General features: G+C 42.3%; 1 long non-coding RNA gene across 1 annotated transcript; it reads left to right on the forward strand.

The window, feature by feature from the left end:
- Positions 1-59379: 59379 nt before the first annotated feature.
- Positions 59380-116805, forward strand: LOC144327952 (uncharacterized). The gene is made up of 4 exons (XR_013393130.1): positions 59380-59659; positions 75616-75658; positions 103459-103530; positions 115429-116805. It is a non-coding gene; the product is annotated as an uncharacterized LOC144327952 (long non-coding RNA).
- The last annotated feature ends 27176 nt before the right edge of the window (positions 116806-143981 follow it).

Consider the following 143981-nt stretch of genomic DNA (forward strand, 5'->3'; position numbering starts at 1 on the left):
GTGGGGAAGGCAGCTCCCCTTAGAGCAGGGCTGGGGAACTTCAGGCCCATGGGCCGAAATGTGACCCTCTGTTCCTCTTTGCCTGGCCCTCAGGATCTTTCACAAACCACACCTTCTCCCTCCCAGCTCCTTGCCCCTCACAGGAGTTTATTGGCTGAAATGTCCTCAGAATGTAACAATTCCTCTTGCTTGGGTGGAGGGTGCAGAGATGTGAGCATGTGTAAAAACCTGACTTTTCTGTGGGTGTAATGAAGCATGCCTGTTGTTTTTGTGCATGGTGTTTTCTTGGTAGGGATACTGGAGTGGCTTGCCGGTTCCTGCTCCAGGTGGATCACGTTTAGTCAAAACTCTGCACTATGACATGGTTGGACAGTGTTCTCAAAGCTACTAACGTGAGTTTGACCAAACTGCGGGAGGCAGTGGAAGACAGGAGTGCCTGGTGTGCTCTGGTCCAAGGGGTCACGAAGAGTCGGACACGACTAAACAACTAAACAACAACAACAAATGGAGCATACACTACAATACTAAAAGTCAAATCCATTGTTCTATCAACTTTGCCTCTGGTCTCATCCACCACTACCAAATGTCTCCAGAATCAATGTGGCCCTGGGTCTCGACTTGGTGTCATTCTGGGGAGATAAGGACCGGGTGAAAAGGTGAAACCATGGAAGATGTATGAAAGGATCTGGGACCTTCCCACAAAAGCAAGCACACCATCGCACAACATGCTTGTGGAATCCATTGTCCCAACATGTGAATGCAGCTGCTGACTTATATGTCTTTAAAAAGAGATTACGGTTGACCACCATATTAGGCTGCAAACCTTAGCAGAGCAGCTGGATCTAGGTAGGGTTCCTACCACATCTGCATCCCAAGTTTGTAGAAACACCTTTTGGGCAGCTCAGAGCCCCACATGTACCTGAAGGCTGGGAAGACCATATGAGACTGCCTGAAAGGAAGGCCAGTTCTGGGGTGCTTCATGAAGCAGGTAAGTCTTCTCCTCTGGTCTTCTTGTGTGAGAGTTGCTTCTCCCAGGAAAGATGCCTTTGCTGGCATAGGGACTAGTAAATTCCAAGACTGCTCCACAGATGTACATAGGGGGGCAAATGAGTCTTTGTGTAAGTGAGGTGGAGGCAAGCAAGAGGTAATCTTTTACAGCAAATGTATTGCAGAAGGTGACAGCAGCTGTCTCCTGTGTACCTTTTTATTCACCAGAATGAGTTCCATGCTACACTTCTTATCAGTATTCAGATGAATGCTGTTAGGTGGACAGGAAAGTTTCTTGCTGTCTTTTCATAGCCAGTGCTTACAAACAGGTGACAACCCTCGATATTAACAGGCTGGGGTTTTCTTAGTGGAGCAAGAGATAAGGATGCAAGCACCATATGTTTCCAGTGCACTTAAACTATTATTAATTTGAGTCATTCCTCCAGTTGTTGAATTAAGCAACAAATACTTGGTGGGGTTTTTGTTTTTGTTTTGTTTTGTAAACCCTGATGTCATTTCAGTAGGGGGGGAGAGTGGTTTGTGTAGGCAAGATTTAAAGCTCTCTTCTTGGACATATCCAATATACTTTTTTTAAACAAAAAAACCTATCTATTTTTATTAGAATTTATTATGGTTACTATATGCCTTATGTTCATATTCATCACACCATGCTAGGGATGGATGAGAAATTCAGTTCAGTTTGTATTTGAAGGCTCACTTGCCTAAATCGCATTTTCTGAAACAATATACGAACCAAAGCACAGCCATCCTTTGAAATTCCTCCTGCTCCAAATTTTACAACTGACCAATCAATGTGTGGGAAATTGCAAATATGATTGGACAGTGAGCATAAAAATGCCTACATTAGCGAAAATAGCAGACAAAATGCATTACATTGGGGGCAATTGCCTTGCAAAAATGTGCATACACAATCGTTTGTATTAGGATAACTTTGCATGAAAATGCTGCTGCAGTTTCTGAAGGACTTTTTATATTTTTATATATACATATTTTAAAAAATCACAAACTTAGGTGTAAATGTCGAGAACTGAAGTTAAGAATGGAAAAATGAGAATCTGAAAATGATAGATTTGCCCATCCCAGCACAGTGCATTGTTAAACCATTGTGAACCATTCTTAGCTACCTCAAGACATGGTGATGCTGACCAACACAGATGCTGTAAAAGAGTTTATACAAATTCATGTACGATGAGGCTCTCAGTGACAACAACTAGTAGTCAAGATGGTGGTTATATGCTCCCTCCAGGGTGAGGGGCAACATGCTTCTGAATACCACTTGCCAGGAGCAACAGCAGAATAAGGCTATTGCCCTCATGTTCTGCTCTACACAAGATCCCCCAAGCACAATGTTTTGTTTTGAAGTGTCTTTCCAGCTCAGTCTCGGTTATATGTTGTCTTGTGATGCCATCTGTAGAAAAGAGGCAAAATGATTAGCTCTCTGTGTGTCTGCTGCTTTACTAGCTAATGTGCCTGCATTTCTAAAAAAAGGCTTATCAGCCGAATCACTCTCCCCCAAAACAAAAATCCTGTGGACTGTTAACATGCAACGTACTGTGTCTGCCTGCCTGCCTTCCAGCCTTGTCCTGCAGACCTTCACAGCTTTTGCAATTCAGTCGATCAGGCGCCCTAATGAACTGCTGCTCTCACAGAACTGAATCCACTGCAGCCAATGCAGCCGCTGCCATTAATCTTAATGGATCTGGATTGCACCCATGGAGAAGGCAAGACAACGTTATATGAATCTGCTGTCCTGTAAAGCTTAGCGACTTCTATTTTATTATCATCATTATTATTTCGTACTTCAGTGGCAACTATATGTAGTCCAGCGATATATTGCAGAGCCGTAATGACTAAAATAGTGACGGATAATATCAATTTCAGAGCAGCATTGCTACTGCTGTCTCCCAGAGCTGCACTAGGCGTTCTCAAAAAGGATTTCCCACTTGTGCGGTGATTATACTAATAATGATGAAATTGTTTTGAAAGTATTTCTAAAAGAAGACTGCTCTCCCAGCTGAAACTAGCTGCTGGAGCCAATACACTTCATTATCAAGTCCCGAGCCAGCATTGGGCTCTAAGAAACCATGCCTATGATTTTGCGGGAAATTCCACAAAAGCAGATATAATTTTCACAATGGAAAATTATATGTGTTGTCAACTTAGCATAAGCTACTCTTGCATTCAGAGTGTTGGCTTATGCTGTTAATCATTATGTTTGAGGTGTTTGATCATTGCTCATTTGACAAATTCATGGAGGATAAGACGATCAATGGCTACTAGCCGTGTAAAGCCATGGAGAGGATGCATGTGGCGCTGTGATCTAAACCACCGAGCCTCTTGGGCTTCCCAATTGGAAGGTTAGTGGTTTGAATCCCCGCAACAGGGTCAGCTCTTGTTGCTCTGCTCCAGCGCCTGCCTACCTAGCAGTTCGAAAGCACACTGGTGCAAGTAGATAATTAGGTAACGCTGTGGCGGGAAGCTAAACGGCATTTCTGTGCACTCTGGTTTCCGTCATGGTGTTCCGTTGCACAAGAAGCGGTTTAGTCCTGCTGGCTGCATGACCCAGAAAGCTGACTGTGGACAAACACTGGCTCCCTCTGCCTGAAAAGCAAGATGAGCGCCGCAACCCCACAGTCACCTTTGACTGGACTTAACCGTCCAGGAGTCCTTTACCTTTACTAGCCATGATGGCTATGTTCTACCCTCCACAGATGGCTGCTGCACTCAGGTGCTGCTTGCAGGTTTCCCACAGACTTGGCCACTGTTGGAACACGATGCTGGACTAGATGGGCCTTTGGCTAGCAAGACTTTGGTTGTGTTCTTATGCTCCCTTTTAAGAGCTGCCCACTAAGCTACTTCCCACAGTGTTGGGCTGCTACTTATCATTCTATCCCATTATATGTTCCTTGAGAAACTACTGTATTGTCACCTATCCTTGTTTCCCAAGCATTAGTAACCTCAGGGTTGGATTACTGCACTGCACTCAGTGTCACTCTTCCCTTGAGGGTGGTCTGGAGGCTGCAGATGGTACAGAACACAGAAACTAGGCTGCTTTGGGGGTGAAGCAAACTACTGGGTTTGCATTGACTGCCAATCTGCTACCAAAGGCTTCAGTGCTATCGTGTAGGGTCCTATTCAGCTCAGGACCATGTTGCTTAAGAGCCTACTGTATCATTGATGCTTTCTGTAGAAGGGTTTCTCCTTAATGTCCTAAAAAATACCAGAAGCCCACCTCCACAGGCCCTCTGAGCAGGGTTTTCAGTGTGGTTGCCTCTGCTCTAGGGATCAGCTTCCCTGTTGAGATATAACAGGTGCCCACTAATCTATACTTTGGCCCATAGCCCTGAACTGCTTCTTACACTTGTTCTCCATTCTTTGCTGCTCAGCATACTATGTGCCATATTACTGTCAGTTTGCATTTCTTAGTACAGAAAGTATTTCAAGAGGGTTCCAGAAGCTTCTCCGTGTGAAAGAAGCAAGCAGAAGGTTCATGATGTTTGGGTTATTCCTTCAGAGAAGCTGAGTACAGTTGGCTTAAACTGGTTCTGTTATTTCTTCAGTCAAAGTCATGCTGACTGTAAAAGTAAGGCCAGAAAGGTTTCACTTTCTCTTTCTATCTCTTTTCCTTCTGGTGTGCTGTTCTGTATATAGTGTTAAAGTTTAGACTTATAAGTTATTGTAAGTTTAAGTTAAGTCTACTGCAACTGGATTTCTCATGGACGGTGCCAATCCTGAATGTATTGGATTTGTAACCATTATGCTCATTTCCCTTCAATAGCAGTAAAGCTCTGCTGGGTGAAATATTAATTGCCTCTGGTCTATTTTGGGGGAATCCTGCAATGTGTTTAAGTTTTTACTCTGCTAAAATGACTAAACAACAACAACTATACATTGGAGTTCTGCTCTGGATCAATATTGAGTAGAATTCCATGACAGTTACTTGGTTGCCTCAAAAGCTGATCCCATGTGTCAAAAGTATTCCGTGGACATAGATCGCAAAGCCCTTGCTGTTTCTTTTTTCTTTTTTTAAGAGACTCAAAACTGGGGAATATATTGCAAATTGTAGGCAAGGTGAAGTGTTTGTGAGGTGTGTGTGTGTCATTTTGCTCCTTTCCTTCGGTCAGCTTTAAACTACAACATTTTGCAATGGGAAATAGAGAGGGATTCGCAGAATTAAAAAAAAAGGAAGCGCACTAGTAATAAACCTGCAGTTCTCTGTGGAACTCTGACCCTCAACAGCAAATAAGATCAATATGTTATTACTCTTGCCAGGTCAGCGTACCTGGCCCTTTGGAAAGAGGATACAGCTCTTTGAATTGTTTTGTCCTCCCATATTGAATTGTTCTGTCTTCCCATATATGTCAAAATAGATCAGGGACATCCTTTGGGATAAAGGCCACAGATATTTATTTCCGAGGCACTTTCTGGATGTGTGAGACACAATGTCTTTGTGTAGGTTCAAAGATTTTTATTTGTGGCGTTTTCCTTCTCCTCTTTTTTGGTTTGTTTTGTTACCTCTTTTTGGTTTCCTGGTTTGTCTCCTTTACTTTCATTTCTCATTTTACTGTTAATGTGCTTGAGCAACCGGGGACCATGAAACAAATGCTGCTGGAGCCTGTATTTTCTCTCCATCTTGTTTCTTAAATCACCAGCAGAGTAAAAATAAAATAAAATAAAATAAGGATCCCATGAGCAATTATTTCTCAAACATTCAATCTGATTGGAGCATAAGGGTGCAGTCTGGACATATCTATTACTTGAGAGGCTATAACTGGTTGGATATTCTAAGTGTGCCCAGCTGAACACATGTATAATTTTCCCTGTGATGGAGAAACTTGCACTCTTTGCGTGTTCAGACCCAGAAACCTCCCCCCTAAATAAATCCACACAAGACTCGAATTTTTGGTTTTGGTTTTTGGCAGAATTTAGGCCACAACTTTATTGATTACAGAAAGTGACTGGTTGCATAGGCTCTGGTTCGACTAGCTCCCTGCCATGCAGGTAGCGCTGACCCAGGGTTCCAGCATAGGTCAGCCGAGGGTGAACACCGGGATAAGCGGGAATGGGCTAACTCCGCCACCAAATGTCCCCCTGGACTCAGGCATGGGCACAACCCCTTCTCAGGGCTTGACCAAACCATCAAGTCCCTGGATTCCTTTAATGGAATACCCTTCACATAGGGATGGCGAGAGTGTTCTCCCATCCCTATCACCTGAACCAGAGCCTATCCTCAACCTTACAAGTTGTGACAATTTGCTAAGCAGCAGGCGAAACCCAAATGGCAACAGCCAATCAGCCAAGTGGGGAAAATTCCTGCTGTGCCCCTGTCCCAACAACAGACGACACACGACAGCATAGCAAGGTCAAGCGCAAAGCCCTAAAAGTAGGGAGAGGTGGGTGGGTGTTCCAAATGCATGCGCCGAAAGAGGAAGCTCTGGGTTACATGCATGGGCATAAACAGGTCCCTCAAACTGTTTAGACTGCGTCCCATTGGCCAGATTGCACCCAGCTTTGAGGGACCTACCAATCGGGTGTTGTGGCTGTCCAAACATACCCACCCACAGCACAGGGTGTTGGTTGTCCAGGTCTCACCGCAACACGTGCCCTCTTTAAGGGAGGACCCAATCTCTCCCTCCTCTCTTTAAACCCATGCAAGTTTCTCCCAAATGCTGGAAGAGGACTTAAGGAAAATGTAAGAAGTCTGTGGTGTATTGCGGAAGTGGATGAAGCTGCCATCCCTGGATGAGGCCTACAGATGAACCAGACTGTGAACTGCTGACAGGAAATGTGAAGGTAAGAAAGTATTGGAGGTTTTCAGATTGCTAGCCGTGGAGCTAAGGGAGAAATATAGCCTGATACATGATAGGCGTGGGATGGGAGATAAATTTCAGTTCATTCCCTATTTAAAGGTAAAAATACCTAATTCATACTTCTTTCTATGCAAACTGAAACACAGCCATTCTTCAAAATATGCACTTCTTCTTCACTGTGGCTGGCAGTGGTTCTCTTACAATAGTTTTTCCCGTGGTTACTTCCCAACTTAAAACAAACAAACCTGGAGATGATTGGGATTTAACTTGTAATCTTCTGTATGCAACTCATGTGTACTGCTTCTGAACTGTGGCTATTGCTGCAATAAGAACCAAAGAAGAACTGCTGAATCAAGGCAATGGCCCTTCTGGTAAAAAGGTAAAGGTAAAGGACCCCTGGATGGTTACGTCCAGTCAAAGGCGACTATGGGGTTGTGGCGCTCATCTTGCTTTCAGGGTGATGGAGCCGGCGTTTGTCCACAGGCAGCTTTCTGGGTCATGTGGCCAGCATGACTAAACCGCTTCTGGCACAACGGGACACCGTGACAGAAACCAGAGCACATGGAAACACTGTTTATCTTCCTGCTGCAGTGGTACCTATTGATCTACTTGCACTGGCGTGCTTCTGAGCTTCTAGGTTGGCAGCAGCTGGGACAGAGCAACGAGAGCTCACTCTGTCACGGGGATTTGAACCTCTGACCTTCCAATCGGCAAGCCCGAGAGGCTCAGTGGTTTAGACCATCTGGTACAGCATTGTGTTCTCATGGTGGCCAACCAGATGCCTGTGGGAATCCAGCAAACAGGACCCAAAAACTGGAGCACTCTCCAAACATATGGTTTCTAACAACAGGTATTCAGAAACATTAATGCCTCTGACTGTGGCAGCACAGCGTAAGAGCCACTGATAGCCTTATTTGTCTAGTTTTCTCTTAAAGCCATCTAAGTGAATGGCCATGCCTGTCTCTTGTGGGAGAGAGTTCCAAAGTTTAACTAGGCATTGCATGAAGAAGTCTTTTATCTGCCAGTTAACTTAAACACTGGGGTTTGGTAAGAGGCCCTTACACATCCAAGCAATCCTTTGGGCATTTGGTTTTGAAGAAGAAGAAGAAGAGTTTGGATTTGATAACCCGCTTTATCACTACCCGAAGGAGTCTCAAAGTGGCTAACATTCTCCATTCCCTTCCTCCACCACAACAAACACTCTGTGAGGTGAGTGGGGCTGAGAGACTTCAAAGAAGTGTGATTAGCTCAAGGTCACCCGGCAGCTGCATGTGGAGGAGCGGAGACGCGAACCCGGTTCCCCAGATTACGAGTCTATCGCTCTTAACCACTACACCACACTGGCTCTCTTTGAGGGATGAGCTTGACTACATGATTTGACCAGACAGATTTTGTGTGATTTCTTAACCATACATTTAATGGTTGATGTCTGAAGCTTCCCTCTTCTGATATAAAAGACAACCACTCCACCCGCTAGCATTGGCTAGTTGAGCCTAACTGATTCAGCTAATGTCCCCAAAAGGTCCAGGGGACATTTATTCTAATTTTTAGTACTTCATGAGCAATATTTAAATTTGGTTGAACATATGCTTAAACTTCTTGCATAAGAATTAATGGAACTTCAATGTACTTAACTGGGTCTGCTGTTGTTAACAATTCTCATGCAAGCAAGCAGCAGTAGCAGCAGTTGTAATGCTTTGCCATTGACGTCAATATGGTCAAAATCACCCTTCAGCGCCAGATTCTTATATTCTATAGCAAATTCTGATTTCTGCATCTGTTATGGTGATGGAGAAAATGATTTAATGCCACTGTTCTTGTTTGATGCTGAGAAAGCATTGATCCCTCTCCAGTACTCAGAATTTACTTCTGGACAATACCCCACTTGTAGTGATATATCATTTACGAAAGCTGCTCTAATAATGTATTACTGCAAAAGAATGAGCTGTCTGAAAGTAATGGGTCCAGACTATATTAAAGCAGCACCAGCATTCACAGCTCCATACCTATGGGACTGTCAGAATTTTCTATTATAAATCCCTATTTTCCACAGTTTATAACTTAGCTTATGGGGGAAGGGGGGAAAAAATCTTCACTGAAATTGGACTTTTGCAATCTCAGCAGAACAAATTGCTCTGCATTTAGGGTAAAAAAAAATAATCAGAAGAACAACCACCAACAATTGATTTGGCTTAAGCTAAGGAGACTGCCTGGAAAGTAAAAACATTCTGGGATGATGTTCTTTCTATCTTTTCCATAACTAGTGAGAAACTAAGAATGATGTTTTGGCATTGTGTCGATTTCCATTGAGAACTGGCTAAAGCGTGTAATGGGAGTCACAAAATCCCAGAGGACAATGTCGATTTCAATTTTAATTCCTCAGGGAATTATATTTTGAAATGAAGTTTAAAACACAGGAATTATGAGAGGAGAACATACATAACCATACGGCAAGATCACTAAACCCACTAGGGATGGAACTACACACAGGAGGGAAAGCACTATAAATAAGTCAGAAATTAAATCATTATACCAAAGGGGGGGGGGAAACGCTATGGAAAATCGTAAAGAAATAGTTTTTGCTCTCTAGTGCCATCTAGTGTTGCATGTTTATAACGTATTCAAAACGCTGTTGTTGTTTATACTAATGTAGCTGAGTCCTAGTAAAACAAAGAAAGCTGGGTAGGAAACCAGGAGCAGTTTTGTATGCCTATGCTGGTGTTGCACAAAGGAGAATGCAGGATTCCTTTTAAAAAGGTACTCTTTGTCTATGAATACTTTGTTTTTTAAAAAAGCACATTTACCCAAACATCTGGATGCCATTACAGCCAGCAAACCATATTTCCTGAAAGTCATAGAATTGTAGAGTTGGAAGAAACCCCAAGAGTCACCTAGTCAATGCCCTACAATGTAGGAATCTCACGCCTCCAACTTCACTTACTGTGCTCATGACAAGAAACACATCCCTGGTGCTGCCATCACAGAAGGTGTAAAGCCCAATTGTTCCCTTTGCTACCGCCAGCCAGCACACCATCTTTCCCCCTTAATTAAGTTCTTAGTTTAAGTCTGATTTTGCATTAGCATAGTGGTGTTTGCAAACAGCAGCAAATGGATCTGCTGGCATCCAACGTTATAATGTAGTGTAGGCTCAGCTCCAGGTTGGCAGTATTCCCATGGAATCCCAAATCCTTTGTTTTCTCTCTTTAGATACCTAAGTGCTGATTGCAACAAAGAGAGGAGGAGAGAAAATGAAAGGTACTAAACGTTTCGGTTCCCAAAAGTCTTATGCAGCAGGCTCCTGGAGGGTTGGTTAAAGTTAGCGGTGGCAAGGCAGTGCTTACCAAATATACATTTTGAGCCTGGGATCTGCCACTTCCAAACAACATGAGCTTGGGAATAAATTTGTATAGACTTTGCTTTCCCTCTGTTGCTATTCTTCCTGGAATGCATTTTCAAGCCATGGAATTTTTGCATAACTAGTCTTTCCTATTTTGCAGCCTTGCAGAACCTCTGGCCACCTATGTGAGGATGAAGGGTTCTCAGAGTAACTTCCTGGGCTTCAGAATAACTGGCAATTCAGCCCTGTATCCTTGAAGGAGTGACACCACCCTGCTTCGTTCAGCCCAGGCACTGAGATCCAGCTCTGAAGACCTTCTAGTGGTTCCCTCACTGCGAGAAGTGAGGTTACAGGGAACCAGCCAGAGGACCTTCTCAGTAGTCGCACCCACCCTGTGGAACGCCCTCTCATCAAATGTCAAGGAAATAAACAACTATCTGACTTTTAGAAGACATCTGAAGGCAGCCCCGTATAGGAAAGTTTTGAATATTTGATGTTTTACTGTGGTTTTATGAATTGTTGGAAGCCACCCAGAGTGGCTGGGGCAACCCAGGTGGCATATAATTTTGTTGTTGTTATAGCTCTGTTTTGAATAACGTATGTCAGTGAACAATTATGCTATGGGGTTCCACACTAAAAAGATGAATAGTATAGCAGACAAGGTTCTCTGAAGGACAGTCTGCCCTTCACTGTCTTCTCCTGTAATGTAATATAGCACAGGGAAGAGTCAAATGGAAACAATGATGATATTACAAGAGGCCTGGGCAGTTCATTGCTTGAAATGGGTTATGTGGCCTAGAACACACTCGGAAGCCTTTGCATTGCACTGGAGTTCTGCAGCTGACTTTCTTGGCAAACAAATCAACTATCTGTTCCCTGAGAGCAGAAAGTTTTAAAGACTTTATATGATGGGAATAAAGTGTTCCTCAGCCTCAGAACAGCAAGTTTGCTGAATGTACGTATACAATGTCAGGAAGCTCAGGACATTATAATAAGTTCTACTCATTTGTGTGCAATAGCATTTCTGTCGACAAATGACAGACACCCACTAGCTGTGCTTCCTGGAAACAACTGAATGTATTTTGTTGTTGTTGTTGTCCTGATTGGCTTTGCCACTGGGACAAATGGGCCTTTTATTTATTTATTTTATATATTTAAATCGTTGGTATGCTTCATTTTAAATTGTTTTCATATTTATTCATTTATTATAATCTTGTAAACCTCTTCAGGGACGCGGGTGGCGCTGTGGGTAAAACCTCAGCGTCTAGGACTTGCCGATCGCATGGTTGGCGGTTCGAATCCCCGCGGCGGGGTGCGCTCCCATTGCTTGGTCCCAGCGCCTGCCAACCTAGCAGTTCGAAAGCACCCCCAGGTGCAAGTAGATAAATAGGGACCGCTTACCAGCGGGAAGGTAAACGGCGTTTCCGTGTGCTGCGCTGGCTCGCCAGATGCATCTTGTCACGCTGGCCACGTGACCCGGAAGTGTCTGCGGACAGTGCTGGCTCCCGGCCTATAGAGTGAGATGGGCGCACAACCCTAGAGTCTGGCAAGACTGACCCGTACGGGCAGGGGTACCTTTCCCTTTCCCTTAAACCTCTTCAAGACTCTACGTACTAAGAAAGGTGGTCCGAAAAGAAAAATAATAATAATTGAATGGGGAAAAAATGGATAAATAAAAGAAATCCATAATTCATGCATAATTGAACTTCATGACTTCAGGTTTCCCAACTAGTTTGGCACATCAGATCGTCTTGTTCTTTCACAGTTGCCAAGAGGAAGCACGAAGAGTATGACTCATCACGTCACAGCCCATCTCTGAAGACTTTCCCTCATCAGCTTTGCCTCATCAACATTGCTGTAGCAATGTTGTGCCACACGATGGCAGTGTTTCAGAAGGTTGCTTGCCTATACAGAACTGCATGGTAACAAAATGCCAGAGGGCAAAGGTCAGTGGACTCCACGGGAATGGACACTCAAGCAAGTGAACTATGAAATAGTGTTGGAAGCGTTCTGCAGTAATGTTATGTAAGGCTAATTTGCTTGGAGAATAATTTGCTGCGTTTGGCCTGTGCGGTTCGCATCTTGGAAAGAAAGATGGAGAGCATTCTGGCGATCTTGCTTGTGCACTTGGGCCGATTTTTTCCCTTCTGTTTTAAAACCGAGCAAAGCAAATCTGGAAACGCAAGCAAATTCTACAGTTTGATTCATAGCACTCTCCAGTGTCTCATTATGGAATCTGTATTAGAGGCAGGAGCAGAGGCACAACTCCCCTGGCCTCTCGTATCTGCTTCCCTGCCATCTTATCCCACATATGTGGCATGTGAGGAGGGTGCCAAATACACTTCTGCTGGCATTGCCAAGTGCATCTGGGAGAAGGGACCTGCCACTGCAGGCAGAACTGGGAAGCCTATTGCTCTCTAGTTGTTGGACTCTTTGTTGTTGCTGCTGTTTAGTCATGTCCGACTCTTCATGACCCCATGGACCAGAGCACGCCAGGCACTTCTGTCTTCCACTGCCTCCCGCAGTTTGGTCAAACTCATGTTGGTAGCTTCGAGGACACTGTCCAACCATCTCGTCCTCTGTCGTCCCCTTCTCCTTGTACCCTCAATATTTCCCAACATCAGGGTCTTTTCCAGGGAGTCTTCTCTTCTCATGAGGTGGCCAAAGTATTGGAGCCTCAGCTTCAGGATCTGTCCTTCCAGTGAGCACTCAGGGCTGATTTTCTTAAGAATGGATAGGTCTGATCTTCTTGCAGTCCATGGGACTTTCAAGAGTCTCCTCCAGCACCATAATTCAAAAGCGTCAATTCTTCAGCGATCAGACTTCTTTATGGTCCAGCTCCATACATCAACCCTAGCCAACCTGGCCATGAAGTCCAGCAATGTCTGGAGAGCTGCAGGTTCTCCAACCCTGCATTAAGACATTGCTTGGCAATGGAGGTAAGGGTCCAGGGCAGGCCAGAGATGCTGAGTGCAAACCTGGGAGTGGCTAAAACACCGGTAACATAAAATAATAATAATAATAATAATAATAATAATAATAATAATAATAATAATAATAATTTATTCTTTATACCCCGCCCATCTTACTGGGTTCCCCCAGCCACTCTGGGCAGCTTCCAACAAAACACTAAAATACAATAACCTATTAAACATTAAAAGCTTCCCTAAACAGGGCTGCCTTCGGATGTCTTCTAAATGTTTGGTAGTTATTTTTCTCTCTGACATCTGGTGGGAGGGCATTCCACAGGGCGAGTGCCACTACCGAGAAAGTTCTCTGCCTGGTTCCGTGTAACTTGGCTTCTCGCAGTGAGGGAACCGCCAGAAGGCCCTCAGCGGTGGACCTCAGTGTCCAAGCAGAAAGATGGAGGTGGAGACACTCCTTCAGGTATACTGGACCGAGGCTGTTTAGGGCTTTAAAGGTCAGCACCAACACTTTGAATTGTGCTTGGAAACGTACTGGGAGCCAGTGTAGGTCTTTCAAGACCAGTGTTATATGGTCTCGACGGCCGCTCCCAGTCACCAGTCTAGCTGCCACATTCTGGATTAGTTGTAGTTTCTGGGTCACCTTCAAAGGTAGCCCCACACAGAGCGCATTGCAGTAGTCCAAGCGAGAGATAACTAGAGCATGCACCACTCTGGCGAGACAGTCCACAGGCAGGTAGGGTCTCAGCCTGTGTACCAGATGGAGCTGATAAACAGCTGCCCTGGACACAGAATTGACCTGTGCCTCCATGGACAGCTGTGAGTCCAGAATGACTCCTAGGCTGTGCACCTGGTCCTTCAGGGGCACAGAGTCCTCCACACCTGCCCACCTCCTGTCCCCCAAAAACAGTACTTCTGTCTTGTCAGGATTCATCCTCAATCTGTTAGCCACCATCCATTCTCCAACCGCCTCCAGACACTCACACAGGACCTTCACCGCCTTCACTGGTTCTGATTTGAAAGAGAGGTAGGCCATCATTTGGTTTCTGCCATGCAGAGCAGTGCTAGCCACTCTCCAGGGGCAGAGCTTGCCCCATGAAGCCCCATCCTGCTCCCCACCTCTGCTGCCAAACAACACATCCTGGTGATAACAAGGCTGTCTTTAGTCACCACTCGGCATCTGCACTGGGCAGTGAATGCAGACAGGATTAACTCACCCTCAGCCAAATAACAATAGGTTGCTCTTATTCTCCTGCAGTTCCTATGTTCTCTGAAGCCATTGTAAATGGTATCTACAATTAAACAGTCCATAAATTAAACACGTCCTTTGGCTGTAGCTCTCCCACAATTGGGTTCAAGCACATCCGTACGTTTTCCAGACCAGCCAATACAATCAAAAACTACAACTTTGCTGGACTACAGCTCCCATCACAACCCCAGCCAGCATGCATAGTGGTCAGGAATGATGGGTTTTTTTTTGGTGTTCCAGCAATATCTGGAGAGTCACAGCAATATCTGGAGAGGTTGACTGCAAAGTATTTTGGTTTCCTCTGCCTACTTATGCTGGAGCATCTTGGTATGATAAGAATGCAAAAAATTGCATCCAGAATTACATTATTATAATTCCCACTCTTTAAATTATTTATGCATAAACAAATTTATCTGTCTATTTACCTGTATTTAACCTCAGCTGATCATGCCGCCTTGATCCTTCAGAAGGGCAGTGAAGCATTTCTTCAGAGAGGCTCATTACCATTCTCCACCTGTCTTACAGTAAACAGGTCTCTCTAATCAGCATTCGCTCAATATATCGTCAGGACGCAATCTGCTGTGGAAGATGTGATGGAACCAGTAGAGATCAATAGCAAAAAAGTTTTTACAAACTCAGTCTGGCAAGGTTACCATGAATAATATTAAGGCGTGATAAGATCAAACTAGATAAAGCATGACAAGTGAAAGAGGAAGGCGTTTAATGGGAGGAAAAATACTTGTGCCCCAATCCGCCTCTAAAAAGGTAAAGGGACCCCTGACCATTAGGTCCAGTCGTGACCGACTCTGGGGTTGCGACGCTCATCTCGCTTTATTGGCCAAGGGAGCCGGTGTTTGTCCGCAGACAGCTTCCGGGTCATGTGGCGAGCATGACTAAGCCACTTCTGGCGAACCAGAGCAGCGCATGGAAACGCCGTTTACCTTCCCGCCGGAGCGGTACTTATTTATCTACTTGCACTTTGATGTGCTTTTGAACTGCTAGGTTGGCAGGAGCAGGGACCGAGCAACGGGAGCTCACCCCGTTGCGGGGATTCGAACCGCAACCTTCTGATCAGCAAGTCCTAGGCTCTGTGGTTTAACCCACAGCGCCACTAGCCATGTGCAATTTATGTGGAAATAATTTTGCCCATCTGTGGATGGCAACGGGCAATGGAATGCGTATTGGTATGTGCATCTCATTCTGCAGTGTAGAAAGTTGACATTATTGCAGATATTAATATTGTACAGTTTGAAGTGACTCGGGACTCAGCTATACAGCTGCAAATAAAATGTTTTAAGTGTGTTTTATGTGCAATATACAATGTGACACTAGATGGCAATGGTGAGCTTTATGGAAAATTCAATGTATTTCTTAAAATGCTTTAAACAAAAGCATTTTCAGAACGGTTTTTTTATGTGTCTAGATTCCACCTTGATGCGTGAAAACTGACTACTTTTGGAATGGAAGCATTGTCAAGGACCTTAAATTTAATTCTTTTTTTTTCCTTGCAGAACTTTATTTTAAAACATAGCAAAAAACAGTAAATGATACATCCAACATAAGCTCAGCATCTTAGAAAATATGAAATAATCCAAACATACTGAGAAGCAGAGCTCTGTCCCTCCCCACAGCCTGCATTCTGCCTTAGGCTGTTTTCCTGGAGAACTTCATTTACATCTTTACTCCACTATAGCCTGGGAACAAAGAGCCGAAGGCATCTCCCTTCAAAATCGCAATTTGTAATTCAATACCTTAATCACCTGATCTAAGTTTACTCACTCATGTGTTAGCTGCTAGAGAAAACAACAGTTAGCTAATTATCAACCCATTAAGGAGCTCAGAAAACTACCATGGAAAAACCCAATGTTAGCAATACACATTTGGCCATTTTACACTTTAAACCTTCATTAATATACAGGCATTTTCCATATCTGTGTGAATTAAACCAATTACCATTAAAAGACACACAGATTCAAATACAGTTCTGATTAATGCCGGCACTGCTCTCTGTAATGTCGACACTACTCTCCCTGATTGCACGAGGGGTTGTGGGTGTTTGCACATTTACATGCAGTAGGTGTATAACAACAACAACAACAACAACAACAACAACAACAACAACAACAACAATTTATTAGTTATACCCTGCCCATCTGGCTGAGTTTCCCCAGCCACTCTGGGCGGCTTCCAATCGAGTGTTAAAAACAATACAGCATTAAATATTAAAAACTTCCCTAAACAGGGCTGCCTTCAGATGTCTTTTAAAGATACAATAGCTGCTTATTTCCTTCACATCTGAAGGGAGGGTGTTCCACAGGGCGGGCGCCACTACCAAGAAGGCCTTCTGTCTGGTTCCCTGTAACCTCACTTCTCGCAATGAGGGAATCACCAGAATGCCCTCGGTGCTGGATCTCAGTATCCAGGCTGAATGATGGGGGTGGAGAAACTCCTTCAGGTATACAGGCATCCAATAAAGCTGAACATTGGAAGACTCAGGACAGATGAAAGAAAGTACTTCTTGGACTTCCGGGTTAGCGCCACCGGCAATGGCGGATTTCCTCTGATCAGGAGGAATCCGCTCCGTGAAAATCAGGGTCTGACCGCCACGGCGAGGCGGAGACCCACTAAAAACCACAGGTGGGAGAAGCCTGTGGACCTGGGATTCGGCTGGCACCTTTCGCGCCTCCCCTACTCGTGGGGAAACCCAGTTTTGGGGATCCGGAGCGACGTGGGGTGAGCGGCGGGGTGCTTCGAATCGACTGCTCTTTTTACGGAGTGAAGCCACATTGCTGTTGCCAGAGAGCGCTGACTTTTTCCTGTGGACAATTGGACTCTAAACAAGTACCCATGAGTAGAACGGAAAATTGGATTATAAAACTTCGTAATTTGGCACCGGAGCGGGAAGGTCTAAACAGGAAGTCCGCCTTCCACTTTTGTAAATAGTTTGAAGCAAAGACATCGCAAGCTAAAGTCTGGAAAGTTATTTGTAAAGGACTAAATTTCCATCGGTCAAAACTACTAAACCCCCCTTGGAAGCAGGAGAAGAGGGGGGAAATTTTAAACTGTATAAGCCTGCAGGAGAGAGAGTAAAGAAAGATAAATTTCTACTGTCTTGAACCTGGGAACGGGCTTTCAAAAGACAGACGTATTGGGAAGGTTCATTGACCGTGAACAAAATGTGTGCTGACAGATAGTTAAGTAAGAGAAACATATTGACTCCAATGTTTCCCTTTGCACTTAAAAGGAACTAAATAGCTGAAAAAGGAAGGTAATTTTGTTGCTGGATCTGCTTCTAAAAGGACGGATACAATTAGAAATTGAATCCCCTAGAGGGAGCTTTTGAAATTGCTGTTGGAGTGGACCTGGGAAACTCGCCAGCTCTAGAGATTAAGGACCGTGAGAAATAGACTTTGACCTTGGACAAGAATGTTGACACAGGAAGCCTTAGTGTCTGCTTTGTGCAGGACAAGTGCTTTGTTGGAGCAGCTTCATGCAAAGATGGATTTGATGACTATTGCAACTGACAACTTTGGACAAACAGTGAATACTTATATGGAAACCCTTCAGGAATTGACCCAGGAATTTGCATTGACAGGGCAAATTGTGGAGAAGATAAAGAAGGAGGTTGTCGTTGAACCTCAAGTAATATATGTTGAGAGAGCTGTGGCCTTGCAGGATTATAAGCTGTTGTCTCTGATGCCCGAGCCTGGAGTGAGTAATATCTGGAGAGATGGAGTCCCAGCTGGATTGGAGATGGGAAGTGGGCTCAATCCCCCTATGCAGGGATGTCCAGACTTATGGGATTTGGTCCTGGGCCAGGGAGAGACTGGAGCTGTGGGGACCTTTAACTTTGGAGGGACATTGAAGCATGCTGTGAAACTTCCTTTGGATTTTAATGCTGACCATGAAGAATGGGCCGATCTGCCGAGAAGGGCTAAAGACATTGTTAAGTTGGAGCTTCCCAGAGATCTACTCCTCAGTGCCAAAGGAAAGAGAGTGGGAATAAGATCAACAGATGACAAAGTAAAGGGCAGGTACAAATTTGAAGAAGATCTGCAGAAGGGACATGGAAAAGAGTTAAGAGCCTCGGATAGAAGATTACCAGGTTGATGAACTAGAGGGAATTGACAGAAAGGACTGACAGAACCCGAGACCAGGAAGAAGAGACGGTGGATGAAGAATGGAAGAAAGTTTAAAAAAATCATTTAAAGAAACATTGTAAAGTTAATGAGTCTTAGGAAAATGTTGGAATGAAACTATTTGGCTTTAGTAGAAATGCTATAAGGAGATAAGTTTAAATAAGTTTTAAGTTTTTAGGGTCTTTTAAGTGTAAAATTTAAGGGTAAACTGTCTTAAGATAAATTATAGAACAAAATTTGAGAAAGAGGGAAAGGATTTGCTGAAACAGCTAATTGAATTAGAATACAAAAAAGGGAGGTGTGAGGAAGTCAAGGAAATAAGTAAATGAAAGATAAAGATATGCAAATATCGGATCTGTTCTTTTTTCTTTTTAAAATGTTTTTGTTTTAAAATGTTTTTGTTTTTTCTCTTTTTACTGATCTGCTGTATTGTTCTTTTATTGTATTTTTTTCTTTTTCTTTTTGAAGTGTTGTAATTTCTTTATTGTTTGCTTTTTCTTTTCTTTTCTCTAATTGTTAAACTTTAATAAATATCATTTTTTTAAAAAGTACTTCTTTATACCGTGCAGTATACCGTATTGGCCTGAATACAAGCTTCACTTTTTTTCCAAATTCTGACTGTGAAAAGTTAAAGTGTGGCTTAGATTCACGACCTTACAAGAATTGGCTTCTACAATATTGCTGCTGAAACAGACATACAGTAAAACGGAATGGGTGTGAGTGCCTGCGGAATTTTAAGTGAGCGGCTTATATTCGGGTATTGTCTTCCCCTCCCCTCCCAAATTTTGAAGGTGTGGCTTATATTCAGGTGTGGCTTATATTTGGGCCAATATGGTAATTTGTTCCAGAGCTATTAAGGAATGAAGTTCAAGTCATTCACAGTAAAGAGATGACATTATTTTGGAAAACTCTGGTGGACAACAGGTGGTTACTGATTTGACCACATGGTGGGCACTGTGGTCTTAACCACTGAGCCTCTCAGGCTTGCTGATCAGAAGGTTGTGGTTTGAATCCCTGTGAAAGAGTGAGCTCCCGTTGCTCTGTCCCAGCTCCTGCCAACCTAGCAGTTAGAAAGCATGCCAGTGCAAGTAGATAAATAGGTACCACTGTGGCGGGAAGGTCACCGTCCAGGGGTCCTTTATCATACCTTTTTACCTATCTTTTGAAGCAGCTAATTTTTCTAGTGTTTCCTCCTTCCTCCTAGCCCAGATGATATAAAAACCACAACATGCTCCTGTATTGACAATGTCAGTTTTTGGGAATCGCAGGTGGGCAGAGTCCTGTTGTCTTCATGCCCAGCTTGCAGGCTTCCCACAAGCAACTGGTTGGCCATTGTGAGAACAAGATGCTGGACTAAATGGACCATTGGCTTGCAAGATCCAGAAGGCTCTTCTGATGATGATTATTTATGTCAAGACAGGGCAGGTGTTGGGAAGAACTGGGCAGACACTACTTCACTGAACCTGACATTTCCCTTAGATTGTCTTTCTCTATCTGTCTCAGGGATGGGGAAACTTTTTCAGCTCAAGGGCCACACTTCCTTCCAGGGGTCACATTCCAGTGTCGGGCATTTCCAGAGACCAAAGTGGGCAGAGCAAGAAATGTTTGTGCACTACTTTCTATATACATGCTCTTCTCTTTCGAAGCAATTCTAGGCTTCAAGGACACAGTCCAGCTAGCAAAAAAATCACACAAGGAGACTGCAAAGCAGTACAGGTGTGCCTCAGGTTGTTAAGTATAGCAATTTAATTCACTGAAATTGTAAATGCTTGTGTGCATTACTATGTGCTTAAATCTGATTGGTTGGTAACTAAATTCTAGAAAGTTCTCTAGTAGTTCTCATATGATTTGGCTAATGTTGGTCACATGGGAGGTATCTGGTGAGGAAGAGTCTCCATTTTATGTAAAGCAAGATGACTGTGTTTTGGAATCCACTGTGAACACTGCTAATTTGAATCGAGTGTTGGAATGTTTCTTCTGTGCTTTGAAAGAAAGTGAGCCAAGCTGCAGGAGAAGGTGAGAGTGGGGCTCTCTCATAGGAGCTGCAAGGCATGGCCTAATTGAGATACAGAAGGCTGAAAGTGCTGAGCTCTGGAAAGAAAGGAAAATACAGTAGTTTGGAAGTTAGAAGAAGATACTGTAAGCCCATGCTTGGATGATAATAATAATAATAATAATAATAATAATAATAATAATAATAATAATAATAATAAAAAAAAATAACTATCAAACTTTTAGAAGACATCTAAAGGCAGCCCTGTTTAGGGAAGCTTTTAATGTTTAATAGGTTATTGTATTTTAGTGTTTTGTTGGAAGCCACCCAGAGTGGCTGGGGGGACCCAGCCAGATGGGGGGTATAAATAAATTATTATTATTATTGTTGTTGTTGTTGTTGTTGTTAAATTTTATTTACCGTATATCCTGCCCTCCCCAGCCGAAACCAGACTCAGCGGCTAACAACAGTAAAATAATACAACATTCTAAAATCATTTCATTATAAATCAGAATAAGCATGTGAATTTTATGTTCTAATTCATCTATAAGTTTCTGCAAGTAAAGTTTTTAGACACTGGACATTGGCTTAATTTCCAAAGAAGGGTGTCAGTCATATATATGATTTGAACTTCTTAGCTGCAATTTTGCTACTCTTACTTCGACATGTGTGTGACTAGGGAAGTGTTCCAAGGACCAGGTAGGGAGGCCTGAAGGGATCTATCAATATAGATTTATCAATCAATCTAAATATACACAGGCACATATCGTCGTGCAAATTGACAGTTACATGTCGTTAGCATTCGTGATGTGCCTCCTCAGTCAGCTGATCTAACCCCCCCAAAATGTTTGCATGCCATTAAGTTTATTTCTCCGTCTGCTACATAAACAGTGCTGCAGTCATATGAAATCAGGTTTGCATTAGGGTTGTTTAGTTATTTAGCGCATGGAGGAGATATCAGTCTGTCTCATTACTAGGGATGCACGGCCAGTGCATTCAGCCGAAGAGCTGTCAGTATTTTCTTTATGGGGCTGATTTATACTGTCAGAATCTCAAGTGTTTAAAAATGTGTGTTTCTCTGCTGCTTCCCAAGGCAGGTGATAGCATCCAGGCTTATTGCAGATTTGTCATCCTGGAGGTTTATGGAGTGAAAACGTATCTCTTTATTGGCGAGCAGCATTTGCTAAATATCTTTTTTTTTAAAAAAAGTGCATCAAGTAAAATTGCAGCTGTAAAACATCCCTGGCGAAAAGGGGGGCTCAAATGAAATGGTCACTGTCAGATGCTTTTCAAAGTGGTAAATCTGCATTCTTTCTTCTTCACATTGTAATGTACTCCACCAAGATTTAAGGTATTATTTTTTCATAACAGCTTGTTCATTTCTGATTTGTCAGCTGCAAAAGTGTGCAGCGGTAGCTCATAAAACCTTCCTGACTAACCAGGACATTGGTAGAATTACACCTTGCTCCGCAAGAGCTAAGCTCAAGTGGGGACAGCGGACATGGGGTATACGACTGAAATCTGCTTACAATACATGCAGGGAAGTCTATTTCCAATTAGGGCTGATTCTAGATGATGATTTTTAGTACAGAAATGGTGTAGGTGAAATGGCAGGGAGAAATTTGGTTCTGTTTGCATTTTTCAAAAGGATACATGAACTGAAACTCAGCGATTCTTTGGAATGCACACTTTTCTAAATTTTGCAGTGCAGTTCTCCAGATACGTAATGTATACAAAAATGCATATACCGGGATAAAGTGTGCATAATAAATGCACCCATTAGTGAAGATAAGATACGCAGGGGAAATTTGGTTTGCAAAAAAAATGTGTATGTCAGGCAAAACTGCAAAAGAAAAGTGGGTATTGTTGTTCTTGTTTAGTCGTTTAGTCGTGTCCAACTCTTCGTGACCCCATGGACCAGAGCACGCCAGGCACTCCTGTTTTCCACTGCCTCCCGCAGTTTGGTCAAACTCATGTTGGTAGCTTCAAGAACACTGTCCAACCATCTTGTCCTCTATCGTCCCCTTCTCCTTGTGCCCTCCATCTTTCCCAACATCAGGGTCTTTTCCAGGGAGTCTTCTCTTCTCATGAGGTGGCCAAAGTATTGGAGCCTCAGCTTCACAATCTGTCCTTCCAGTGAGTACTCAGAGCTGATTTCTTTAAGAATGGATAGGTTTGATCTTCTTGCAGTCCATGGGACTCTCAAGAGTCTCCTCCAGCACCATAATCCAAAAGCATCAATTCTTCGGCGATCAGGAAAGCATTGTTTAATGTTTGGATAAGATATAAGGACTTATTGGAAAATAAAACCCCAAGGTGGCTGTCACCGATGGAAGCGAAAGCTCAGAAAAAGCTCAATATGGAGGTTAAATGGCCGAAATATTGGGAAATTTTGGAAAAGGAGATAGACTGAAATTGCATAGTTTTGAGATACTAAAGAACAAAGTGTGAGACTGGCTTCATTATTATCAGATAATGGAGGCATATAATTTGGACAAGAAAATTGGCTTCCAGGTGGAAAAATCAAAATTAGAAACAGAACTGTTAGAACCCAAAACTAAGATTTTGTCAAGGATGTATAACTTGCTGTTGAAATGGAATACTCAGGATGAAACGGTGAAATCTGTTATGATTAAATGGGCACAAGATGTTGGACACAATATTATGTTTGCTGACTGGGAACAGTTATGGACCACAGGTATGAAGTTTACGGCATGTAATGCCCTAAGAGAGAATATTATGAAAATGATATACAGGTGGTACATGACCCCAGTCAAGCTTGCAAAAATCTATCATTTGCCCGATAATAAATGTTGGAAATGTAAAAAAACTGAAGGTACATTCTTTCACCTTTGGTGGACGTGCCCAAGGATTAAGGCTTTCTGGGAGACGATATATAATGAATTGAAAAAGGTATTTAAATATACCTTCTTGAAGAAACCAGAGGCCTTTCTCCTGGGTATAGTCGGCCAATCGGTGTTAAAGAAGGATAGAACTTTCTTTATGTACGTTACAACAGCAGCAAGAATACTTATTGCAAAGTATTGGAAGACACAGGACATACCCACTCTGGAAGAATGGTAGATGAAGGTGATGGACTACATGGAATTGGCGGAAATGACTGGCAGAATCCGAGACCAGGGAGAAGAGTCGGTGGAAGAAGACTGGAAGAAGTTTAAAGACTATCTACAGAAATATTGCAAAATTAATGAATGTTAGAATGATGTTGGATTGAAATTAAGTGGTTTCTAGCTGTAATGGTATAAAATGAATATGAAAAAATGTTTTTTTATAAGTAAAAATTTAATGTCATAATAATTTAAGATTAAAGATCAGGGTAAAATAAAGAGGGAAAGAAACTGCTGAACTAATAAATTGAATTGGAAATACAAAAAAAGGAGGTATGAGGAGGTCTGGGAAACAAGTAAATGAAAGATAAGCGATGAAAAGATTGATTGTTTTTAACTATTTTTATTTTGTATTTTTTCTTTTTTCTTTTTCATTTTGTAATATTGTAAAAACCCTAATAAAAATGTATTTAAAAAAATTAATTCTTCGGCGATCAGCCTTCTTTATGGTCCAGCTCTCACTTCCATACATCACTACTGGGAAAACCATAGCTTTAACTATACAGACCTTTCTTGCCCCTTCATGGATCACTGCCTCCCCTTCATGGATCACTGCCTTGTTGTGACAAAGGGGCTTGAATAACTCAGAGAAGCTATGAGCTATGCCTTGCAGGGCCACGCAAGATGGACAGGTCATAGTGGAGAGTTTTGACCAAATGTGATCCACCTGGAGCAGGAACTGGCAAGCCACTCCAGTATCCCTGCCAAGAAAACTCCATGAACAAAGTGGGTATACTAGGATAAATTCACATTAAAATGCTGCTGAGTTTTTATTCTCAGTGGTTACTAGCCATGCTGGCTAAGTTCTGCCTACACTGTCAGAGCCATTATGCCTCAGAATTCCAGTTGTAGGGAACTGCAGGAGGGGAGGGAGACTGCTGTTGCCCTCAGGTCTTGTTTGTGAGCTTCCCATAGGCATCTGGTTTGCTGCTGTGAGAACAAGATGCTGTTCTCTGATTGGACGGGCCTTTGCTCAGATCCAGCAGAACTCTTCTAATGTTCTTACGTTTCTTGAATTAAATATATACAGATCCCGCACTTGTGGAAGCTCACTAGTTACTGAAACATTGCGGTTTTCCCTAGAGTCCTAAGGTGCTTTGCCTGACTAGGAACTTCCAAATTCACTGCAAAAGTTCACTCCAGCCCAGTTTGCTGGTGACACAATGGATCATGCAACAACTGTAACTGAATAGTAGCAGCATATTCTTGCCCAGTAGCAGTTTTTCCTCCTATAATGTTTCCCCAGTTGACATGGGGAAATAGAAAGATGCACATCCGTTGACAAAGAGATCTCAGGTGCTCTGACATCTGGATTCTTTAGTCCTTTAAAAGAAAATGGCTTCCGATCAAGTATATATTATACTTCATTTGTTCGGTACTAAATAGCCATTCATTTCCCTTGGCCAACAGCCTGTCTCTCATCTCCTGTCACTTAGCATATTACTTCACAAGCCCCTTTGACCCTAGACAGTTGTAAAGCAATGATACATAACCTTTTGGCACGTGGTTTAGCACAACTAAATCTATTTGCATGTGAATTTTCCTGTCTCAAACGGTAGGATAGGTTAAAATTAAACTCAATAGTTTCTAGTCATTTTGTCCAAGAAGAGCAATGATTTTTGTTACACAGAGAAGTCTTAATCCCCTTTGACCTTCATGTCAGTTCTCACAGTCATGTGGTGATCTGTTGGGCGACTCCATGTCTTCCCATGTGGTTTTCATGTCATCGGGGAAGATCTCTTTGGCCCATCCTTCCAACACATGCTTTATTTATATACTTGACTCATTTTAACATAAAACTCTGCCCAGAGTACCATGCCATTAAATGAAAATCAAACATGGAGACTAAAACACAATGAAATAAATTTATGCAGTTGAGCAGAGCTGTTATCAGCTGCAGAACATGCGGATGAAAATTCAGGGCACAGCCCAAAGTCTAACTCATGGATTCAAGGGAGTTTCAATCTGGAAAAAGTTTGGGATCTCTTTTGATGTCAGCTCTGAACTTGCTGAAAAGAAAAGTAGGAGGGGAAAGATGAGTTGACTTAAAAAATATATTCTGAATATAGTTTGTCAGTGTGTGTAAACAGTTTCATAAAATATTAACATCCTGATGTCAAAAATATCCTTCCCGCCCCCAGCTGAGGAAAATAATGACACTGACACCAGATACAGTGAGAAGGCAGTGGTGGGGAGGGGTGTTAAATGAACTGGGATGAGCCCAGTTGAACCAGAAATCATAGTTGGAGATAAGTTGCATCCTAAGCTCCTCCTCCCAAGGGACCCTTGCCACAGGATTGTCCCCTGGGTGGATCTAATGATTTATTATATGTTTCGTACTGATTTATAAATGACATTTTATGTTGCTCATTCATAATTTCTTAATGTTGGTGATACAGATTTTTTTAAAAAAACCAGATAAATAAAATAGCAAGTTGTCCCTGACGTATTTGTTTGACAATCTTGCTGGATCATTGACTGGATTGCCATCAAGATTCTTAAGTAAAGAAATATATCCCTTAAGCAGCCTGTCCTCAAGGGCTCAGGAATGAAAGCTTCAAATCTGTTCTCCTCACCCCCATCTTTTATATTTCCTCTGCCTTGCCAGTGTATTAAGTCCACTGGACTGTTTCAGCTCATCGCAATGTGTGCAGAAGTTTCCACTTTCGCTCTTTCATTATAGGCTTTGACAGTTGCTTTATACCCTCTTTTGAGTGTTCCTGCTTTACTTCCCTTTACAGCTTGGTTCGAAGCGAGTGTAAATATACCGTCTGATCAGACAGAGAGAGCTTCACTGACATCCTACAGCTTCAAGGTTATAAAATAAAGTAGTAGCACAGATTTGAAGCCTGCGACATGTTTTTTTCAAGCGGGGGAAGGAGAGCAGGGGGAAAGAATTGTCCCCTACAACGAAGAGTTATTTGAATGTGCAATAACTGTTCCCCAGAACATTTGTTCTAAATACTTTTACAATGGTGTGCTTACTGAAGCTTCCAGCTCAATACTTCAATTACAGAAACAATATAAGAGAACGACGCCTTGAGTATATTCTGATCTATGCTATTATGCTCCAAAGGGTGCTATTATTGTTAGCTTGCTTGGAGAGATCAGCAATCATGGAAACAGATGAATATCCTTAGCCACTCTTTCCTCATTACAGCAAAGCAATTGTTGACTGAGCCTGGTAAGGAGGATAGATTTGTTCAGGAACCTTTGGACTCTTGCTGACCCAGGTTCAGATGGGAAAGGAAAAACAATACCAGTGATAGAAGTGGCTCTTGTTTATTGTAAATAGGTGCTGCCGCACTGCAATCTGAAGAAGAGAAATCGAAATAATGGGATGCTGCTGTTCCCCCTTTGGAAATACGATGGAAGGGGTGCAGACATCTCTTTTATTGCTACCAAGAAATGAAAAATGAAATTGTATTTAGCTCTGGAGTGAAATGATGAGACACTCCTTATAGTCATATGTGGGTGTCCTGCTGGTGCTTATAACCTAAATGTGAGTAGGGGGAGAAGGGATGAGTGTATTATTATTATTATTATTATTATTATTATTATTATTATTTCACTTAATGCCAAAATAGGGTTATAAACAGTTTGCAAAATATAAAAACCACTTACACAAATATTAAAATGAACGCCATCTTTAAAAATACAATAAGATGATCTCATTAAAATGTCATTGACGTTTGAAGTTAAATTGCTTTACAGAAGCTGAACTTAACACAGTATCCTTCTTAGAGGAGCTCACTTTACATAGGGTAAAATCATACTGAATTTAGGAAAACAAGAAAGCTATGTTTATTACAGGAAATATATTCTCGATGACAAAGATCCTAGATCTACCTAAGTAAGGTGGCGATGCCTTCAGCCATGCTTGCTCTTGCATCTGGGGAAGAGAGGTACAAAAGGCAAGGATGAAGGTCAACTCAGGTTAGTTCAGAAAAAGAGACTTTGAGAAACTTGGAGGCTCCTCTCTCCATCTACACTTTCTCATGCAGACATATCAGTGTCTACTGCAAGCTGACTACACACCAATACTTCCCCAAAATGTAAACATCCATAATAAAGCATGCAATAAAAGAAATCTCATTAAAACAACACAGTATTAAAACAGGTTGAGAGAACAGTGAAATGTCAGAACTAATGCAGCTGTGACGTTAACATATGAGAGTGCTGGAGGTGAAATAGTTAAACAGGTTACCCTATCAGAACCCAGGGGGGTGGAGTCAGAGGGACTATAAAACCAGCTCTGGGAGGGGTGAAGGGAGGAGTTCATTGGGAGTTGGGTGGTTAGTTGGAGTGGAAGTGAATTGGGATAGAGTTTGTGGGTAGGTTGAGTTAGTGTAGTGAAATAAGCTGAGTCAGGAATAGTTAAGGGCTAGGAAGACAAGGAAATATCTGAGAGGTGGTTTAGTGAGAGCAGGTAGCGGAAGTTATAGGTCTGGATAGACACCCCATGATTGTAATTGACCGATACTGTTTATTTATTGCAGTTTAACAAACATGTGGTTTCATAAACAAAATTTTATGTTCCAATTTAACCCTGACTGGACTCAGTATTGTACCAGGTAGGGCCTGGGTGGTGGCACAGAGATCAATAGACGGTGAAACGTCCGGGGACCCTGTGTGATCGCCACAGCGGCTTCTCATATTTTGGCCAAATTCTGCACCCTATGTCCAATCAGCCTCCAAATCAGGGCGGGTGAAGTCTTGATAACCAGAGGATGCTCGTCACTTAAGACCTATTGATGAGGAGGGGAGGGATGATGATAAGAGGAGCTCAGTGCTCTTGTTCCCCCTGCTTGCATGTTTACACATGAGTAGAACGCCTCTGCCCTCCTCTTTGTCATATTGCCTCTCTCAAACCCTGCACCCCCCCCCCCAAAAAAAAAGTTCCCCTGACCCTGTGGAATGGTGTGGGGTTGCACTGTGGAGGAATAGCAGCTTTGTGAAAGCATATAAAAGGAAGTGGCTTTTGCACTCATGCAAGACACCATCATATCTGAGATGATAATGATAATACAAAACAGTGTATTACACTAACTAAATATGGATAGGATGAGGCAGAGGAGGGAAGTCTAATCCCCAGTTCCACATTTTAGCTGGGAGCAAGCCACAATTCTGCGCTGCTTTTTTTCTTTCTTTTTTTTTCAAGAAACAATTTTCTTTTGGGAACAATATTCAAATGTTCACTGACACATGAACAGCAACCGATAGACAGCAAAGGCTATCAGTTTGCCTCCATCCATCAAATTGATCTGGAAAGCATGAAGAATTTTCACTCTGGAGTGGTGTACATTTCTCAGCATATAACAACATTGGTCAGGGTCTAGTCAAACAGCTGAACGAGACTGTCACCCTCACACTTGTCTGAAAGGCAGGAGGGAGGAAAACAACATTTGCTCCGGCGAGGAGAATACTTCACCGTGGTGCCGTTATTGCGGTGCCAGTCATTTCCACTGCATCCCCCCCTTTTTTTTTCAAAAGTGCAATGCAATCACCATTTAACTCATCTCAAAGGACCGTTTTAGGCTGACAGTCCTGCGCTTCCATACTGAAAGCGTGAGAGTAAAAAAAATAACATTCCTTTCCGTGTAATGGCGTGAGCAGAGCATTCCAGGGACATGCCAGATGGACAGCACAAGAGACAGAGGGCCAGAACAGGTCACTGAATGGGCAAAAGGTCCAATGGAAGAATGTATGGAGCAGAGGCACACAGGGACACTCAACTCATCAACTCCAGCCAGCATGAACATTGGTCAGGTATTTAGAATAATAATAATAATAATAATAATAATAATAATAATAATAATAATAAAATTTATTTATACCCCGCCCTTCCCAGTTCAGAAAACAGGGCTCAGGGTGGCTAACGACAAATTTAAAACACTTAATCGATGCAACAAAAAACAGCATAAAATACAGAATAAAACGTGAATAACAATAAATTCAGAATTCAAAAATCAGTTTAAGGGGGGAAATCTATCCAATAAACATTAGATGATCACGAGGGCTAGCTGGCTAAATTAGTCCTATTTGGGCCAGCAAGGAGACCAGGGGAGAATTAGCTGTGGGATCCCAGAGCGGGTAATCTTCATAAAAAGGGGAGGGGAATAAAGATCAGGCTAAGTTCAAATTGAAGGCCAGGCAGAATAGCTCTGTCTTACAGGCCCTGCAGAAGGAAGTTAAATCCTGCAGGGTCCTGGTCTCATGGGACAGCGCATTCCACCAGGTCTGAGCCATCACTAAGAAGGCCCTGGCCCTGGTGGAGGATAATCTGACTTCCTTAGGGCCTGGGACCTCTAAACTATGATTATTCATGGACCTTAGGGTCCTCTGCGGGGCATACCAGGAGAGGCAGTCCTGTAAATACGAGGACCCTAAGCCACAAAGGGACTAGGTTGGTGCCCATTACTGAGGGAGCAAATTCCAAAGTTTAACTATGTGCTGCATAAACCAACAAGTCCCAAACACTCCAACCTTTCTTCATAGGGGAGTTGGTATGAAGATTTGGTTCTGGGTGTATATGCCTCACTAAATTGCAATGCTTATTCAAGCCTTTTCGAACTAGCTAGATGCAGCTTTCTATGCAACTAAGAGTCACCAGTTGTTTCCTGACTACAGCTAAATCTGGACCATTAGACTGAACTGATTAGCAGGATAGACAGGCTTTTCATTTGATGTGTTAATAATAACCATATCCCTGCAGTCTCTGTGTGATGTCAGGCTTACGAACGTTGTGCTAATGCAACATTGGGTGCACCCCATTCCCAAACTAAACTCCTATTTGCCAGCACAGCAACTGTTTGAAACAGGCCACTAATGTCACAGAGGCCTGAGGTTAGCCCAGAGATGCTTATCCTCTATAGATATTATGGCATACATTTGATGGTTTCTGCACTGAAGCTCTTAAATGACTTATATGTTAGGCACGGCACATAAGGGTACTATTAAAACCCAGAAGATTTTTGAATAATAAATGTAAAAGAATTGTAGCTTTATTAATTATGTGGTTTTAAAAAATTAATCCCATACTGAGCAAAATCAAAAGGTTGATGACCCGCCTACACAGCTCCCACCTTCCCAAGCCAATTATTTGCGCTATATTCGCTGCAAGTCCTCATTTTTGCTGTTTTAAAAACTCCACCTCTGTAAATATTTAACACGGTTTTATGTCAATGCAATACTAGCAATGAGTACTGCTCTTTGATAGCTGATCACCATGATAGAAACCCCAAACAAACCATAAACTGGATAACGTAATTTTTATTGATATTATTGAAACTTGTAACTACGCATTCAGCAGTTTTAAATTTTAATTTCCACATTAAAACCAAAGCGCTGATTCTCTCTCTCTCTTTATAAGTGAAATATATATATATAAACCACTCTTTTATACCATGAACGCCACCCAGCTTAAACATTGCTACTAAATATTTGTTTGTTCCTTATTAAATTGACACCTCACCCTAAAGGATCCCAGTATATTGGGAAGTAATTGCCATGTTGGACTAGCAATTAGTCATCTTTGCTAATCATAATAAACTGCTTTAGACCATGTAATTCAGTACTATTTACACTGACTGGTAGCATTCTCTCCCAAACCTGGGCATTCATAGAATGACTAGGGCATTCTCTCCCAAACCTGGGTCTTCAGCTGTTTTTGAATTGCAACTCCCATCAGCCCTAGCTAGCAAGACCAATGTTCAGGGATGATGGGAGTCCAGAAACAACTGGAGACCCAGGTTAGGGAAACAACGCTCTAGGGTTTCAAGCAGGTATACATTCCCAGACCTACCTGGCGATGGTGGGGATCAAACCTGAGACCTTCTGCATGCAAGACGGATGCTCTCCCACTGAGCCACAGTCCTTTACAAACAGGACCACAGCAAAATTGGATCATAGGAAAGAAGGAATATTGAAGGTGACTTTGACACGGTTATTTCTGCTTAATCAGGAAAGAAATTCTGTCGCATCAGTTGCCACAGCATATTATTGACATTTTGATTTTAAACATGTCACCTGTGAAAAGTATATATAAAGCTTTGTTGTTGCTTTGTTGCTTGTTTTCCATCAGCCTTAAGATAGAACGGTGTCCTTTTATGAACACCTTGAAAGGTGTGAAAATATGAAAACATAATTATGTCAGAACACTTTGCTTCAGTCTCCTGCGTTAATTTGTTCCTGCCATTCAATAATAATGACAGTCTGGCTTACCACACAAAAGAAGAGGAGAAAAGCAGAATTCAAAATATGTTCATATTGCTGCTTACTCCACATCCCATGTGTTCCTACTAATATTCACACAACGTTAGCCACAATCCGTGTTGATCCTATAGTGTCTTAACAAATACTGCTTCTTCTTTTTTCTTTTGCATTTTCAAATTTATTATGAAGAAAACAGAAAACACATCAAAGATAACGTCCAAAGAAACAGAGACCAGAAAAACTTCTCGCATTTAATTGCAAAGCATTAATTATATCGAGTTTTTCAAGGCAACCATTGTTTGCAACATGAGGGAGACAAAGTGTTTAGTAGATCTGAATCAGTAGTATATGAAATGAAGCCCCATCAGGTGGCATAGAAATACCGACAAATACCACTATTTGATGCATTCCCACCAGCTTCAGTCCATCTTGGAAAGTGGATACACATTAAGCAGTAATGTAAAGGTAAAGGTAAAGGTACCCCTGCCCGTACGGGCCAGTCTTGCCAGACTCTAGGGTTGTGCGCTCATCTCACTCTATAGGCCAGGAGCCAGCGCTGTCCGCAGACACTTCCGGGTCACGTGGCCAGCTTGACAAGCTGCATCTGACGAGCCAGCGCAGCACACGGAACGCCGTTTACCTTCCCGCTGGTAAGTGGTACCTATTTATCTACTTGCACTCGGGGGTGCTTTCGAACTGCTAGGTTGGCAGGCGCTGGGACCGAACGACGGGAGCGCACCCCGCCGCGGGGATTCGAACCGCCGACCTTTTGATCGGCAAGTCCTAGACGCTGAGGCTTTAACCCACAGCGCCACCCGCGTCCACGCACAATCAATGTAAACATATACCTTAACAGCCATCATGCATGTGCAGAGCGCAGCTCCATGAGTAGGAATTCCAGGGAAAGCAGAGGTCCCAAATTGAATAAAACATGGGGGGCAGGGAAGTCCCACCCTGCATAGTCAATTACAAGATGTGGTGCACACACACCATTTGAATTGCAATGTTCCTCAACTTGTGGGAGGGGCAGCCCCCTCAACTATTTTATGGGGGGGGGACAAAGGGACCTTGGCTCCTGGGAGTTGGCTCCTATGCCGGGGAGCTTGCAGAGGTGGGGAAACAAACAGGGTCGTGTGTGTTGGGTGAAGGCATCCTCACCTCTTTTCTGATGGGAACAAGCCCACACAAATGCAGTAAAAATGCTGCTCCATTTTGGGTGGGTGCGTAGGGTTAACCCTTGCAAACTGAAATGTGGGCAACTGAGCTTAAGACTGGAACCACCTGAAAGTGTGAGAAACTAAAACTGATGGATTCATCCATTGCTTTCCTTAAAGCACTATACTATAAATAGAATATTCCCCAGGCCATTAACGCCTGGATCTAACCCTAGGACTGTAGTAAAACACCATCCGCATTTATGAATTATTCTGCTTTGCTCACTTCGTCTGATACTGCCACCTGTCAATTCACAGACGAGACTGGCTAATAAGCAAGGAGGACATGGTGATGTCAAGGCTGTTATCTTACTCTGGTTACAGTCCTATACATGCTTTCCTAGGAAGTTTCAGTAAACTCAGTTGGCTTTATTTGTAAGGAGACGTGCCAATGATTGAACTGTGTGTGGCACTGCATAGTCTCACATTCAGACCGACTGAGAAAAACTCAGCACGCTGCAAGCCTATTTTTGTGTCTCAATCAATCAATCAATCAATCAATAAAATGCTGACCATATTTGGAAATTGCTCAGTGGTGATAGTCTTTTCCCTGAGCCATTCTTAGAAGAGGCCATCTGTACTTCCATATGTCCAAACTTGCTTTGTGATCTAGATATCTTGTTGGGGATGCAGTATCAATGGGATGGGATGAGATACCTCATGTAACTGACATTCTCTTGGATTTCTGATACACTTGAGATCACTGGTTGTTGATGGGGGTATTCACTAAGACAAGCAACATGCACTTTGTCAATTGAATTTACATATAGGATGAATTTCTAGCTTGCCATTGAAGTGTGTTTGTCCCCTACACAAACACAAGTGAAAGGAGGTCACACTGGACTTAAGCCTTGCTTAAGAGGTGTTGGAATCGGGGGTTGAAAAGCCAGCTGGCTCGGCCCCAGCTGGAGCATCTCCCCGCCTCACCTTTGCCACTGCGGAGATCCATCGACCTCTGCTCCTCTGACGTTTATCAGCGACTCAAGCTTGCAGGCTTGAGCACGCACTACTCAGCAGTGTAAACTGTGCAACAGAAGAGGCTTGAGGCTGTAGATACAATACTAAAGCTATACATTTATTATACATAAATCAGGACAAAGAAAACATGGCATCTCTCCTTGCCGTCTTCTTGGAGATTAAAAACAAAAGCAATACAGAATGAAAGTTCCGTTCACGCCAGCAATCTGTGCTGGAATGTAAACAGACATGTGACATGCAACAATCCCATGTCCGCAGCAAAGGGTGGAATGGAATTCCCAACAAGAGGTCGGTGTTGCCAGCGACACAGGTGAGCATTTCTTAAAGGGTGACTCTCCTCCCTTGATTTTTCATTCTCATGGATGATCAGGTATGACTGAGGTTGATGGAAGTTGGAGCCAAACCATATCTGGAGGGCCGCAGCTTCCTCATTCATGTTACAGGCCAACCCAGCAACTGAGCGGAGCGGAGCATAGTATGCCATATTTATGTACAGTAAACCTCAGAGTACTGGAAATCCTCAGATATAAGTCTGAAAGGTCTTTCAAATCTCCATTCATGAACATCTTCACAGTCCCCTGCCCCCAAAGGTATCTCCACTGATTAAGGGGTCAAAGAGGCCTTTTCCAGTTTCTATTATTTTGCTAATTAGTGAACCAAAGGTCCCCAAGGCTTGGAAGAAGATTCTGCTGTATTGTATGCACACGTTAATTGAACACCAGTAATTAGCCAGGGAATCAGAGACACCTTGGCATTCAACCTCCTGATTTAAATAGGTGCCCTATCCTGCCTCCAGACCAAAGTAGAAATTAGTGTTCCTTGTTACTTAAACCTAAAACTTAGCAACAACTGAATGGAAACTTAGTCTGGATAGCAATTAAAAATGAATGGAAATTACTGCTTTCTTTTTTAAAAGATAGAGTCAATTAGTATTATAATCCTGTGAGGTTCATAAGGAGCCAAGATTCCAGTTCGTTGGCGGTGAGCCATAATGAATGGCTTTTATTCCATTTTTATTTATTTTTTGGCTTGTGGACTTAAGACTTTGCTGATTCAGCAAAGGGTCTTATGCCGTAAGTTTAGAATTATGCATGTTAAAAAATTGGGGATTTTTTGATATGCAGTTCTAGAAATTATGGGTTGGATCCAATGGTGGTTTTGCATTCATGGAAATTATTCCACTGGCGTAAGGAGAAGCACCCCCATTTTCACCAATCTCCCCTCTATGCTCTATTCCAGAGTATTCCAGAGACTCTTCCAACTTCAAGAGAAGTGGGTGGCATGGGCCTATATTGCAGAGGAGAGATCAACATAAATCAGGTGCCTTCTTTTGAGGAAATATGTCTGTTAGCTCAAGTCAGCACTGAATATAATCAGGAGTAGCTGATGTGGTGCCCTTCAGACTTGGACTCCAATTTGCATCAATTCTTACCACTGACCATGCTGACTGTTGTAATCCTGTCCCAAGTCCCATTGCCGAGCAACAGAATGCAGAGCTGGGTGGAATGTGAGGCCAAACAGACAAGGGTCTCTGAGAAATGCTTGCCACAAAGCTGAATCCACATGCAAGGTCCAGTCCATTCTGAGCAAACAGCAATCCACATAGTCAGACAATCCAGGACTCACAAAATCTAAGTGGTTACAAAACCAAGGGTCCAGATGTAGATCAGGAAGCAGCAAGGGAGAATCGGGAACCACAGGATTGTTTCCAGCATCTGACTGCTGCCAAAAGCCCAATTTAAGATGGCTGAACCCAGCTGGTTCTCATTGGTGCTGTCTTGAAGTCTGACCAGCTGCAGATGGAGTCACTTTGCCTTCTCTCCCTTCAGGTTGCTGTTCAGCAGGGGAAGCTAGCTCCTGGCCCAGGACACTGGCTGGTGCTGATGGTAGTAGTAGTCTAACAACATTTGGAGTGTGTGTTATATGATTTAGAAATCACTGGCCGTCTGTGGTAGATCACTGATAGATCACTGGCTCCCCCCAAAGAAGCTCAACAACTTTGGTCCCTAAAAAAGCTCGACATCTTTGCCCTGCACCCCCCAAAAGGGGGTAGATCACTGCCAGCTTTTAACTCTGTGAGTAGATCGCAGGCTCTTGGGAGTTGGCCACCCCTGATCTAAACCACTGTCTCAAAGCAATTTGCACATAAGATAATGTAAGCAATGTTGTTGTTGTTGTTATCCTGACCACAAATACAACAAATACATTTAGAATGAGACTAGGCTTCCTAGGAAAAAAAGTGTCTTCAATCATTTCTGGAAAGTGCAGGTACGGGGCACCTGTTGTATCTCAATAGGAAAGCTGTTCCACAGAAAAAGGGCAGCCACACTGAAAGATCTGCTCTGAGTTACAGTGGTGCCTCGCAAGATGAAATTAATTCGTTCTGCGAGTTTTGTCGTCTTGCGATTTTTTTCGTCTTGCGAAGCACGGTGTCGGGAAAGTTTTGGAAAAGCTTCAAAAATCACCAAAGTCTTTAAAAACCTCAAAAAAGGCTACCACACCGCATTCTATGAGTTGCTCCTCGAAGTCAAGTCACAACTGTATTAATGGTGTTAAGAAAAAGGAAACAAACTTGCAAGATGTTTCCGTCTTGCGAAGCAAGCCCATAGGGAAAATCGTCTTGCGAAGCAGCTCAAAAAACCAAAAACCCTTTCGTCTTGCGAGTTTTTTGTCTTGCGAGGCATTCGTCTTGCGAGGTACCACTGTACTACAGCTTCTTATAACTTGGAACTTGCAGGAGAAACTCTGTAGACTGCAGTGATCTACTAGGTGTATAAGGTATAAGTAACCTAGTTCCAAGATGTATATGGACTTATATCTTTGTACCAAGCCCTTGATCTTGGCCTGGTAGTAAATTAGCAGCCAGTAAAAATCCTGCAAGTAGGGTGTTATATGCTGGCAGTAGTTTGCCCCTACATGCAACCTAGCCATCGTATCTAGATCTATCTAAACACACACACACACACACACACACACACACACACAGACTGTAATATGTTTACAGTATAAAGCTTCAAAATAGAGTTTGGCTTACACCACCCTTTTTGCCAGTGTAAAATGTAGGTGTCTCCTCCATTCAGACTACTGAATTATTCAAAATAGTCTGGCAGACTTACCCCACTTTAGAAAGGATTATGTTCCTGTAAATTTCATTCACTTTGGCCTCAAAGGGAAATCATAGCAATTTTTAGGTTCTCCATTATAGTGAATGGGAACTGACTGAAGCAGAATGTGCAAAGAACAGTTTACCAGCAGTTGTGTTTTGCTGTTTTGTTTTAATACACAAGGTGAGCCTTGGGGTCCATGCACTCTTGTAATAAATGGTCCATGTTCAGCCTGAAGGCATATACATTGATGAGCTCTTAGGTGACTTGCAACGCCTGGAAGGTAATGGGGTTTTCAAGCATGGCAAAGCAAAAATTCATCAGAATATACATAAATAGTAAGTTGAATGCCTTGAGTTCCTTTGTACTATTGGCAATCATAAGCCTGATGGTTACTTTATAATGTCTGCTTTCTTACAAAACCAGTAAATGTAGGTGAAATATCGAAGCGTCTTAATCAAAATCTAATAGGAAAAAAGAAAGAAAAGACCTGATCCTTATGCATTACTTGGCTTGGTACAATATCAATATTGATACAAATCGATCAGAGTTATTCTAAGCTTACATACTAATTTTGTAAAATGAATCTGCAGCAATTATTTATTCATTATAATGGAATGCCCCAGTATTGGGGGGGGGGGATCTGTAGACGCTTCCTATAGAAGAGTAAATTACTTTCTTGGAACCACTACAAAGATCTGAATTAATTGCCACTGAGATGCACATTAGTGGATTAACATGAACTTTTCATTCCACCTTCTGAGTTAATTGACTTTCAAACTCAAGCAATGACCTTATTTTAATGAGCATGTTAGAAGCCTGTAAACTGTTAAAATGCAAGACATACTTACATAACTTTCAATTTTAGGATAGTGCTTAGATCAGTAGTGTTCAACAAGAAATCACTTGTAAGCGTTGCCTTTCCTTGGGAATTCATGCTTTATCTGAAAATGGGAAGGGTTACATTAAAAAGAGACATTCATCCCAATACAACTGATATGAGGGAACAGGCCAAGAAGGCAATGGCCTGATTCTAGCATTCTAAAATAGGTGGAGGGGCCTGAGAGGTGTTTTTTTTTTTTTTTTTTTTTTTTTTACATAGAGCCCATACCCCCATTATGGCCTTCTTTCAAAATCAGAAGGGAGGCAAGCGTGTTCAGCTGAACATTGTTGCAGTCCTTTGTGTGACTGGAAATCTTGTGTGATTAGGGTTCAATTTGATTGACTTAATCAAGTCTCTAGGGGATCCTTTGCCTGAAAATTTCATCTGCTTCTGCCAACCCTACAGTTATTTTTAGATTCCCTTTAAGAAAGTGTGCAGACTTTCCTGTTATACAGTGTCTCAGATACCCAAATCACAGAAGCAGAGAGAGGATTGAGTGACTCAAAAACAGGTTGTTGTTTTGTGTGTGTATGTGTTTGTGTTTGTGTTTGTGTTTGTGTGTGGGATGGGGTTTTGGGGGGAGACCGCAGATACAAGGCAAATAGTGACATTCTGCAGGCATACTTCAATGATGGTCTTCCTTTTGGACCTGCAACTTAATCCCCTTGGTGGGGGCAACATATTCTTTTTTTAAAACCCGAGTGTGAATCTAAATTTGTAAAATTCTTATACTCTTCAGTGTTTCATAATCCTTCTAGAGCACCCAAACCAAGTGGTGGTTTTCTTTATTTCTTCCTTTTAAAAAAGAATTCTTTGGTAAGCTTCAATTGCAATAAATATATTATTCATTAGCCTCTTGTTTGGACATTTGGCAGCAGTATTTGCACTAATTAGATCATCTACCCAGCCAGTGGTCAAAAATATCATAATGTTCCTAAAGCAGAGAACAATAAGGAGACAATGTGCTATGTTTTCCATAGCATAATATAACCTAAGCTAGGACTGGGTTTTTGATGTTTCCTAATCAAACTTAATTCAGAAAAGAAACTTGGGGAAATTGTGGACTACAGCTGAGACAGACTACAAAGATGATTCAGTCACTATATAGCTAACTGAAGCACAGATCAAATTTTAATGCATCTTTCACCCCTAAATGTCATTCCCTAATTGACGCTATTGGAAAGGTGCTGTTTTCCTTATCAGGTTCTTTCTCAAATGCTTTCAAATGCTAACCACTTGGTGCTTGATAAGCTATCAAACAAGTCTACTTCCCAGAAAGATTAAAAGGCAAGACAAGAGCAGCGGGCAGATCAATTTTGTTACAGCACTGTGCAGAGACGCTTGTGACAGTTCAACACTTTTCTTTTTTGGTCTTAGTTTCAAGATCATGATAATATCCATTTGGCATTGGTATGAATATTATCGGGAAGGTGACAATACTCAGTCTCCAGGAATATTTTCAGCAGTGTAAAAGCAACTCCTCCTCCTCCTCCTCCTCCTCCTCCTCCTTCTTCTGCTTCTTCATCTTTTTCTTCTTCTTCTTCTTCTTCATTTGCAAGTTCTTTAAAAGTGTTCGCTTATTCATTTGCATTGCTTTCTTTGGCTTTCTTCCTGAAATTTGTCCTTCAGTGAATCTGATTAGCTGAACATTACTATGGTGCTAGTATCTGTGTGACCTCCCTGAGAAGTTTTGCTCTCAGTCTGTATTGACTTGATTTTGCTCTGGCAGAGAGATGGGAGTACAAAGAGAGCTGCTGTGCAGCCATGGAATAAACCACTATAAACCCTGTGTGCCATTGTAATGGATTGCTTTGGTCATTTCTATACCAGGTAAAGAAATTTTTAGCCACCTATTTCTCCCCATCTGTTCCATTTTTTCCCCGACCAAAGGTGGCAACCCTACTATAGACCCAACAACCACAAAAAATGGACAGCAACACTATTTTACAGAACTGTTCTACACACAGCAACAGGGGACAATTAAGCTGGCAGGGAAACAACTGGAATTGTTTCTGAAATTTCAGAAAATTCTCAGGAAAAACCCAGCTTCTCCTATGAAGTCTCTAAAAAGACTCAGAAAGAAGAGCTTGTTTGCAATCAACTTGTGAATAGTTAGCCCAGTTCTTCTAATCGTTTGTCTTATACTGGTTACAGAACATGTATATCATGTGCTAATTCAATAACAACTAAGGAGGCATTGCAATAAAATCCAATTTAGTCCTGCCCATTGTTGTCAGCCAATTCAGAATGTGTAAAACTCTAAATCTGCATGGACTAATGATGCTCATTAAACTGCTTGTAACTGGAACCACAATTTAACAAAATGAGAAGCAGTCATAATGGTAGACCCTCCAAGCGTCCCTATTTTCCCGGGACCTCCCTGATTTAGAGAAGCTGTCTCGGTTTCTGATTTGATCCCGGAATGTCCCACTTTTCCTTAGGATGTCCCTATTTTCACTGGATAAATGTTGGACAGTATGGTGTTATCTGACCCCTGAGCTGTCTGAAGACAATCCTGTATAGGGAAGTGTGTTTTTTTAATGTTTTATTATGTTTTAATATACAGTGGTGCCTTGCAAGACGAAATTAATTCGTTCCGCAAGTTTTTTTTCTTCTTGCGAGTTTTTCATCTTGCGAAGCACGGTTTCCCATAGGAATGCATTGAAAATCAATCAATGCGTTCCTATGGAGACCGTCCGGGGACAGAGGGGAAGCGCCGTGCGCCTTCCCCTCTGTCCCCGGACCTATTTAAAGCAAGGGGCGGCGGGGAGAAGATTGCTTCTCCCCGTTGCCTGCCCCGCAATCTCCGGGGACAGAGGGGAAGGTCCCCGGACCTGTTTTAAAGCAAGGGAAGGGGCAGCGGGGAGAATCGCTTCTCCCCATTGCCGCCCCTTGGTTCAAAAGGGGTCCGGGGAGAGAGGGGAAGGCCCCGGAGATTGCGGGGCTGGCAACGGGGAGAAGCGATCTTCTCCCCGCCGCCCCTTGCTTCAAAAGAGGTCCGGGGACAGCGGGGAAGACGTGCTGCGCTTCCCCGCTATCCCCGGAGCTTGCGGGGCAAGCTTCATTTTGCGAAGCAAGCCCATAGGGAAATGCGTCTTGCGAAGCGGCTAAGAAAACAAAAAACTCCTTCGTCTAGCAAGTTATTCGTCTTCCGAGGCGTTCGTCTTGCAGGGTACCACTGTATGTTGGTAGCTGCACAGAGTGACTGGCTGGGGCAACCCAGTAAGATGTGTGGGGTATAAATAGTAAAATTATCATTATGGAATGGGAGGTCCATATGTTCATTGGAAACATGTTGGAGGGTATGTAATAGAGTGTCATTTTGAGAACTTTTCTGGCAGAAAAAGAGCAGTGAAATGACCAAGTTAATACAATAGTTTTCAAAGAGATGTGGCAACCAGCAGGCAGAATAATACGTCCTTAAGCAAGCGCTCAGAGTAGTAAGGAGAACTGCAGTAGCTCTGGATGTTTCATGAGGGTCTATTTAGAAGGAAATGACAAAGGCTCCATCAGTACCTGGTGAGACAGGCCCTTTAAATGGGGGAAATGGGGGAAGCACACACTTAACCAATCAAAAATAAAGAAAGTGTGCAGTTAGCCCATAATCTTTTATTGTGATGCTGGAGGATAATTTTCACATTTGGTACGCCCTCTCAGATTGCCCAGCATGTTATCCAGGATCTTTTGGGTAGCATGTTCCTGACTACTTTCAGTACTATTATTATATGCTGATTTGCCACAATGAGCAAAGCAGCTTAAAACAAACATATACTTACTATTAAATAAAAAGTAAAAAATTCAAAACAAATAGGACAAAGGCAACAATGAATAAATTCAGTATTGCAAAGAAACAATCTAAAACATAATACATAAGTACGGAGCACAATGGAAGTTAACATACAATGAATAAATACAGTTCAAAGGGGTGGAGTCTTCTCATCAGGCGAGATTGTTCATGGCAGGCTATGGATGGGCAATTCTGTCATATTTTCCCATTTTAACTTTAGTTCTCTACAGTTCCACAGCATTTTGCATTTTTTTGAAAATCCTTATGAAAATTCACCAACATTTTAGGGCTAATTTCTCCTAAATATACATGTTAGCATTCATTTTTGCCCAATATACACAATGCATTTCTATATAATCTTTTCACTAGCATGCATTTTATACACAATTTGCCCTAGCTGAAGCATTTGTTGTACACATTTCTTGGTTGGAGAGCCAAATTACAGAATTCAGAAATGTGGGCTTCATAGGGTGCAAATTTCAGCCAAATTTTCACCCTCGTCCCCTCTGCTTGGAAAGTCCCCTTACCAAAGTTCTGCGCACATAAATTCTGGATGCCACCCAATCTGTGGATTTTGTTAATTCCATTCAACTGTAATATGCAGATAGGTTGTAACTCCTGAATGAAGGGCAAGTATTGTGAACTAGCAACTCAGTTTATTTTGCCACTTGTAATATGGCGTACTGCTTTTCACTGTAAGTTATCTGGTTCTACTTTTATTTCATTTTCCTCCCTGTTGATCAGTTAATTTTCCATCCAGCCTCAGAAGATGGAAATAGAACTTCTAATATCTTTCTTTATTTCCATGTATTGAACAGTGAGGCAGAATTGTGCTGGAGTATTCAGTTTTAAGCACATGGCACTTCCTTTTTCTTGTTTAAAAGGAAATCAATACAGCGCAGCTTTGTGCTAAGAGCTTCCCCTTTAGCAGAGGTATGTGTGCATATATATATATAAATAAAATATTTGACTGATTATACTTTACATTTTTAGGCTGTTGCTGGGGGAGGGGAGAAATTCCTTTAATGGTTTTAATTATCATTTCTTGTGTGGAAAAAATAATAACCTTGGGAATTTCCTTCATAGATTATATAACTTTTGGCTAACTTAGTTATACTGTTGTATGATAATTGAATGATCTAGCTAAATCAAGGCAATTGATTTATCTCCACCATATTCTCCCATCCCTACACCAAGTAAAAAACAGCAGCACCTCATATTTCACAGAAATCAATAGCCTGGGGTTTTGTTTTGTTTTTTAAATACAATTGCCATGTAATTTATTGTGAAGTAGGATGATGTTCCTCACCAGCACACATACACTCCAAACTTTTCCATACACGTATCATAGAATCATAGACTCATGGAAGGGACCCTGATGATAATCAAGTCCAAACCCCTGCAATGCAAGAATCTCAATTGAAGCATCAATGGTAGATGACCATCCAATCTCTGCTTAAAAACCTCCAGTGAAGGAAGCAGCTAGGTTGCCTGCAGCTTGTAAAGCAATGTGAAGGGCAATACAGTGGTACCTTGGGTTACAGATGCTTCAGGTTGCAGACGCTTCAGGTTACAGACTCCGCTAACCCAGAAATACTACCTCGGGTTAAGAACTTTGCTTCAGGATGAGAACAGAAATTGCACGGTGGCGGTGGGACAGCAGTGGGAGGCCCCATTAGCTAAAGTGGTACCTCAGGTTAAGAACAGTTTCAGTTTAGGAATGGACCTCCAGAATGAATGAAGTTCTTAACCCGAGGTCGAGGTACCACTGTAAAGCAAAGCACAATAAAACAAGTTATGCCTGTATATTTCAAAATGAATTTGTGGGTGGCTACTTTGTGCTCACAGCTGCATTTGAAATAATCACAGGACCCTCTTTGTATTACTCTCCAATGACATTGCTTTCTTCTATTAATTTGTGGTTTGGAGTGGGGATAAAGTTCCCCCTCTTCTGGCCACAGGAGTGGAGCTGGTTGGTCTGGAGCTGGAGCTGGAGCTGGAGCTGGAGCTGGAGCTGGAGCTGGAGCTGGAGCTGAGTTTCCCCTCTCCTGCCCTTTAAATCAGGTGGGGAGTGGGGCTGGCTTAACAGACTATAGTAAAAAACAACAACAACAAACTTTAGAGTTGTGGGTTTTTTAAGGCATGCTTTATTGTGATATTAGCTTTCTTGTGGTGGTCTGGAACTGAACCCACAATATCTCCGAGGTATGCCTGTAGTGGTTAGAGCGTCCCAGGTTGAAATCTCCACTGCCATGAAGCTGACTAGGCCGTGGGCCAATCATTACCTCTCAGCCTTGCCAACTTACAGGGTTCTTATGAAATAACACTGGAGAAAAGAGGGCAAAATCATAAATACTTAATCCTTAATAATCCTTAAATTGTTTCTTGAACCGTATTGGCAGTCTTCTTACGACACTGTAGTTTGGGAATTACTAGCATAAACAATAGCAGATCTGTTGTGCTGAATGTTTGGAGGTTCCAGACCCATAATGTCTAGGGTGGAATGCCCTTCAGGTTCATTCTTCTTGTTGAAACCAGTGCTTTCAGTAGGAATTGACCTGATAAATATTTCCAAACAAAACTCTAGAGCATGGGTAGGCAAACTAAGGGCTGCGGGCCAGATCAGGCCCAATTGCCTTCTGGATCTGGCCCATGGACGGTCTGGCAACCACCAAGTGGATCGCTGGTGCACTTGTTATTTCCCTCTCCCTCCCTCTCCCTCAGACAGCACCGCCACCGCCGCCTCCTCCGCCCCTCCTCCTGGCTTCTCCCTGCCCTGCCTAGAGGAGGAAGGGGGCTGGGCTTTGTTAATGCCAGCAGCAGCACTCAAGTGGCTGCCATTTAAAGCAGCCCCTCTCTGGAGCCCTTTTGCGCACCGCCCACCGTCCCACCGCCGCTAGCCCCTGAGCAGCCACCAGTGCTCTTGCATCATTCCCCCCCCCCTTCAAAATATAGTCCGGCCCCCCACAAGGTCTGAGGGACAGTGGACCAGCCCCCTGCTGAAAAGGTTTGCTGACTCCTGCTCTACAGTGAGCGTGCTTCCAAACTGCTGCTATTTCCAGGTGCAGTTAAATCACACACCAGCAAATTCAGATTGTACAACTAAAATTGATAGAGCACTCTTGGACAACAAACTTGCTTTCCCCCAAACAACATGCTTTCTGTAATCTAGAAAGTGTTGGGAAAACGCACTGGAAAATGCATTTTCAAGTGTGAAATAACAATTGTTTGCTGTAACATTCTATAATCTCCCCACAAACAATTCAAAATGAATGTTCAATAAATAACCAAAGTGGTTTCTGCAAAGGAATCAGGCTGAATGCTGAATAAGCAAGTTTTTCTGTAAGCAACTTGCGTAAGTGTTCACATTTGTAGCTTCTGATCACTACCATTGTATCCTTTACCAGTTGCTGTTGCTGTTCTTCAAGCCAATGCTTTCTTCTTCTTTTTTAAGTATTATCAAATGATCTTATTGCTGGAATAACCCCATGAACAATCTCAACCAATCAGATATCTTGAAGTGAACAGGATAATGTCATTTTGCTACACTGCCAATCAAATTTGGTGATATGTCAATGGAACTGAGAGCCAATGAATCCAATTCATAGTGAGGACAATGTGTCCTGAATATGCATCCCCCCCCCCCCAATTCCTTTTTGGCAATGCCAAAGTTTTGGACTTTTGGCCCATTTCTAACAAAGTTCTCAGATAGTCAGTAGCTGTGTGGCTGAAATACAAAGGATTTCTCAATTTGTGTGAACACATAGTATTATCTCTCTATAACCACAGCAAGTACTGCAACTCTCCAACAGTTTGGCATCACCCCTGAAGGCGCACTCTTCCACAGATGAATGCCAACAACAAAATCTCAGGATAACTTCTACGAGGCAATAACCCCAGCAGATTGAATGTATGACAGACTACTCAGATTTGTCCTTCAGTGAAACATGTCCCCCTGAGTTCAATCAGAATTTATCCCAAACAGACACAATTACTAGAGAATGAGTCCCACTGAACTCAGAGTTACTTTTGCATAAATGTGCTAAAAAAATACAACGCCACTCTCACAAAGCCGTATTTTCTTGAAGATTGCTGGAAGCCATCTTTGGAAAGACTTGTGCCTATGCGTTCATTCATAAATCCTAAAGTTTGTTTAGCAAAAGTTAGCTTTGGCCATTTCTCTTATTTGAAACCCTACAATAATAACATCACCCACTAGATTCCCTTGACTTCTGTGGTTTCTCACACATTCAAAAATAGCACAAGAACTCCATTTTATTTTCTAATAGAATTGAAGTCCTTGCAGTTTCTAGAATTGGTTCTTGCAGATAGCTATGCATCATTTCAGCAATTAATTGCTTATTAAATTCTTGCTTGGGAGTGGGATGCGAGGATAGTATGTGGCAGACCCAAGAAGTCTGACATTTGTGTTATTAATGGACTGCATATTGCTCAAGAGTGGAGAGCAGTGATTTTGAACTGGAATCACATTTGCTAATTCAGGCATGTCCTGAAATGAGGTAAGAGACCAATCTTAAAGCACAGCTTTCAGACAGATTTTTTTGCAATTAGGACAGGACACAGATATCTTTTAGGAAGCTGCCATCATCTAAAATAGTTGCAGTTCACCTTCACACAAACTATCTGGGGGAATTTCAATGGAATCAATAAATTCCTTTATTTGTCCCACAGCCAAAGTGAAGACTCAACAAGAGTTGGGTGGAGGTTATATGAAGGCAGCCCTGTTTAGGGAAGCTTTTAATGTTTAATAGATTATTGTATTTTAATATTCTGTTGGAAGCCACCCAGAGTGGCTGGGGAAACCCAGCCAGTTGGGTGGGGTATAAATAATAAATTATTATTTTTTTATTATAAAACATAACAAAAATGACCTTATGCCAATTAGACAAAACAAGTATGGGCAGGTGTAACCCGCACAGGAAATGAGGAATTATCTCCTGACGGCAGAAAAAGGCAAAACCAGATCAGCTTCTATCACCCAAGCTGCCATGATGGGAGGCAAAATTTTGATCTCCCTTAAATGGAAATAATAATAATAATAATAATAATAATAATAATAATAATAATAATAATTTATTTATACCCCTCCCTCCCCAGCCAAGACTGGGCTCAGGGCAGCTAACAACCAATAATAAAAACAAGTTGATTAAAATACAATTTAAAAAACAAGATTAAAATACAACATTAAAACATTAAGCTGCAGCCTCTTCACAGGAAGAGAAAGGAAAAAGAAAGAGGGGGAGGGAATAAAAACTGATTCTAAGCCAACACTGGCTTAGAACAACTCTGTCTTACAGGCCCTGCAGAAAGAAATCAGATCCCGCAGGGCCCTGGTCTCATGAGGCAGAGCGTTCCACCAGGCTGGAGCCAGTGTTGAAAAGGCCCTGGCTCTGGTTGAGGCTAATCTAACTTCCTTAGGGCCCGGGACCTCTAGGGTGTTGCTATTTATGAACCTTAAGGTCCTCCATGGGGCATACCAGGAGAGGCAGTCCCTTAGGTATGAGGGTCCTAGGCCGTGAAGGGCTTTAAAGGTCAAAACCAGCACCTTAAATCTGACCCTGTACTCCACCGGGAGCCAGTGCAGCTGGGTGAATATGGCCCCATGGCAGAGACCCTGTGAGGAGCCTCGCTGCAGCATTCTGCACCCGCTGGAGTTTCTGGGACAGCTTCAAGGGCAGCCCCGCGTAGAGCGAATTACAGTAGTCAAGCCTGGAGGTGACCGTCGCATGGATCACTGTGGCCAGGTCAGGGTGGGAAAGGTTGTGCTTGACATGACCAGTGCCAGCCACCCCCATGTTTCACCATTCAGCAGGTGACACCAGTTAGGCTATAAGACCACCACAGCAAGTAGCTCCCGAAGGCAGATGACGCTAGGAAGTGGCTCCCCACCCAAACACGCCTTCGTGTGCCTACCAATACTCTATTCAGCTTTCTTGCCTACCCTGAATACCAATAAAATTAAATAGCCAAATCAAAACCCTCTATATGGCAAGCGGGGGGGGGGGGGGAATCCTTGCCGGATCTCCCAGCCAACCCACCCTCTTTTTATGCATTGTTATGACAGAGACCTTGGTATGGACATATGTCGGCCGCAATATTGATGGGGCTGGCTAACAATGTAATTGATGTAACATCTATGGCAGCGTTTGAATGACCCTTGTGTAGAGTAAATATTAAAGTAAATAAGGGAAAATGGTACGACATGTTGTAAGAAAGTATTAGAAAATATATTAAGAGGAAGGTAATAATTATAAGTACATTCAACATTACAAACATTAATTACCTTGGGAAATGATGGGAAGTCATAGCTTGGGTGTGGGCTATGGCCATGCCATAACCCCATAGGGGACCCCAGGGTGTCCCGATTTTATGTGTGTCTTAGGGTTCCCCCTACTGCTGGTTTACTCTTAGTGAGACTCCTAGCATATGGGCAGGAGTTGGGATATAGTCTGGTTTCACCCAATGCCTAAGCCAGTGGTGTCCAAACTTGTTTCAAAGGGGGGCCAGATTTGATGAAGTGAAGGGCCCTTTTAGGGTTGAAGTTGTTGGGGTTGGTTTTTTTTTTTTTTTTTAGGATTTTACCCTAGGAAATAAACTGCCACAGGGGTTGGATTAAACCGACCGGCAGGCTGGATTAGGCTCCCAAAATGGACTTTGGACATGCCTGGCCTAAGCCAAACCGCTCACATCTCTACTCAATAAAGCTGTGGCCTATTTTATCCCATTTGCCTAATTTTTTTTGTATCTGTGTGTTTATTATATAAGGGAACTGCGGGGCCTGGGGCCTTGTCATGCAATCAAATTAAGACTAGTGTAAAGTAGGGAGAAAGGTGCACTAAAGATCTATTGAGGTGCATCCAAAATTCAAGTGCCAAGCATACTGCTATAAGAGTTCGAGAAGGGATGTTGCAAAAAACCCAAGAAGGGTAGAAGCTTGGGTGGGGACACCTTATATGGCTGTCCAGCACCAACAAGCTATTGTATCTAGTCACTAGACTATCACAAAACAATAGAATGAAAGTAACACCAAGTAACATCAGTAGAAGACAATTTTGACCCAAATAAATTGTAACATAAGCAAACATAAAATGCTATATTTCCATGACAGATCACAGCCTGCCACTTTAAAAAGGAAATATTCTTCCTCTTTCAACACATGTTAAAACAAAATTTCCTAATAAAATGAAGTAGGATGAACTAAGATTAATTTATGCAGAATGGAATAAAATAATGTAAAAACAAAATGAATAAAAGCATAAAACAAATGCAAATATTTTTGACATACATCACAAGATCTAAAATAAAGATACAAAAAACAACAACACCCAGCATATAAATTGCAAGCTCATTTTCAGTCCTGTCCCTAAAATCCACCCCAGATATTGCTCTCTTGATGCATTTATAAAGGACAATATATACTATTGTGTGTACAAGATCTTCATCCTGGTTTGAAGCACAAGGACAGGCACATTCAGAGTCTGGCATATTTCTGAACCTTCCTTCTAAAATAGCTGAAGGAATCAGATTCAACCAGGCTTCGTTAAAGGCCATCCTATCTCTCAGCTCCCACAAATCCTTAAAATAACAAAGTAGTATAAAATGAATGCGAGAGAAAGTCTTATATAATGGTGCTATTTTGGAAACTGATACAGCTGCTCTGTCCATGTAAAAAAGGTGAGAGTTCCATCACCCCCAACTAGTATGGCTAGAATGGCAAAGGATGATGGTAGTTGTAGTCTGACAATATCCAAAGGGCTGCAAGTTCACCATCCTTTTTGCTTGGCTTTGTTACAGGGCTTCAGACAAAGCTAGTGATATCAGTCAGATGTTAGGGTACGGTATGCTGATCCCTGTGCCAACAAAATTATAGTGTAACGTGGCTTCTGTGCCGCATGCTTGGAACATAAATATGCAATCATTTGTAAATCCCTGCACATAGGAACAAAGGTGAATCAGACAGTTGGCCAATCTACCTCAGGTTGTCCAGGGTTCCATGGTCTTCCAACCCTACCTGTAGATAACGGGGATTAATCTGGGACCTTCTGCATGCACAACATGTGCTCTTCCACTGAGATATGACCCTTTCCCCCATGCCTTTCCCCTTGCAAATTATTTCTACATGAATTCTCAAAGTGCATGCAACGGTGCAAGTGGAACAGTTTCCCTCGGGAGGTTGTGGATTCTCCTTCCTTGGAGGGTTTTTAAAGTGGAGGTTGGTTGGCCATCTGTCATGGATGCGTTAGCTGAGATCTCTGCATTGCAGGGGGTTGGACTCTATGAAAGTTCTAGTCTGTACAGTATATGCACAACCAGAATACTTTGGCCATATTCAACTAAATCGTTGCAGTAGTGGAAGCCAACCCAATGATTCCTGCTAGTGCAACAGGATTCACCCCCTCTTTTCCCATTGTGTGCTTCCTGCACCATCCCCAGATGTGCTCTGGGAGGTCATGAGACCTGCCAGTTGTGGGAAAAGAAAAGGGAATCTTTCCTTCGATCAAGCAGAAATGCTTTCACCAATGAAACAATCTCCAAAGAACGACATTGGATACAACCTAGTAATATTTCCTGCTCTCCCCCCCCCTTCAATAATATTTATTAGTTTTCCATTTCAATACAAATAACATCAACATTTCTTATCCTCACATATATTCTGACTCTCTCGAGTCCACTCCTTCCTCCCTTCCACCTAGATAGCTTTCTAATTACATTTCCTATCTTCTTCGCATTTCTATTTTCTCTTATTTACTTTATCTTACTTAAATCCACATTCTATGCAATTGTAAATAAGTTACAAATTCTATTTGCAAAAACTTTTAAATCAACCCTGTTAGCATTGCCAGATTTTTACAATGATCTTTTAAATATATTATAAATTTACTCCAGTCTCTTTCGAACAGTTGGTCTAGCTGGTCTCAGATCTTCCTGGACGATCTTGCCAGTTCTGCGTATTCCATCATCTTACTCTGCCATTCACTTAAGGTTGGTGTTTCTTGTTGCTTCCATTTCTGGGCTAAGAGTATTCTTGCTGCTGTTGTGACGTAAAGGAATAAATTCCATCCCCAATAATACCTAATAAGAAGGCCTCTGATTTTTTCAGAAATGTATTTTTAAGCATTTTTTTTAGTTCATTGTATATCATGTCCCAATAAGCTTTAACTTTGGTGCAGGTCCACCACATATGGTAGAAAAACTCCTCATGTTCCTTACATTTCCAACATAGTTTGTCACTTGTCCTGTACATTTTGGCCAGTTTAGATGGTGTCAAATACCATCTATACATCATTTTCATTATATTTGTAATATTTCCTGCTCATTTTACAAAGCTTCTGTTGAAAAGTGTACATTTAACTCGGGCTATATTTTCGTCCAAAAAGTTTCACTTTACAGAATTTATTTCATTTATTGATACCATGACAATCGTCTACCAGATGTCGGAAAGGCTCAAAGATCTTCAGCTGACGAGATAAATCAGTAACTAGGCTATACATCAGCAATACAGCTTTTCATTAATGTGTCTCGAACCTTCATTAATCTGTTTCGAGTCTATTTTTCTTTGGAATAGATCACTACTATCACATAGCACTCTGAATTAGGATGGAGTGAAAAAAGTTAGGGATGGAGGACAACCAATTATATCATCTAATCTCTTTCCTACAGTTCAATTTTTTCTTATTTGTTGCCCAATCTTTGTTCAAAGTAAATATACACTATTGGCTGCCCCTCTGTCTGTGATGATACAACATTACATGACTCAGTTCTGCATCTCTTAACTATAGGTTAATATAACAGTAAATTTATTTTTAAAAAGAATTGGCAGGGTTTTCATTTGCCTGGCTAGAAAGAAGTTGTTGAAGACTCTTTCTAGATCTGCCATACCTCTGTTATTTATTTTTTTAAGGGGGATGCAGGTGGCACTGTGGTCTAAACCACTGAGCTACTTGGGCTTTGCTGATCAGAAGGTCTGCTGTTTGAATCCCCATGACGGAATGAGCTCCTGTTGCTCTGTCCCAGCTCCTGCCAACCTAGCAGTTCGAAAGCATGCCAGTGCAAGTAGATAAATACTGTAGGTACCACTGCGGCGGGAAGATAAACCGCATTTATGTGCGCTCTGGCTTCTGTCATGGTGTTCCATTGCACCGGAAGCGGTTTTGTCCTGCTGGTCACATGGCCCGGAAAGCTGTCCGTGGACAAATGCCGGCTCCCTTGGCATGAAAAGCGAGATGAGCGCCGCAACCCCATGGTCACCTGTGACTGGACTTCACTGTCCGGGGGCCCTTTAACTTTTCTACCTTACCTAATGTTTTTAGATGTTTTATTTTATTGTTGTGATCTCAATTATTAAGCCACCTTGAGAAATATATGTACAGTGGTACCCCGCAAGACGAACGCCTCGCAAGACGGAAAACCCGCTAGACGAAAGGGTTTTCCGTTTTGGAGGCGCTTCGCAAAACGAATTTCCCTATGGGCTTGCTTCGCAAGACGAAAGCCCATAGGGAAATCTCCGGGACAGCGGGGAAGCGCAGCGCGTCTTGCCCACTGTCCTCGGACCTCCTCCCGCCGCCAGGCTTCGGAAGGCTGCTCCGAAGCCTGGCGGGGGGCGGAGAGGTTTTTTAAAAACCCCGGGACAGCGGAGGACTTCTCCGTTGTCCGGGGCGATTTTAAAATGCTGGCGGGCGGCAGCGCTGCTGCCCAGCAGCATTTAAAAAAACCCGGGACAGCGGGGGACTTCTCCTTTGTCCCGAGGTTTTTTAAAATGCTGGCGGGCGGCAGCGAAGACTTCGCTGCCGCCCGCCAGCATTTTAAAATCGCCCCGGACAGCGGAGAAGTCCCCCGCTGTCCCAAGGTTTTTTAAAATGCTGGCGTCTTCCCCTTTCTCCCCGGACCTCTTTTGAAGCAAGGGGCGGCAACGGGGAGAAGCGATCTTCTCCCCGTTGCCGCCCCTTGCTTCAAAAGAGGGGACAGAGGGGAAGGCGCGCCTTCCCCTCTGTCCCCGGAGATTGTGGGGCAGGCAACGGGGAGAAGCAATCTTCTCCCCGCTGCCCCTTGCTTCAAAAGAGGGGACAGAGGGGAAGGCGCGGAGAAGTCCCCCGCTGTCCCGAGGTTTTTTAAAATGCTGGCGTCTTCCCCTTTCTCCCCGGACCTCTTTTGAAGCAAGGGGCGGCAACGGGGAGAAGCGATCTTCTCCCCGTTGCCGCCCCTTGCTTCAAAAGAGGGGACAGAGGGGAAGGCGCGCGCCTTCCCCTCTCTCCCCGGACCCCTTTTGAAGCAAGGGGTGGCAACGGGGAGAAGCGATCTTCTCCCCGTTGCCGCCCCTTGCTTCAAAAGAGGGGACAGAGGGGAAGGCGCGCGCCTTCCCCTCTCTCCCCGGACCCCTTTTGAACCAAGGGGTGGCAACGGGGAGAAGCGATCTTCTCCCCGTTGCTGCCCCTTGCTTCAAAAGAGGGGACAGAGGGGAAGGCGCGCGCCTTCCCCTCTCTCCCCGGACCCCTTTTGAACCAAGGGGTGGCAACGGGGAGAAGCGATCTTCTCCCATCCGCCCCTTGCTTCAAAAGAGGGGACAGAGGGGAAGGCGTGCCTTCCCCTCTGTCCCCGGAGATTGTGGGGCAGGCAACGGGGAGAAGCAATCTTCTCCCCGCTGCCCCTTGCTTCAAAAGAGGGGACAGAGGGGAAGGCGCGTGCCTTCCCCTCTCTCCCCGGACCCCTTTTGAAGCAAGGGGTGGCAACGGGGAGAAGCGATCTTCTCCCCGTTGCCGCCCCTTGCTTCAAAAGAGGGGACAGAGGGGAAGGCGCGCGCCTTCCCCTCTCCCCGGACCCCTTTTGAACCAAGGGGTGGCAACGGGGAGAAGCGATCTTCTCCCCGTTGCCGCCCCTTGCTTCAAAAGAGGGGTCAGAGGGGAAGGTGCGCGCCTTCCCCTCTCTCCCCGGACCCCTTTTGAAGCAAGGGGCGGCAACGGGGAGAAGCGATCTTCTCCCATCCGCCCCTTGCTTCAAAAGATGGGACAGAGGGGAAGGTGCACCTTCCCCTCTGTCCCCGGAGATTGTGGGGCAGGCAACGGGGAGAAGCAATCTTCTCCCCGCTGCCCCTTGCTTTAAAACAGGTCCGGGGACAGAGGGGAAGGCGCGTGGCGCTTCCCCACTGTCCCCGACGGTCTCCTTTGGAACGCATTGATTGATTTTCAATGCATTCCTATGGGAAACCGTGCTTCGCAAGACGAAAAACTCGCAAGAAGAAAAAACTTGCGGAACGAATTAATTTCGTCTTGCGAGGCACCACTGTGCATAGAAAGTTGGGGTGATGTATGTGTGTGCAACATACATATATGGCTCACCCTATGCCATAGCTGTCAACGTTTTCCCTTTTTTAAGGGAAATTCCCTTATTCCAAATAGGATTCCTTGCAAGAAAAGGGAAAAGTTGACAGCTATGCCCTATGCCTGTTACTGTAAAGGTAAAGGTAAAGGGACCCCTGACCATTAGGTCCAGTCGCGGACGAATCTGGGGTTGCGGCGCTCATCTCCCTTTATTGGCCAAGGGAGCTGGTGCACAGCTTTTGGGTCATGTGGCCAGCATGACTAAGCTGCTTCTGGCAAACCAGAGCAGCACACGGAAACACTGTTTACCTTCCTGCCGGAGCAGTACCTATTTATCTACTTGCACTTTGACGTGCTTTTGAACTGCTAGGTTGACAGGAGCAGGGACTGAGCAACAGGAGCTCACCCCGTCGCGGGGATTCGAACCGCCAACCTTCCGATCGGCAAGCCCTAGGCCCTGTGGTTTGTTTTTAATTCTTAATTTTAAATTGTAGTATTCTGTTAGGTGGCCTAATAAAGGCCTAGCAGTGGAGCAGGTTGTGTCCCAAGACTGCAATGCTCCACTGTGCCCTCCTGTTACTGCTATATGTCCCTGACTTCAGTGAAGCTTATTTCTGAATAAATAGGTTTGCATAGGTACCAAACCTCTTTTTGGATCAATTCCTTTGTCAGCTGAGACTGGGGAAGCACCAACCCTGAATTTCACTTTATGGTCAACGTACGATGTCATTTCTGATTTCCCCGAATTCAGGCAATGTTACCCAACTGAGATGCCATCAAATCCTAATTAACTTCAGCATGACGGCATTAAATTAGCAAACTCTGGCAAGCTTGAAAGACAGAAGTGAGGTGATAATACATGGCTCAAATCAAAGGTGGTGCCAATTAATGAATGCAAGCTCTGGAAGACGTGGCCTTGCTTGGCAGCCAGTCCACTCATTCTCTGGGTTTCCTATTAATTGAGAGATCCTTACTGTAACTTCTCTTCAGCAATAATTAGGGAGGAGACTGTTAGAACACTGTGGAGAGGAGAGAAAGTACAACTAGGAATAACAGTGGCATCATTTCCAGGCATCCTTTTGGAATATATAATTTGCTCATTTTCACTGGAACTCTTCAATTGTTCTTTACGGAAATAGGTTTCAGGAAATTCAATTGAGAAATGCTGTACCATTCCCAAGGTCAATATTATTATTATTATTATTATTATTATTATTATTATTATTAGAGGGACGCGGGTGACGCTGTGGGTAAAACCTCAGTGCCTAGGACTTGCCGATCGTATGGTCGGCGGTTCAAATCCCCACGGCAGGGTGAGCTCCCGTCGTTCGGTCCCAGCTCCTGCCCACCTAGCAGTTCGAAAGCACCCTTAAGTGCAAGTAGATAAATAGGTACCGCTTTATAGCAGGAAGGTAAACGCTGTTTCCGTGTGCTGCGCTGGTGCAGGCTCACCAGAGCAGCTTCGTCACGCTGGCCACGTGACCCAGAAGTGTCTCCAGACAGCGCTGGCCCCCGGCCTCTTAAGCGAGATGGGCGCGCAACCCCAGAGTCGGTCACGACTGGCCCGTACGGGCAGGGGTACCTTTACCTTTACCTAATATTAATATTATACTCTGCCTATCTGACTGGGTTGCCCCAGCTACTCTGGGTGGTTGCCATTATATATAAAAACATAATAAAACAGCCTCTGTCAATTTTGCATCATTCATTTCTACATATTATTTTTTAAAAACAAACAAACAAACCCAACAACAATGCAAGAACTTACAAATTCATATTAAGATATGCATTAAAATATGTATTATAATGTGCACATTCTACATGCATTTTTACCTTCAAAGGCATTTTAAATACATTTCCAAAAGCTTTTTCGGATGGGAAGTGGATTACAAAGTTCAGAGGCATGTGAAATCTGAAGAATAATCACACGACAATCTGGGTATTAATTTGGGAGGTGCACATTAAGTCAGTTTCCTTTTAAAAAACGTTAAATGAAATGAAATTCACTTCCATCCCTAGGATAAACCTGTGTGTACTGATGGGTGCAATCAGTCTAATCCCGTGTGCAATTGATAGACTAGATTGGAAGCCCCATCTGTGTGACACATTTCAAGCACTATGATGCAACAGTTGTGGCTTCCGCCAAAGAATGCTGGAAAGTGCATTGAGTTAAGGGTGCTGAGAATTGTTAGGAGACCCCCTTTAATTTCCCCCCACACCCTACACCTACAATTCCCAGAGTTCCCAGGAAACCACTCTTGAAAATTCAGCTCTGTGAGGAGAGCAGAGGTCTTTAAAGAACTCTCAACACCCTTAACAGTTCTCAAGAATTGGGGAGGGAGCTGTGGCAGTTTAATGTGGCAATAGTGATTACATGAGATTACATGAGTACATGTAAAGTACATGCAAAGTACAGACAAGCAACTAATGGCATCCAAAAAATTCCAGGAAATCTCTAGAAAATTACTGCCCTGGCCCCATTTTCACAGAGGAAGAATATTTTCACCCATGAAACTGGGTTGGGAGATTTTAGCCCAGCCTTAACATTTGAAGTCAGTTTCCCTAGCTGCAGGTGCATAACTGACAGTCTCAAGGTTCATAGATTTTTGTCTTTAGCATTCTGTTTACAATGGAATAAATTTCCCCCCCAAACCATGTATGCATTCCTGGAGTTGTATCAGAACTGACATGCTTTTTGAGCAGCCGGCAAATCTGAAAGCACAGTTTCCTAAGAAAACATGTTATTTTGCTTCGGAACGGGAAGTAATAGACTGCAACCATCCCCGTGACAAGAAAACAACAAACCACCAGATCTTTCACCTGGTTTTACAAAGTGATGCTTCACACAAAATTTACATTGAAATGAGGAAATTGAGAAGACCCGTCATACAGAAATGGAAAAGAGGCTCCAGGGTGCTTGGTATAAACGCTGGGCTCTGCGTTAGGTTTTCATAAAGTGCTGCATCCATGTTGCGGGTTTGGGGAGTAGGTTCAGCTCCGCAGTACAGCACTTCCTTTTCATGTAAAAGTGGAACCCTTTGTGGAATTTTACTCTGCTTTTATATATTTTCAAAAACAGAGCTCCTTATTCAGATCTCTGAAAAGACTCACAACAAAGGCTGAGCTCAAAGGCAAACCTGTAAACCAGCAATATCCTATCTTGTTCATATACTAAGTCATATGATTTTTGAGTAGGAATCCATCTATTACATGGGTAGACAAACTAAGGCCCGGGGGCCAGATCTGGCCCAATCACCTTCTCAATCCGGCCCGCGGACGGTCCAGGAATCAGCGTGTTTTTACATGAGTAGAATGTGTCCTTTTATTTAAAATGCATCTCTGGGTTATTTGTGGGGCATAGGAATTTGCTCATTTCCTCCCCCCCCCCAAAAAAAATATATAGTCTGGCCCCCCACAAGTTATGAGGGACAGTGGACCGGCCCCCTGCTGAAGTTTGCTGACCCCTGATTTTCTATTGCAACCCTCTGCAATGCAGTAATCATAGCTACAGAATCCCTGACAGATGGCCGTCTAACCTTTGTTTAAAAACCTCCAATGATCCTGAGATTAAGAGTCTCTTGGGATGAATCTACACACCCGGGGGGAGGGGGGATGCTATAAAGTCATAAATTGTTATAACAAAAGGGGGGAAAGCTCTATGTAAAACCGCAAAGATTTTTTTTTTTGCTCTCCATCGCCATCTGGTGTTGCATCTTTATAACACATTCAAAGCACTGTTTGTTTTGGGGTTTTTTTTTCTAATGTAGCTGAGTCCTTACTCTAGTGACTGAACTATCCCAGTGTTTGGGTGGCAGTTACCTTAGGAGGCCTGGTCTCCTAACACATTAACCATTACACCACACTGTCTCTCACCAGTGTGAAATTCTTATATATGCATTAGGCTACAATTCTAACTCCGTTTGCCTGTAAGTAAGCACCAAGGAATTGCATAAGAAGTACCTTCTGAGCAGTCATGGTTAAGGCTGCAGCCTAAGATGCTATTTTTGTAAAGTAAAAAGAAAAAAGGGCGGTGTTGGGGACTTAAGCAACGTTAATATTTGACAAATCCACCCAAAATCAGTGAAACTTACAACCGAGGCTGGAAATCTCATCTGACAACCCAAACTTCCTCATACTGCTTAAAAGCTGCTTTTCTGCATTGAAGTCAGGTTAAAAAACGCTGTATATTTTTGTAGCTAAATTATAGTAACAAGTGCTCCAGTTTTTGATAAAACCCACTACGCACAAGATTTAGGATTACTAAAATGTAACCTAAATCCTTTCTCTTGCTGCTGTGTGCAATTGAAGATAAGTGTTAGGGTGAATAGGCTAATAATGTCCTGGAATCTCCTATGGATAATTGAACACATCTCTAATTTTATTGCAACTTTTTTTTCCTGGTTCAGTTGACATGAAACAGTAAGAAAGGTGTTTGCTGCCACTGTGTTTAATTGTTTTATGATATGATGCCACAACTTTGCCTTTCTGCAAGAGAAAATTAATCAATATTAGGCCATACTCACCCTGTGTGGGTGATCTTGTTTTTAATAGATTGTCGCTGAAGAAATTTCCCCCATAATGTTCAGAATCAGTGGAATTAGCAATGGAAATGACCTAATTGGGTCACTGAACTCATTTTGTTGTCAGCGGCAGATTATTCCCTGGTGTATATTCCCTCATGCCCTTTCCTAATTATAATGGGATTTCTACAATTCTAGAAAAATAATTAAATGAGTGCAAATATTAACAGCCAGCTTTCTTAATGTTATTAATTTTCATGATCACAAGCAGGACAAAATGCCTCATCACTCCCACGACTGAAATAAGTGGAAAGCACACAATAGATGTGATTAAAGTTAGGATTATAGGGTGGCAAGATGGGGTTGAGGGTAGAAAATTCAGAACCATCATTTTGGAGCTTCCATTCAAAGCGATTTTTTTTTTAAAAAAATATATGATTACAAATCCTTTTATCTGTGTCCTTAAGCAAAAAATAAACCACACTTCAGAAGTGATGGTGTACTTCTTTAATTGATTTTTGTTTTGCTCAAATGGTTTCCGTGTTTTCTTGCACTGTATGATTTTATAAAAATAATAATAAGGTTTTCTGATATAACAGCAAACATACACTGGGATTGTGCATGCTTTGCAGACTGCTTGCATCTGGAGAATGGCCAAGAAATTTTGCTAATTTTATCAACGTAAGATAACTATGGAATGGCTATTAATAACTAAGGCCCCAAATATCTGAAAGACTGCTTCCTTCCCTACAGACCATCTCAGATGTTAAGAGCAGTAGAGGGGACCTTCTTGGTAGTTCCACCACCCTCAGAAGTTTGGGAAGAGGTTGCCCAGGAGAGGCCATTCTCAGTGGCAGTTCTAAGCTCTGAAACACCCGCTTTGCAGAACTATATCTGGCACCTTCCTTACATACAGTATTTTTTTGCTGCATGATGAAGATGTATCTATTTTAAGAGCCTCTCTATTGCTTTGATATTTTGTACCTAAAACGAAAATGAGATGAAATAAATATTGTCACCTCATTTCAGACTTAAGGTAAGTAGTACTCTACCCCAAAACTAAAAGTTTCAAAGAAGTTTTTCTTGTCCCACTCTGAACCTGACCTTCTCCCTAATTATGGATTGTTATTGTTTTTCTTGTTCTGGAAAAAAAACTCCAGGCAGCCCAGTTGTTATTCTGTTTTCCTTACATATTCACCATTTTGTGTGTAACGGAATACAGGTTTTCCACCCAAGGTTACTGCTTGCTATTCAAGCCATCATCGGGAATTTAACAGCACAAGTGACATTGCAAGGAACACAATACGTAAAGGTTGTTAACCGGCATGCGGTAGTCATTAAATCTCTGTTGGGAAGAAAAATAGGGACCTAAATTGAAGATCAAACATGTTCTGGAGTCACAGGAGGAAAAATGATGGCAAAGTCTAAGGACACTTTTTTGTAGCAGCTGTGCTTCATCACACAAAGGATTTTCGATAAGTTTCTAACAACAGGTTTAAGCTAATATATTGCACTTATTGTGAATGGGTGACAATAACAGCAGCCTTCTTTCCATTCTCTTGTGTTGTCATACATTAAAGGAAGTTTGGAGCAGCATATGTAGACTATGGAGGAGGCAATCTATAAAGCTATGAAGCATTGTTTCACTCCTCTGTTCTCATAAAACAGTAAGGTTGGCAAACTTGAAGGCTCTACATTTTCTCTGGGTAGAATTATGACTTGATAAGTGCTGGAGAGTCCAGGGACTTGGGGAGCAATATGAAATGTAGTGTCCCTGGGTGCTGCTGCACATGCTCAGAGGATTCTGAGATTGTGCTGTCTATAGTTCCCCATGTTTTCTGGATGCTTTAATAAGCATTTGAAGCCTTAGGAACTAGTGCTTAGCGATGGGCAAATCTCACTTTCCCCAAAAAAGTTCAGATCTAGACATGTCCTTATCAGTTTGCTTTTTTTAAAAAAAAAAGTTCTCATGAAAATTCACCAGCATATACCGAATTTTTCTGTGTATAACACACCCACGTGTATAATTTTGGGGGGACTCAAAATTAAGAAACTGTGGGGAGATTGCCCCCATGTATAAGTCTACCCCCCCTTTCAACATTTTTTTTTTAGTTAAAAAAAACCTAGTCTTATACACAGAAAAGTACGGTAAATGTGAATTTCTTCTAATATGTATACATTTTATGCAATTTCCCCTAATATACACATTTTTGTACATTTGCAGACTGTAATGTATTTTCATGCAAACTTGAGCTGGAGAACGATACTGCAAAATTCGAAGAAATGCAAATGGCAGGCTTTTGGTCCATGTATTGTTTTGGAAAGCATGGCATTAGTTAGGCCTGCCTTTAAATGAAAACTGAATTGAATTTCTCCCTCAACCCTGATAGTGCAATGTTAAATATGATGTTGGCTATCTGCCCCCATCAGCAATCTAGTCACTACATTAGATGCACTACCTGGAACTTCATGACCAGGACAGCCCCACATACAGCTCATTGCAGTAATCCATGGGTAGGCAAACTAAGGCCCGGGGGCCAGATTCGGCCCAATCGCCTTCTAAATCCAACCCGTGGATTGTCCGGGAATCAGCATGTTTTTACATGAGTAGAATGTGTCCTTTTATTTAAAATGCATCTCTGGGTTAGGGGCATAGGAATTTGTTCATCCCCCCCCCCAAAAAATATATAGTCTGCCCCCCACAAGGTCTGAGGGACAGGGGTCCAGCCCCCTGCTGAAAAAGTTTGCTGACCCCGGCCGGGTAATCCATTCTCAGGTTTAGCAATGCAGGGACTAGAGTGGCCAGATTATCTTGATCCAAATATGGCATATGAGACAAATACTGTCAAATAACAGTCAAGGGTGCATGTGGTGCATTCTGGAGTAAACAGTGAGGTGCCAGGAGGCACATATTGAAATATGACAAAATGGCTGCCATTGGCCCGAAAAATATGTACCAGTTGCTACTGTCACACACAAAAAAGCCACACACACACAAATCCAATTTAGTTAACTGTTATAGTCACTAGTCCAATTGCGTACTATTACATACCCTCCAACATTTCTTTGATGACAATAGTGACGTCCCATTCCATAATGATAATTTTACTATTTATACCCCACACCTTATTGGGTTGCCCCAGCACTCTGGGCAGTAAAAGCATAACAAAACATTAAACATTTTTTTTAAAAAAAACCTTTCCTATACAGGATTGCCTTCAGACGGCTCGGGTTTGGATAACTCCATACCCTCCAACATTTCTCCAATGAAAATAGGGACATCCTAAGGAAAAGCAGGACATTCTGGGGTCAAATCAGAAACTGGGATGGCTTCTCTAAATCAGGGATGTCCCTGGAAAATAGAGACACTTGGACACTTGCTATTGTATTAGTAATTTTGTACTATTGTCACAATTAGTATTTATGCAAACATATGTGAACAACATTTGAGAAATTGAACAGTTCTTCTAGACCTATACATTGAATGCCATTGATTGCCAAAATAAATTTCTTTTACAGTGAACTGAACTGATAACACATATTAATCAGTTGATAGATTTAAAAAATAAAAAAGATTGTTCAATGCAGTTGTGGTTATAGTACCGCAGGGCATAGTGTAGGTGCCTGCTTCTAAGTGAGGTTTGTATGTGTTTAAACACAGCAACTACATAAGTTATTTTTGGTTTCAGAGAATATTCCAGTGTGGTCAAATAGTTGCTAGTATTTTACATGCAAATCAACCAGCCTCCCAACTCTAGCTCAGAAAACCCCCAGTTTGTTTGCTCGCTTAATAAAGGTTGTTTTAACCTTTTCACTTTGTGAACCACTGCCAAACTCCTAAAAATCAAAGGCACTGTGGGAGTTCTAGTTTCAATGAAATATTAGCAGGCAGGTTCAGCTGTAATGCCATAATAACATGGATATTTCTAATCCAAAGGCTGCTGAATAAAAGTTGAATTAGATCAAGTACATTTTGGGAAAGTTAGCTAATTTGGAGCTTTTAATGAGATTGGCTAGGGTAGTCTGGGTTAAGAAATATATAAACTTTGTCAAATAAACCCAGCCAGTTTTGAAAGCTATGCTCTGCAATATCGAAGAGAGGCACATTGATAGTGTCTGTGATGTATCCAAATGTCAAAAAATGCATAATTTATGAATCTATCTTTTATTATGCCTTCCTCCCCATCTCAGATATACTGAAATGACCACATCCTTTGTAGTAGTATTCTCTCTCTAGAGTCGACTGCACATTTAAGATGTAAACAGGTGGTTTTCAATATGTATTGGCATCTAGTCACAGACAGAGATGAGGACTTTCGTTTTGCACCGCAAAAGCCCAACCTAAAACTAGATGCAGTAGTCAGCCAAAGGTTGACTTAATGTATTTCAGAAAACCAATTGACCTGAAGTCTATGTTCTGTTCAATGGATACAGGTAATGATGATGGCAGGAGTTGCAATGCAACTGAGATGAAAGGCCCAAGGCTAAGCCTCCGCTTCCTTTAAAACTTACAAATTTAAGAAATTTGCCCAGAAGCCAATTATTGATGTATAAAATGCCCTTCATCCCAAATTGGATTTCATGGCAGCAGGCAAGCAAATTTCAATCACAAGAGTATTGAAACACAAACCAATAATGCAATAAAATTAGGAGAAATGGGAGTAAGCAGGATATGTCTCAAGCACCCAGTCCCTTACTTTAAATGCACACATGACCTAGATAAATGAATTCCCTTTTTGCCTATTCATCCTTTACCTGAGTCGCTAAATGTAAAAAGAATGAAATTGCCCCATCATTTTATCAGCTAAGGATGCTGGTTTTTTTAAAAAAAAAAAATCAAAAAGTTTTTATTATTAAAATAATTCAGCATCAATACACATATATTGCATACAAACATACATTTCATACAGTCCTTAAAAATGTTCAAACATACCTACACCCAATCCCACAGATAATTCCTTTTCCCCATCACCATCCACCACCCCTCACCCCACCTTTGTGTTAGACTTCCAATCTAAAGGTAAAGGTAAAGGTACCCCTGCCCGTACGGGCCAGTCTTGACAGACTCTAGGGTTGTGCGCCCATCTCACTCAAGAGGCCGGGGGCCAGCACTGTCCGGAGACACTTCCGGGTCACGTGGCCAGCGTGACAACGCTGCTCTGGCGAGCTAGAGCTGCACACGGAAACGCCATTTACCTTCCCGCTAGTAAGCGGTCCCTATTTATCTACTTGCACCCAGGAGTGCTTTCGAACTGCTAGGTTGGCAGGCGCTGGGACCGAACAATGGGAGCGCACCCCACCGCGGGGATTCGAACCGCCGACCTTTCGATCTACTCAATTGCAATTCCAATCTACTCAATTGCAATTTCTTTCCACTTCTATTACTTTCTTTCACACACCTTTAACCTAATTTCATGCTCCTTTTTCTGTTACACATTGTTATCCATCTTATTTAGTATTTCAGTATTTAAAACAGAACTTGTTTATTCTAATAGGAGTTCTGATTTTTCAATATGGTTTTGCAAGTATCCTTTAAACACCTTCCAGTCCCTGTCTATCTTCTCTTTTGAGATCCTTCCCATTCCTCCCATTGTTTTGGATATATTGTAATACTCCAATAATTTGGCAAGCCACTCTGTTTTTGTCGGTATAATACCACTTTTCCAATTTTTCGCAATCAATAGCCTTGCGGCTACTGTTCCGTATAAATATAATGTCTTGTCTTCTTCCTTTAGACTTCCTGGTACTGTTCCCAATAGAAAACCTTCTGGTGTTTTCCTAAATGAATATCTGAACATTTAAGGATGCTGTTTTATTTGAGTTACAGTAGCTAACCATTTGGGGATGGGCACCAGCAGCATGATACCGGTGGGGTGCCATCACGGCTGCCCCCTGCCTGCGCTGGGCTCCACGCCCCTGCAGGTGATACGTCACAGCCCCAGGACGCACACCACGCCCCTGCAGGTGGTGCACCACTCCCGGGATGTGTGCCAGCCATGCCCCGCCTGCTCTCCTCCCCACCCACCCAGTGCTGGAGCATGAAGCTCTGCCACTGGGGATGGGTTAAACTCCCCTAGTGCTTTGTGGACAATGGTCTGGAGAATGTGCCCCTGGATAAGTGGGCAATAAAAGTTGTTGTTGTCTGCATCCATCTGTATTGGGAATCAATGGAAGAGTGCACCTTTAGGGGTGTAGTCAAACCATTGGAGAGTTACAGTGCATGGTGTGGCTGTAGAGACCAATACAGGAGAGATATGCTTCATTGAGGCTGGGGCAGATGAAGGCATCCAGTTGTGCTGACGCAGGTGTGCCATTGTGCTTCTTTCTGTGCTGTTCCCTGCAGAAGGATAATAATAGGCTGGCAATGAACACACCTGGGAGTTTCCTTAATGGACAAGCAGACCCTCGGAGCTGTTTGCACAAACCTAAGAAAAAATAAACAGAATGATAAACAATTAAAGTAGGTGTTACTTATTGAAAATGAGAAAGGGGTTAGAATAAAAACGAACAAAGGAATCATGTGATAGATAGATAATATTTATTACGGCCATAGGCCCATACAGGTAAAAACAACACATAAGTGACAGCTTGTGCCTTGGGGAAAAGAAAAAAAAAAACAGTCGCTAAAATACCACTATAACAATAAATACTATAAGATGGAAAGGCATGCTACGCCTTAATTAGCTTGTAGCGCTCCTTGGCGTCGCTTTTGGGAGAGGACAGCGACCAGGAACCTAGCCACTTTCAGGGTCGTGTGGGAATCCTTATCCTGCAAGATTTGGGCAAGGTGGAATTTTGGTGGGGTACCCTCTAGTTTCTGTATGATTGATCCCAACAAATTTGCCCGTGGCACATTGAACAGGGGGCAAGTGAACATAATGTGCTGGAGCGACTCCGGCGTCACCTTATCACATTCGCACGTGGCGGAATCATGTGAAAATTCCTACAACTGAATCGAGAGGGGGTGGGGAGTGAGCTCTGTTGGAAGCTTGGAAAGATCCGTCTCAGAAAACACTGTGATTGGAGTGCCCTGGGAACATAATTTGTTGTAACCGAATGCTCGACCAGTCCACAGAAACAAAAGAGCCTCTATTTCTCCATCTCTTCTTTTCCTCCCCAGTTTTGCTCAGGGTATTTGCCTAGTCAGCTCTGTTTTGCTGTTAAAAAAAAGGCAATTGCCATTCTGCTTCAGATGACAAAATTCAGTGGGGCTTTTGCACAGGGTGACTTGCCATTTCAGGGAGTCCCTGGTATGACTTGAGACACCTGATTAATGGTGCAATTTGACTCAGGTATATGAACACCTCACCCAAAGCACCCTTCACCTCACAATTCAGGCAGAACACATTGCAAATGCACAGCTCTTGTAAATCTATATATATAGAACAATCCTGTAAAGCAAGTGAGTATTATTATCCCCACGTTGCAGATGGTGGGCTGAAGCTGAGAGTGAGTGGGTTGTCTAAGAACTGCTCTTGGATTTGTTGCAGAAGCAAGGCTTAACCCACAGACGTCTTGATTTGTAAATGAGTCTCTTAGCCACAATGCCACTCCAACTCTCTGTTTCTTTCAAGCACAGTAACTACATTTTAAGGAAAATTGTTAGCGATTTACAGGAGCTGCACCCAGCACTGAGGTTTTAAAATGAACTCTTTCCACCAGTGCAAAGTGAATACTTTTCCAAAAGCAGGTGTACATTGCTAGATCCATGCTATTTTGAATTTGTAGTGCACAGCAGGAAGCATTTTCTTCTGAAAATACATTAAAATACATGAGCTCATCTGATCTTCACAGGGTTAAAGGTCATTGGTTTGCCACAAGAAGCTGATTAACAACCCTAGTGGATCATCCCAGCTTTGAAAACAAGTTGTATACACATGTGATTCCTCTTTTTATCTAAATACATCCAACTATTCTACGAGCTCAGAAGGATTTCTTTCTTCTGGTTTCTTTATTACTTGGTAATACAACATGCCCCTAGGAGTACAATCCGATTTTTGATTTTTGGATGAGTCCCTGTGCTATTTGCTCATTGATAGAAGGATTCCCTTACATTCAGATACAAAATTTGCAGTGTTCCAAACTGGACATTTGGATAGAAGTGCGGTCCGGGTTGGCGGAAGGAACTGGACAAAATGTGGATAATTTGGGAATATGAATATTTCTGTAGTGCCTAATGAAAATAGCCTGTATGAAGTGACTAGAGTTTGATGGGGACATAGAAATTATTGGGTCTCTCTAATAGGGATGTTTGAATAATTTGTTCCTTGCAAATTCTGATGGGAGCTGACTTGTTCCACACCTCCGGAACTAATGTGCAAATCAGAATGAAATTAGTCTTCCGATTTGGCACTTTTCTGAACTTTGTGAAAAGCTCACAGCTCAAAAATGTACCAAAATACACCAGAAAGATTTTTTGTTTTTTTAAAGGATATAATACATTTTGAAATGAGAGACTCTGTGTTCAAAGATATGCATTTAAATGCCAATATTTAAATACCCATGTTCACACGGTGTTCTTTTTTAATAAGGGAATGGGACAGAAAGGATTATATTGAACTAAGTTATGTCCAGGTTAGACATGTTGAGAATAATGGTTCTAAGTTAGTCATGCCCATTGATTTCAGCGGATCTCTTTTAAGGAGGATTCACTTTGGATTAACTCAAATGATTTATGAACAAACACATGCAAAACTTACATGAACCAGGAGTAGACTGATCTCTCCATCCTTCCTGATTACTGATGTGCTGTCTTTCACCTCAGAGACACCGGTCCTAAAGGATCTTCATTGGCTCCCAGAGCGTTTCCGAGCACAATTCAAAGTGTTGGTGCTGACCTTTAAAGCCCTAAATGGCCTCAGCCCAGTACACCTGAAGGAGTGCCTCCACCCGCATCTTTCAGCCCAGACACTGAGGTCCTCTTCTGAAGGCCTTCTGCTGCTTCCCTCACTGTGAGAAGCAAAGTTACAGGGAACCAGGCAGAGGGCCTTCTTGGTAGTGGCATCCACCCTGTAGAATGCCCTCCCATGAAATGTTAAGGAGATGAGTAATTATATAACATTTAGGAAACATCTGAAGGCAGCCCTTCTTAGGGAAGTTTTTAATGTTTGATGTTTTATCGTGTTTTTACTATTCTGCTGGGAGCTGCCCAGAGTGAATGGGGAAACCCAGCCAGATGGGTAGGGGAATAAATAATAAAAGCATTATTATTATTATTATTATTATTATTATTATTATTATTATTATTATTACAACAATGCCATCTGCCATCTACATTCCTCCATCATCTCATTTACTTTCTGGATACAACATTAATCAATTTGTTTGGATACAACATCCTCCTCCTCTCTCTGCGTCCCAAAATTCATAAGCAAATGTTCTCACTGTCAGCACAAAATGCAGTTCAACTTTTCTAATAAATGTGCTGCACCTGGAGGCAACAATATCCTTGTGTATAAATCTGGGGGAATCGCAAGCTTCCAAAGTTTCATTTCTGCCTTGATCTCCTTGAAAGCAACCCCCCCCCCCAAAAAACCCCCCGATATCATTTACTAATGCTTTGCTATTTTCATGGAAACAACACAGATTTCTGAAAACTGCTATCTGAAGAGTGGACATACTGTTACAAAGCCTTTCTTATATTCTGCTGTTAAAAAAATTAATAAATAAATAAAGGTAAACTTTTTTTTATCCTACATGATTGCAGAAATGAACTTGAAAATGCGTGGGACAGTGGGTGGTGTAAAGGACCACAACATGGCAATATGATACGGTATTGAACTGATTGGTGTGAATTAATTACATATACATTGGTCCTTTTCATAGGACCAACTTCTGGCAAGAGATTAGCCTTAGTCCTTCAGTCACCCTCCCTATATGTTTACTTTTAGGATGTCAATATGGCATAGGATAGCAGCAGAGGTCAGAGTACTGCTGTTACTGTTGGGATTCATAGGATGCTGTGTAAGTAAGTCTGCAGGCTTCAGTTTGCAACAGGCTGATGCAATACTCTCTGTGGAAGTGCTGGGTCAGAATGACTCACCAGTAATGTGATTGGCTGTGACCAGCTTAAAAGTAAAGCCTGTCCAATAGTAATGGTGGTGGTGGAGTATATGAGTGTGGAGTCTTCTTTTGCCTCAAGGTGCAGGTACTCTGTCTGATTATATGAACTGCTTCTGTAGATATTTGTATATATATTTAGCTCACAATAATAAATACTGCACTAAAGAACCTGGGACTCTGAGCATTCTGCTAAAGTGCCGCGAGGAATTCGCGACAGTTACCTCTATGTATGCATGCTTGTATATCTGTTGGGTATGGCTGACTGTCTATGCTGCATGTCTGTATTTAGGATACACTGGTAATTATTATGGTCCACATATGTTAGTTGGTTGCATTTATATTGCTCTTTAATCTAATTCTTTAATCTAATTTTATATCTAATTCTTAACTGTGCTGCTCTAAACTACAGAATGTTTTAGTTTTTTTATTATTTACTGTATTTTTTCTTGCATTTGACATTCATTTGCAGTAAACAGCTTAGATATCCTCCCCCCAATATGAAGTGGTATATGAATCACCTGGGTGAGACCAGAGCTGGGGGAGTGGATGTAAAGGTTACCTTTGTACAGTGGGCTAGTTTCTACTCATATTTACACACACCCCTAACCTTCATCCAGACAAACAAGAGTTCAAGGACTCAGTTCAGTCCTCACCCTGGAAAAACAACAACACCCAGGTGCAAAGATAGGTGTAACCTGAGGTGTGATCTGGAGTTTTGAGGTCCAGATATATCTGAGGTTCCCAATGCCTTCTCTAAATGGTTGAACAGTTCGATGCAATATTCATATCTCCTGTGTTTTGGAACAAAACAGACTTAAGGATGGATTATTCAAGAAAGGAATCTGAACGGAAAGGGCACAGGCACTCCTTTGTTTAGCAGTTAAGCTCCCTGTCCCTTAGCCTGCCTTTTAATCAATCACCACCATGCCGTCAGAACCCCAAAGTGCCTGGTCATCAGCAATCATCTTGGTTAGCACGATGGCGCTGATGAGCCTGAAAGACTCCTCAAAGGATGGCTTGTCTTTTGACCGTTGACAGCTATCAGCAACCGAAAAGAGAAGAGTGCATTTATTTAGAATTTGAAATCTGTATGCATTGGTTAAGATCAAAGATGGAAGCTTGTCACCTGTCTGTCTAAAAAGGATAAACTCTGTATTTTTCCGCTCACGGGGCCATAATCATTTATATCAGATCTCTTCCCCTTCCAGTGTGGGGGGGAGAAGGGAGAAAAGCCTTTAGAAATGAATGACAAGCAGATGGCATATCATTTTCCGAACTGGAGATTTTTGGATACTATTTGTCACTCACTGAACGGCGACAGCATGCCCCTTTTATTTATAGCACAGTGAATAGCCTGCACAGTTTGCTATCATGCCTGATACTCATAGGTTTGTTGAATCTGGAACACATAAATTAGGACTGCTTGTGCTGCTGTGGGTTTTGGCTCAGAGCTTTCTAAACCTGCTCCCGTTGCAAGTTTGGAGTTCTCTGGGCACCAGCTGCTGTCAGCTGCCTCTCCTACCATTTGTGATGCCCGCCAGTTGACATCAGCACTGAGGTTTTGATGTTAATGTGAGAACACACAGATGTACATGTGGCCTCTCTAAGACATCCCATTGTGGTTTATGAACCTGCTACAAGATTCCTGCTTTCATGGTCTGTGGTTGCTTCAACATACCACAATCTGGAGTTGTTCCAGTGCAGGTTGTAACAATTGCTCAATCAGTGGACTTGGCTGGGCAGCAGGGACTACTCCCAAGGGACTTCAGTTTACATTGCCAATCAGTAGTGGATCTGTTGGCATGAACGACCTCTCTGCCCTTTCCTGGCCCTATATAAAATACATGAACACCATAAAGCGATGTTCTGTTTGCTGGTGTGCTTGATAAGATGATGCCATTGTGTCCTACCAAACTCAAGAGCCCATGGCAATGAGTAAGTGACAGGAACAAGGTAGGGCTAGGGCAACAGAAAGGGTAGTGATCAGGGTCCCTCAGCTTTGCTGTCCTATTCACATACCACAAGTCACTCCTCTTTTGTAATTTGGTGGAAATGAAGCCATGAACAGATAAGAACTGGTACTGAATATCACTTGTGTTGCTTATACTGACGTTACTCACAATGGTGAACATTCTTAGCACCCCTGTCATCATGAAACCGAATCTCACTGCCCACCTGCCATTGTCATGAAGTCAATTGTGAGTGAGGCCTGGAAGCATTGGTAACCAATATCCTGTGGAATGATTTCAACACCACTTGTGGGTGTACATAAATATGACCTCAGCGGCATTAGCATATCTGAATGGAAGGGAAGTCGTTTTTATCAATGTTCAGTGCTCCAATAAGAGTTAAATATTAGTGTCCATCGGTCCTACAGATGTTAAGGTTATATGATTTACTGTACTTGCATTCCAGAAACAATGATGTGTTTTGATAGAAGCATAGATTTGTAGGGTCGGAAGGGGCCCAAGAGTCATCTAGTCCAAGCCCTGCAATGCAGGAATCTGAACTAAAGCATCCATGACAGATGGTCATCTGCCCTCTGCTTAAAAACCTCCAGTGGAGGAGAGTCCACCACCTTTCGAGGGAGTCTGTTGCACTGTCAAACAGCTTTTACTGCCAGAACGTTCTTCCTGATGTTTAGTCAGAATCTCCTTTCTTGTTTGTTTACTTTCAGTTGCACATCGGAACTAATCAGAACATGCTAACGATATTCTAAGTAAATTCATACGATCCTCCTGCATGCAGTAATGGGTGAGCGGGGCAATAAGGTCTCATTGGTCAGACCAGCAAGGAACCCCTGATGTCTTTCTATAACACATGGAGAATTCACTGGCCTACTCTGGCATTTTTGTGCCAGACCTTGAATGATATGACTCCTTTCCTTGAATGCCTGCCATTTGGCTAGGGGTGGATGGTTACACACAGGCTAAATCCCACCCTGGCTAACTAAATTGCATCCCCCAGGCATCCAGTCAGCGACCTACTCCAGTCTCGATTCCTAACTGTCACGCAAACATATTTTCCTGTGGGAAACTCCAGTCTATCCCCATAAACCTGCAGCCTTTTGTTTGCTGTAAGTTCCCTTTATGTGAAGACTTAAAATTGATCACAGCTATTAGATGGATTGCAATGGCAAAATGTCTGTGAGAGAGTTCTCATTCTCATCCTTAATCCTCGCCACATGAAATTAGGACCTGTGGGGAGCAGAGTTTGCCAAATGAATCAAAAAATGGTGTGGTGTGCTCTTTATGCTCTTGTTGAAAGGGGACGAGGTGCGGGAAGACAAGCAAACTGTGATGTGTGACAGCAGTGATCTATATTAACAGGCTCTCTGCGCACATTGTAGACTGTAAATCTGCTATATGGCATCTTTTCTGCCGCTCAATATGGTTTACATTTAATCTGTATTATTCAATATGCTTTCTATCACAGATGGGGATCTGATTTACTCAGCTTAATATGGTTTAGGAACCAATTTGCTACTTCTTCAAAGTGTGTGTGTGTGTACATGCAGATGTACACACATTTATGAAATTAATTAGAGCCAGACATTTACAATGTCTTTTGAATTGTATTAAGGTTTCCTGCAACTGTAATAAGGACAGAGTTGGCTTGGCACTTAAATTTAAACACACAAACACACACACACACACACACAGCTAATGCCATGGACTAGCTGGATGCAGAAGAGTGGTAGGAGGTAGCAGCTGGAGAACCCCCAAGGGAACCTGGCTCAGAGCCAGGAGATTGGTGGTGGGATGACATTTGTGATCAGAGGGAGAAGAGGGAGCAGACTGGGAGGAGGAGGTATTGGAAGCTGAAGAGGCAACAGGGCTTCGTGAGCAGGAAGAGGGTGTAGCAGAGAGCTGTCAAAACTCAGAGGCAGCAGTGGAGGGGAGTAAGGAGGAAAGAGTGTAAGCAGGCTGCTGAAGAATCCAGGGAATCTCCCTCTCCTGCTGTGGCCAGCTCCCCTTCCCCCTGGTCTCCCCAAACATAGAGAGAAATGAAATGGGAGGAGCAAAGAGAGAGAAGACAACAAAGCTTTAGGCTGCTGGGGAAGGAAGTGTGGGAAGGCAGGGACTTTTGGTCCTCACAAGTGGGGCAAGAGTTGCTGTGATCACTAGACCTGAACTGTTTTGGTTTCTTTGAATAAAGAGTTAATTTCATTGACACCAGTGTCCTTTATTGCTGGCCTACTCCTGACTCCAGCAGCTGACAGCTAATGGAGAAGAATAAACTTCTGAAGAATAAAGGTAAAGGGACCCCTGACCATTAGGTCCATCCAGTTATGACTGACTCTGGGGTTGCGGCGCTCATCTTGCTTTATTGGCCAAGGGAGCCGGCATACAGCTTCCAGGTCATGTGGCCAGCATGACTAAGCCACATCTGAAGAACCAGACCAGTGTACGGAAACCTATTTATCTACTTGCACTTTGACATGCTTTCGAACTGCTAGGTTGGCAGGAGCAGGGGCCGAGCAACGGGAGCTCACCCTGACACGGGGATTCGAAACGCCGACCTTCTGATAGGCAAGTCCTAGGCTCTGTGGTTTAGACCACAGCGCCACCCGTGTCCTTCTTCTGAAGAATACTTACTGAATTAATGCTTACAGGCACCTGCCTAGATGGGCCATGCATTGGTTAAACAATTGGTATAATGGATTGAAGAAAGTTTTTGTGGCTGCTTAAGTAATGTGCACTTTTTTGTTTATTTGGTTGCAATGTGTGACAAAACTCCCTGGAGATGGTATAATAACTGCAAAAAGAACAATATGTGTTCTTTCACAGCTAGTGTTAAAACAATGGCTGTGTTTAACGTGATTGCTGTAACTTTAAACATCTATCATCCGAGACATTTGGAAATAAATGTAGTCTGCAATTCACAGTGAACATTTGGCTGCACTTAGTTAAGTTAATCAGGTACGTGTATAATCACGAAAGCTGATGCTGAAATTATTCAGTCGTTCTGTGAACATTTTCGGCAGTGCTGAATAACACTTTCCCAACTCCTCCTGAAAAGGTATGCTTGCTCATTGACATTGCCCTGAATCAGGTCATTGTGTAGCTCAAGGGTAGGGAAACATTTTCAGCCTGAGGGCTTCATCATTGCTGGCCAAACTTCTGAGGTTCAGCTGCCAATGGTGGTCAGAAGCACAATTGTTCTGAGGGCCAGCAAGAGAGGCCTGGGAGGTTGCATATGGCTCCTGGGCCTGAATTTCCCTAACTCCACTGAGCCTCTTGGGCTTGCCGATCAGAAGGTCAGCAGTTTGAATCCCCGTGACAGGATGGAGTGACCTCCTGTTGCTCTGTACCAGCTCCTGCCAACCCAGCAGTTCAAAAGCACACCAGTGCAAGTAGATTAATAGGTACAGCTGCGGCGGAAAGGTAAACAGCATTTCTGTGCACTCTGGCTTCTGTCACGGTGTTATGTTGCGCCAGAAGTGGTTTAGTCATACTGGCCACATGAACTGGAAAGCTGTCTGTGGACAAATGCTGGTTCCCTCGGCCTGAAAGCGAGATGAGTGCCGCAACCCCATAGTCGCCTTGGACTGGATTTAACCACCCAAGGGTCCTTTACAATTACCTTTATCTTTTACCTTTCTGCTTAATGCAGGAAGCTTAGAACAGGTGACTCAGGAGCATAAAGTCCCATATCCTCACACATTCTGCCCTTACACATTCAGCCGAAAGCTTGAACAGAGCTTTAGACATGCACAACTCTAAGCTGCAATGGCTCATCAGTGTGTGACTGCACATCATGCAACATATAAACATCCTACCCAGATGTGTGCGTTCCACAGTTTTTATCAATAGTCTTCCTCTAGATCAACATGAATGAGGTTTTTTGGTTTTGTTTTTTGTTTTTTAAAAAAATGCCTTTCTTACAATGACATTTGAAGCACAGTTTGGCAGAAGCCTGCAGAACTTGCATCGTGAGGTCAAGTTCAAACGTGCTTCCTGTCTCACATATTGCCCGCTTGACTTGCTGCACTGAAGAGGGTAACAAGTTCAAATGGAAGGATTATGTTATCTTGCCATTTCTGCACAAGATGCAGTTACAGCAGTTCAAGAGAGGCTAGAGAACCAAGTGTGGACTGAAGGGTTCAGAATTCAGGACCTTTTGTGCATTGAGGTGTGATGGGTGAGTGCTTGCATTTCAAAGCCTATTGGAATTCAGATTCAGCTGAAATGTTGCTGAAATTGCACTTTGCATCAAGAACAGGCTATACAGCTGTACAGGCTTAGGATGCAGCCAAAGTCCTTGATCTCTGGTCCCGCCTCCTCCATGCCTCATTTTTGGGGACTTACACTGGTCCTGGCTCAGCCAGCTTTGGCTGAGCTGGCCGAGCACTGGCTGAGCTGGGGTGAACAAGTTATGTCAGTGTATCTCTGGCTGAAACATGGTTGAGCCTAGCTGAGCTGAGTCAGAGATCTGCTGCATCCTAAGCTGCTTTTCCCAGCAGGTCTTGCCCAAGGATTGCCCTCCAAGTCTCCTTTGCTGGGTCAGTTTTTCTTGCAACACAGGAATCCAAACTTCATATCATTCAGCGTAATATTCCAGTGCTGGGCTATGGCCACTACTGAAAGGAACAGTTTTTATATGGTATCTAATTTACTTTCTCTGCAAAATGGAGAGTAAGGCTAAAAAAGGACTTGGTGGGATTATTTGGCATACCATTTTACTGATTGTTTTATTGGTTTTTATACCTGCAGACCACTTAAATGCCTGTTTTGGGAATTAAATGGTATAGAAATGGTTGTTGTTGCTGGTGCCATTATTTAGAATAAAGAACCAGGGAAACAACAGATGTACACTTCAAAATATGTTGTGATTGATTTTAGCTGACTGTTGTTGATGTTTGTCTGTCTTATGTTTCTACTTTTATTGTAAACTTATATTTTATTATATTTGTATTATTGTCCTTAGCTGCCTTCAGCACCATGGGGCAGAAAGCCGGAATACAAATACAGTAAGTAAAAATTAGATTAAATTCAACGACACTCCGTTTGATGCTGCATAATAATGTAATGTTGCTCCAGGGCCTTGTAGTTTGGTTTTGCTTCTTTAAAAAATGCTGCTGCTAACCCAGAGGGGAAGGAGTGGGGCAGTGGTGAGGTTGGTGGGGGTGATAATACAGCAGTAGAGTCAATCCAGCACTTCTGTCAGTGCGTTTGGATGGTCCTAACCTTGCTTCCAGTAGTGACTTACCTACTCGGAGGTCAGGTTTTTATGATTTCAGGCTTTTCCCTCCTGCTCAGGTAAGCATCTCCACCCTACCACACTATCTTTTATTACACATGTTCGTGACACAATTAGTGAGTGAGCCAGCAAGTATTTAAAATGCAAATCTAAAAATCTTCTGTTGCAGAACTTATTCAAATGGATCATCCATTATATTTCACTCAGCTAAATTTATATCTACAACATAAGCTGAAAGACAACTTTAAAAGCTACAGTTTTACAATTCTGCTTCCTGAGCAACCATCAGCTTTTTATTTGGGGACAAAGAGTCAACCCACCCAATTTCCAACAGAGGGCAAAAAAAAGTTCACTTTAGGGGGGAATGCAGACTTTGTTTCCCAGCACCAAGCATACACAGATGTAGTCCATCTGCCACTGTAATATTTGTTAATTTTCTATCGGGCACAGCAGAAATAAAAGAGCCTGAAATCATAAAAACAGAATATAATCTTTCCAAATGCTTCGAAGTCAGCCTTGTTTCTACAGAGGGGAAATTGCTAAAGTGGAGATATGCTCAGCCCAGCCAAAACCATCACGGGTGAAACAGATGTTCCAGTTTTCTGAACAGAAAAGGAGTATTAAAGTTCTCCCTATATGGATACAATCCTAAGCACAATGGAAGCAAATTTCCCTGAAATAAACCCCCATAACAACTGCCTTGCTGGATCAGATTGCTCTCTCGTGCCTTAGTCCAAGACTTTAAATGCTACATGGGCTGCTGAATTACTGTGCTCAGACAAAGGCTTATAGAATGCAATGTAAGTCTCCTAGAATCAGTTTAAGTGACCAATTCATCCCCTTAAACCAGTGCCGGAATCCAAACATAGTCTTGTTGCTGAGTGATACTCAGCATTTTCCTCTTACAATGTACATGTTTATGCCCACAACATCCAGGCTACCCTAAGTTCAATAAAGCACCTTAGCATTTGCATTTTTAAAAAACAATGCTGATTATCCTTTTACCTGAACTCATGGGAAGGAGTCCAGTGGCTAATTCAGCCACATTTCCCACGACTTCTCAAGTAGAAATGAATGGAGATACCCAGCATTTCCATTCAGAAAAAAAGGTTCAGGAGGCATGGCGTGATATTCAATGTTAGTCAATACTCAAAGCAGATCCATGAAAATCAATGTTATAGGCTTATTTTACAACTCTTAAATAAAGCTCCCCGCCCCACTATTCTGAAATTTGCTATGAATTCCAAATCCACCCATTTCATTGACAAACTTCCCAGACAGGAGATTTTCTGGATTTTGTAGGCCGCGCAAATAGGTTTTTTGTGTTCGACATGACATGGTGTCATTGTCCTACAGGTCAATGCTTTTTGGACCTGCAATCTAATTTGCCAGATCCTGGTAAATGTGGTTTGTGGTTGATGGTTTTGTGGTGTGCGGTACCTCAAATCAGTCAAATTCCCCTTTGAGCAGAATTAAGAACATAAGAAGATCCCTGCTGGTTTGGACCACAGATCCACCTAGTCCATTTTCTTTCTACAGTAGCCAAACAGAGGCCCATGACAATTTTTTTGGGAGGAGTTTCTGAAGACTCCACAGGCACACTAAAAAAAGGTTATCTGATATCATTGTGACATCAGGTGATTGACAGACGGGTAGCTCTGCCCACCTATCAAGCTTTGACCACAAAAGGTAGGGAGATAACAATCTGCCCCCCAGGGTTGGAAACTTTCCCCATCACTACTCCAAATGGATCAGGATTCGCTTGCAGAGATATATGAGGCTCTCTAATAACAGACACCCAAGAAACAATGTGGGTGTGAAGTGCATAAGCATTACGCACAGGGACCAAAATGGAATTTGTTATAATTTATTATTCCATGCACATAGTGGACTGAAAAACAGGGCAAAACTATATTTTGACCCTTGAGTTACAAAAGTGCTAACACACACATTGTTTTGGATAAATGAGCAGGTAACGTGCCCACTTTTTAAAATTAGTTTTGATCTTACATCCATCTAAATGTCACCAGGAGTTAAAAGAACAACAACAAGAAGCAAAAATGCCTTAAATTGAACAACAGGAAAGGACAACTATCTTTAAAGAAAGCCTTTTCATTTTAATTCTCTGGAATGAAGTTTTTTCCTTCTTTTTTTCTGTTAGGCTTTTTGTGCCTACACTAATCAATAGCTTATTATCTTTGGTCAAGATCAGTGTGCTCCTGCTGCTTCTACCACACACAAATAAATATAGCACCATGAACATAGTCATACTGACCTTCACAAAGCTTTGCCTGCTGTCCCATTTATTTAATGGATAGCCTGATGCACTTAGGAAAATGGTTGTGTGCTGGCCAGAGATGTTGACAGCAGTGTCCACTGAGACATTTCTAGTCCTGCCCTGTCTCACCTCTTCCCTGCCTGGTTTTATCTCGTGTAATGGGATGCTGGGCACTGCAGGGTAATTCAGCTGGCTGTTTCTAGCACCATAGCCTCTAAAATTGCTGTGGCAATTGCCCAGTGTAGCCCCCCACGATGCCACAAAGTGGATGTTGTTGTTGTTTCAGCATTGATGCAGTTATGGGTGACCCTAGGTCAAGACTGTGGAACCTATCATTGGAATCCACTTCCCATCAGCCCCAGCCAACATGGCCAGTGGTCAGAGATGATGGCCATCCAATAATATCTAGAATACGCCTGCCCTACCTCCGACATTGGAGGAAGTATGTCTCTGAAAACCAGTAGCTGAGAATCATGAGTAGTGTGCTGTTGTGCCCACCTCCTGCTTAGGGGCTTCACTGAAACATCTGGTTGGTCACTGTGAGAACATCATGTCAGATTAGATGGTTCATCGGTCTGGTTCATCAGGCTGTTTGTATGTTCTAGATGTTTAGGGAGCCCTCGAATAAAACTTCCCACAGCTCTTTAACATAACTTCATACAACACACATCCCAAAAAATCTGATTTGTTTTCTTTTGCAAGTGTTGAAACAATATTTTGCCTAAAGCTAATTTGAGGCAAGTCTTTCTGCTGAAGTAAAACTTCTGTAGGAATCCTTCAGGAAGTCAAAAAAATGTTCAGTGCCACAAAATGCCGCATATCTCAAGAGGCTTTGACAGATCTCTAGATTGTGTTCTCTTAAAAATATTGTACCCATAATTTCTCATGTGGAAAAAGCCATGTTCTCAGGAGGAGGGGTCTGAGTGTTCCTCTGTGATAAAACGTACAACAGTTCTTTACACAAAGCAGAAAAATGATGATTCAAATGATGCTCATTATGTAACCAGATTTCCAAAAATATTCAAAAGAAGAATTTTAAATGAAAATGGCTGCTTTGTACATAACATGTTGAACTCAGTTTATTAGTACTGTTATTGTTGTTGACATTCCGCCCTTCCTCCCAAAGGAGCCCATCACAGCAAGCACATCAATAATTTACATTTTTTTTAAAAAAAAGGTATTCTAAATACAGTTAAGAACTTCTAAAATATTGGGTGGTTTTACTTAGAGTGGAACTATTGAAATGAATGAACTTGATGATGTTAGGTCTTCTAATTTCAGTAGGTCTACTTAGTGTTTAACCTTAGACCACATGATTAAGGTATTCAATTGCAAATTTGCCATCATGCAGGAAGTTGCCTGTTAATCTTTCTTTGGACGCCACAGAGACAACAAAGGATGTGATAATGAAGCTCTCTCCTGGAGCTGCATAGCCTTAGGCTGGATGCACACAAGAGATGGAAGGGACAGAAATTTGATTTTTACTCTGATCATAATTATGTTAAATATATTTAAGAAGAACCTATGCTTGGATAAGCATAAGCTTTATACAAATTTCTGGGAGTATCTTGATTGTTTTGTACCTGTGTTTTTGAATAAGTTCTGGTTAGTAAAGCTTTGAATAATATTTATGGATCTGGACAATTTTTATTCTAAAAGGAGCCATTTTCAATGCACCCAATTGCTTTAAGCTGCACAATATTAATAACTGCAACATGGAAGGACTTGATGGACTTCCTATAGGCAGTTCCCTATAATCTTTATATTGAAAAGAAAAATCACTCCCCCTGAAAATTGTAAAAAAATCTGCCTGCCCTGAAAGTCTCAGAATGTCCCCTAACCCCTGTTGCTCCTACAGAAAATATGGGAGCATTTCAGCCCAGCTTGACTCTGATAGGGCTATCCTTTTCACTCTCACTCTGTGAGGTTTTTTCCTGCTTGGTCCTGTGTTTAGGGCAAGGCAATCCAACCTTGTGTCCTCCAGATATTGTTGGCCTACATCTCCCATTATTCTTGATCATTTGCCATGCTGGCTGGGGCTGATGGAAGCACTACACCAGCTATACCAGGCTTAGGGGCTACATTCATCACATTGTTAAAATTGCTAGAAGGACCAGGCACTTTTTGCATCGTTTCTCAAGGCTACTTCAATTTGCCCCCTTTGTGGATGAGCAAGCATGCCTCTGTTCCCCCTTCTCCTCCAAAGCATCTCGTTGCTTCACTTGGAGCATTTCTTAAAGACTTTAAGCAGATGCTGAGCCTCATTCTTTTGCTTCCCAGACACATGATTTCTCCAAGGCATACATTAAATACATTAGGTTTCTAGCCGCTGATCAATAAAGAGAGCAGCTGAAGAGCTTTCCCTCCTCCCTCCCTCTGCAAAGAGGCTCCTCCGTGTAAGGGAGTCATTACTTGAGCTCATTTGTCTCTTCCCTCAGCAAAGAAATATATATGAAATAAATAAACAAATTAGAGCCCATGAAGGATGTTGATAGGAAGGACTTGATTTAAAGGGCCTTCAGGAAGGAAATCCGGATTGTTAGGGTTTCTGCCTCGAACATAACTCTTTCCGTTGTGCTCAGTGGTTGCAGAACTGCGGGTAATCTTATATTTTGTATGTATTGTGAAATCCAATAAATTGGCGCAATGGTGTTATTGTAAGTGCAGCGGCATCTGTTACTGGATGCAAGCTGTGTACATTATACACCCCTGAATAGTTATAGGCTTCCCAATGTGGGATTCCTCTGTATTTGGATTACTTTTTCTTGTCTTCCTTCCTTCCTTTTTGGTTCTTTGCTCTTTCATAAATATAAATCACGGCTGCTATCCCTGGAGGTGCAGCTGATTCCTGCTTACTGTAGAGAGAGCATTCTCAAAGAAGAATTGGGACTGTTTGATTATCTTTGTGTCCAAGAGAAGTAGACAAGAAACCTTTGCTTTTTATCATGCACAAACAAGGTGTGGGGGGACCACATTTCTACAGCTGCTTTCTGGTGGAAAGTTTGGTCTGCAAGCTATGATGTTGTTTTATTGTACACGTAACACTATGCTTTGTGTATCAATATTGGTTGCAAAACCAGTACTGAGATAAAGGTGATAGTCTTCCAGACCCTGATACTGTGTGTGTGTGTGTGTGTGTGTGTGTGTGGAGAGAGAGAGAGAGAGAGAGAGAGAGAGAGAGAGAAATTTTATTTGGGTTGAATTTGATGAGATGATGAGATACTAAGCTCAGATACCCTGTACACCTGTGGGTGTTGTAATAGTCAGTGCATCTAGGCCAGATATATTTTAAGTATTTAAAAGCATTTATAAACCACTTAATATATATATATTTAAAAAAAATCTAAGTGGCATACAATCTAAAATAAACAAGCAATTCCTAAAACCAATTACACAGTAATAGAGAAAAACAGAGAAAAGTATATGTAAGTGGATAAAAATGGAAAACCAGAGGATTCAAACACGTAAAGTGTGGTCCAGTCTGATGACTGCTGCTTCACATAGGGTAGGGGGAAGGGAAGCCCAAGGTACAGGGGCAACAGCAGAAATTGCTGTGACACTAGGAATTTAACTTCTGCTTCCCCATATTTGGGTCTCCAAATGTTGCTGCTCAATAACCTCCATCACCTCCAGCCAGCATGACTCAGGGATGGGAGTTGAATCCCAGTAGTGTCTGGAGAGCCAAGGTTGAAGAAGGTTGAAGAATTATGGTTTAATGATTTAAGTACATAAGAAGGTGGGCCTTCTAGATCAGGCCAATGGCCCATCTAGTCCAGCATCCTGTTCTTAGAAATGTCTATCGGGTATTATGACACCTTGCCCATCTGGATGGGTTTTCCCAGCCACTGGGTATGAGTGCAAAATCAGTCTGCTCACCTGTGATTCCCAGTTGCTCATAGACCAGGCATGGCCAAACTCGGCCCTCCAGATGTTTTGAGACTACAACTCCCATCATCCCTGACCGCTGGTCCTGTTAGCTAGGGATGATGGAAGTTGTAGTACTAAAACATCTGGAGGGCTGAGTTTGCCTATGCCTGTCATAGACAGTGAAGGTAGAACTCTCATGCATGGCCTTACCTTAGTATTACCCCTACCTTACCCCTACCCTGGAGCTGTTCTTTGACCTGTGGAGCAAACCTTCCAGGTACCATACAGTTTTGTTTCATCTCACCTCAGTGCACCCTTTGTTTGAGCTTGCCTATCACAAACACTTGGGCCGAAACTTCTAGTTAATAAAGCCAATAGGATATTCAGTATAAAATTTACCTTCTCAGCAACCTTCATATTATCTTTGGTGACAATTTCATAAAATTTTGAACATAATTCACCTCATTTTCTTTCTTTCTTTCTTTCTTTCTTTCTTTCTTTCTTTCTTTCTTTCTTTCTTTCTTTCTTTCTTTCTCTCTCTCTCTCTCTCTCTCTCTCTCTGACTTATAAACCACCCTTCATCATAAGGTCTCAGGGCAGTTCACAGTTATAGCATATTACTTTCAAAATACCTTTTCCCTTGATTGTCTTGTCTTCTTGATTTTGCTCACTGCCTCAGTGGCATGGCCACTGTTCCAGTCTCTCTCTCTCTCTCTCTCTCTCTCTCTCTCTCTCCCTCTCTCTCTCCCTCTCCCTTCATGCTGCAAATTACAGGGTTAGACATGCCTCAACAGATCTCTCTGCCTTTGCTATATTTTTCAACTAAGAACATTTACTTGCATTTTTTTGTTGCTGTTAAGGGCAATGTAAGGAAAGTATATTTTTAATGTACTTCAGCATGTAGCCTGTTTCTCTGCATCAGAGGAAGAAGAAGAAGAAGAAGAAGAGTTTGGATTTGATATCCCGCCTTTCACTCCCTTTAAGGAGTCTCAAAGCGGCTAACAATCTCCTTTCCCTTCCTCCCCCACAACAAACACTCTGTGAGGTGAGTGGGGCTGAGAGACTTCACAGAAGTGTGACTGGCCCAAGGTCACCCAGCAGCTGCATGTGGAGGAGCGGAGACGCGAACCCGGTTACCCAGATTACGTGACTACCGCTCTTTAACCACTACACCACACTGGCTCTCAGAGGAAAAGGGGGCCAGTTGCCTCAAGTAGCTGGAAAATGTTAAAAGAAGGTTTAAAGGCCTATTCCTGTGCTTCACTAAATCTGCCTAACAATGGGATTTAAACTCTGCTACTGGGGCTCTTTATGTGCAAGCCATGGTTTTCAAAAACAGGCACCAGTCATTTTTCTTCTGTTCACTAACCCACACATGTGGGTCCAGAGAGGACTAAATATATTTAATATACCATCTTAACAATACCTGTAATCATCCATCCCTTTTCAGGAACAATATTGCATCACTTTTTGATATTTCAGATTAGGAGCTTGCTCCATATTTCAGCTGCTATATTTTATTATCATGAGCAATTATAAGTTAGAGGAAATTCTGAGCCTCCCAGAAGGACAAGGTAACCTTAAGGCATCTATTGAATTGCTTGAAAAGGCAAAGAAAATCATTAAATTTATGGATGACATATATAAATGAGTTTCACATTTCATTGTATATAAGCTTTTATGAGTAATAATGTCTCCCCCACCAAAGAAAATGCATATTTGCAAAATACTTGAAAACAGAAATTTAAACCAATTATTAATTCACAACTTTTGGCGAGACATGGATAGAAATGTAGATAAAGTTGTGTCTTCGCATAATGCATTTAATGCCGAGGGTGGTGGCCTGTTGAGTCTAATCATTTAAGTCAATTAATCATATGAGATCTAGTTGATTGATGAACTGAACAGTATTAATTGAAACCAAAATTATAAGGACAGTTCTCTGAATGGAGAGATATAGAAAGTGGAATTCCCCAAGTATCTTATACCCGCCAAGCAACAGAAATCTCTTACCTGTTTCCATCCAGCAAGGTGTTGGGATGAACCTTGAGGGTGATGTGAAGTAAGATGGGGCACATGTGCCAATTTGCTTGGGCAAAATCTATAGTTTAAAGATATTTGGAGTTTTACTGACTCCTATGTGGAAAGGGAAGGGGCTTGCTTACAACCCTTGGATAACGCTCCCACCCACCGCCAGTGCATCTTACAAAGATAAGGTTGAAGTGAAAGAGCAAGATTCTACTTTGGGAGGAAAACAAGTCTTATCACTGTTGTTCCCAAGTCACAAATTTATCCAAAAATTGAGTGTCATTGTTCTGTTTGGAGTCAAAGTTTCTCTTCAGGAAACTGATAAAGAGACCTTTCCTTTCAATTCTGCAAAATTATTGCTGTGGCTCTCTCTACTTTTGTTGGAGACAGGATGTCAGCTATTCTCTCAAATAATAATAATAATAATAATAATAATAATAATAATAATAATAATAATTTATTTATACCCCGCCCATCTGGCTGAGTTTCCCCAGCCACTCTGGGCGGCTCCCAATCACGTGTTAAAAACAGTACAGCGTTAAATATTAAAAACTTCCCTGAACAGGGCTGCCTTAAGATGTCTTCTGAATGTCAGGTAGTTGTTTATCTCTTTGACATCTAATTGAGAGGGCGTTCCACAGGGCGGGTGCCACTACCGAGAAGGCCCTCTGTCTGGTTCCCTGTAGCCTCACTTCTCGCAATGAGGGAACCGCCAGAAGGCCCTTGGCACTGGATCTCAGTTATGAGCAAGGTAGGACAGAAAGCATACAAGTGTTCCTTCAAATTTAATTCCACCCATCTCATTTGTTTTCATGAGTCTCTAACAGCCACCAGAGTCTGCCTCTCCCCCAACCCTACCCATCAGCTGGATTTCCTGGAAAACACATTTAAGGGACTGAATTATGTTTTAGTGGTGCCACTAAGTTAGCAATAATATGCACAGGTAGCTGGTATTAAGGATGCTCTTGTATGTCAAGCCAGCGTACAGTTAAACCAGATTGAAAACCTGTTCAGTAATGGAGCTAACTGCTGCTAGGCTGCGTAAACCTGGCAGAGGGAGAACAAGCCTTTAAAATAGTGTTTTATGTCAGATTGCAAGGTTACGTGACTGAGCTGAATGGGTTAAGGATTCAGCATAACCCCACACCCGCTTCTCCCACCTCTGCCACACCCCAGAACCCCCCCCCCCTTTTGGTACTAACACAGACCTCAGCTCAGCAAGCTTCAGTTCAGTGTGAACTCAGCTCAGCCAGCTTCAGTTCAGTGGGAGCCAGTGTGGTGTAGTGGTTAAGAGTCGTGGACTCGTAATCTGGTGAACCGGGTTCGCTTCCCTGTTCCTCCACATGCAGCTGCTGGGTGACCTTGGGCCAGTCATACTTCTCTGAAGTCTCTCAGCCTCACTCACCTCACAGAGTGTTTGTTGTGGGGGATGAAGGGAAAGGAGAATGTTAGCCGCTTTGAGAGTCCTTCAGGTAGTGATAAAGCGGGATATCAAATCCAAACTCTTCTTCTTCTCTTCTTCTTCTTCAGTAGGCTGAGCCCAAGCTGAGCCAGGATGAGCAAATTACACCAGCATATTTTTATGGCTGAGCCAGGGTTGGGGACTCAGTGCTGGCTGAGCCGGGAATCAGCTGTCTGAGCCAGAGTTCTGCTGCATTCTGAGCAGCTCATCCTGGTGGATCTTGCCATAGGATTGCTGCCTTTATTACACTATGTTAAAAATGACATTTGGATGAAGACATTTGCACAGCCTGCCATTACGCTCCCTGAGCAATCATTTTATGTACTGTTCCCACACTTCCTTTTTGTCAGAAACTTTGATCATAGTTCTTAGCAATGCAATTTTGCCCACTAATCTCCCAGTCTCCTGTAATTTTCTTGATTTTACTCTCAGTCCCCTTGACCCTGTAAAATCTCATTTCACATGACCTGTGCTGTGAATACTTAGATAAAATAATGACCTAATCTAAACGGAATATGTATTTCTGTCACCTTGTATTGTCTTTCCAATGGCATTACAAGTCTACCGGTGGACACAAAATAGAACATATCTGATTATTTCCATCTCCAATTTAAATCTGAGATGAGTAACTTGATTTGTGCATATCAAGAGTAACATGACCTTCTTAGAGCAATGGACAAGCTTATTAGCATTATTTATCAGTGTGTTCCACCCTCCCAAGCCTCTCTTCTGCTGCTCTCTAGCTAAACCGAGCCTCCAGATTATTAAATTAGCAGAAGAGAATGTTCCCTGATGTTTCCATTTTGAAATTGAGAAGGCATAAATTCAATGGTGTTCAGGACTCTGACAAGCTTTCTCTTCTAACTAGCATCTTCATACTATTCCAAATATCTCGTGCTGAACCATCAGCAGTATAATACGTTATCATTTTTGCACCCAATTGTTTGCATTCTTAGACTGTTTTAATGAAGGGTAGATATGGTTTGTCATTCATCACGTGGATTCATTTAGGGTAAGCAAACCTATTTTCCTACCCCCCCCCCCCCCCGCTGGGGAACAGAAAGGAGAAGCTGGGTGTCTGGAAGGGGTCCACTTTGGCCCAGGCCATTCTGGTGAGCCCCCACTCACAACCTGGGTATAATGCCACCGGCCTTAGTCCCTTGAGATGGAGCCAAGGCCTTGGGGAATCCTTACCTCTGGCCTCTATGGATTATGCCCAATTCCATTCCCTGCCAACTCCTGAAGCTGCGATAGAACTTGACATAGGAACAATTCCAGCAGAATTATGCATGTCGCTTTGAGGAAGGCAAAAACCTTAACACGTGTTTGACAGTTATCATGGTTTTAAAAAATTATCCATCCTTGTGAACCAGCAGCTGTCCATTGCCCACTGCAAGGATGTTTCTAACAGAAGAAGGAGGAAGGGAAGTCACAGCAAACACTGAGGCTGCACCGTGGCTTCACTTGAAATTTATGTATGCCCACAGAACAGTCTAGAGGAGGAGAGTTCCAGACCTGGGCACCACCCCATCACCTGTTGCTGGTACAGCCAGTTCATGATGCAGCACCACTGATCCTGCAGCTTTCATTGCCTTCCTCTTGTCTGCCACACTGGCAGCACAACGTAACCCGCCATGGAGGGTGGCAAGCAGAGTTGTGTTTTTTTCTGTAGCATCTCTGATGGTAATCATTTCATATTGTTGTTGTTGTTTAGTAGTTTAGCATCCTCTTTATTGTTGTTGTTGTTTAGTCGTTTAGTCGTGTCCGACTCTTCATGACCCCATGGACCAGAGCACGCCAGGCACTTCTGTCTTCCACTGCCTGCACACGAAAGCTCATACCAAGAACTAACTTAGTTGGTCTTTAAGGTGCTACTGGAAGGAATTTTTTTTTTTTTGTTTTGCCTCCCGCAGTTTGGTTAAACTCATGCTGGTAGCTTCGAGAACACTATCCAACCATCTCGTCCTCTGTCGTCCCCTTCTCCTTGTGCCCTCAATCTTTCCCAACATCAGAGTCTTTTAAAGAGAGTCTTCTCTTCTCATGAGGTGGCCAGAGTATTGGAGCCTCAGCTTCAGGATCTGTCCTTCCAGTGAGCACTCAGGGCTGATTTCCTTAAGAATGGATAGGTTTGATCTTTTTGCAGTCCATGGGACTCTCAAGAGTCTCCTATTAACCCATGTCAAATGCAGTAAATAAAAGCTGTACCCACAAGAAAAATGTTTCGTTAGCCTTACAGCTATACAACTCATGCAGTGCAGCAGAACCATGGGGACCCATTGTGAAACAATCAGAGGTGAAAACATTTATTGGAAACTGGCTAAAATTGAAGTAAGTAGGCAGATTTATCATGGAAACCTGCTGATTAGGGTGGGGAAACTGGGATTTTGTCTCATATTCTCACAGATGCTTATACAGTGGTACCTTGGGCTACAAACACCTTGGGTTACAAACACTTTGGGTTAGTAGTACCTTGGGTTAAGCACTTTACCTCAAAAAGCGAACAAAAATTGTGTGGCGGCGGCAGCAGGAGGCCCCATTAGCTAAAGTGGTACCTCAGGTGAAGAACTGTTTCAGGTTAAGAACGGACCTCTGGAACGAATTAAGTTCGTAACCAGAGGTACCACTGTAGTATCATATCAAGTTAGAATAGCCTGAATTCAGATGAGGGATTCTTTAAATTTGGCAGCTATGATTCAACTGAATGTGAATGAAACCTCCAGGACTTTGCGTTCGAAAAGTGCAAACCTGACCACACAAATCCCCAGTTTTTCTCCCACAGGATAGAGTGACAGCCACAAACTTGGATGACTTTAAAAGAGGAGCATGGGAAATCATGGAGTATAGGCCTATCCATGGTTTCTAGCCCTAGGGTTATACTCTGCTTCCACTGTTGTGGACAGTGTGTACACCACATGACCATTTTCACAAGCAACCGTAAATTGCCCAATTTGCAGAAATATCATATCATCATATGATAAAAGATGCCCTCTGGTGTGACTTAGTTGACCTCCCATGGCAGCTATGGTTGAGTGCAATGAAGAAATAAGTGAGATGCATTTCTGAACTGACAAAAGCGATCCTGCCGCTAAAAACACCCCCAGTGTGTTTTGTTCTCCTTCTTGGATCAGAAGAACTTAGAATGACCCTATTCTGGTCTTTCCTGCTGTACTGTACAGAAAATGATCAAAGTTCTGTGTACACTGAGCTAATTTGTCACAGTCTTGCAAACGTCCAACTTTGCAATGAACTAAGACAGCCATTACAAAGCAAAGCTCTGCCGAGATGTCAGACACCAAATCCCTCTGAAGACCATTAAAAACAAGAACCTCTTTTCTCCTGATAGGATTAACTGTCTGTTTTGCTCACAATGGGAAGGATGAACTCTAGCCATCCATTTTGAATTCCATGCTGAATCCTTGTGGAAAGGTAAAAGCTCAGATGGCACCCGAGGAAAAACCCTTGTCAGCTACCATTTGTATAATTTCTCTGCTAAGAGACAGCTGCTGTATCTTCTTAAGGACTGGGGATGGAGCATCTCCACACACACAGCCCGCAGGAGATTTGAAACTTTGATTGAAGAGTTTGGATTTGATATCCCGCTTTATCACTACCCGAAGGAGTCTCAAAGCAGCTAACATTCTCCTTTCCCTTCCTCCCCCACAACCCTCTGTGAGGTGAGTGGGGCTGAGAAACTTCAAAGAAGTGTGACTGGCCCAAGGTCACCCAGCAGCTGCATGTGGAGGAGCGGGGAAGCGAACCCGGTTCACCAGATTACGAGACTACCGCTCTTAACCACTACACCACACTGGCTCTCAGGACTCATTGTGACAGCAGATGGTGCTATAGAGCTGAAATGGGAACTCTATGAAATTTTCCATTGTGAGCTTTACAATGGTTGTTTCAGAGCATTTTCAGAGAGTTTTCTTCTAGCTGTGTAGATGCAGTCAGAGCATGCAACCATGCAGAGGAGGGGGAGAACATTGGGAACTTTGCCACCAACCCCCCCCCCTCACAGCCCCAGATCACCCTGGCCAGTCAAACATAACCAGGGGAAACCAAGAGGTGTCACAACCCAACACAAAGCTCAGGCCCCAATTTAGCTTGGGATTTTTTGACTCATTAACCATGCTGATTAACCATGCTGGCATCCTCTTGACCCTTGTGGTATTTTTTTCTGATCTGTGGTACACACAGCTGTTGAGCTTCCAATATTTTTTATTCCAACAACTTACAAGCATTTTGGAGTGAGTTGACTCTCTTGACATTGCCTTTTAACTTCCTTTTAACCAATCCTCTTATTTGGAGGACGTTTCCAATGATAATTATTATTGGAAACTTCCTACAAATAATGATGATGACTTTGAAACAGTCTCACCACTTTGCCTATTGGTAGGTCCAGCCCCACTTCTCACTGTCAGAATTTCCAAAATTAATTTTGAGCTCCCTGCTTGGGAGAATGACTAAGAAGAAGAAGAGTTTGGATTTGATATCCCACTTTATCACTACCCTAAGGAGTCTCAAAGCGGCTGACAATCTCCTTTCCCTTCCTTCCCCACAACAAACACTCTGTGAGGTGAGTGGGGCTGAGAGACTTCAAAGAAGTGTGACTGGCCCAAGGTCACCCAGCAGCTGCATGTGGAGGAGCGGGGAAGCGAACCTGGTTCACCAGATTACAAGTCTACCGCTCTTAACCACTACACCACACTGGCCGGGGGTAGGGGATCTTCACCAAGGCTAACAGAATGTCTCCAGTAGAAGGCAGCTCTACACATCCATCCAACCATCCTTATAGGCAAGCCTGACATACAACCATCTTCTCATGCTATTTTCTTTATACCATGAGTTTTGCTTACATGGTCAGATGTCCAAATACCTGCCATCAGCCTTCGGATTAGTATCAGTCTATGCATTTTTATTCTTTATGAAATTAGACACTCGTCCAAAATGATATATCATCTTGCCACAGGCATAATAAATACTTATCTCTGTATAAGCTTTTCAAGGCACTGTTGTTCTCCTGCTAAGCATTTCTCCTTCTTTTAGAAATTGCTTCCCTTAGCAAAAAGAAAAAGAGGCAAATGTAAAGCTGCAGAAAATATATTTCTTGAGGGTATTTTAAAATGAATGGATTAGCTTCTGGTCATTGTTCTTTTTGTGTGCTATTTTTAAAGGAAAAATAAGCAATGTTAAGTGTGCTGTAGAAGGGATGAAAATAAACTCCTAAATTCTGAAATGGAGTTTCTCTTATTTCAGAGGGTATCTCTGTTTTAGTGTTTCTACCCATTGCCTTACTCTCTTCTTTTCTTCCTCCTTTTCCCCACCCCATCTCTCATTCTTGTACATCTCAAATAAGGGTGGAAGGATCTATCAATTTTAATTATATTAGTTTCTCATTTTTCCAATCCTAAATCCAGTTCTTCACAATTTGCAAGCAGAAATGCAATTTTCACCTTGTTACATTAGCATACCTTCCAACATGTTGAGTCCCAAAACTGGGATGCACATCTTCCTCTCCATGCTCCCACGTCTGTCACATGACCCATGCAAGATCACAGAGCCCTGAAGATGTGCTTTTGGGGAGGGCATTCTCTCACAGCACCCCTAAATGTGTGTTTGGGGGAACTGTGAGATTGTGGCCTTGGGGGGGGGACACTTTTTTTCAGGGCAATTTCTTGGCATGAAATTGCACAATATCACAGCATCCCCAATGGCTGCCGTGCTTTTGTGGGGGGAAACGGGATGTCTCAGTTTTTCCAGGACACTTGTCTCGTATGCATTAGACCATGGGTAGGCAAACTAAGGCCCAGGGCCCAGATCCGGCCCAATCGCCTTCTAAATCCAGCCAATGGACGGTCCAGGAATCAGCGTGTTTTTACATGAGTAGAATGTGTCCTTTTATTTAAAATGCATCTCTGGGTTATTTGTGGGGCCTGCCTGGTGTTTTTACATGAGTAGAATGTGTGTTTTTATTTAAAATGCATCTCTGGGTTATTTGTGGGCCGTAGGAATTATTATTTTTTCTTTCAAAATATAGTCCGGCCCCCCACAAGGTCTGAGGGACAGTGGACCGGCCCCCAGCTGAAAAAGTTTGCTGACCCCTGCATGATTAGACAATAGTCCACCCACCCAAATGTCAAGGCTTTCTGTACTCCCCCTCCACACCTCTCTGTCCTTCATCTAGGAATCGAAGATGCATTACCACACCACAAGGACACATTCTAGCCAGATAACATCACTCAAAAAGATCCCACAGCTGTTCACTGAGAGGCGTGACCTGGGGAGAGTCCTAAGAACCAGACAGAAATGCTTTGAGGGCCTCATTCTGCTCACAGGTTGGAGGTTGCAAACTCCTCCGTTAGCATGTATTAATGTGTTATACTTGTGGGAAGCAGATGACTTGGGCTGCGATGTTATGTACACTTTTCTTGAAGGAAGCCTCACTGAACTCTGTGGATATTACTTCTGAGTCAACATGTCTACGATAGCACTTTTAGTTTTTCCTTTAGAAGATTTCTGACAGAAATAATTTGTTAATCTTCACTATAGCACAATGAAGCATTGTGTATAGCACTATACACAATGAAGGCATCTAGGAAACCTGGTAGGCAAAGTGCTCGTTTGTCATGTGCTGAATTGGATTCCAAGCCCTTCCTCGGTCATCACTGGTTGGTCATGCATTAATGATAACCCCAACCCACAAAGAATTGAGGACACAAATTGGTATCATCAGCAGAACAGTTTGCAAAGATTCTAAGACAAGTGGTGTCTGAAGCAATGCAATGCATCATTCAGAAAAGACAGAGACGTTTTAATGGAAGAGCCATTATACAATGGTGCGTGGAGTTTTGCTGTAATTGCATATTATGGCAGGTCAATTATTCATTAACATATATTGGCCTAAAGCATATACATTGCCATCACTGCCATGCTGTCCCTCTTTTTCATATGGTGTTCAGAAACCTAGAATGCAACACAAGGAGGATTTAAACAGTTCAGTTTACGGTGTTGATCTTATTCTAACAACTGTGCTGTGCTTCTAACAGGGCCACAAAATGCAGGGCTACTTAACTTCAGGACTAGCAAAATCCTCTACTTTATCTAATTGCCCTCCTGGTATATATGGAGTTCAATATTTGTATGGGACCATTTAGGGTGAATGCTTATGTTCAGGATTTGAGCCATTTTAGTCCCCTGCTGATTTCTGATTCTGCCCACCAACAGATGATCAGCAGTCCATGACTAGATAGGTTGCTGAAATCAAACTGGACTGTTGTTTTTTGGCTCTTCCCTTCTTATGCCCCGCCCCAATATTTTATTTATTTATTTATTTATTTATTTATTTATTTATTTATTTATTTATTTATTTATTTAGCATATTCTGTACCATCTTTAAAGGTAAAAAGCTTCTCATTTTGTACTGTGCAAATGAAAGTGAATTATTTTCCAAGTGGCCTCTCCAGTCACAGTGATTTGGGGAAAGGTTTAAAATTTGAGTTTGTTTTACACTACTACCCTTTCTCCTGTGCAAGTCAATTGAGGAGGAGGAAAAATACCTCCAAAATATCTGTAGTGGGGAGAAGAAGCCTCACCCCACGACTCTTGAGGTATTGGGTCCTTGCTAGCAGAATGGCATGTTCCACATCCCAGTCTTTCCCAGATATCTATAGCTTAAATGCTCCCTATGAATCCTATTATATCTACCCTGCCTCAGAATGGTAATGTCTGTTGTTGCCAAAGAACTACTATAGCTATCATCCTGAAATTTAGCAGTTTTCGTGCCCGCACATGGAGGCAACTACAAATACACATTGTAAACTGTCTGGCAGAAAATAACTAAGAATAAGAAAGTGTGGAAGCATCGGCCTATAGTTTGGCAAGCTTATTCAACTCTGGAGATACTCAAATGCCTGCAAATTTCATTCACTTCTATGAAAAGGAGAAAAATGTCACCATTTTTAGATTTCCTTTTAGAGTGAAGGGTTTGTATGTGGAGGAGGGAGATTTACATTAAACTTACCTAATTTGGTCCTGAATAATGAGACAAACTGGAAAGAAACAAAGCAGCTCCAAAACACAATGAGCTCCCTCCCAAAGCCCACAGACACAAGTCAAATCTTGTGACTGGTACACACCCCTAATACAGACAAAGGAAAATACCTTTGCTGATTCGTACAGGTTTTATCTAGCACTGAATCCTCACTGCAAACTGCTAAGGCAGCAGTCCTTGTGAATCAAACCTCACATAGAAGGATGAACATTTACATAAATCTTGGAGACTGAAAGACCCTCAGAGTATCTGAGGCTTCTTTCGGACACTGGATATTTTTGGCATCAGTACTATTGTTTTGAATATATATAAAGCACTGACCTAGATCTTTTGGCATAATTTTTCAGCTTCTAATACCGATAATATTGCTTTTAGACAGTGTTTCAGGGTTCCTTTTGAGATGAGTTCTTCAAAGCTGTAGCTTAATCCAGCCTTTATTAACTTTTGTAAAGTGATTATGGGGGGGGGGGGAGGGAGAGTTGGATGTGAGTTCTTAAAAGAAATAAGCATTCTGTTAGCAATAACTACACTGTTCCACTTCCAAAGTATTTGCAGGAATTCTCCTTCCTGGGCCTGGGCATTCAGTTATGTAGGTGGTAGTCAGCTGTGTTTACCTATTGAAATTGTTGATTTTCACCTTTGCTATCTTGAAAAAAAAACCATTGTTGTTCTTTAAATATATATAGGAAAGAAATCCCAAATAATTTTAAGGGGTAGTACAATGTCTTGAGGTGATGGGAAATGGTCCCCCATATATCTCTAGATTATCTGATTTGGGAAATATGAAGGGATTAGGAGAGAAGCCAAGTTTCAATAAGTTTAAAGGTATTTCTTGTGTGTGTGGAACAGAAATTAATTTGAGGAGGAATCAAATTTGCTTGCAGAAAAAAAATCAAATCTATGCCATTTTGCACACATGACAAGTTGCACATCTAAAAAGTAGTGACTAAGTGGATGTAGTGACATAGAATCTCTGTGCACATTCAAACTGCTCTGGGATCAAAGCAAGAGAAAGATTCACAGTCCAGATTCTGCAGGGTTTAAATATGCTAATATTTGCTAAGATCTAAGGAGAAACCCCCATCCAACTGTGTCAGACGTGAGGCCAAGAATCCTTTTGTGGTCTCATCCATCAAAACATGGCTGCACATGTGAGGGGAGCAATTCAGACTCCACACAAAATAGGTTCTAAAAACTTCTACATGAGTTTGTGGTCAGGGCATCCAAACCTTTCTTTAAATTGCCTTGCATGTTCCTAAATGCAGTGTTTTGCTTTGATTCAACACCACTTATGCTGGATTGAGAAAGGAAGTATGCCTGGTTGCTGATAGCATTCACATTTGATTGCTCAACCGCAATCTAAAGAGAAAAGTCTATAGGCTTTGCAGATACTCAACTATACTGAACATGGAGCAATTGTTTGTGCAATTTTTCTGAACTGCTTCCAAATGTAAATCCTTTCAGTTTGCAGATGGAATTCTATTTACATCCTATTCAACAACTCTTATCTGTTCAGTGTAAACAACATGAAATGAGTTCTACTGTTCTGAACTTGAAATACCTAAATCTAGAAGAATATAGGTGAGTTAAATCTGTTGCAGAAATAGACTTGCGGCACCTTAAAAACACATTCATTGTGGCATTGCAAGCTTTTGTGCGCATCAAAAGAAAGAGACCCTATGCGTTTTCAATATGGATAGGGACAACTATACTGAATCAGACCCATGTAGTCTGGCAACACACTTCTCAAGTGGCTAGTCACATGACTCTAGGAAGGTCACATGCAGGTATTAAAGACAGAATATTGTCCCTGAAGATAGAGGTTGTGCTTGTTGGTAAAAACTGACATGTCAGTGATCAACTTGATAAAACTGCAATGGATGCCAGCACAAAATGGCTACCATAGGCAAAAAACTAGTGACAGCACATTGTACATTACAACAAAACATTGGCCATAGTTATCGATAAACTTATCAACCATGAATTTTGTCCAATCTTTTAAAGCTGTCTCAGATACTGCACATCACTACATCTTGCAATAGCAAATTTGATTTATCTTTCTGCATAAACGGGAGCCATTTTTGTTGTTATAGAAAGAGGCTTTAAAAAAGAAACAAGAAACTATTGTTAGCATTACTATTACTAAATGCATATGTGGCTTAATGGCTGAAGTGGCTTCTAAGTGGTTTACAAGTAAAGGAAAGAAAATTATGGGTTTTTAAAAAAATGGATTTACAAAGGAACTGGCAGTCTCAACCTACCAAGTCTTAATGCTATAGCTTAAAACAATGCCTGGACTAGCCAGTTCTGGTCTTATGACATGTAAAATAATTAAGCCCACAGTAAAGGGTGATATGGGATGGTGATAATGTAATTTGAAACCATTTAAATTGGAGGAAGAGCATACCTGGCTAACCTCCTTGACATTTTGAGGAGGTTATGGATAAGAGTGATAATGACAGTTCACATGATGTAATTTATTTGAATTGTCAGAAAGCTATTAATAAAGTTCTACACGAAGGGAGCCTGCATAATTCACTGGATAAACCTCAGGGACTGAGAACAATTCACAGAGATGGATGGCGTGCTCTGGCTTGGAAGTATTCGGATGGGCAGGTTTTGCAGCGAGATGTTTGGTGGGGGCCGGGATTATGCTGTTGGTTCCTTTCTTCCTCTAATAGCAAAGGTCTGTGCTAGGAAACACATGCCGGAGGCAGGAAGCAGTGTTGTTATAAATAGCCCTGCCACAGGCAAGATTCCCTCATAGTCCCGAGGAGCAAGTGAATCTAATTGTTGGCAAACGTCTATCCTACCATTCTTCCAATGAGCTCAAGTTGGTGCACAGCCCCCCCCCCCCGCTGCCCATTTTTTATCCTCAAATTGAGGCACATTAAGCTAAGAGATAGTGACAGGCCCAAGGTCGCCCAGTCAGGTTCATGCCTGGGTGGGTGTTGTAGCTTGATTTCCCAGAGCCTAGCATGACACTCTAAGCGCTGCACCACACTGCCTTTTATGAAAGACAACGGGGAACTGCAACAAAATGGTGCAGTGCAGAGTTCTGGATTTCAGCTACACTATTCCACTCTCCCCTATCTAGTTTTCCATGCTAATACCTCCCTCATATGTGTTCCTGGCGCTGTTTGGCTACATAAGCAAAGGCCCTCCTAGCCTGCACGTCAGAAACAGAAATAAAGATTGTTTCACACTCGGGGGTGGGGGTGGGATTTGGGGTTTCTGTCCCAGTCACCAAAATGTCTCAGGCCCTTTCCATAAAAGTTAGAAAAGTGTGTTTGTGAACACATGGAAATCTTCTGCATGAGAAATATTCTGCTTGACTGTGGTTCCTACACATAAGATTATTGCACGCTTATCAACACACTTTTCTACTTCGCCCTTTGTGTTGTTTCCAGCTTCTAACATTTGTGCATACGCAACAAACACCTTTCTACAGTGTGAACTGATTTTTACTTTGGTTGCAGATAAATGTTACAGTAGCCAAAAGCAAAAAAGAAACCTTGAGCTTTTATAGATGTGAGAGATTTCATGTACTGACAAATGAAACAAGGGAACTTCGGAACAGGCGTTTGATTCATACTTATTTTATCCAAACAGAACGCTGTTCATTCCTAATTTGCTTTTTATTACATATAACATATGCATTTGGGGTTACATAATATTCAATTTTATTATTAGTTACACCCTGGAAATTCCTATGTGCCCCAGATGAATTCAGGGTATTTGGTTGTTTGCGTCAGAAACACAACATTTGCATTAGAAAGCTATTAGAAACTTTTATACCAGAAGCTGTGATGAATTTCCCCCACAGTATATGATATTTCACACACTTTGGGGCATAAACAATACACAAGAGATTTCTTTAGATGCATAGTCAACAAGGGACCTGTGAGTTTACTAGTAAGTTACAGCCAACCAAGAAATCTGAATGTATAATCTAGTTCTTCCATCACTAGATGGATTTGCAGAGCAGTTTAGGGGACAAAGAATAGATTAATAACACAAAGGTTTTAATGAAACAGGGATGCTGTGAACTGGATGGGAAAGCGATGGTGCAGCTGCTGCTATTGCAATAGTTGCTTAACTGACAAGCCTCATTCTGGGCCAAATTAAGCCCTTTGACGCATTTGCCTGGTGGTGCATGGGCCAATGAGAAGCAAACGGCGACAGAGTTCTGCACACCTCATGATCCCTGCATAGGCCCATGGGAGAAAACTTTCCCATGGGTCACCACAAGAGGAGGAAGGTGTAGAAACCTTTATAAGGCTTCCCCCTTTGGGGAAGGCAAAGCTGGCTGAGGGGAGATGGGGGCATGGCTGGGGCAAGACAAGGCTACGTTTCCGAGCACAATTCAAAGTGTTGGTGCTGACCTTTAAAGCCCTAAACGGCCTCGGTCCAGTATATCTGAAGGAGCGTGTCCACACCCATCGTTCTACCCAGACACTGAGGTCCAGCTCCGAGGGCCTTCTGGTGATTCCCTCATTGCGAGAAGCCAAGTTACAGGGAACCAGGCGGAGGGCCTTCTCGGTAGTGGCGCCCTCCCAGTGGAATGCCCTCCCACCAGATGTCAAAGAGAAAAACAACTACCAGACTTTTAGAAGACATCTGAAGGCAGCCCTGTTTAAGGAGACTTTTAATGTTTGATGTAGTACAGTATTTTAATATTGTTTTTTGGAAGCCGCCCAGAGTGGCTGGGGAAGCCCAGACAGATGGGCGGGGTGTAAATAAATTATTATTATTATTATTATTATTATTATTATTATTATTATTATTCAGTTTGGTCACCCGACCTGGCAACCCAGCACAGAACATAGAATCGTAGAAACATAGAATTGTAGAACTGGAAGGGATCCCAAGTCCAACCCCCTGCTATGCAGAAATTTCAGCTAAAGCATCCATGAGAGATGACCATCCAACCTCTGTTTAAAAGCCTCCAAGGCTTATGTTTCCTCTGCTAGGCTTGGACAGAGCAGCAACAGCCTTACTGCTGAATGGGGATTGAATCTGCTGTAACTTCACACTGGCTTAACTTACATCAAGTTGCTTTACACCAGCTTCTTGTGCCTAAGATTGCTACATTTTGGGACACTTTTGTTGGGGAGCATTTTTTAGAAAAGCCCCAAAGTTGTTGAGTTTTTTTAAACACCCAAAGAGTGTGATTTTTCAATTGACTTGCCTGAGATCTAGGACAAAGTGCCACATTTCAGAAATTCCCTCCGGATGTCAATTTCGCCTTTGAAATCCTGGTAACGTCTGGGAAAATCTGGACATATGGCAGCCCTAGTCAGTGAGTACCTTTGAAAGTTAGGGGCATCCACTGGACACTGGAGGAGGCCCATGAGATGGTCCTTTGCCAGAGGCCTCCTGAAACCTGGAGGAGATCCAGCTTCCATCCATTCTCTTCTGATAACATTTGAACTAAGAGAACGTGGAAGGGGGTTATGACATACAGAAGCAGCAGCTGTGTAGAACCAGTCCTATATGCATTTGAATGTTGGCTTGTGCTCAAATCATAACATGTGGGCATGCTTCTTTCCAGGCCCTCCAATCATTAAGATTATAGTGGACATGGCAAAAATATAATAAATTTAAAGCTGGCATGCCTCCAACTGTTTCAGCACTGCAATAGCAGAATGCATTATAATTTAGATCATATCGATCCAAAACTTACAGCTAAGTAAGTACTGCTTCTGCCCTTTGATAGGCACCTTCGGTGTCCTTGCAGATGACAAGAACTTGGAAAAGAAACAAAAATGTGTGCTACAAAATACTGAAATGAGCCCACTTTATTTAAAAATAAAAAAATCAACAAACTCTATAGAACTTAGTAAAAGAACATCAGTGTTTGGTCTCTTCTCCCTGTGCTTTCAATTATTACACTGATTGAAAACTGTGCCAGTAAAACAGCAGTGGTTCAGTGATGTAAGAAATCTACTCACGATTTCTACTGAGCATTTGGTTTGGTTAAGGCCAGCCCCAAAGGCAGCAAGGAGACCTTTGGATGCGGTCCATCTTGTATGTGTTTATAAAAAACCCTTGAGCTGGCCTTGGGCGAAAATGTAACAAGACTGGTGTCAAGAAAATAAGGGTGTTTTTTTTCCAAATCAGTGACAGGATGCATATCAGATGCAAGAAGTGGAAACTGGAAACAGATGGCTCTTTTGAGGAGAGTGGTCTACCTTGGCACTGAAATGAAATTGCATTACCGGTTGCTTTAACAGTCAGCAACTGAAAAATGAAAAAGCATATTCTATGTGGATCCCAAAGAGAAGATTCTTGATGGGTCAGTGGCACAGCAATATAAAGTCTAGAGCATTCAAATGCAGTCAAAGACAGACATGCAGAAGGTAGTTACCCATAGTTCTAACCATAAACCAGTGGCAATCTCATTTTCTCTCCACTCTTCTTAACAAAAACAGGAATGGAATGTAAATGTCAAGAAATAGTCCACATTAGCTAAGCTCCTTATATACATTGTTCCAATGAGCCAATGCTCCATATTCTCAATTACCATGATATATTTTTGTTTTTCCATTGCTGGCTGATCTCCATCCTCACTGCTGCTGGGAGGCATCACACTAAATTAATAGACCTTTCTTGTCCATGTTCTGGAGGGGCATATTGCTGCATGTGGGATGGGATTGTGAGCATCCAGACTTTGGGGACCAGAGTCCTTGAACAATTTACCAACATATTCATCCAAGCAATTCCTTTTGTCCCAGTGTTGTTGCCATTCCTTGATATTGCAAGAAATTGCATCACACTATAATCAATAATTACATCCGCAACTCTGTTGATAGACAACAGAAACTTGCCAGATTATATCTATTTACAGCTTTCACCCATTGGGTACTACAGGACTGCAGCATTCATTATGTATCATATGGCCCACAGGCAGACATGGAGCTTCTTGGGTTGGGTCACCAAAGGAAGACACAGCCTCTTCAGCTCTAGATCAGGCCCTCCATTGGCTCTATGACTAGGTAAAGACTACAAGAACTGCACAGAATGTTCTAGGTGCTGCAAGAGATTGATGGTCTTATCATCCTGCATAAGCTCTTAGTGTTCTTTTCTGGTAGTGTTTGGGCTTCTCTTTGGTTAGCAGTTTCAAGATTCTCCTCTCCCATCCTGTCAATTTCCCTTCTTTTAAACTGAGTCCCTGCCACAGTCTGATAACTGATTCATGCATCACTTGATGTTTTGATGATTGATGACTTTCAACCATTGTAAAGAGTTTTATCTGAATTGAGCTTGAGTGACCTAGACATTCCATGTTGGTTGACCATGCAGACGATCACTTGATGCTATATATACAGGAGCATGAATGTGTCCTCTAACTCATACTCTTAGGTTTTGCCTCTTTCACTTGTGCCAAGAAGCCTAACATGTCCAAGTCCTGGTGGCATTTTGTACTCCATTGTCAGCCTTGGTGAGTCCAGTAAAATCGGTTCTGTTAGGGCAGCCTCCTCGCGTCTTGCTCCATTTCATTTCTGGAACAATGTTCAGATCAGTAATAGGGCTAACTGTTACATTCCATTCTGTTGCTTGACCTATGGGGAAAGAATCTATATATATATATATGTCCAGTAGCACCTTTGAGACCAACTAAGTTTGTTCTTGGTATAAGCTTTCATGTGCATGCACACTTCTTCAGATACACTGAAACAGAAGTCACCAGACCCTTATATATAGTGGGAGGGTGGATTGGGGTTTTTCCCAGGAAGGTAGTAGGAGATGGGTGATTGACTCAATGGGTATGGTAAACCTGTTGACTACTGTTAATGACTGCAATTAGTCCTACAGAAAAAAGCAAGGGATAGTATGCATATGATTAGCATATGTAATGAGACAGGAATCCAACATCTCTATTAAGACCAGGTCTCTCCATAGTTTTCAGTTTAGTGATAAGTTGTAATTCAGCAACTTCTCTTTCAAGTCTGTTTCTGAAATTCTTTTGTAATAAGACAGCTGCTTTGAGATCCTGTATTGAATGTCCTGGGAGACTGAAGTGTTCTCCTACTGGCTTCTCTGTCTTGTGATTCCTGGTGTCAGATTTATGTCCATTTATCCTTTGGTGTAGGGTTTGGCCTGTTTGTCCAATATAGAGAGCTGAAGGGCACTGCTGGCATTTGATAATACATTATGAAGTGGCAGTTGCTAAACCATAAGCATGTATTTGACATACAGCCCTGATAAAGTTATTCTTTTCTGAGAGAGAAAATTGTACTTCATATATATATATATATATATATATATATATATATATATATATATAATATCTTAGAGGACAAAGGGAGAAAAAAAATCATCTTAATAAAATACTTGTTTCAATCATTCTTAATTTTCCATGCTCCAGGGATATCATCCTTTACTTTCCTCTTTAGATGTTCGAATGATCAAAGCTCACAGAGCAGCATCTCCTGAGAAAGACTTAGGGATTGCTGAAATCACCACTCTTTTGGTGGTGGTGGAGAGTGCACTGCATGTATTAATGACAGCTTACCATCTGTGAAGGCTGCCTTTCAACTTTTTTTGAACAAATTCAAGGTGACAAAGTTTCCTCTTTCTGATCCACTTTTCTCCATTTTAATGAGAAACATGGATGACTTTTCTTCTTTCCCCACTTCCTTAGATTAGATGTTTTGGATTATGCAATTATTTATATCCGTCTAAACCAACTTGGGGTCTCCTTCATTTGCCATATACCCATAAAGGTTTGCATAAAAAAGAATCCTTCAACATGCTGAAGGACCATTCTGCTCATGAATGGGGTGCTGAATGTTGCATGAATGAATATATATATATACAACTTAGGTCCAAGTTATATGAAAGACTATTCCTCATACAAGTCTGCCCAGATTCTGAGATCTTTGGCCCTTCTCTTGGTCTTGTCACCCTCACAGGCATGCTTGGTAGGGACATGAAAGAGGGCCTTTCCAGTGGCTGCTCCAAGACCTTGGAACCACCTCCCTGGGAAAGTTCTTTTTTCTATGCTAGGGGAAGAGGGAACCTTTAGAAGGAACTCAGAAGGGCATGTTTTAAAGGTCTAACAGTCTATATTTGTATATTTTGCTTTGCTGCATATTTTGTGATTTTAAATCTCAGCTAGGTGTCTCTCACCAAATTTTTGCACCCAGGAATTCTTTTTTTTATATACTCCCCCCCCCTTGCCAACAATACCGTTGCTTGCTTGTAGAATCCATGCTTTGTAAGCAAAATTTCCAGGTTCAATATCTGGTTTATCTAGTGATTTTTGCATCTCTCACTTTCTCATCTTTCCTGTCTGAAGTCCATGAGTAGTAGCCATTGATAGATTTAACTTTCAGTTCTCTGCTGAGAGTAATTCTCCCAGTTATCTAAATTTAGTCTATTTTGCCCATTCAAAACAATTGGACTTGAAACTAATATTAAGTCCTATTGTTTTTAATGGGGCCTAGTCACAGATAATGTTTAATTGACTGGAACCATGAATTGCAAGTGTAACCTGCTCTGTCATGGAGGAGAGGACTGGACAAAGTTGCCACCCTTGCCCTTGATGCTAGTGCACAAAACTGGTATTTTTTCATAGATAAAAATAATAATGGAACAACATTGCAGAATGATAACTATCTACTTTGCTGGATGGGAGATCTCTAGAGGCTATGATTTACTCACTCCTGAATACAAAAGACAACATGCTGTCATTAGCATGTAAATGGATCTCATCTCACCTACAAGACTTTGACAATAATGTCCTTAAATCAATATAATATTTTACACAACTGTGTTCTTTTCGGGAGCATAATCTATACTACTGACAGCCTCAATCTTTTACTTCATCTGTTCCTGACCTTCCAGATAATGCTGGTTGTTATCTACCTGTATTTGTTCCAGGATGATGATAGAAACAGTGTCCCGAAGAACTGCTTCGACACTCTTGATGGGGTGAACATTGAATACCAGCTGGTGAGGCATTTTTTTGCTTGAAAATCACTGAGCTCTGTAATTTTGTCCCTGTTTTGTTCTGAAATACAAGTTCTGCAAAATTAATTAAAATGTGAATGCAATAGAAAATAAGGTATTACTTCAGATATTCCAATATGGTCACCAAGTACGGTACATTTTTTCTGCTGTGTGCATCTGACTCTCTACACACAAAGTGACCAAGAGAGAGCACTGAATATTCCAACCCAGCAAAGGGTTTAGGATTTCTCTGTAATAACTAATACCAATTGACCTGATGTATAGCTCCTAGACTGTAGGGACGCGGGTGGCGCTGTGGGTAAAAGCCTCAGCGCCTAGGGCTTGCCGATCGCATGGTCGGCGGTTCGAATCCCCGCGGCGGGGTGCGCTCCCGTTGTTGGGTCCCAGCGCCTGCCAACCTAGCAGTTCGAAAACACCCCCGGGTGCAAGTAGATAAATAGGGACCGCTTACTAGCGGGAAGGTAAACGGCGTTTCCGTGTGCGGCGCTGGCTCGCCAGAGCAGTGATGTCACGCTGGCCACGTGACCCGGAAGTGTCTCCGGACAGCGCTGGCCCCCGGCCTCTTGAGTGAGATGGGCGCACAACCCTAGAGTCTGTCAAGACTGGCCCGTACGGGCAGGGGTACCTTTACCTTTACTATAGCTCCTAGACTGATGTGAAGATCAGAACATCATTACCCACTGGCTTGCACACTTCCTAAATGTTCTGTTTTAGTTCTTGGATTACATAAACATGTTTTAAGATGCTGGTGTAGAGCTCCCTCTTCCACACACTGAAAGTTAGAGCAGGGGTCAGCAAACTTTTTCAGCAGGGAGCTGGTCCACTGTCCCTCAGACCTTGTAGGGGGCCAGACTATTTTTTTGGGGGGGGGGATGAACGAATTCCTATGCCCCACAAATAACCCAGAGATGCATTTTAAATAAAAGGACACATTCTTGAGAGCCAGTGTGGTGTAGTGGTTAAGAGCGATAGACTCGTAATCTGGTGAACCGGGTTCGCTTCCCCGCTCCTCCATATGCAGCTGCTGGGTGACCTTGGGCTAGTCACACTTCTCTGAAGTCTCTCAGCCTCACTCACCTCACAGAGTGTTTGCTGTGGGGGAGGAAGGGAAAGGAGATTGCTAGCCACTTTGAGACTCCTTAGGGTAGTGATAAAGTGGGATATCAAATCCAAATTCCTCCTTCTCCTCCACTGCTCCTCTTCTTATTATTCTTATTTATTCTTCTTATTTATTCTTCTTCTTCTGTAAGAACACACTGATTCCTGGACCATCCATTGGCCGGATTTAGAAGGCCATTGGGCTGGATCCAGCCCCCAGGTGTTGGTTTGCCTACCCATGGGTTAGAGGATTCAGGACAGACAAGAGAAAGCAAAACTATAGAGTTTGCTCCCAATGAAGACAGTGAAAGTTTGCTCCCAATGAAGACAGTGAAAGGGGATTAGACTAACTCATGGAGGTAAAGGTTATCAGTGGCTAGTAGCCATCATAGCTATGTTCTGCCTCCATGGTCTAAGGCAGAAATGCTTTTGAATTCCATTTGCTGGAAACCACAGGAAGGGAGAGTGCTGAGAGGAGAGCGCTCTTGTGAGAACAGAATGGTCAATTGACCTGATCCAGTCGCTCTTCATAAATTCTTATGTCTTGAATGTGCAGGCTGGTGTCATCAATGGAACCCCTGCCAGAGGCATCCACCTTCCAAATGGAGCTTTCTGGGAGCAGGGAAGGGGCATGGCTGAGCCAGCTTGTGGGATGTGATCCATGGGTAGCAGTCAAGTACAACATTCATTGCAATGCTAGAGTGGACATGCAAGGGAATGTTTGGTCCAGCCAGTCGAAACTTCCTGTTCCTCCTGGCCTGGAGCATCCTTCCTTTTGCATGTGACCAGAGGTGGGCATGACCTTACCTATCCAGGTAACAAAAGGACGAGTCACACAGCACTCCCTCCCTCCCTCCCCCCCCCCATCTCCTTCCATCTGCTTCCAGCTAGTCTACTTGCACAGGGATTGTCACATATGGGATAATGCCACATGTTGCTATTTGTAACTTTAAGTCTTTAAGCCTGCTTTCAGGACTGATACTGTGTACTGCATGAACGTGAGTAAACTTACATTTTGTTGACTGTGAATAGGATTGTGGTGTCTTTATTCTTTTAAGAGGGATTCAAGGGAACTTACCAGGAACGTCTAGGGACGCGGGTGGCGCTGTGGGTAAAACCTCAGTGCCTAGGACTTGCCGATCGCATGGTTGGCGGTTCGAATCCCCGTGGCGGGGTGCACTCCCGTCATTCGGTCACAGCGACTGCCAACCTAGCAGTTCGAAAGCACCTCCGGGTGCAAGTAGATAAATAGGGACCGCTTACCAGCGGGAAGGTAAACGGCGTTCCGTGTGCTGCGCTGGCTCGCCAGATGCAGCTTGTCACGCTGGCCACGTGACCCGGAAGTGTCTGCGGACAGCGCTGGCTCCCAGCCTATAGAGTGAGATGAGCGCACAACCCTAGAGTCTGGCAAAACTGGCCCATACAGGCAGGGGCACCTTTACCTTTACCTTTTACCAGGAACGTACAATTCAATCTGAGGCAGATGGAATTGCATAATAGTAAGAGGTTCTAACGAGCCTGCAACCAGCTTTCTGCTGTGCTTGAGAAGGGGAATGTAACTCTGCTACATAACTCTGCTAACTTGCTAGTGCAAGTTAGGAAGGATATTAATGAACAATATATCCTCCCTTGCCACCCTGAACATTCCCACACATCTTGGGATCCATCAGATCCTAAGTCAGTCAATCTGCCATCACATGACAGCACCAGGGCTTCTCCATCTCTAGCCCCCCACCTTCCATCTTGCCCATCATGCCAGGCCTTCAGATGCTGCGATGACTCCTCAGCTCCATAAAGTGCTGCCAGGTGACAAGAGGATTTTAGCTTGAGTGATAAATAATGATGTCAGTAAATGTGTTGACAGTAACCGCAAAGTCACGCTGCTTCCCCAGAACTAATTTCACTCATAGCTATCTTCATGTATGCATGTCCAAAGCCTGTGTTTACATACAAATGGGACTTTTTATTCCTAGGGTCAGCTGAATTTAATTAGGAAAACAGACAGAAACCACACATATACACACACACACACACGGTTTTATGCAGGTTTGCTAAATTAGCATGGTGGTTTCCGTAAAACAGAGCTCAGCACATATATTCATGCCCTGAAAGGATTTTCTGCATGAATGAGGTTGTACCACAAGGAGTGCAAAAGCATAAAAGCAGTGGATGCCAATTCAGAAAGGAGAGAAAATCTTTGAAAAAGAGTATCTAATTGGAACTTCATTTCAAAGTGCACATATTTTGCTGCAACTCTTCTTTTTCAGATCTTTATAATTCTCAGTCCATAATCACAGGATTTCATCACACACACACACACACACGAAGTTAGTAAGACTGTTAAAATGTTATAAATAAATACATTTATATTTCCTTGAGTGATCCTGGCTTTGTAGATGTCATCATAGAGCAGGGTGTCCTTATTCAAAGTTCAATTAAGTACTGGGCTTTTCATTTAAAGTGCCATACAGGTGCTAGTAAACTTAGATGTAGAAGATTGAAAAATGTTCCCCATTGTGCACCTTTCTGCACAAATCTATCTGCAAGCCAAAACAATGTGGACTAAGCAAGCACTGTCAGGCCAGGCTTCTGAGAAGGCAAAATCAAAATAAGTTACCAGCACACAATAGCCCCTTACATTAGATAGAGAAATATATAGTTTGTGCTGTTCAGTGCTCTCTTCTTCCCTAGCTGGTGAGGAATTTAATTTATGTGCAAATAAAGGCATAGAATAATGAAAATATTGTCACATACAATACTGGTTTCAGGGTTTGTGGGACTTGGACAAGATGCCTTCAGTGGGGTCCCATGCTTTTTGTCAGTACCACTGCTGCCCATTTCATAGCCCTCTCCTCTGGACTCAACTGTCAAGATCAACCTTTCTCAATCTTGGGTTCCTAGATGTTGTCATACTACAACTCACATCGTCCCTGACTGCTGTGCCTGCTGGCTGTGGATGATGGGAGATGTAGTCCAACAACAACTGGAGATCCAAGGTTAGGAAAAGCTGGTCTAGAGGGACACCAGAAAGCAAGTGAGATGTTCTGCTCCATTTTCTCACTCTTGCCAATGCTTGCATGCCCAGAGAGGACAACCAAACAGGAAGTCACAGGAAGGAGAAGAAGCAGGGCCAAGAGGCTCTGGGGGTTGAGAATGGGCTCCTTGCAATGGAAGATGCCCTGCAAAACGTATGTCTGTCCCTGGTGATACTCAAAGTTTAGCACTTTGCCCTGTTCCAAACTGTGATCCAGCATTGTTGCAAGGAAAATCCAAAGCGATAGCTGAAGTCACAGTAATCAGATAATGAACTCACAAAATTACAAAACCCAGGAAAGCACAATTAGAGCAAATTGCATTGATCCAAGAGCTAAAATTAGTCATGGAGTCTGTCAAGGGTGCTTACTGTCTCCTTTCCTGCTCTGCATTTTTATAGAAGATACAATTAATAAAATAAAACAAGCAGAAGACTTGGACATTCAAGGAATTGAGAAATAAATAAATAGGCTGTGTTTTACAAAAGTCAGTGGTAGTATGGAAAGAAAGTATGGCAGAACACTGGAGTTGAGAATCTGGCCATAGAAAACACAGCTTGGACAGAGACAGTTTGAAATCCAAATCTGTTGAGTCTAAGGATGGAGGAAAAATTCAATTCCATTTGCATTTAAAATGGAATCTATCTCATTCACAATTCCCCAAACAATATGTGAACCGACACACAGCTATCCTTCAGAAATAACAATTATCCAAATTTTGTTGTGCTGTTTCCCAAGCAATGTTTACATAAATTCACATATTAATGGAAATTATGCAGAAAAATGAAGATAGTGAAAATAACACACAGAGGGCATTGTATTAGGAAAAACCACTTGCAAAAATGTGTACATTGGTCGAAACAGCAGATAAAAATGCAGATGAATGTTCTTGAGGATTTTTTGGGGGAAAATAAACTGAATGTATGGATTATTAATGTATGTAATGGTTGGGCTTTGTTTTATGTGTGAATACATTATCACAAACGTGTGCAGAGGGAGGAAAGGGGTGAAGTCATGTTGCGTTATCCGTATTGCTTGTGATGATGGGACAGTTTAATTGAATACTGCCACTCATTTTAATGGGTCTCCTCTGGACATGATTTAGATGGATATCACCCTATAGCTATACCCCTACATTGTCTTCCCCAACCTAGTGCCCACCAGATGTTTCAAACTGCAGCCCATGCTGGTTGGAGAAGATGGGAATTATAATCAAAATCAACTTGAATGCACCAGGTTGGGCAAGGCTGCCTTTTAAAAAAGTCTTGCATTCATGTGAAAATTCTTGTGCATGATCCAGCCAACCAGAAATACTTCAATGTCCCATTTATTTCAATCTGAGAATTAAGCAGGTCCCATTTTCTCCTCTTTGCAATCATTTCCAGCCTATATCAGTAGTTGTTACCACTGATTGTTTCATATGGAATATGCCTACTTGGAATAAACGGATTATTGCTGCTCAGTGGTCTGGAAAATGTGAAGAGCTTTAAGACACTTGCTGATATGACAAATTGAGGAAAATGCCTTGAAGACTTAATCATTTATATTTGCTCCTATCAGAATCTGTCAGCTATTTCAAAGGTGTAGAGGTTTAAAATAATTTCTGAGCATGTTGTGCATGGTATTAGCGTAATGATCACAATCAAAGCTGCTGCATATGCAGAAACAGGCTTTCGTACATGAAAGAAGTCTGTGGCATATTCCATACAGTGGGGACACGCTAAATATTAGTTATTTATCCAAGGCTTGTAGTGATGACCCAGTTTAGAGTATGGCTCTGGCACTGTCCTTCTATATGCCTATAGTCTGAACTAAGTAGGTGGGTGGGGGAATAATTTTTGATTAAGTTTGCAATTAAAGGTGAACCTACCTCCTTTGCACTTTCTGAAACATGCAAGCCAAAAGAGAGACATGCTTTGGAATTTGCACTTCTCCTAATTCTGCAATGCAGTTCTCCAACTAAGTAATGTGTACAAAAATGCACATATTAGGGTAAACTGTGCATAAATATGCAAATATAAGTAGTGAACTCACTGCAGATGGTGACAGCTGTCACGAATTAAAAGGCGGCTGCTCCTTGGGAGAAAGGCAATGGCAAACCTAGACAGCATCTTAAAAAGCAGAGACATCACCTTGCTAACAAAGGTCCGTATAGTTAAAGCCATGGTTTTCCCAGTAGTGATGTATGGAAGTGAGAGCTGGATCATACAGAAGGCCGATCGCCGAAGAATTGATGCTTTTGAATTATGGTGCTGGAGGAGACTCTTGAGAGTCCCATGGACTGCAAGAAGATCAAACGCATCCATTCTGAAGGAAATTAGCCCTGAGTGCTCACTGGAAGGACAGACCGTGAAGCTGAGGCTCCAATACTTTGGCCACCTCATGAGAAGAGAAGACTCCCTAGAAAAGACCCTGATGTTGGGAAAGATTGAAGGCACAAGGAGAAGGGCACGACAGAGGACGAGATGGTTGGACAGTGTCCTTGAAGCTACAAACATGAGTCTGACCAAACTGCGGGAGGCAGTGGAAGACAGGAGTGCCTGGCGTGCTCTGGTTCATGGGGTCACGAAGAGTCGGACACGACTAAACGACTAAACAACAACAAGTAGTGAACATAAGCTACATGATGCATTGTATTGAGGAAAATACATATATTAAGGAAAACTGCACCCATAAATGTGTGTGTTAGGAGAAATTGGTATAAAATGCTGATGGTGTGGAAATGCAAAGAACCAGATTTAAGGTTGGGAAAATGAGAAACTGAAGAAGCTGTATAGCTGTTCCAACAGAGCCCTAGGAGCTCTCCAAGGTCCTGCAGGTGCTCAGTTTGTCTTGGCCTCTTCCTTTGGATTCCTGATATCCATCTTTGCTTTCTTGCTTTGAATGCCTCATACTACAGACTTTGTCTGCTGATTTGGTCTGTAGACAGGACACTGCTGAAATTCCATTTGATCCTTGAGATATCGTGGAGCAAGATGACAGTTCCCCCAGCAGTGAAAGGTGATTTATTGCTGGGACTGTTTGGATAAGTGTAGGGACTGAGTAAGTGACTGCTATTTTGTTTTCCTGGAAAGGGGCAGCTGCTTAGCCCCAGGGTTTCCTGGCCTTCACCTCCTACCTGTGAAATGGGATTAAATAATATCAATCCCTTTTAGGAGTTAAGGGGGCTCACCTTCTTTGCTGCTCTTTGTCTGGCCCAGGTCTTAGACTAGGCTAAGCTTGGGTTCTCCTTCTTCTCCTGTTAGTAATTCCTCCTCCTCTAAAGGCTGGCTCTATCCTACCATCTCTGCATTGCAAGCTTCCCTTCCCTTGCAGAGTGGGACCCTCCCCAACTGACTATTGTATCTGTGGGGAGTTAGGAGCAGTTGGTAGGACTCACTGCCACCTTGGTATTATCACGATCCCCTCAGGACTCCTTTGGGATGAAGGGCAGGACATAAATGTAATAAATGAGAAATAAATACATGATAATCATTGCTGCATGGTATTTTTCCATGGTAAACTGTTACCAAAGCAGCTCACAGCATCAAAGGGTTTTCATAAGATAACTCACTAAGAATTGCAAGGCAATACAGAATTTGAATAGTCATATCAACAACAGGATAATCATCTTATTTCATACTTGTAAATGTGCAATAAATTTAAACAACCCACTGATTATTCATAAAAGGGTTTAAGAATACAAAGACAAGAATATCATCCAGACAACAGTATATCTTGACCCATACTTCTACATAGGGGTGGGTGAATCAGTCAGTTTTAGATTTTATCAGTTTCTTATTTTTCAGTCTTAAATTCAGTTCTCCACATTTCCACAACAGTTTTCATTTTAGTATTTTCAGTATTTTAGTGTGAAATTCTCATATGGATACTTTTGCATGCAATTTTGCCTAATACATACATAACCCAGTTAGATGAGCAGGGTGCAAATAGTGACAACAACAACAACAACAACAACAACAACAACAACAACAACAACAACAACAACAACAACAACAACAACATATTTTATTTGTATCCTGCCCTTCCTGGCCAAGGCCGGGCTCAGAGCAGCTGATATCATAACAATAATAAGTTGTTGTTGCTGCTGCTGCTGCATATTTCCCTAATATAATTAATTTGTGTATATTAATTTCACTAATATATGTATTCTAATGCAATTTTACCCTAATACAGTGGTACCTCCAGTTACAAACGCTTCAGGTTACAAACTCCGCTAACCTGGAAGTAGTACATCAGCTTGAAAACTTTGCCCAGGATGAGAACGGAAATCGCGCAGCGGCTCTGTGGCAGTGGGAGGCCCCATTAGCGAAAGCGCAGCTTAGGTTAAGAACAGTTTTGGGTTAAGAACGGACCTCTGGAGCAAATTAAGTTCGTAACCCAAATGCACTGTATATGCATTTTGTACATATTACATGGCCGGATTACTGCGTTGTAAAATTCAGATATGTGAGAATATAAAAGGATGTCTACATTTCAGTATGTGTATCATTTCAGGACATACAAATTAGGTACGCTCATCTTTAAATGCCCACCTCCATAACCTTTTCAAATGCCCCAAAACAGTACCTCACCTTGATAGTCTCTAAGCACCCTGAGCAGCAGAAGCAGCCATTTTACCTGCAGCCAGTCTGTGCCTCACCCTCCCAGGTCTGGTGCAAATGGATTGGATAGAGAGCGGGAACCTGATCTTGCAGGAGTTGGCTTGCCCAACCAGTAAGGCAGAAGGCAGGGAGACCAGCAATAGGTGGAGCCAGAGTCAATGGCAGGCAGATGTCAGGAAGGTTACAGTGAGGCTACAGGGAACCAGACAGAGGGCCTTCTTGGTAGTGGCGCCCTCCCTGTGGAACGCCCTCCCATCAGATGTCAAAGAGATAAATAATTACCTGACATTCAGAAGACATCTTAAGGCAGCTCTGTTCAGGGAAGTTTTTAATATGTAATGCTGTACTGTTTTTAACACTGATTGGGAGCCGCCCAGAGTGGCTGGGGAAACTCAGCCAGATGGGCGGGGTATAAATAATAAATTATTATTATTATTATTATTATTATTATTATTATTATTATTATTATGTGGGTTCTAACTGATGGCAGACTGAGGTTGGTTGAGCAGAGCCCCATTTGCCCCAATAGACCAGCTTCTACTGCCCCTAGCATTTGGGTAGACAAGGGAAAGATCCAGTGACACCCATCTACATAGGCCTGCAACATTTTTCTTCTTCTGTGGTCCATGCAAACTGTTTTGAAACAAGTTCGTGGACATTAGATTGGCTTCAACCAGAGCCAGGGCCTTTTCAACTCTGGCTCCGGCCTGGTGGAATGCTCTGCCTCATGAGACCAGGGCCCTGCAGGATCTGATTTCTTTCCACAGGGCCTGTAAGACAGAGTTGTTCCGCCTGGCCTTTGGCTTGGAGCCAATTTGATTCCCTCCCTCTCTTTCTTTTTTCTTTTCCTTCTCCTCCTGCGAGGAGGCTACATTTTAATATTTTAATGTTTCAATATTTTAATGTTGTATTTTAATTTTGTTTTTAAGTTGTAATCATTCAACTTGTTTTTATTATTGCTTGTAAGCCGCTCTGAGCCTGGCCTTGGCTGGGGAGGGCGGGGTACAAATAAAAACTACTACTACTACTACTACTACTATTATTATTATTATTATTATTATTATTATTATTATTATTATTATTATTAATTATTCCTCTGAAGTATAATTCTTAGGCCTCAGTATTACAGACAAAATATAACAATGCCATATTCTGCAATGTTCTATTTTGTGATCATTCACACATGCACATATCCACGTAGAAAGACAAGACAACAAAACCCCCAAAGTGATTTCTTTTAATTAGGGTGGGGGGTTGAGAAGCATTGGAATATATTTTACCAGCCTCCCCCCTCCTCATAAAAGCAATTTAGTTGTTTTACTTGTCATCTATGATTCACTGAATAATTCTGTGCTCATGTTCCCTTGGTTTTTCATTATACTTTATGGGCCAGTGCTCAGGACCACAAACTTGAAACCGTCAGCATTTCCTTTCACTTTATTGGTTAGCAACCGCACACACCACAGGCACGTAGACATGGCTCTCTTGAGCTTACTAAAGGAAACATTGTTTTCTAAGTTCCCCAGGGAAAGTGTGACCTTTATGGCTACTTTACAAGTATAGTTTATTGATGTTTTCCTTTTGCACATTGCAGAGCTTACTCATTTAATGCAAGTGATTACTTTTTAAAAGAAACCAAAGCAACTTGCTGCCATTTAAACAGGAACCAAAATGGAAATGATCAGTGAAGAGAGTGGTGCTAGGTCCACAGGGACAGTACCCCCATTTCTCCCAGCATCCTTGTCCACTGCCCCCAGCTTAGTAAAGGCACCAAAGAGAGAGGGTGCCTATAGCAGACATAGGCAAACTCAGCCCTCCAGATGTTTTGGGACTACAACTCCCATCACCCCTGACCACTGGTCCTGTTAGCTAGGGATGATGGGAGTTGTAGTCCCAAAACATCTGGAGCGCCGAGTTTGCCTATGCCTGGTCTATAGCATGTAAAAGAATGTCCACAGATGGTCAGATCTCTGTTTATCCATTTCCTCCTGAGAAAGGTTTCGAGGTGGGTGCTTTTCAAACACGTGTGAAGCTGAATGTTGGAAGATTCAAGGCAGACAAAAGAAAAAACTTCTTCAGACAGAGCAAATAATATGTAGCAATGACCATCAACGTGGATGACTTTAAAAATGGATTCAACGCATTCTTGGAGCCTAACACCCTCAATGTCCGCTAGTCATGAAGGCTATCTACCAACTCCAGTGTTGTAGACAATATGTATCCCAGTTTCTGGGAATTACAACTGCCATCCCCAAACCAATGGTACATTTCATCTCCCCAGTAGAATGTCCAGTAAAGTGTTCCTCCATTCCATCTTCACCTACAAATTGGATGGAGAATTTTAGGCACAAACTTTAGATCCAATGTTCATTTGTTAATATTTAACAATTCAGCTAGATCATCTTGCTTAATAATGGTAGATTTAAAAATAAAGGAAGAAATGACTTGCAACAAGTGAGTAAACTTTTCAATGTGCAAAAGGAAACATCAATAAACCAAACTTGTAAAATAACCATAAAGGTCACATCTTTCCTGAGGTAGTTAGAAAACAATGTTTTCTTTAGTGTGCTCAGGACCATATTGTGCAACCAATAACATGAAAGGAATACTGATGGTTTATAGTGTACTGAGCACTGTGTATGAGATGAAAAATTAAGAGCCCAAAATTCTGATCCACCACACACTGTGCATGTTCTTAGAAGCTGCAGCTGAGAGCCACATCACTCCCTACCCCAAATAGACACATGCTCAAGCTTAAAGGGGCCCATCTAAACTACATGTGCTACTCACATTGGCTTGATTCAGGCAAATGGGCATGATCAAAATGGTGCACTGCCAACCTGATTCACACACAGTTCAGTATTTATTGAAAGAGGCATGTGGCCATGGTTGCATGGCTGATAAGTCAACCCACATTGACCACATTATCAGGGGGAAATTGTCTTAAATGGATTCCTTTTGGGCATGATAAATATAAGTAAAATGTGCAAGTAATTCAAGGATAAACTCATGTACCAAAAATGTGGATATATTGTATGTAGCAGACATTTGTTTTTCTCCTTGGTATTTTGTACAATATGCTTCAGGGATGAAAGGATGAATCCCGGGTGTACAAGTGACTGATCTTTTTTTTTTTTTTTTTAAAGGCTGTATCTTACTTTGAAGGTATATTGGTATGACTTTGTGTCACTTCTAGTGACTGGTTCACATATGAATGCACATCTCCTGATTTCTCAGAGCTGGTTCACAGTAGGGATGCTTGAAAAAAAGTCATTCTTTGCAAATTCCAATATGAACTGACCCAATCGGCACCTCCTGAACTCAAGTGCAGATCAGCGCACAGCTATCCTACACCACTCTGAATTTTGTGATGTGGTTGTTCACTGATATGTGCATTTTGAAATGCATGGCTTAAATTTGATTTTATCAGTGTTTTTGATGAATATTTTATATCGCTTTATGTGAACAGCTTAGAGGGGGTTTTTGTTGATTAATAGTATCTAAATTTTGTCAAGTAAATGAATAAATAAATATTTCAGGATAAAATGCATCTAGATATGCATATTTTATAGCAATATGTTCAACAATACATATTTATACACAATTTGCGGGGAGGTACTTTTATTTTTATTTTGTAAAAAGAAAAGTAAAAGCAGTTTAATGAAAAATCAGGATGGAATGGATTTAGGACTGAACATATGGAGAACTTGATGCAGACCAGAAAAACAGGCTGATCATCCATGCGCACATACATTTCCGGTGCTTGATGACTGCAACATGGGGTGATAGTTGAGTGCATGAACTATCACAAAGATAAGACCACAATCATTACTTCAATCATTACTTCAAACACAATGTTTTTCAGTCAGCTCAGCTGAGTGCTACTCAGGCTTTATACCTAAGCAGGAAATCGCCACACATGTAGAAGGTTTGCACCACACTGATGTAACAATGACCTTGCCCCTCCCACCTCTATCCTTGAATGCAGCAGTGATGCAGATGACTGGAGGTCAAGTGAGCACCACTACCCCATACTGCCTTCTGTTATTGCTAATGCTTGAAATGGAAATAACCCCAGTCCAAGACGGAGAATAAAAGAGCAGTCCAATGCAAGAAAACTGGAGTTCAGATTTACATCCATTTGCTTCCATCCCACTCTCTTTCAACAGGGCAGAAAAACAACTGAACCATGTTTATTCTGAAGAAAGGGATTTGCCTTAATTGTCTTCTGTGGGCTTCAGCCCCTTTACAGAAGCTGTGTCAATGCAAGCAGACACAAGTTAATTTCGCAGAACGCTTCTCAGGTTTAGGGTTTCTGAAGTGCCTTTAAGTAAAAAAACTGACTTTCAAATTCTGATTTACAGGTAGAAGGTGTCCTGTTAAGATCGCTATAATGATCATTGCAATTAAAAATAGCCAAGAAGAATTTCCCTGTAGTTTGATCAAGTGGATATCATGTTATTTCTTTGAAATAAAGTAACGCCTTCCACAAAGTCAATAAAAGTAATAAAACCCCTTGTTCACTTTTGAGTGCTACATTAACTTCATCTGTTTTAGTTACAAAAGAAGAAGTTGCTCATCACAAACTTTAGCATGTTTACTCAGACGTAAGGTCCACTGCTTTCAGTTTAGTGCGCTGAAGCTTGTGCCTTGGATTGAGGCCTTAGTCACACCATTCAAGGACATGTAATTAAGCAAGAACAAATAATGAATTGTTTCCCAGAGTGAAATGGCAGCCCCTTTCCCTCCACTGCCCCATGGCTTTGGAGAGGTTTGTGTCAAAACCTATACAGTGGTACCTCGGGTTACATACGCTTCAGGTTACAGACACCTCAGGTTACAGACTGCACTAACCCAGAAATAGTGTGTGGTCGTTTGCCGTTTGTTGATGTCGCTTAGGGATACGATGATTGGCTTTAGCGCTGTGTGCATTTTTTAGCTGTGGATTTTTCAGTGAGCAATACAGTGCTACCTCGGTTTACATACGCTTCAGGTTACATACGCTTCAGGTTACAGAGTCCACTAACCCAGAAATAGTACCTCGGGTTAAGAACTTTGCTTCAGGATGAGAACAGAATTCGTGCTCCGGCGGCGTGGCGGCAGCGGGAGGCCCCATTAGCTAAAGTGGTGCTTCAGGTTAAGAACAGTTTCAGGTTAAGAACGGACCTCCAGAATGAATTAAGTACTTAACCCGAGGTACCACTGTACTCAGAGGTTTTCTTTCATTGTGAAAGAGGTTTCCATTTTGCTGCCTCATTTGCTTTAGAATTTATTTAGAATTTTGGTGGATGTGGGTTCCAACTAACCTGGTGTTTCTGAGGTGGCCATGAGTGTTATCATAAAACAATACTCCCCCCCCCCCCCGTTTACCCCCGTTTAAAAGGCCACAGATTGCTTAATTTGCCAAACCCCTGGAAAAGAGGAATATTTTCACCGGCACCTAAAGATATGTAACAAAGGTGTCAAGCGAGCCTCCTTGGAGAGAGCATTCCACAAATGGGGGGCCACCACATAAAAGGCCTGATCTCATGAACTTCTGCTAGAGGGCAGCAGAGTTTGCTTGGCATGCTCCAACCATACATTAAAAAGAATGAAGTAATGCTACCTTAAATATTAGTAGTGTCTGCTTTATCTCTTCTCTTTGGTCTGTATATACTTGCAAATGTACTCGTATTACAAAAAAAAGCCATACTTCTCTGAAGAACTCTGTAGGAATCCTAGGAGATCACTAATGACTGTCATGTCATGAAAGAAGGTGTTTTGGATAAATCTCATACATGATGTGGAAATTTATGGCAGCAGGCATTGGCTGGGTTGCACAGTAACTTTGCTGCATCCTCCAATGTTTCCTCTTATTGGCTTATGAAGTTCCACAACAGACCAATACAAACCAACCAATGCAGTATCATGTATCATTCCACTGATGGATTGCTCTGTGGTGGAACCTCAACAACTCTGTCATATTGCTGAACAAAATGATTCTATATGTATTATTAGTGCGGTTAAAGAGAAGAATGCATTGAAATCGAGGTGATTTGATATTTTCATCCTGTGTTTTGAGTGCAATGTATCCAGATGCACATTTTAGATGATATTGGGCCTAACCCGATGATGAAAGCATTGGCATATGAAGATATTTATATTGGTAATATTAGGGAATATGTTGTGCTAAATAGTTTGAGGAAAATTACTGGGTGAAGGGATTCTTTTTAAAGAATAAGAAGGCTTTTTAGTTCTCTGTTGTTAGCCTGGAAATCAAGCTGTACATTTTCTTTTCATCATAGCTAATAGGTTTATACTTTCAAGGCTTTTGTCTGTAGGAAGAGGCTTACAATTCAATTTATCCACCAAAGAAAAGAAAAGTCAGAGCTTTACAATGATCAAGAGGTAGCTACATTATCCAGGATATATATCACTTGAATAGTTCCCATAAGATATATGCCTAAAGAATTCTGCTAGAGATATCGGCTTATAATTGCAGACATCACCCACATACTTTCAAGCCTATATGATGAGTCATAAGGGCTGTAGACATGCTTCTATTTTCAGGATGGTGAATTTTGTGGCCGGCACCAAACCCCACACTTACGCTGCTCACAGCCCAAGGAGCAATTTTTATTTTTATTTAATGGTGATGGTATTCTGTATATTTGTTTTGAATTGGGCCATGGATTTTAGCTGTGCTTTATGTCCAATTTCATTTGTAAACATCATAAATCTTCTAATAAAATAAAATAATAAATAGATATAAAGTATAAAATGTCCATGTGCTTTTCAAGGGCAAATAACCAGATAATGCATCAGAGAAGTCCAATCTTCAAATACATATAAGAAGATGAATATTGGTTATTTTGCTCTCTATTATATATTGTTTCCTGAGTTATATAAACCAACCCAAATCTCCACAGTGTTTTCATAAAGGAACGGCACTAATTTACATTTGACCAAATGCTAACTTTTTCTGTCTTTTTCACGAAACATTTAAATGGTCCATTAAATCCTTCACCTTGCACAAAGAGTGTCTTATGGGCTCACACTCATAAAGAAGGTTCACCACCTCTTTAACTGGCTCCTTGGCATTCATTTTATTTTGCAGGTGCAGAATGAATCCCACTTGAAAGTAAGTGGTCATGTATGCAGTGTGAATTATACACAAAACTCTGTGACACATTCAGAGTAATCTCACACATTCTCTCCAGAGTGAAAGGGGATCTTAGGCTCTTTAAAGATTTTATAGTTTTCAATTTGCTTGCATGGGTCCTCAGTAATCTCCATCTCTCCCAGCTTAGCGCATTTCAAAGTATGCCATCTGTAACTCAATTTCCCTTTCTTCAAAAAATGCTGATGTCTCCTTAAATGCCAATATCTCAGGAACTGCTTGAAATTTCAACTCAATCTTGGGATCGTTTTAAGCTCACTGTTCCAGCTTTGAAAAGACGTCAAGCTGTAGCCAAAATGCATTGCTTCTCTTCAGCAGCTACTCTTTCCATTCGTCTATGGATATACTTTCTTTTCATAAGAAAAGAGTTCTCCTTTATACATTATGAATTTATGTGCAAGAAATAAGAAGCTTGCTTCTCTGGGACAGACTCATGCTGTGTGTCAGGCAGTGGCAATGTGAAGAAAATTGAAGCACTCCCTCTGTCTTGTGGGATCATTTTCAATTTATGCGGCTTGATGATCTGGACACGATACTTGTGGCTTTGTGTCTGACCATAAGCCCCCTTGATCCCTGCCCATCATGGCTGGTGAAAACCAGTGGGTTGGTGTGACTAGTTGGGTTCAGGGTATGGTAGACCCTTCATTGTGGGATGGGGTGGTGCTTTCTATCCTAGAAGAGGTGGTAATGTGTCCACTCCCCCAAAAGCCAACCATGAACCCAATGCCCTACAACAGACACGTCCAACTCCTGAGAGACTGCAATCTACTCCCAGTATTAAAAAAAACCTGGCAGTGATCTACCCATTGTCATTGGAGGGAGGAGGAGCGTGTGTGGGGTGTGTGTGTGGAAGGGTAGGACTGACCAGAGTTGTTTAGCTTTCTTTGGGGAGGACTGACCAGAGTTGCTGAGCTTTTTAGGGGAGATAGAACTGGGTTCCTGAGCTTTTTTTAAGGGGAAATGCCATACATCGCTCACCGAAAAATCCACAGCTAACAAACGCACGCAGCGCTAAAGCCAACCATCGTATCCCCAAGCGACATCAACAAATGCCAAATGACCACCCACTTGACACGACAGGGGAACAGAGAGAGGGGGGAGGAGCAGAGACATTCATTCCCCCGTTTTTTTAATTGCACGATCAATAAGGATCACACGATCAACCAGGATCACCTGGGAATCTAACTGTCGATCACGGTCGACCATGTCAAACATGTCTGGCCTACAGCGATTAGTTGCTAACACACCATTTTGGGGGAAGGTAATAAAGGTGTTTCTGGAAGAGATGGATTCTCTAGATCCATTTCCATCTGCTTTCAGACATGGCTTTGAGACTAAATGAGACTTGGTCACCCTGATGGATAACCTTTCTTGGGGTAACAGACATGGGAAGTGTTACCCTACATCTCTTCCTTGATTTATTGGCAGCTTTTGAGACCATTGACCAATGTATCCTGCTGGACCAGCTCTGTGGAATGGGTATTGGGAGCACTGTTTTACAGTGGTTCTTTTCCTATTTGCAGGGTCATGTCCACAGAGTAGCACTGGGAGACTGTTTCTTGGGACCATGGAAATTATGTAATGGGGTCTTGCAGGGAACTATTTTGCCCCAACATGACGCTGTTTGGAGCAGATTGGGGGCAAGATGTCATTAGTATACTGATGATAGCCGGCTCTAGTTCTCCATTACATCTGATTCAGGAGAGTCTGTAAAAGACCAGGAGTAGTGCTTGGATGCAGTGGTGGACTGGATGAGGGTCAGTCCACCACTGAACCATGAGAAAGCAGAGGCCTTGTGGGTGGGTGACCCAAGAGATAGGTCGGTTGCCTGCCCTGGATGGAGTTGTGGTCTTCCTGAAGAAACAGACAGATAACTTGGGTATACTCCTTGAACCATCATTGTCCCTTGAGGCTCAGGTGGCCTCTGTGGCTAAAACTGCCTTTTGTTGGCTTTGGCTAGTACATCAGTTATGACCATTTGTGGACAGAGATAACCTGAGCACTGTATTCCATGCACTGGTAATCTCATGACAAGATTATTATAATGTGTACTAGGTGGGCCTGTCCTTGAATCTTGGCTGGAAGTTTCAGCTAGTGCAGAATGCTGAGGCTAGACTGAGAACAGAAAACTAGCAATACATTGAAAAACTTCCCTATACAAGGCTGCCTTCAGATGTCTTCTAAAGGTTGTATGGCTACTTATCTCCTTGACCCAGGGGCCCCATAACACCATACCGTTAATTGACAATAGGGACATCCTAAGGAAAAGCAGGGCATTCCAGGATCAAATCAGAAACCAGGGTGGATTCTGTAAATCCAGGACTGTCCCTGAAAGAGAGGGACACTTGGAAGTCTGGAACACCCTAAGGACTGCTTTACCCTGTGCAGGTCATGCTGAGGTCACTGAGGGAGAACTATTTGTGGCTCCTTATGGCCCAGAAGCACAACTCAAGTTGACAAGGAGCAGAGCTTTCAGTGTTGGGGGCCCAACTCTATGGAACTCCCTTCTCTAAAAAGTTAGACAGGTACTTTTATTTCAGGAGTTTTAATTTATGTTTTACTGTTTGTATATTTTACTGTTACAAGCCACTTTGGAACCTATATGGTGAATGGTGGGATACATATATATTTAAGGAAATAAAATAAATATAGTAAATAAATGTGAGTTTCTTGTGGCTGGTGTGAGTTTCTTGTGGCTGATTAGCTGCTCTCTCAGTTTGATCCATATTTTAGATTTAGGGGAGCTAGTCTCAAACATTTGTTGGGGGAGACCTAGGTTTTTTGGGAGGGATTTATTTGTCCTGTCTCCACACTTTTTATGATAGAGGACCACTGTAGTCACCCCCAACGACACGTTCCCAAGATGGAGGGTGAGGGAACAGCTGCAGTCGCCTGTGGTTCCTGCGCAATGTTTGCCATCTTGCCAAAGGTTGCAGGCAGCTTTACCTGCAGCAATTGCATGTTGATTGCCCTCTTAAAAGACAAAGTCCAGCAACTGGAGGAACGTGTAGCTACGCTCCAAAGAATTAGAGAGCTGGAACTCTTCTTGGAAGCAACAAAGCACACCGTCTCCACCAAGGAAGAGACAGGGGACTCCCCTGAGAAGGTGGCTAGTTCACCAACACAGGAGTCAGATATATGGAGAAACGTGACTCAAAGAAGTAGGAGGCCCAGGGTTCGCTCTGATTGTTTAGAAATACGCAATCGCTTTGAGGTCCTTTCCCCAAGCATAGAAGACGAAGAGCAGACTCCATTTGAGGATCTCTCCCTCATTACAGTCGATCAGGTATATGAAGACGAGGAGCAAAGGCAGTCCTCTGGGAATGTCCAGGCGACCTTGGAACCGACAGCTCACAGAAGAACCCCGACCAGACCTAAGAGGAGGCATGTAGTGGTGATAGGGGATTCCCTACTGAGGGGAACAGAAGCAGTGATCTGTGGGCCTGACAAGATGTCTCGGGAAGTGTGCTGTCTCCCCGGGGCTAAGATCCAAGATGTAACTGAACGACTGCAAGGAATCATAAAACCCACTGACAAATACCCCTTCCTCTTGGTTCATGTGGGAACCAATGACACTGCAAGCAATAGCCTCCAGAAGATCAAAAGAGATTACGAGGCTCTGGGCAGGAAATTGAAGCAATTAAATGCACAAATTGTCATCTCATCTGTCCTCCCAGTTGAACGACGTGGCCCAGGGAGAGAGGGAAAAATAGTGGAAGTGAACAACTGGCTTCGCAAATGGTGCAAACAGGAACGGTTTGGATTCTTAGATCACGGAATGCAGTTTCTTGAAGATGGACTTCTGGCAAGCGATGGGCTGCACCTCACAACGGTTGGGAGGAATGTTTTTGCAAAAAATCTCAGAAACCTCATCAGGAGGGCTTTAAACTGACTAATGTGGGGGAGGGAGACAGTGCTCCTGAAGGTAGGAGTCTATCAATTGATGAAGATGATCATCCAAATGTCATAGACCGAATGGAGCAAAGAGCATGCAGACCTAGTGGTGGGAGGAGAAAATCCTTAAATAAGAGACACGGGGGAATGATTAATGGACTTCAATGTCTGTACACTAATGCGCAAAGCATGGGAAATAAACAAGATGAGCTTGAGCTCCTGCTACAGCAAACTAAATATGACATAATAGGAATCACTGAAACCTGGTGGGATAAATCCCACGATTGGAATGTAATAATGGAGGGATACAATCTATTTCAAAGAAACAGACCAGACAAGAAAGGAGGAGGAGTGGCGTTATATGTCAGGGATGTGTATACCTGTGAAGAGATCCAAGATTTAGAACCTCAAAGCCAAAGTGAGAGCATTTGGGTCAAAATTAAGGGAGAGAAGAATAACAGTGACCTCATTGTGGGAGTTTACTATAGATCCCCAAGCCAAACGGAGGACATAGATGATGCCTTCCTGGAACAGATGGCCAAGCATGCAAAAGGAAGGGAGATAGTAGTAATGGGGGACTTCAATTACCCGGATATTTGTTGGATGTCAAACTCAGCCAAGAGCATAAGGTCAAACAGATTCCTCACTGCCCTTGCAGACAACTTCATTGTCCAGAAAGTGGGAGAAGCAACAAGAGGAACAGTCATTTTAGATCTGGTCCTAACCAATGTTGATGACCTGGTTAGTGGGGTAGAAGTGGAAGGATCATTAGGCGCGAGTGATCATGCTCTTCTGAAGTTTACTATACAGCGGAAAGGAGCAACCAAGCATACTAGGACTCAATTTCTCGACTTTAAGAAAGCCGACTTCATAAAGCTTAGGGAAGTGCTGGGTGAGATCCCATGGACAGCAATACTAAAAGGAAAGGGAGTTCAAGATGGCTGGGAGTTTGTTAAGAGGGAGATAGTAAAAGCACAACTTCAGGCAATACCAATGAGACGGAAACATGGAAGGTGCCTAAAGAAGCCAGGGTGGCTATCTAAAGAACTTTTAACTGAGTTAAGATTAAAAAAGGATGTGTACAAAAAATGGAAAAGGGGGGAAACCACCAAAGAGGAATTCAAACAAATAGCCAGCACGTGTAGACACAAAGTCAGAAAAGCTAAAGCACAAAATGAACTCAGGCTTGCTAGAGAGGTTAAAAGCAACAAAAAAGGCTTTTATGGGTATGTTCGTAGCAAAAGGAAGAACAAAGAAACCGTGGGGTCACTCAGAGGAGAAGATGGTGAAATGCAAACAGGGGACACAGAAAGGGCTGAACTCCTCAATGCCTTCTTTGCCTCAGTCTTCTCCGATAAAGAAAACAATGCCCGACCTGAAGAATTTGGAGCAAATGATTCAGCAGAGGAAACACAGCCCAGAATAACTAAGGAGATAGTACAAGAATACTTGGCTAGTCTAGATGTATTCAAGTCTCCAGGGCCAGATGAACTGCATCCAAGAGTATTAAAAGAACTGGCAGATGTGATTTCAGAACCACTGGCAGTCATCTTTGAGAATTCCTGGAGAACAGGCGAAGTCCCGGCAGACTGGAGGAGGGCAAATGTTGTCCCTATTTTCAAAAAGGGGGAAAGAGAGGACCCAAACAATTACCGCCCAGTCAGTCTGACATCAATACCAGGGAAGATTCTGGAGCAGATCATTAAGCAAACAGTCTGTGAGCACCTAGAAAGGAATGCTGTGATCACCAATAGTCAGCATGGATTTCTGAAAAATAAGTCATGTCAGACTAACCTGATCTCGTTTTTTGACAGAATTACAAGCCTGGTAGATGAAGGGAACGCAGTGGATGTAGTCTACCTTGATTTCAGCAAGGCATTTGACAAGGTGCCTCATGATATTCTTGTAAAGAAGCTGGTAAAATGCGGTCTTGACTATGCTACCACTCAGTGGATTTGTAACTGGCTGACTGACCGAACCCAAAGGGTGCTCATCAATGGTTCCTCTTCATCCTGGAGAAGAGTGACTAGTGGGGTACCACAGGGTTCTGTCTTGGGCCCGGTCTTATTCAACATCTTTATCAACGACTTGGATGATGGACTCAAGGGCATCCTGATCAAATTTGCAGATGACACCAAACTGGGAGGGGTGGCTAACACCCCAGAGGACAGGATCACACTTCAAAACGACCTTGACAGATTAGAGAACTGGGCCAAAACAAACAAGATGAATTTTAACAGGGAGAAATGTAAAGTATTGCACTTGGGCAAAAAAAATGAGAGGCACAAATACAAGATGGGTGACACCTGGCTTGAGAGCAGTACATGTGAAAAGGATCTAGGAGTCTTGGTTGACCACAAACTTGACATGAGCCAACAGTGTGACGCGGCAGCTAAAAAAGCCAATGCAATTCTGGGCCTCATCAATAGGAGTATAGCATCTAGATCAAGGGAAGTAATAGTGCCACTGTATTCTGCTCTGGTCAGACCTCACCTGGAGTACTGTGTCCAGTTCTGGGCACCACAGTTCAAGAAGGACACTGACAAACTGGAACGTGTCCAGAGGAGGGCAACCAAAATGGTCAAAGGCCTGGAAATGATGCCTTATGAGGAACGGCTAAGGGAGCTGGGCATGTTTAGCCTGGAGAAGAGGAGGTTAAGGGGTGATATGATAGCCATGTTCAAATATATAAAAGGATGTCACATAGAGGAGGGAGAAAGGCTGTTTTCTGCTGCTCCAGAGAAGCGGACACGGAGCAATGGATCCAAACTACAAGAAAGAAGATTCCACCTAAACATTAGGAAGAACTTCCTGACAGTAAGAGCTGTTCGACAGTGGAATTTGCTGCCAAGGAGTGTGGTGGAGTCTCCTTCTTTGGAGGTCTTTAAGCAGAGGCTTGACAACCATATGTCAGGAGTGCTCTGATGGTGTTTCCTGCTTGGCAGGGGGTTGGACTCGATGGCCCTTGTGGTCTCTTCCAACTCTATGATTCTATGATTCTATGATTCTAGTAACCATCACGGTGGTAGGATGGCACAGAAAGCTACCTTATACTGAGCCCATTGGTCCATCTAGCTCAGTATTGCTTATACTATAATAACTGGCAGCGACTTTCCAGGCTTTCAGATGAGAGTCATTTCCAGTCCTACTTGGAGATCGCAGAATACATGCACATGACTCTCCTGTGCAGGTACAGCCCCTTAGCGTGCATCATTTTACCACTGGTATCAGGCTGGAGGTAGAGTGGCAAAGCGTAAACATTTCTGAATATGTCATATCCCTGTATTCTGTGTTCTACTCTAAACCAGACTTTTTGAAGAATCAGCCTAAGTCTTTACAACAAATTGGAAATGAACTTATTTGCTTTCCCCCTTCTCTATCAACTGTCAAAATATATGCCCTGCTAATATAACTGAGCCTTTGAAAACTCAGTTTAGAAGGGTTATTATTAACTAAACCACACAGAGGACAAAGATTCAGATCAATGAAACTAAGGATTCGGGGAAAGAAAATCAAGCAATTTATGAAGGATTACCACAGTAGACCTTTTAATGAAGGCCTAACAGACTTCTGAAAAGTCAGAATAACCTCAATTTACATTTATATTGTGCCTTTCCCCAAATAATGCTCCTAGAATGGCATTTCATAGCTCCTATATAAAATATGCAGAGCATCTTGTATCCAGAATGAAAAAGTAATAGTGTGAAAGAATTTCAGGCAGGTTGCATTTTAGTTTGAGATTTCCAAATGTAATTCAAAAGGTTTGGGCATATTTATAATTATTGTGTACCCACAACTCACAATATTTGAAGTATTCTGTACTAGTACTACTGCTAATACTATTTGTAGCAAAACACTTTGTCTGGAAAGTAACCTACAAAGATGGAATACACTACATCAAATGAAAGATTTAAAGAGTTGAAAAATGGGAAAAAGGCAGAGAGTGAACATGTGAGGCTATGGCTTAAAAAGTTATATAGTGATTTTATATGGGACTTGATTAAACAATAAAATGGAAGGACAAGCCACCAAGAACATTTTCCTTTTTTACACTGTGACATACCGGCTCTTTAGCTTCTGCCTTCCTTTTGAGGTTGACCCACTGAGAGTTCTCATGTAATTTATACATGAGCAGATACAGATAATAGAAATTTAAAAGAGAGAGAGGCAGACCCCCTAGCAGTTGCATAAGGCAAAACAGGAAGCACGGGTGAAATCAATTAAAGGCTTGTTACTTAAACCCAGGTTTTTGATTTAAGATTGATTAAGGATTCAAAAGCAACATCAGAAATAGTAGTGGCACTGAAATCAGATTATCTCCTAATACATATTTTCCTAAGGATGTTGTCATACCACAGTTCATGTGGCCACCAGCATGTGGTGCTATAAACTACAGTGTGACAGCAATGTCAGAGAGTGAAGAGGAAAGAACTGGAGACAGAGGCAGGCAGGTAGTTGACATCAGTGAGTGAGTGCGTGGCCCAAGCACATAAGCAAGCAGAGGTTTGGTGAGGTCTAAGGGGAGAAGTCCCCTTCATGGATCACTGCCTTGTCATGGCAAAGGGGCTTGAATAACTCAGAGAAGGTATGAGTTATGCCTTGCAGGGCCATCCAAGATGGACAGGTCATAGCTGGGAGTTTAGACTAAATGTGATCCACCTGGAGAAGGAACTGGCAATCCACGCCAGTATTTTGCCAAGAAAACTCCATGGACATAAAAAAGGAGAAGCTTTGAGAAGAAAGTGAGTGTTTCCAAGGCATGCTCTGGTTCATGGGGTCACAGAGAGTCGAACCCGACTAAGATGACTAAACAACGAGGGGAAAAGTAAGAGTGTGGTTTTGGTGAGGTGTAAAGGGAGGGGTGGCTTTAGTGAGGGGGTGGACACAGCCCCTAGTAAACCTATATTTTCTTACTAACATACTGGGTACATTGCCTAAAAACCATTTCATTTACTTATAGATGAGAGTGCAACCCTTCTTTTGCTGACAAACAGCATGACCTCCTGGCAGGCTACAGCAGAGCCTCACCAGATCAAACAAAGACAAAAACATTTTCAAAATGAGGCATTTCATGTTGTGATCTGGGGGAGAGGTTGGCATGGAGAAAAGGCAGCATCCAGTTAAATAGGACTCTTGAGTTTCTCAAGTTTAGCAGGTGGTACACAGAATAATGATGGTTTTGAAAAAAATGCCTTAAGCCAAATTATGGCAAATTGCACTGACAGAGAAGTTCAGGGTATTGAAAAAGGGTGGGGAGGGGGAGAAGCACACGGACATTTCCACTGCAGTTTGATATAATTTCATTATGCGTGCCAACAAATTGACAAACAAGAGGAGTGTAACACCTGCATACAAGTATCTGGATGGTTTCAGAGCAAATGCAGATAGCTCTTCTCAACTAATGTGCATGAAACCTCAGTTATGAACTACTCTTCTGAAAGTAAGAGAAAAGAAAGATAGCTTACAGTTGCTAAAATTACCCTCAGCCTTTGAAAAAAATGCACAACGCAACCTGTGTGATATCAAAAACTTTATTAAAAATGGGGGGGTTGCCTTGTTCATGGAGGAAACTTTACAAAATGTAACCTTGGGGAGAGAGTTTCTTTGTACGAAGCATTATCTCATTGATTTATGCAAAGGTCAGATATCTCAGCCACCTTCTTGTTATGAAGCAAAAGAGTTCTTGCCAATACAGTGGCAAGAGGGTTGAAGCTTTGGATTGTGCTAATCATATATAAAACTACTGGAGACTAAATATGCCTGAATTCCAGAAATAAGCTTTCAAATGTCTCACACTTACTGCTAACTTTTGTATTTCATTTCCTTCAGACTCCATTGTTCCCAGCTGCCACTCATCCAATTAACGTATATTTCAAGAGTAGGGAACCTGTGGCCATCCAAATGTTGCTTGACTGAAACTCCCACCATCCTCAACTCTTGGCTGTGCTGGCCAGGGCTTGATTGGAATTGGAGTCCAACAACATCTGAAAGGCCACATGTTGCTCAACACTATTACATGTCAACATTCTGACAACTGAGGCAATCACAGAGGCAGATTTAAGGTAGCATGACCAGTGTGGTTGCAGTGGGCACCGAATTGCAGGGGTTGCCACAACAATGCTGTAGAATGAAGCACAAGTCGTGGGGAAGAATCAAATTTTAGTGTCACACAGGTTGCCGCTGAAATTTCAGAGCCCAAAGTCTGCCACTGGCTATCATTTCACATATCTGCCAAAATAAACTCTAACCTATGAAAATGTATACCACAAAAACATCGTAGGTCCTGATTATCGTCTTCCAAAACATCGTAGGTATTTAGGTTGCTACAAGATCCTGTGTTAATTCTTCTTAAGAAGTACCAAAAATTGTTCTCTAGCCCCCATTTTCCTATATCCTTGGCACTGATTATTAGTCTTTCCCCTGTTTGTGTTTTTCCTGGATTCATAAGATATATCTAGCCAACATTAAGTTCAATTCCCACTTTATACCTCTTTAAAGGAGAGTCTCAAGAGGCTTGCCGACACCTGCTAAAAGATGCACACCCTATAAAATGTTTCACTTTGCTTACTTTGTCTTGCTTATGTCTAAAGAGGCAGCCATCATACCTTCATCAGGGAAGTCTCTGCATCTACACAATGACAAAGAAGAGTGCTCCAGGATTGCTATATTCCCTATTCCTCAATATGTCTCAATCTAAATGCTAATTTCCACTCCCGCTTGCCTTCCATATCACTTTGGTGAAAATATCTTTATAAAAATTCTATTGCAGGACAGTTTCCCTAGATCTCCTTGAAAGACATATCATTTTAAACAGATTTAAAATGTGCACTCTCGATTTTCCTTTTATCTGGCGGATGTCAGTGTCAAATAAAGTTTCCCGTAAAATGAAAACGTGGCTATATTTCTATGATCCAAATAGGAACTAATACTTACAGAGCATCGAAATCAGCTGCACTACTTAACAATGCAGATCATGTCGTGACAAGAGCCAACCTTTTGTCTCTCTCTCTGTGTTAATCTTTAAAGAAAGACCATACAAAGTATATTTTTGAATTAAACCAAAAAAATCAAGTTACATTGCTTGCTTCTCATAGTAGAAAAACATTATTTTGTTTTTCTCCATGACATTTAAAGACTGCCCATGTGAATACCCAACTATAAACTTCTCCTTTAAAAATAAACACACCACCAGCAGCATCTATTAAAAGTTATATGAAACTGGAATTTGTTATGGACCTTTAACAGATGAAGGGGGAATATACTGTCTTAAGGGGTGGTTTCCATATTCAGAAGCAAGCACATGTCAAGTATGGAGAAATATCTGCCAATGAAGGTGAGTTAAGTCCTTTAAACAAGGATACAGAGAGGCTGAACCAATTTTGCTGTCCAAGGGACACTAGTTTATGCACACCAGTGAAATTCTTGTGCTTGGAAGAATAGCATATCAGGGAGAAATCTACGCTAGAACAATTCTTCCTGACATCTAGTATTTGATGTGGAGAAACTCTTCTATATCGTGAACATCTGCCAGCATTCTACACTCCTGTTTTTCACATTAACAATCACTATCAGAGCCTCGCTGCCACACACATTACACATGGCTGAAGTTGTCCTTCTGCCTGCGATATACTTATTCATTAATGCTGCAACAACCTGCTCAGTAATCTGAATTAGCAGAGTTGCCAGAGGCATTCTGTCCCAGGAATAATAATGCAGTGTGACAAAAACAAAACAAAACAAAACAAATGGAGACAAATCCTTGGCCACCTCATATTTAAAAAGGTAAGAAGAAATGTCTTTATATGCACCCACCCCATGAAAGCCTCTGAATATCTCTCCATACACACACATTTAGGAGATAAATGGCGCTGCAAAAGAGACCTCACTCTTCATATAACATTAGGATGTTTACTATCACAATGAATCTGGTTGTACTTGCTATAGAAGAGCTGAAATTCAAAAACATTCTTCAGCATGTGCTATCTAGTCATGGGGAGTATAAAGAAAAGGAATGAGTGTGTTCTCGCTCACATGAAAATACACTAATGAACTTTTTCAAATGGTATCTTCCAAAATTTCCACAAGCGCTAAAATAAGCAAGAATTGTTTTATCAGTTACAGATCTCAGAGAAGAGGGGTAGTTGCTGGCAAAATGAAACAGCTTGAATGTATACAGTGGTACCTCGGGTTAAGAACTTCATTCTGGAGGTCCGTTCTTAACCTGAAACTGTTCTTAACCTGAGGTACCACTTTAGCTAATGGGGCCTCCCGCTGCCGCCGCGCTGCCACCGCATGATTTCTGTTCTCATCCTGAAGCAAAGTTCTTAACCTGAGGTACTATTTCTGGGTCAGCGGAGTCTGTAACCTGAAGCATCTGTAACCTGAAGCGTCTGTAACCCAAGGTACCACTGTACGTATAAGTCCTCAAAGCCTACATTGGTATACAGCTTGATAACTTCAGTGAGAAATGGGAAATATCTAATGGAGTTATTGCCACTGGTGGAGCATGCAGCCATGCCAGTCTGCAACCTAAAATCCTATGTACGTTTACCACTTCCATGAGAAATGTATTGTGCCCAATGCTGTTACTTCCACTGATGGAAAGCAGAACAGGTAGACAGTTTCCAGCAATTCCTCTGCCCAATGTTCCCCACCCAAATCTGCTCTGGAGAGCTCCTCACAACCTTGGAGCAGATGGTGCCTGGAGGGCAGAGAGAATCACCCAAAGTCACTTCCCTCTTAGTTTTTCTGACAGAGATCTTCCGTTACTGGAATGAACACCATCAAATACCATTCCTTATTTGTGCAGCTTGTTGAAACTTGGCTCTTTTGATAATATAAAAAACACCTTCCAGTCCCTAATTGCAAACACTCCTAATATAAAGGAAGTGATTTTCCATCGTAAAGGAGCAACATTGGTCTTTTATTATGATCAACAATGAGGCAAGTTGCTCTTCTATATGTAGACTGATGAGAGTGTCAGAGGAAAGCTAAATGTTTCATCAGCACAAAAAAGGCAGATTGTACATTTCAGCTAATTTAGCTTAGTGGTAACACTTAAGCACAGCCTTTTATAGTGTGAAATTAAATACTTCACTGAGGTTTTGTACCTCAGTGACTTCAATTTATTTTACTATCTTCCACCAGCACATTCTGCTTTGCATTTTACCCCTCTCCGGCTAAAATACGTTTCAAAATCCATCTGAGTCTGCAGCCGTCCCTTGCCCCTTGTATACTAATAAATTACTGGGAAATATGTGGAGGTAGAAAGGACAATCTTGGTCTTACACACTCACGTGTGGATGTTTCACAAACTGCTGAGACTCAACTCTTGGGAAGTTGTGCACTTGGGATGAAAATGCTATCGCCTCCTGGCAAGCTCTTGCAATCTTCAGAAAATTGCACGAAAATGGAGAGCAGAGAGTGGAATTTTCATTAGGTCCACATCAAGCTTAATTTGGCGTTTGTTTGTATACACACTTCTTTTTTGCGCCAGTCACAGATTTGGCTTCAACACTGCCACCTCAAAGGCCAAACTATGCACAATATTTCTCATCAAATTTGCCACAAAGGGTGTGTGTCCAGATCAGGCATAGGCAAACTCCGGCCCTCCATATTTTTGGGACTACAATTCCCATCATCCCTAGCTAACAGGACCAGTGGTCAGGGATGATGGGAGTTGTAGTCCAAATACACCTGGAGGGCTGAGCTTGCCTATGCCTGGTTTAAACTCATCTATTGCACAACAATTAAAATCTCCTGCTAAAAACAAGGGGGAAAGTTGACTTATTTAGAAGTTTTGGATTTATTTTAGACCTGTTGATTCAACCTTCATCTCTGAATATAATAGTGTGATCTTGTGCTATGTAAAATGAACTTCAAGAACAAAATAAGATGGAGGGGGGGGTTATACAGATGAAAATCTCAATTTCATCATGACGTACTCTTTAGAAACCAGCTCCAACATTCAGTGTTTGTAGATGTTGTACCTTCTTCACCCTCTCCCGGTACAGAATATTTGAGATTGTGGTTTGGTACAATATTTCTGATTGCATTAATGGAGCATAAATTCACAATTACTCACTATTTCCCCTTTGAAAGCGTTTCAGCCTAAGAAGTACTGTACTGTGAATTTGTGTCGTAGGAGTCTCTGTGGCAAATCTAATTGCTATTGAAATGATCAATTTTTTCATATTCTAGCTGAGTTATCTCTCCTACACAAGAGCTCTTTCATTAGCCAGGTGGAGTGGAGTCAGCCAAGCAAACATATTGAGAACCACCTGAATTTCACATGCAGCTATTAACTAGAAAACAGCTGGGGAGTTTATAGAAGTAATTATCATTCAATAGAGTCAACAGACAAGTTGTATAGCAAATAATGTAAACTCATTCTTCACTCAATTGAGATTTTTTTTCCCTTAAAAGACCCGGCCTTGCAAGGGAGAAGATTCTTGAATATAAGGACCTTTTCTGTTTGCACCTGACAATGTTTAGTAAAGGAATGATGATATCATTAGTTGGTATAGGCATACTTCATAGGCTTCAGTTTCAGATATTTGCTACTTGTGGGTGGAAGTTTGAGCAAAAGAAACTGTCACAAACAATCCTCTTGAAGAACTGAAGGTGAGTTTGAATATATGAGGGAAAACACTTCAGGAATTTATTGATTACTGCCATACGACAGCTCTGTTAGGAAAATGGGAGGCTGCCTTATACCAGATTTGACCTTTGGTCCATCTAGCTCAGTATTGTCTCTGGCATGAAGAATTTGTAACCCCCTCAGATGTTGCTGGTCTCCATATCCCATCAGCCTCAGGCAGCATGGCCAGTGGTCATGGATATTCGCATTTGACAACATCTAGAGAGTCATACAGTTTTCCCATCATTCATCTACACAGACCAGCAGTGCCTTTCTAGCATTCCTGGGAAAGATTTTAATTATATGTACCTTCTATGAAATTCCTGTTTCTGAAGTTCTCACTGCCCACACAGCTTGCATCTGCTGTCTGCCGCTCTGCAAAGTCAGTTCAAATGTTGTGGCTGGTGTTGGTGGATCTTGAGGGTAGTGATTTACAAAGTCCCACCATCCGATTTGGGATGGGTTTGGGTAGAAGTATTTAATTTGCCTTGTGTTTGTTGGATGTGAAGAATTAAATCATTTAAATGCATGTGTTTTCCGAGCCTAAGCCCGTTGTATTCCTAGAGATGTACTCAGAAGCATATTGTGGCCAAGAGAAACTTCCCTGCTACTCTCCTCTTTCCAAAATTGACCTGGTGACAGAAACAAGGATTTGTAGCAGGGCTTCCATCAGCCCCCAAAGCTGCCCTGAGCATATAGAGCAGCAGAGAAAGTGGACTGTAAAAAGGACTGGGTCTCTTGGACTTGTCATGGTTTGACCAATGTATCCTGGTAACCTTTATCTATTGGAGTTTGAAGGTCCCTAGGTTGTTAGGGCTGATGTAAAGCTATTATTCTTTCACCCAGCTGAGGCCACAAATGCTTGATGCTGCTCAAAGCTAGGACGTTTTGTTGTTGATTTTTACAGGCAGCCATGTGCAGTTGGGAAGAAAAGAAGGAATAATTGTCATATCTCTGTTCTATGGAGATGAATGTTGCCATTTCTCTGGCAGCATTTTAGCCATTACAACTCTCTCTCTCTCGCCACAAGATTTGTTATATTTTCCAACAATGAGTCAACTACCAAACCCTGGCAGTGAATCAGAAAAGAGCAGAATATTTGGTGCCTTAATGTTGTATTCCCAAGTTGCATTCTTTTTAAAAAAATAAAAAAATGAAACCTGCATGTTTAGCAGGGTGGAAAAAAACTCAGCACAGCTCATAGACCCCTCTAGGCAAGAATTTTTCATGCAGAGATCACTGAAGATTTGACTTGGCAACTGAAATTCTTAACCTGAACCGACTGTACAAAAAGAGCATAGGCAAATATTTTACCTTTCTCCCCAGTAACCTTGAACTGGAAGACTTAAATATCAAAACCCCAAAGAAAATGGTTGAGGGATTCTTCCTCTAGAACTGCAGACTCACTTGTTAAGGTTCACATAATGCTGTGCAAAAATAAATATGCAGCTCTCAAACATTGAATCAACAGATATCAGGGCAAAACTTATTTTTAACATTGGCATTCAATAGAACTTTTAAATTATTCCTCTCAAAACTGAAAGACCCATAGCACATGATGAAAGTAGGTAAATCTCAAAGGGGGGGGGGGAGGATAGCTAAAAATCAATTTTAACCTGATTGTTTGAAATCGTATGTGAAGATTCTGAAATGGCAAAAGCCAGCATTTATTAGAGAATCCTGATGCACTGATGTATAAATAGGAAAGGACAATGAAAAATGGCAGAGGAAATACATGTTTCAAAATGTCATGTTGCCTAGCATGCAAATAATGAGAAAATAATTAATATTAACTCCAAACCCTAATAGTGCATATGTCAAGGATGGAACACCTATGGCCCTCCAAAGCTTCTTGAACTATATCTCCAATAATAATAATAATAATTAGATTTATACCCCACCCTCTCCAGCGAAGGCTGGGCTCAGGGCGGCTAACACCAAATATATAATACATTAAAAACACAAAATCAAACAATTGATGAAAACACAGCTCAAAATCACAATAAAACCAGAATAAAATTAAGTGGCCAACCCACAAATCACAGCCATGAAGGTAGGAATATTAAATATTCACCAGGCTGGTCACCCATGCTGGTCCCATATGGGCTGATAGAAAGAGCCAAGGGGGCCACTTACATACAGGGTTTAATGGAACCCCTTACCATTGGTCATATTGACTGGGGCTGATGGGAGATGGTGTCCAACAACATCTGGAGAGGCTCTCCACTCTTGACATATATTCCCTCTTTATTGATAATGCAACAAATAAGCATACATGTGCTCTAAGGATATAATGACATAGGGATTAAATTTCATGTTTTAACAGAAGATGAACCAAGTTAGGCAAAGATGTCTGGATCTTCTAATACACACTATATGACACAACTATTGGCCTTTCTAGAGGCACCTGCTTGGAAGCCTCCCACAGATAATCAAACTTGGTTTTTTCCCCATCAATGCCCAGATATCTGATTCTCAAAATTGCATTCTCTGCCCTGATTGCTTCCAAAAAGCTTATATGTATGTGTTTGTAGTTTGATCAAACCACATAACTTAAGCTCGTTTACATTCTCTGTATTAATCTGTTTTATGTATTTCGTCTCTGAATCACCACAGCCAGACATTTTTCAACAATCTAAACCTCCATATGAATTATTGTACTTATATACCTGTCAGGGTTTATTGCACAATTTACAAGCCTTACTCAAAGAAATTCAAATATTTCATTCCTAAATGTATAGCACATGCTTCATTTCTCAGGAAGGTATGTGGCTACAAAAACCCTAATGAGAGCAGCAGCTCTCAAAATGGTTTCCAGTAACTTGACCTGAGAAGAGCAGCACTAAGGAAATCCATTGGTTGCAGAATGACCGCCCAGTCCTCTAAAAACACTAAGTCTTGACCTTCATGTGCAGCAGAATGTGTAGGACCATGGTAGTAGAATTCTGTAATGGGAGAATGACCTGTACCACTTCAAACTGTGGGTGATGTGGGGTGGTAAGCATAAAAAAATACTGGGACGCAGGTGGCGCTGTGGGTTAAACCACAGAGCCTAGGACTTGCCGATCAGAAGGCCGGCGGTTCGAATCCCCGTGAGCTCCTGTTTTTCGGTCCCAGCTCCTGCCAACCTAGCAGTTTGAAAGCACATCAAAGTGCAAGTAGATAAATAGGTACCACTCTGGTGGGAAGGTAAATGGTGTTTCCGAGCGCTGCTCTGGTTCGCCAGAAGTGGCTTAGTCATGCTGGCCACATGACCCGGAAGCTGTACGCCGGCTCCCTCGGCTAATAAAGCGAGATGAGCGCCGCAACCCCAGAGTCGGTCACAACTGGACCTAAGGGTCAGGGGTCCCTTTACCTTTACTTTAAGCATTAAAAAATGCCACATCCCACCAGCAGACTGAAGTGGTCACAGTCCACTCTACCACCTCAGCATTCTACCACCTTTTTCTGATGCATTTATAAACCGGCAGAATTCTATCAAAACTACACCTGTTTTACTTGATCAAAAGCCTGTTCAGGCATTCAGTATTTGGCAGAGGTGGCGGCACTCCGAGCTTTTACCGAGTTGTTTGCACAGGATCCTACATAATGTATATCCAGCATGGCTGGTGGTCAGGGATGATGGAAGCTGTAGCATGATGTCTGGAGGGCAATAGCTTCCCCCATCCCTGCTCTGTGTAAATTGGACCCTTGGATACATGGAAATTAGGGATGGGGATAGGTTTTGTCTCCTTGATGCCCACCAGCTGTACATATCAATTTCTACCCCTGAAAAACCTGCCTGATCAGAAATGAAACTTCTATTTTCCATATCTTGGTGTTTTTCTAATATTCTTCCTCTCCAGCAGTGCTATACATCACCAGGGATATCTCACAGAGCCTACTTAAGAGTAGTTCTAATACTCCGGTGACTTGCTTAGAAAGAGAAGCATCACATCCTATCAACATCGATAGGAATCAATATTCTCAGACGCTGCTCACAGCTTGCATGGTTTCCTTGACTCCAGAAGGCAATTTATGTGAAGAAAATAAGTCTATCATACAGTTAAACGAAGGGGTAGATTCTCTATAGAAATTTCACAGTGTGTGCTGGGACTTCAAAATGTACTGGCTTTTAAAATAAATAAATAATAATAATAATAATAATAATACCTCTTAATATAACAAATGTCAGTGTGGGTTCATGGATTAAAACCAAATTTTATATCCATCCCAAACCCATGCATGTGCAAAATGTCAGTCATATGAAAAAGTGTTCCTTCAGTGCTGGCCCTACCATGTGTTAGGGTGAGAGAGCTGCCTCAGGTGGTAGACAGTGAGAGGTGAGTGCTTCCTGGCTTTCCCCCTTGAGCTCTTGCTCATTCCCAGCCTTGTCAGCCAGTGCCTCAGTTGTGGCTTTGCTCCTGGTCATTATTTCTGCCCGGAGGCTCTGAAGCTAGTCTGTAGCCCTCAGGCACAGTGGGAGATTGTGCAATGTTCCGTTGCTGAAGAACAAGGGAAGGACAGTAGCTCAAGTGGGAGAACATCTTTGCCTGCAGAAAGCCCCAGTTTCAGACACAGCATCTCCAGGTAGGGCTAGGAATGACCTCTATCTAAAAACCTGGAGAGCCAATGCCAGTATTCCCTAATTCCACTGAGCCTCTCACACTTGCCGATCAGAAGGTCGGTGGTTCGAATCCCTGTGACGGGGTGAGCTCCCATTGCTCTGTCCCAGCTCCTGCCAACCTAGCAGTTTGAAAGCATGCCAGTGCAAGTAGATAAATAGGTATTGCTGCAGCGGTAAGGTAAATGGCGTTTCTGTGCACTCTGGTTTCCATCACGGTGTTCCGTTGCACCAGAAGAGGTTTAGTCATGTGGCCACATGACCTGGAAAGCTGTCTGTAGACAAAACATGGGTTCCCTCTGCCTGAAAGCGAGATGAGTGCCGCAACCCCATAGTCGCCTTTGTCTCGCTACCACCCATAGTCCTGCTGGTCTCGCTACCACCCTCCTCTTCTTATATATAGCCATGGTGCAGGGAGTATGCCTCTGCTGGCTGCCACAGGTATGTATTTCTAAGGACCATATGAACTCATGTAAGTTCCTGCAGGTATGTTTCAGAAGCCTTGGTTTTACACATGCCTGGGTGTTGATTTGTAGCCTGTGTTCAAATCGTACACTTGAATTCATGGAGGCAAGTGGGAAGCAGATGCAATCCCAGTCGCCCCATCCATGTCATTAGAAACCAACTGAATGCTGGGATCAAGAGCATTTTGAGGTGCCTCTGCATGCCACAAATCATTTAACTCTGTCAAAACTTGCAAATGTACATTTTCCACTGGAGCCTGAAAGGATTCTTTTACATCCATCAAACAGATCTCGATCACTATGTAATTCTTCCCACTTCCTAAACAAATATCTTTTAAAAGAATAAACCTGTCACAAAAAGTTACTTCTTGGGCATAAGAAATATATATTGCAGCACGCAAAAAGAACAAGCCAGCGGTAAATATTCCACTCTTCCTGCAGAATTACAGAGTATAATGTAGTGGAACTCTATTAAGCAAAACAAATCTGTTGAATCAATGACTTCTCAGGGTGATATACAGGTCCTCAGAAACCTTCAGGAGGAAAATAGCATATGAAGCTTTAATAGAAGAACATCTAAACTAAAATTAAAAATCCACCCAATCTTGCATTATGTCACTTCAGAGGAGGAAATGAGAATTAAAGGCCATTATGGGAATAAACTGCAAACTTACATGAATAAATTTGATATTAAATGTTTATTTTTAAAAGGAATAATAAAACTATAGACCCAAAAAACACCCAAACACCAGCCCCTGATATAGTTTATCTCCCTAAGAAATACATGAAGAGGCAGGGGGAGAAATGCAAGACAACATGGGTGAAATCTTTCCAATGAAATAAAAGCAACTAGGGATGTGTGGAAATGACCACTCCAAAATTCTTCCTAACATTTCTGGCTTGTGAAGTTACAAGGGAAGGTTCACCAAATATTCTCTGGAAGGATGGAAAATTCTCCCAACAAGTTTTAGGATGCGGGGGGTGGGGGGACTTTCTTCTTACAGGAAAGTATGTTCTACAAGAGTGGAACAGTCTGCTCCTCTTTGTTTTGAGTCCTCCAGATAAGTTTAATGCAAGAGTCAAACAACTACAGGAGAAGTTTCAAAGGAGAGCCAAACAGCTACAGAAGGATCTGGCTCCATCTCCCATCAGATACAGCCAGCATGACCAGTGGTCTGAAGTGATGGTAGCTGTAGTCCAGCAAGATCTGATGGGGCATGGACTTCACAGGCTGGATATGCACTTAACTGGTGAATGTATGCATGTCATCATTCAATGAAAACAACTTGATCAGCAGGGTAAACCAAAGCACACCTTAATATAGCTGATACATGCATCTCCTCTGACTATTCTCCATTGATTAATGAGAAAAGAAATTGTGTTCAAAAATGATCAAGGGAGAGAGAGAAATTTGGAGAAATTCTCATAGGTGGGGTGTGGGAATTTTTTGCATTTATATTGCCTTCAAGGTAACTGAGGGGTGAGTGTGAGTGTCTTTCCTTTCAATCTCCCTGCTGCTCTGCCCTCTCACCTTTCTTGAAAACCCCATGACATTCTAATCCAGGCTTTCCTAGAAGGTTGCCTACTGTTTCCCTGGAAACTAGCCATTGCTATTTTTTTAAGTGAGTTCTCTTTCTTTTAAAGAAATCAGTGTGGCACTCCAAAAGGAAGAACCTAAAACAAAATCAGCAATGCAAATTAGGCATTTGTTAGGCAGCCTCTCTGGTTTCCCCTGGTTAAATGAAAACTCAAGGGAAGACATCATGAAATAACTTCTCCTGTGGGGCTTTTCAGATCAGGAATTAAAGGCTACAGAGTGCTGGAGAATGTGGAAGAACATACAGAATCCATGACCATCTTGCAACAATAAACCCTCTCCAAAATTCTGATAAAATTTGAAAGTGCTCTGAGAATGAGAGAGAGAAAAATGAATGCCTCTTTCACTGGGAAAGAACTCTTTTGAGAAATTAGAGGACAGGTTTCCAACACAGAACTAAATTAAACACAACACACTTGGTTGACCACAAACTTGACATGAGCCAACAGTGTGACGCGGCAGCTAAAAAAGCCAATGCAATTCTGGGCTGCATCAATAGGAGTATAGCATCAAGGGAAGTAATAGTGCCACTGTATTCTGCTCTGGTCAGACCTCACCTGGAGTACTGTGTCCAGTTCTGGGCACCACAGTTCAAGAAGGACACTGACAAACTGGAACGTGTCCAGAGGAGGGCAACCAAAATGGTCAAAGGCCTGGAAATGATGCCTTATGAGGAACGGCTAAGGGAGCTGGGCATGTTTAGCCTGGAGAAGAGGAGGTTAAGGGGTGATATGATAGCCATGTTCAAATATATAAAAGGATGTCATATAGAGGAGGGAGAAAGGTTGTTTTCTGCTGCTCCAGAGAAGCGGACACGGAGCAATGGATCCAAACTACAAGAAAGAAGATTCCACCTAAACATTAGGAAGAACTTCCTGACAGTAAGAGCTGTTCGACAGTGGAATTTGCTGCCAAGGAGTGTGGTGGAGTCTCCGTCTTTGGAGGTCTTTAAGCAGAGGCTTGACAACCATATGTCAGGAGTGCTCTGATGGTGTTTCCTGCTTGGCAGGGGGTTGGACTCGATGGCCCTTGTGGTCTCTTCCAACTCTATGATTCTATGATTCTATGGTGTGAATATTTTAGTCTGTGTCCAAATGAGGAGAAAACAGAGACCTAGGAGCTGGACCCTAAGCATGCTTATTCAGTGAATTCAACTGAGTTTCCCCCAGGTAAATGGTGGAGGATAGAAGCATCAATGTTTCAACAGATGAAGTGGTAGTGGCACCCATCATCACTCACAGATTACAAAAGAGCAGAGAGGTTAGACAAACTGGACAATTATTTGATACAAATCAGTTGTTTACAACCATAAAACAAAGGTGAAGAAATGGAATGGAGACAGTTCCTGTCTCAACAGAAAAATGCTCATGTTTTCAGTCACCCACTAATTTTGAGTCTGTGACAAAAACTCAAGCAGAAAACTGCTTTAAACAGAAGAAGCTGTTTTTAAGGGTGAAAAAGAAAGGAGTAAAGGGATTTGTGCTGCTTCTTTATTTGAAGGCAATGCAGGTAAGCTCTCTGGAAGGAAGGCAAAGGACAGGAGGAAAAAGCAGAGCTGAAAACAGTGAGTAAATAAAGGACCACCAATGAAGTAGTAAATGAATGAGAAGAATTTAACTGGGCTTGCAATATAGAGTACCAGATTGCGAGCAGCTGAGCTGAAATAGTTCCTCCATCTTGGGATCTGCAAGTATTACTATTATTTTATAGGGCCACTGAAATTTTAATAACTTTAGTGCCTATTCTGAAAATCCAATTATGGGGGGATGCCTTACACATCCATGGCAACAGTTTCAGGAGCCTGATTTTATCTCCCTATCACTCTTGCATTCATTCTTGTTGGAGGAGGCTGGGGATAACAATTCCTCTCAAGTAGCAGACATTGTGGTGGGATAGTGGCACTCCCCTGACCTCCTAGCAGCTGTGTCATTGTTGTTTACCAGGAAAGAGGAGGGAAGGGGTGAGACAGTGGGGACATTGGTGCATGCAAACACATGAGAAGTGTCCACTTGAGTCCCCTGCAAAGGTTTCTGGAAATAAAACCATTTTAACCACCTGTCTGAAACTCCGCAGGGACAGCGCCTTTCTAACAACTGTTGGGAGGGAGTTCCACAGAGCTGGGCCCAGAACGCTATAGGCACAACTTCTCCTTGACATGAGTTGTGCTTCTGGCCTGTGGAGGGAACAGTACTCCCCCAGATGGTATCAGTGACTGACTTGGGATGTACGTGGTAAAGTGGTCCTTAAAGTACAGTGGACCAAAGTTACTGAGGGCTTTGTATGCTGGTACAGGCACTGCGAACATGACCTGGTGTGAGTGTTTGATGCCTGATAGAGCCTTCTGAATCAGGAAGTTCTAGGACTTACCTAAGATGGGGGTTAACCTGGAAAACTCCATGTATAATACACTAAGGTTCTTAGAGAAAGAGAAAAATATAACAGATCCAGAATACTGTGGAGGCAATCCTACAGTAAAATCCACTGGGGTGAGCAATTTAGGATGCAATGGATCATGGAATCAGCTAATTCCTGGCTCAGCTGGATTCCACTTGCATGAAGCTCCCAACCCTGGCTCAGCCAAAGATACAGCAGTCTATCTTAGTCCCCCAAAGAGGGCATTATGGGGATGCGGTGGGGGTGGGACCAGGGGGCAGGACCTAGGCTGCATCCTAAGCCCATTCAGTTCAGTTATGTGACCTGGCAACCCAGCCTAGAACACTGTTTAAGAGGTTTAATTTCCTCTGCCAGACTTAGGCAGAATAGGAGCAGCAGTGCCACTGCTGAATGGGGCTTGGATCAGGTGTAACTTTATATCAGCTGAACCTGCCCTGGCTGGCTTCCTGCCAGCTTCTTGTGCATGGGATTGCTCCCTGTATGAACTAGTCATTGCAGTAAGCCTTCTATAGTTCACAAACACAAAAGGAAGCACAAATCTACATGAAAACACAGGTATGTTGCACACGCACAGAGAGAATTGCAGTATATCTGCAGTCGTACCAAGTAGTGAGGAAATCTCCTTTCACAGAAGTTAGAAAAATGACCCTGATCCACAAAACACATTATTATGAATAATGTATAATGTCTTTTGACAAATTATATTATGCTTTCCCTCTTGTGGCTGACACCGTAAGATGCATGGCTTTGGCTTTGCCCTAATAAGTTATATGAAGAAACAGCAATATATTATATTATTTTAATCCCATTATTTATCATAAGCTCTATTTCCCCTGTCTAAATATGCAAATGCATGCTAAAATGCAGGTATATAAAACAAGAGCAGGACTCTTATTGATGATCAGAACAGGACTTCAGACACCCATGTGACAAGATGAAAAACGCCAAC

The sequence above is a fragment of the Podarcis muralis genome, chromosome 6, assembly GCF_964188315.1.
Source record: "Podarcis muralis chromosome 6, rPodMur119.hap1.1, whole genome shotgun sequence".
Lineage (NCBI taxonomy): Eukaryota > Metazoa > Chordata > Lepidosauria > Squamata > Lacertidae > Podarcis > Podarcis muralis.